This window comes from Trachurus japonicus, chromosome 8, assembly GCF_045865225.1.
Source record: "Trachurus japonicus isolate A0001 chromosome 8, Traja_1.0".
Taxonomy (NCBI): domain Eukaryota; kingdom Metazoa; phylum Chordata; class Actinopteri; order Carangiformes; family Carangidae; genus Trachurus; species Trachurus japonicus.
In genome coordinates, this window is record NC_140914.1 from 24,793,049 (window position 1) to 24,937,227 (window position 144,179).

Sequence of the window (144,179 nt, forward strand, 5' to 3'; positions counted from 1 at the left end):
AACATTTTTGTGACTTGCCGGATGCTTTAATTAACAATATTCTTTCATTATATTAAAATAAAAATCTAATCTGGTCCAGGCTGCACCTCTTTAAAATCATGTTTGCTGTTGCAAATGAATGTTATTCTAAGAGACCGGCTGACATTTGAGTGGAGTGAAGCAACAAAGGAATCACAAACAACCAAAATATATTCCTCAAAATCTCATTCAAAAAAACATGAATTCCTACAGTAAGTAATTAATATCACATAGAAACAATACATAGATAATTAGTCAAATGTGCTGAATTCTAAAAATTCTGAGAGATTTATAACTGATTAATCAATTATTCTTTTGATAACTGATTAACTGACAAGTCACTCTTTAAGCAAACATGCTGAAATGAGCTACTTCCAGCTTCGCAAATGAGGATATTTGCTCATTACGCACATTTGCTCTGATATAAAATCTGATATCTCTGCAAAACATTTGAAGACGTTGGGCTCTGGGAAAACACAACGGGCATTTGTTGCTATTTTCTGAAATTTTATGCTACGGAAGTAATAGACTGCTCAAAAAAAAATAGAGTGATGAATCGATAATGAAAATAATTATTTGTTGCAGACACTGCTTTTGACTGAGTGGAAATGACTTCCACAGCAAAGAAAATCACTAAAGACAATACAGTATATTATTGTTTAATTGTATAGATTCTGCATCTTAAACCATCGATCCACTTGTCCACTGTTTCAAAAGCCATTAGTGTGGATGCCTAGACGTAGAAACAGGACTGTACTACTGTACTACACTGAGTATGTCTCTTTCTCTGTCCACATGGAGAGTTGCCAGCACTGTACCTCCAGATCAGTGCAACATGCATCTCTCCCAAAGCACTCCACCACTGAAGAATCTCCACTCTAATTAACTGAGATTACAGCAATTAGCAGACCATTAATCACACCCTTATTAGTTTAGCCAGGCAGAGAGAGGGGAAGAGTGAAGCGAGGGATGGAAAGACGGAAAGTGCAATCGGATGGGAAATAGAGGAGGAGGAAAAGATAGAGAGAGAGTTCTCCTCATGGCTCTGGAGCTGGCACCGATTTCACACTGCCTTCTGTTTCGCATAGTACACTGTAGCTTCAGGAGCAAACAATGCCTCCCTGATTCATATGTGTCTCTACTGTACAGTGTGTAGGTTATATTTACACTTAATGGTGTTGAATTAGTGTCACAAAGCCAAGACACACACACACATACACACAGTCGCACGCAGACACACCTTTGTGCAAATTCAAACACACCCTGCGCAGATTTTTTACATGTGATAGGAGAAGTGTAGATATGGTGTGTAATGTGTTGGGTCTGGAAGACAACTCTGTGTCTGTGTGTGTACGTGCGCGTGCACTATGGTGGTGGGTGGCAGAGTGTGAGTTTGAAGCTGGCACGAGTACTGGTATGTTAAAGCACTGAAAGTGTGTGCGTGTGTGTGTGAGAGAGAGAGAGAGTGAGCCAGGGGAGAGGTTGTGTGTGTGTGTGTGTGTGTGTGTTAAGGAAGGAGTGAGAGTAAAGCGGCTTCGGAGGATGAATTTCTAAATACACTCATATCTGATACTATCTTCTATCTACTCGTCTCTCCGCTCCCCCCCGCCCCGCCTCACCTCACCCCACCCCAGCTCGCCTCCCCTCGTCAGCAAGCGGGGTCAAATGTTATTCCCTCCTCGTTGTCACGGTTGCCAATCACCTCACATTCTGTAGCAACTGTTTCCAAGGCAACGGAGAGATCCGGTTGCCAGGCACCGAGAGCAATGCATGTGATTGTTACTTATTTATTTAATTCTATCTTTATCTATTTGTTCATTCTAAAAGCGTACGCACTTGCATTCACGTGCGCCCCCTCCATGCACCAGGAATACAACACACATACACAAACACACACACGCACACATACATATTGTTATCACTGTTCCTCTCACACACGTTCTCTCTCTCTCTCTCACTCTCACATGCACGCATACATGAACTGCTATCTGTTCTTCCTCACATAGACACTCAGCGAATGATATGACCCTGGCGCTAACTAACTAACCCATCTGCATTTACCACAGGTGTGAAATGTGCACACTGGATGACAAACAGTGATTATCATAGCAATAAGGATCCTAATCTGAGCCCTGCTCTCCTCCTGGCCTTCTGTTCCCTCCTCTCATCTGCCACGTCTCATAGGAGCTGCACAGTGATAAAGACAGGCCCTAATGAGAGGGCTCTTATTGCACTGTGATTTCCTCCCTCCATCCCCTCCTCCTCCCCTCTCTCTCTATATATCCATCCCTCTATACCTGCAGCACCCTTTCTCTCGCAGTCCATCCATCCATCCATCCATCCATCCATCCATCCATCCATCCATCAGATCCCGCAGCCACTCCTGCATGCATCAGGCCTTTTGTTTGTCTGGATAAATATTACAGGGTAATTGTAATGGAGTGACTCATTGAGGGGGAAATTACCACTATCGCCGCGTGGCCAAATCCAAGGCGTACTTATTCATTCAGAGTCGACTGTCTCTGTTTGCTCTAGAGCTGTGGTTATTGCAGACAGAAGTATAGGGGTGGGGGGGGGGTGGGGGACAGCGGCTTGGGTGGAGGATGGTGGGTCAGAGGCTTCGGCTGATTCTGAATCGGGGGGTTGATGTCAGCTCACTCACACATGTAACGTGCTGGACATTCAGCTGTTGATGGGTGCGACTGTCGAGCAAACACAATAGATTAATCACCTTCGTCATCCTCAGTACTGTGGGATGTGAAGAATGAGGAAATATAGGTGTTTTCTTTGTTTGGTGTGTAGGCAGTGTTACTGAATATACACTTAGATGTAGTGTAGGCAGTTTAATTGTGCATTTGATCAACATAATATTCTCTGAAAACACGTTATAAATACTTCCCGCAGATCATTACATACAGTTTATGGTGGATATTGTTATATTTGTAGCTAAACTGGGTGAGCGACTTCACCACTTTGATCCAGATTAAAATATCATAACCTCTGGAGACAATCGACTCTTCTTCTCACACCTCCAGGAGCTTGACACTGTAGTGATTTTAATAAAATTCATGGTGCCCAGAGGATGAATCCACAAGACTTTGTTGATCCAACCTCCAACCTGACTTCTCCAGTTGTGTCTCACACAGGCCAAAGCTTTCACTTATCCTGTGAAATATTTCAGCATCTTCTTGGTGGGTTGGAACAACATTGTGTGGACATGCAGTGTTCCAACAGGATGAATCTTGCTTCCTAAACTTTTCATCTAGCGCCATCACCACGTCAAAGTTTTCATGTGTCTAATAGTTTGGTTTATGACCAACTGCCTGTGCAACTACTGTATAATGGTGTTCCCATCATCTTCAGTTGTAGTCTGAGTTTAGGGCCACTTATCTGGTGGAGATCCTAAACAATGGTGTGTCTGAGTGCAGGCTTACAGAGCCTCTGGCTGTATCATCTTCATACAAATCTTCAAGTGTTGTTACATTAATATATGTGAAGTAGAGGATGGTTAAGTGGCATCAACTCTATTAAGAAAATTATTATTTGATATGATCATGGACCCACATATTTATATCTATAAGAATAAGACATTCAACACAATGCTTTTGCAAAATATGATTTTTTTTGTTGCTGTTAAATGTCTGGAGTTGTAACTCATGATTATTCCTTTTCTTTATTCTTTTTACAGACTATTTGTTTCTTATTAATTTCAATAAAATTGATTACAATGTCTGACATAATTTGATTCCTTTAAAATGTTATGTCCCATGTGAACACCAGATATTCTGTTTAGTATCATCTTTGCATTTGAAAAACTAGAGCCAGAATGTTTTAGCTATCTCCATGAAAAACTCACTTTAATATGTAATTATTTGTTAAATTTAATTACTATTCTGCCCGTGGACAAATCAATTATCAATTACCAATAATCACTTCAGTTATATAAATGATCATTTTTGAGGCCGTTGTTACAACATAATATCAAGTTTTGATATGACTGTGTTTCCTCCCTGTGTATAGTCCCAGTATTAATCCAATATCATAGAAAAACCAAACTAGTGAAGCAGGTAATCAGTGTAGGCAGGGAAATCAATTGGATCTTTAATTGCTGTGTGGAAGAAGAGACAGAAAAATTGCACACACCCACATGCACACACACGCACAATGACAGAGAGACAGTGGCGCTGATGTGAGTGGAGTCTCTAGGGAGTGGCGTGGAGAATCCTCTTGGCTGGGAATTTCCAGGGTTTAGCACACAGACACAGTTTCTGTCAAAGGGCCCTTTTACATGGATGAGCCTCAGCATCACATTCGCCCACTGTGAAATAGAGGGATTTGAATAATCTTATTACACCCCATTACAATAACACTAATATGATCCAATTCCCTGAAAACTACAGAATACCACAGTGGAGAAATTGACCATTCTGACCACCCCACAGGGAACCACGGACGAGGCGAGTGATAACAAATAATATTAAGGGAACAATGTTTTTATGAGTGTAACATTTCAGCTCTAAAACATGCTTTGTGTGTGGTGAAACTGGTTATCACGTTCCTTTGTCGCCACATGACAGGGTGAAAATCCTCCAATACAAATAAAAGTCTTGTTTTCAGATTTTTACTTCAGTTTTATTTGCAAAGTCAAATGTTAAAGTCAAACTGATCCATTTTGTGGTGTGTGTGTTTTTTTTTAATTAGGTGTAAACAGCATTTTATTGTTACCTGGTTGAGGTGGAGTTTATTTAGCCCAATTTAACAGTTGGGTGATTTTATCATCAAACCTGTCGTTCTCATAGAGATGCTCCTTTCACTTCCTTTCTTGAATATGTGCGCCTGTCTGTCGGAGTAGTGCAGGAAAATTTCACCGTTTTTCATTTAAATCAACTTGAAAATCAGCTGCAACAGAATCAGGAAGCATGATTGAATTAAGATTGAAATTGATTTGTTCTATAATACAGACTGTGAACAACATATGCGTGCTGATCTGGTTGGACATGTTAACTCATTTATGGTCGTCAGAGTCCGCAGTAAATGTGATTTCAATAAGATGCAGAGCTGCATTGTGTCTTTTTAAAACACCTGACACGTCTTGCTCAAGGCGATCTGTGAGATCTGCTCCTGTTTAATGATGTTGCTTTCATGCAATGTGATGAAGGACAGTTTTTTTTATGTATTGTTCTTATTTCAATATGTAATTAGCAACATAATAAACAATTAATCTCTTTTACACATTTACATTGATATATTTTTTACTATTATGTGATTGAGATTTTATCCAGCAGTAACACTGTATCTTAACATTATTATAAGGGTTCTTATATTTCAGAACGTTAATATAAAAAGGGACAATTAGGTGTTTCATGGTTTAACAAAGGGAAGATTGTTATATGATTTCATGGTAAAATTGCTTCTGATTTAAAAAATACAGAGATAAAGACATCCAGATGAAACTAAAACTGAACGCTTGGATTACTGTCACTGTCACTGTTGTGTTTTTCTCTTCCTTGCGGAAAATAATGAATGCTGCGATGTTTTGCACTTCACCGTTGTATTTTAGAAGCTTTTGTTGTATAGAAAATGAATCTGTACCTGTCAGGTAACTGTAGTGGATTAACACACACTCGTAAATACAATATTTACCTCTGGAATAGTATAAGCGCAAGTAGCAGGAAATGGAATAACTCTGAAGTACAGTACTTGAGTGAATGTCCACCTCTTGATCCGACAGGCTTTTCCTCCTTGACATTGTTCTCGTCTGCTGCCTCCTGTTTGTCTCTCTCATTGTCCCTGTCTCTGTTTCTCTTCCCGCCCCTCCTCCAGGCAGCCTGGAGAACAGCTGAGAGTAGACTGAGATTTATCTCTTACTTTCTAAATGTGTTCCTGCCCGTGCCCCTACCTGCCCGCCAGCCTGTTTGCCCGCCCGTCTGCCCGCCAGCCTGTCTGGATATTGGATTTGCTCTTTGACTGTGACCTTATACACGGCGAGCCACAGGAGCTAGTGCGACTGCTGGACCTTCTGTCCTGTCGTGCAGAGTCGTGTCTTCCTGCCATTGGGGGCCCAGCCTCCCCCCCCCCCCCTCTCCACCCTCCACCCAACCAGCGAACCCTGAGCGCACAACCCCACCTCCCCATCCCTCCACCATGTGCACTTATTGGATTCCCCTCTTTACCAGGCTCTCTGATAAGGGCATCTGTCAAGCGGATGAACAATCAGAGCTAAAAAGGTGTGTGATGCACGCTTGGAAGGATCTTACTTCCTGCAGAGGCCGAGAGGATGGCGGGTGGAGGAACGGGGGGTTGAGTCTGAGGACCACAAGCAGGACTTAAGGAGAGGATTGCCATCGCCGCGGCCGCTCTTCACATCAGCAGGAGGAACGTTTGTTGTTATCGAAGATGATGGCTTCCGCTCAGCTACGCGTATTCTCAAGCAATAACATCGACATCTGTATTATCAACCCAAGAATACCCGTGGTCGAGACGGGAGCAAACGGTCACGCCACCTCACTCCCCTCCACCTTCTCTCTCTCTCTCTCTCTCTCTCCTCTCGTTCTCACTCCAGCCTTCCCTCCCTGCCGCCACCCCCCCCCCCCCCCCGGCAACCCCTCTTTCTTTCTGTGTTCGACGCCATACAGCAGGAGAGAGCTGGAGGGAAGGGTGGCGATTTCATAAGCTGCTGAAACTGTCCAGGTCCTGCAAGACAAGAGGAGAGAGAGGAGAGAGAGAGAGGAGAGAGAGGAGAGAGAGCGTAACTCTTCTGGGACTGATTCATCAAAAGATTAGGGCTGCAACTGGTGATTATTTATTATTATTGACCCCAAAATGATCTTTTCCATCAATCAATTAATTGTCTAAAATATTTTAAAAAATGTCTTAATGCCTGATGTCGCTAAGTGTCTTGTTGTGTTTGACTAATAGCCCAGAACACAGAGATAATCAGTTTACAGTGATGTATGACAAAGAAAAGCAGCAAATCCCATTTGAGGGGCCAGAACGAGAGAAGCTTTTTTATTTTTTTATTGTATGGAAAACGATAAATCGGTCACCGAAGTGGTCACCGATTATTTGCCCGTCAATCAACAACCACCAACACATCTTCACTGCTGAGCTTTGTCTGCAGATGGCACGTAGATATATATTATATCTTTATGAGAGTAAAATGAATATTGAAACATGAGCATTGAGCAATTAGTAAAAGACATGGGGAGTAAATCATTAGCGAGTTGGTTTTATCCGTCCAAATGGAGCAGCCAGTGCTTTGTTCGAGCTGCCCGCTCTCTATTGTGTAGAAATCCTCACTAATTGGAGTAAATATCTCTTTTAATGGCGTCAACTACAATGCGACAATGAAACCGCTGTTGTTTTCAGTGTCGTAAATATTCTCCACTCACTATTTCCTTTGCCACGCCAACTGTATCTGCAGTCAGCAGCAGGCAAAGCAAAGAGAGAAGGCAGAGAAAGACTGTGATGGACTGCCGTGCTTACACGAATAGTCATTTTGTCACCGCGCACTAGGGTGCAATAAAGTTTCTTTTTTTTTTTTGCTTTTTGTTTTCTTTTTCATTGCTCGGGACCCCTGACTGAGTGCGAGTAAGGAAGTGGGAGATGTGAGCTTTGCCATCCCTGTCCCTGTGTTTATCAGTGAGTGCCACAGTCACACGCATACATCTGAGGGAGTGAGGGCTGCCCCCGCAGTGCTGCGAGCTCGAGCCCCCATGCTGCACACATGAGAGAAATCAGGAGAAAGGGATGAAGAAAACAGAGAGAGAGAGAAAGAGAAAGAAAAAGACACAGAGGTGGAGGCTCTAAGGAGGGAGGAAATGAGAGGAAAAAAGGCAGACTCGGTGGTGGAGCGCACACATGTGTGTTTTTACGTGTGTGAGAGAGATGGGAAAAGGACAGAGGGAGGCGACATGATGAGCGAGAGAGAGAAAAAGAGAAAAGGCATCAGGGAGAGACAGAGAGAAAGAAAGAGAGAGAGAGAAATAAGGAAAATGTCAGGGAGGAGAAAAAAGAAGGAGAGCGTGTGTAATTTCAAGAGATGAGAGAGAAAGAAATGGATAGAAGCAGGAGGGAGTGTGTTTGTGTGCGAAAGAGAAAAAGAGAAGGGAGGGCGGGGAGGGGGGGTGTTGGGTGGTGGTGGTGGTGGTGGTGGGGGGGGGGGGCAGTATCAGCTGGGTTCGGACTGTCATTCTACGACATGATTGGCTGTGTCAGGAAGAGATAAGCAGTCTTCACATCCCTCTGCCCTCGCATCTTCAAGGCCCTGGAATCAAACGGTGGAGAACACCGCCGCGCGCTCCTCTGCACTGAAAAGAGACTACATGAAAGGAGTGATTCCTGCTATTATTCTAAACACCTCTGCATGTGAAATACCACACTTTTTCAAAGGGTGGAGGGGCTGGGTGGTGGTGGTGGTGGTGGTGGTGGTGGTTGGTGGTTGGTGGTGGGGGGGGGGGGGGGCAGAGAAAAGGATGAAAAGACTGAAAGACAGAAAAGGGCTGGTTTTGAAAATGTTAGGATTCTTCATAGGAGGTTGTAGCCTGATAGTACCCTTGTGGTTCCGAGGCCCTGAGATCTCAAATCCCTGTGTCTTTACAACTCTTTCTTCCTCTTCCGCTCACCATAAGCTCTCACATTAGACAGCATTAGGGAGGGAGATGGAGCGAGGAAGAGCAACTCCCCCACGTCTCGGCTCCTGCGAGACTTAACATCTTAGCTCTTAACTGTCCTGGTGGCCCGTCCGGCCGGTCTCCCCTGACTCAGTCAACCCCTTCCCATGTGTCATCTAAGAGAAATCCCCAAATTAATCCTTCAACCATTACTATAAGCTCTGACACTCTTGTATAGATCTGCGGGATTATAGAATAGGTAGGTATTATGAGGTATTACTAGGAATTAGTTTTTTTTTAAGTAGCGGCTTAAACCTTCACGTCTGATGACGGAGAGGTCCAGTGAAAGGAGTTTTTAAACATCCACCCTGTTGATCCAAGTGGTTTCTGGTAGAGGAGAGACTTAGAGGATGATGTAAAAATTCAGATCACAGACCCTTTTATAAACCCAAAAGCTTGGACCCACACATCGAGGATTGATTGTGCAGATCTGAGCGCACATCAGGATAAGAATGAGTCTTGTAATGTTTAGACCCAGTGAGGATAGAACACGCGCGCCAGGCTCGTCTAAAACAGACAGTCTGTCTGCAAGGCTACACAGGCATCACCGGCAATCTCTAGTGTGCTCCCAAACAGCTCCCCACTATGCGCCGCATCAATTATTCAACATATTTATCTATGCAATTTGACGGCCTCTCCCCTCTAAAGCTCTGAACAAATTGCGGAAGCAGCTAATATTGCTTCTGGGTCCGTGGCTCAAATCACCGTGCTTGCAAAACCCCAGAGGCTGAGCACAAGAGGCTATAAACAATCACTTGACACTTAGCACTTATATTTTTTGATCTGTCGGGCTAAATGCAGGATGTGAACTCGTGCACACCTCCGCTTTGGAGTCACGCACGCCGAAAGTCGAGCCTTTCTTTCATGAAAGAGACAATGGTGGTGAATGTGCACACGAGACCTGTGGAGCTCTTACAATACCAACAAATCTAAGCATCCCCCCCCTCCCTTTTATTGGTGTATAGATGCACACAAATGCACAAATGCATGTGCTCACTCACACTCCAGTCCCCCCACCCGTCCCCACCCCACCCCACCCCCCCTCATTTCTTTCTCTCTCTTCCTTTCCACCAAACCGGCATTTAGCATGACACACGCCGAGGAGCAAGGGTAGCCAATTATCAAACAGATGTCAATGTATGCGTTACAATACTAAGGGGAGCCCAATTACCACACAGATGTTTTGTTTTTCCTCCTCTCACTCGTTTTTTTTACCCAGCATCCTCTCTGCTCAAGGCCCTCTGAGGATGGCCCAGTCCCTCCCCCGCTCCACCCGAAAAAACACCCTCCACCAGTCACACTAAGTGAGGTGCACACATGAACACACACACACACACACACACACACACACACACACACACACACACACACACACATACATGCAGCCTTTAGCGAGCCAAATGGAGAGCATGTGGATGTCAATCAACAGGGTGGAGAGGAGGGGAGGGAGGAAGGGAATGATTGGGGAGGGAGTGGAGGGACGGGTGGGTGGGTGGGTGGTGGTGTGTACATGTGTGTGTACGTGTATGTGTGTGTGTGTGTCTGGGGGGTGGGTGTTGCGGAGCTGGAGGAGCATAGGGCCACGGATCAGAACCAAGGACAGCTCCCAGTGGAGAGATATGTGCCGCTTTGCTGCGTTACTAAATGGAGGTCTCCCCTGTACACACACACACACACACACAAAGTACATAGTCACACATGCATGTGCACTGCGCTAAAGCACAAACACACAAACAAATGGACAGAGAAAGCTAACGATCAAACACATCCGCGCGCGCACACACACACACTCACACAAAGGCTTCATGTCCAAGCACTAACTACAATTTAGTAATCAACTGTTAGCTCATTCCTATTTCCTCTCTTCATCCATCTCTCCTAATGGATTCCCAAGGCTTCAACCAGGCTTTTTCCCCTCTTTCCTTCCTCCTCCTCCCCCTCCTCCTCCTCCTCCTCCTTCTCCTCTTCCTCCCTTCTTCGCCTCTCTTTTTTCCTTCCCCTCTCTTCTTTATAGGGGGTAGAGAGCCTAAAAGACGGAGAGCCAGCTCCGAGCCGAGCCCACATGAAACCGAGGAGATGGAACTTTATGTCTCTCTCTGCTGCTTGATCAATAGGAATTTAATGGACAAGGATTGAGTTCAGGGAGTTCATGCTTGCCAACGTGCCTGAGGGGCTGAGCACATGCACACTGAGAGGCAGGCAGGGAGGCTCACGCACACACACACACACACTCATTCAAATTGATGTTCTTTCTCTATGACACACACATGCACATTGCGCTGCCACATGCTCTCTCAAACACACACACACACACACACACACACAGACACACACACACAAGCTGCCAAAAGCAACCAATTGAATTGCAAATGCGATAAATTCAATCGATTATAGGCTATAGGCAATATCTGCTTTGAAAAAGGTAGAAAATATTAATTCTCTGATTATTGAATTACACAACTCACAGGGTGGGTGTGGGGTGGTGTGTGTGTGTGGGGAGGGGGGGGGGGTGTCTATAGGAGAAAGCTTGAATATTTCATTGACGTGAAACTGAAGCCAATCAATTGAAGAGGACATCAGATTAGAGGAGCAGCATAAAATGTTGGAGTGAAGAGTGTTTAGGCCACAGAGATACTGACATGAAACTTACACTAGATTTACTGTGAGACATGAAAGAGAATTTCAAAGGAAGGCCTGAGAGCCTGGAGTAGATGATGTACATCCACAAACACACCAGCAACGTCTCATGTTAGTGTGGCAACGGAGAAAAAAAAAAAAAAATCAAGCCCCATTTCACTGACACACAACTCCGGTGGAAAAGATGTTGAAAACCAAACGGTGGAGGAAAAAAAACCCATCTTTTTTTACTTTTAGTAAGTATTTTTTGAATTTCTAAGGTTTATTTAAAAAAAAAAAGAGGAGCATAGTCAGACACATCTGCAGTAGAGAGCAGGCTGTGAACACGACGAGAAGTCACTGCAAATGTAAGCAACAAGCGAAGTCACGTCCAACTCTTTTATCCTAGTTCAGTCTTGCGGAGATGGATTTTTTTTTTTTTTTTAAGAAAAAGGGAAAGAGCTCCAGAACAAGTTGGAAATACAGCAGAATGAAGAGGAAGGGGGGATAAAGAGAGAGAATGAGGGGAATAAAGGAGGGAAGGTGTGATCTGACAAGGTTATGCCGTGACACCACTGTTGGCTTTGTGATGCGACTCCAGCACAGAGCGCCTTTCTCCCTCCGCCCCGAGCCCCTTCCTCACGGAGAGGCGATTTCTTTTTTACGGTGGTCAGAGACTTGAATGAGCCCACCTGACAGACCTGACAGCTCCTCTCACGGCTCTGTAGCCATATTGGCCACACATTTCTGCGTGACTTACGCTTGTGCATTAATTCTATTACACAGCATTTAAGTCAAACGGATTATGAAAAGAAAGGCGGCAGCGGCAGCAGCGGCAGAGGCAGAGGCAGAGGCAGAGGCAGCATCTCTGGAGGATTTATTCCATACTCACCCCATTGTTGGAAGTCTGTCAATTCCTCCTCATGCACTCAAGTCGACGACAGCGTATTGGCAATATCTGGAAATCACAGTGAAGGGGGGAAACGCCCCCTCTCTAACTCTCTCTTTTTCTTTTTCTCCCTCCATCCTCCAAAAAAAGCCTCTCCCTTGTAAAAGAGAAAAAAATGAAGGTAAAAGAGGAGGAAAAATCCGAGAGGCAGACACTCTGCACCCTTTATCCTCCCTTTAGATCCTGGAATCTCTGGCTCTGCTTCTGCCCTCATCTCTCTCTCTCTCTCTCTCTCTCTCTCTCTCTCTCTCTCTCTCTCTCTCTCTCTCTCTCTCTCTCTCTCTCTCCTGTCCTCCCATTGTTGCGAATCAAGCGTGGTCAAAGGGGCGCGGCGGAGGCGACTCAACGATTCAGGATTCACAGAGAAGCAGCAGCAGCAGCAGCAGATTGAGCCTCGCGCACCGCGCTGATGGTGATGCACACTGATTGGGATGTAGTGACACTTCCCGTACTGAGGGATTTATTAGGTGGAAGTCAAATAAATAAACAAATAACTAATAAACGCACGAATGAATAAGCGGATCAATAAAAAAACAGCAGAAAGGGTGGTAGAGTGAAATATGTTAACTTGGCTCCATTTTTTTTTCTTCTATTGGTCACTGGACTTTGCGTACCCTCAGTTTTCTCCTTTGTCTCAATGTCTTAATTCCATTAGGCTATAATAAGCACATTAAACAATAGTCTCTAACTAAGGCTTGGAAATTATTCAAATGTAACCTTCACCAAAGTGTTCAAATGATAAACCTGCACACCAGGAGACACTCATTAGGCCTTGGCAGGCTGCCTGGAGAGCTCTACTTTGGAGCCGTTTGCCCTGAACATGACCGCGTTGCACGTTAGGCTAATTAACTTTTCACAATTACAGATGGTCCTGCATTTAAATTCTGGGCGGAATGATCGACATTTTCTGTTATTAATTCTGGGCCCCGCCTGCCTCGCTACCAAATCATCATTGTGCATAAAATTGGACCCATCGAGCTTTTTTTCCCCCCTCCTCTTTTTTCCTTTAAAATTGTCTTTTTCATCAGCAGCACATAATAGGAGCTGATGGACAGACGGTAAGTGCATTACTGCCTGATGCACAAGTACAGGAAGTCTCGCCGCCTGCCTATTCAGGAGCACAATCTGTGTATGTGTGAGTACTGTGGCCCACTGTGAGCATTGCAGCTCCCTGACAGCAACTTCTCAGTGACTGGCTCTATATCCATCCTAATCCAATCCCATGGGATTTCTAGCCGTTGAATTTCCACAGCAAGAGGACTGGCAGATCTCTGCTTCCCAAATCTCTCCAAACCTCGCCTTATCCGCCGGGGGATTACACAGCTCAGCTCCCCGGGTAGCAGTGGAAGTAGAGGTAGTATACTCCAGTCGCTGTAGTGTGGTAGTCGTGGTAGTGGTGATGGTGGTAGTGGTGCTGATGTTGAAGTAGGTGTTGCTCCATCATTGCATAATAGCTGAGTATAGCTGACGAGGTGGGCATATTGTGGGACTGCACCACCATTCATCATGTTTTATTATTTGTCAAACGGTATCAGGATGCAGGGTTGGACCGGCCTGACACGACGGAGGGCAGATTTACTTTATATCTTGGAAACGCATACACGCCATATCTGACCATCTATCACTCTGCGGCTGATACAGCTGTAGTATTACATAATACTGCTGCATGCCGCCTGTCAATCACTCAATGGCTAGACTCTCCATCCCATGTATTGTGTGTGTAACGTACACACACAACCTGCAGGAAGAGGGTGCTTCACGCGGCTCCTTCGGGGTTGTGTTTAAATTACACACATTGTGTAGTTTTTGTCCCACGTTGACTTGGTGGCCCAACAATGCATCCCAACGTTGAGGTCATTTCTGACCCAAGATGGTCCCCCAGTGGAGAGCTGGGGGGGGGTTTTTCTGGGGAGGGGGGATCACTGGAGGACTCAGACAGGACGGCTGAGTTGTGAGTCCTGCTCCTGTCCTGTTTCCTGGCTGTTTTGTCTCTTTGGTTCTCTAATTTCTTCTCTCTGTCTTTCCTCTGTCTCTCGCCCTCTTTTGCAGTCTGCTCAGATCCCTGTGGCATGAGCACATTTCTCATTCCCTCTCCTTCTCTCCCTCACCCTCGCTCCCTCAAGATTGCTGCTTTATTAAACAGACTCTCCCTATCTTTCATTTGCCACTCTCCCCCCACCATGCTCCCCACTCCCAGACTCTCTGTTTTTTATTTATTCTCTCTTTTGCCCTCCTCCTCGACACACACATCACACGGGCTTTGCATACGTCAGTGCATTGCTCAGCAGTCATATCTCTATATACTTTTCCCTCTATATTCTTGATATGAGTCTTTTGGTAGAGAAAGGAAGAAAGGCTTCTCATTTCTCTCCCCTATATGTTCCGCTCTCACTTCTCTCCTCACCCTGCCTCATCTCTCTCTTTGTTCACTCTCTACATTGCTCTCGCCTTATGTGCTCCCTCCATCTCTCTCTCTCCCTCTCCCAGTGCTCCCTCCATCTCTTTCAGACCCAGGGCAGCTATATTTAGCGTCAGGTTAACTGCTCCTGTCAAAGGTCTGATTTGTATTCTCTGCATGCAAGTCTGACTCGGGCCTCGCAGCAACACAAACAAAAGGCCCTAGTTTGAATATGCACTGAGCCCACTGGCTTAGGAATCAAAGCCCTCTCTCTGCCCCGCTGCCAGTGGCGCCACCTGCTATGGAAGGGGAGGGCGGGTGGGCGAGGAGGAGGTGGTGCCGATGGTGGGGATGGATGGAGCGGCAGGGGGGGTGGAGGGGGGGAGCTGAGTGGGTCGTGGGGACTCAAAGTCAAGCTCAATTCACTCCAAACGCACACATTCATGCAGGGAGGAGCTCAATGGGCCCACTTCACTCTGTTGCACCACACACTCTGAATGTGCAATGTTTGAGCAAGAAAGGGGAATAAGGAAAGGGTCGCGCCCCCATACCTTCCTCTCTGGGCGACAAGAATACGGGATGGCAGGAGGGAGGGACAGGACAGGGAAATATAAAAGGAGCCCTGGTACAGGAGACGAATTGAGAATAGAAATCTCCCTTTCCTCAAAGTCGGCCCCAGGCTGAAGTGACAGGGCAGATTAAAGTGAAAGGCACATACATTACACGCTACTGTACATATAAGGACACATGGGGAGTCCGTGGAGTTGAGCTGGAGGAGAGGTGTGATACACCCCGCTGCTTTCTCCTCGCTTCCGCTGCCTGGTCTCATCTGGTCCGGCAGCAGGCTGTGGGTGACAGGCTGAAATGGCACCCTGCTACATCAAGAGATACAGTCACTGTGACCAGAGGCTGTGAGCTCCACATCTCCCACATACCAAAGCAAGCAAAGGCCGGCCTCGACGCACTGTGCAGCGTATTGTGTTAAGTTGCTGTTTCTACCCCTGTCGAGCTTTCTGTTTTCACAAAAGGCACTTTACACTGATGACGGTGTTAGATTTACTGCTCCGAATGATAAAAACAAATGTTGGACAGAGGGAGCTGTAGCTCACTGGCTAATTGAGCTAACACTTACTAGCCTGTTGAAGATTTAAGCCGTGTCCCATTTCTGAGGCCGAATCCTTCATAGGCTGCACTTGTGAACTGATTGCATCACAGTGGTGCAACTAGGATGTCCCAGTTCAAAGGCTCCTTCCAATGAGAAATGTGTCCTCCTTTTCCAGGCGATGAATGTCTGGATCCTATGTGGATCTTCCTCCGTTGGCCGGACTGTATCATTTTGTTGTCACCCCTAGTTTTCTAAAGAGTGGTTTTGGAGCTCAGAGTGGGCTGCTGCACAGTCACCACCTTGGCAGTGTCTCACCCCGCTAGCTAAGAGGTGGGTCGTCTGTGGAGCCAAGACTTTGGGACTGATTGTTCCAACAACAAAAAAACGCTCCCCCACCTGTCCGTCAAAGCAGCCACACCCTAAATTATTCAAAACTTTGAGCCTTAATAAAATGTTGACTTGTTTTTGGAGTTTTTGGAACTGAACTTCAGTGCTGGCTTCAGTTTTACAGCCCTGGAGGTTTCTGCTGGGTTGAAGACACTGGCTGTGTGTAAAATGATTCCCTATTCCCTATATATACAATGCACCAAATTCACCCTCTGCAAACCTGTAAATGTATATAGTCCTGCTATATAGTGCCATCAAAACCCCTCAGTGGCACTAAAGAAATAGTGCCCGTGGCATGTAACAATAAAAGGCTTTGGCTAAAGCTGCAGCCAAAGACAGATTCCCCAGCAGCTGATGATCCATGTAGAATCACTGCTCTTGAATTGCGGTGTGGGTCCTTTTATTATATTTGTTTTACTTGTGACTTGTTTGAGTGTTGAGCGATAAGGACACACCAGTGTGTTTAGTGAACGCAACGCTCTGCTCTATGATAAAGAGTCAGACTGAGGACGGAGAAATGCTCAACTTACTACTGTAGATAATAAGCTAGTTAGCCATGCTAATGATTGCAGCTTGTAATAGTGCAAACACACTGTTTAATTCATTCCTGACACCTTTTCATTAATTTTTGGTTTGGGGAAAAAAAAGAAAGAAGTAGGCCTATTGCACATTCTACAGCCCCCGGGGCTTTGGCACAAGGAGACCTGCTGCTGTTTGGAGGATTTTAGTGAACAGGCAGCTCCCTTTCATTACAGTGATATCACAAATTAAACTTGATTTAAGACTGTGCTGAATATTGGATCAAAAGTTATTAAGAGTGAAATGAATCCAGCCAGCTGTTATCCTTCTCAGGTGTCAGGGCTTCATGTTTAGAACGGGGCTTGCACAGATATAGACGGACCAACATTCACACTCAGCCACTGTTTCCAGCTCAACTCACCTGCATCACTCTGATCAACTGAAATTAATTGAATCAATTGGTCAATTGAGTCAATTTGGGCAATCACATGAGAAGTGAATTGACACCGCGCCTGTCACATCGCATCAACATGAAGAAAAACCATTGTTACAGTGGTGCTAAACAATAAGGGAGAAAAGTAAATAATGCAAAAACAAAATAATATTTCCCTGGAGGTATAGGGATGAAGAATAATTTGAGCTCGATTTTTGCCCAGCTGCATTACGATCAAAGTCTGAGTTTTATGACCATATGGTTTGTAAATATTTAGAATGCAAACAGAGACAGTTGGTGTCCAGTCTGCTCAGTCAGTTACTGACATAGCCAAACAATATCAACAAACATGACCAATGATTGCATGATTCAATGCAGGGACTTACCCAGTCCAAAACAAAACAAATGACAAAAAAAGAAAGGAAAAAAAAACAAAACAATTTTCACATAACTGTTTTTGAATTGGCCATTACGTCCGCGTGGCATCTCTGACTCAGACAAGCGAAAACATGGTTGGAAAAGCAGAAAGCAGGGTGAGCGCAGACATGTAATGAATACATTTCCTGGTTGGCAGAAACATATTTGAATATAATTTCAAATGAGCTGAGGCACACTTTGTACATTTTGTTCACTGAAATAGCTCTGAAAATGGATGAATTACCTGCTAAATAAATCAAGCTTCTTTTTATTTATTTTTTTTATCTCTCATCTAAAGTAGTTAAAGAGTTCCCACAGATACCGTATGACAGCACATCTGGCAATATATCAGTCCAATTAGACACTGAGTGCTTCCTCCTCAGGAGTCGCCTCACTCTGACTTTTCCTGGGACTGTTTCTGTTTCAGTGGGGAAATCAACCTTTTACACCAGTTAGAAAATACAGTCGTTTTTCTGTATTGATTTAGATGCAGTTGGTAAATTATAGTGGCATTATTCAGCACACATGAGGTATGAATAAAGTAATTCCTGGGTACCGAGATCACATGTCTAATTGTAGGGAAGTAACTCACGAAGTTTTGGAATTAGGATGTAAAAATGTTGCTAATAAAATTGTCACTTAATATATGTATTTTTAAATAGCTGGAAATATTTAATTGTGACATTTAAATTTGATTTTTCATATTTATTTTTGTTATTATTATGGTAATAGGGTGAACGGTGTCACTGCTGGGAAACAAACCATTAGGCTATGCAGTGTGAGAGACAGGTGTACACCTATAACTGTAGACATTCAATTGTTATATATTTAACACAAAAATATAAAAACTAGGGAAACTTTCTACAGCTGTGGTTCCAGCATGATGTAATACAGTCCATCAACAGGCTATTATATCAAACTCAACTGTTTTTAAAATGATGCTAAAATACTGGGCAATAATAATGCAGTTTGGGGTCCAGCTGTCAATCAAAATTGATGCAAGAGAAAAACCTTGTTGTAGTTTTATTAGAAAATGATTAAACTGATTATATGAGCTACACATTAACTGACACACTCAAACTTTATTATGGTATGTTGTTGTGTTATTATCACTATTATTATGATGATAATTATCATCAGTAGTAGTTGTAGTATAGCACAAGTGGGTTTTATTTCCAGGTGCCCAAACACAAACTTGTTACCTCATTATTCTCTGTGCTGGTACCTAGTAAATATTTTAGTATGTAGGTCCAAAATATTCAGACTGTAATATGCAGGGTTTCATTTAAAGCATTTCGATATTTCAGTTATTTTTATAGGAGTCTTGGACGTCAGACCAGATGAGTGTAAGACTGGAGTGTCACCCTTCAGACGGACTTATAGTGACAGAGAAATGAACTGATATTTACAACACGTCACAGATGTTTCTGTTCCAATGAAGAAATCACAAGTTATTTTTCTCCATCTCTGCTCCGCCCTCCCTCTTTCCTGTCTGTCCGCATCAGTCCGACTTAAGGCTGAAAAGTATTGCCGCGGCTGTGACCATAAATATTGAGTAATTTTGCTGTTTTTCAGCCGTCTTAAGCAGACTGGGAGGTGTTTGCAGCTTTATGGATATCGACTCCTCCTCTGCTCTTTGATCCCGGCTCTGCAGCTCCAGACAAGTAGCTCAGACATAAAAAGTGAATGTACGTCTACTGTCCAGTTAAAGTCGGACAATAATCTGCCGGTCAGTCAGTCAGTCAGTCAGTCAGTCAGTCAGTCAGTCAGGCTTGGGATAAAGATGTGTTGTTGTCAGATGTGCAGAGCGCTTGGGTGCTTGATCTCACACACACAGGATTAAGATCTCCTTGTTTTTCATTTATCCTGATGAGCAGGGTGAAACAGTGCAACTATGACAGCTGCAGTGTGCTTTAACAGTCTCAGAGTGTGGTGCTTTGTCTTGACTGTACTTACACCCATCCGCCTGGCCTCCTTTCAACAGCTCACTCAAGGGGAATGTCCTCATTGTCTATTAGCTCGGTGTGTGTCCATGTGTTTACGCGTGTGTGAAAGAGGTCCTGGGCCTGTCATCAGTCAGATTTACTACAGCAGCGGCAGCGTTGGCAGGGAGGCAGGGGTTAGACGAGCTGGGATGGGATGTGAGAGAAGCTCAGCTTGGCTCAGTCCCTTCGGTCCTAATGTATGTGTGTGGGTTTCTGCGTGTGAGTGCATTTGCTGCTTCCTGCTTGTGTGTGTGTGCGTGTATGTGTTGTTTTTTTGTTTTTTTTTTCAGGTCAGCACCTCGCCCACAGCCCACTGATGATGTCCACGCCTGATGATGTCATGGTATCGATCAGCAGGGCGTCTGTTGTGGCATTTGGTGTCAGTGTCTGGAGAGAGGAAGAGAGAGGAAGGGAGGGCCGGGCTGATGGGGTTAGGAGGAGAGGAGATAAGAGGAATAGATAGATAGATAGATAGATAGATAGATAGATAGATAGATAGATAGATAGATAGATAGATAGATAGATAGATAGATAGATAGATAGATAGATAGATAGATAGATAGATAGAGCGTGGGGAGGAGAGCGCCCTCAGCGACTCACTGTGAAGTGAATCAAGCCCTGTTACCATCTAGTAGACACAGGGGACTTGTATGGAGGAGGATTACAAACCTCACTGCCAGCTCGGCCATCATTTAAACCTACTTCAACATCTCATGCACTTTTGATCGATATGTTGCCGAGCATTAGGATCACATTAACGCCACGAATATATGGGCCTGCGAGATGTTCTTATAAACATTCACGGCAGTCACCTTGCAGCTCGGCCCTGCGCAGCGCCGCCATCCTGCCTGTAATTACTTTAATGAACATCCTCCCGTGTGATGGTGGGCTTTTTATGAAGTGGGCTCGAATCATAAAACATACACTGGGTTGTTTTTATGGATTCGTGTCCTCTGGGTTTCCCCTCCGATGCCTCGGTGTAGTGCAGCACCTCCATCACGTTGACAGTCAGTCAGTGGGCTGAGCCGCGTGTAGGCTTGTACAGTACAGTTTAGCCACAGCTGCTGCATTAGAGCCTGTAGACTCAGGAAGAAGGAGAAAAGGGAGGAGAAGAAGAAAGAGGAGGAGAAGAAAAGAGGGGAAAATGACTTTTTTTTTTCTCCACCTCCTCCTCCTCATGTATCTCTCACTATCCGCTTCCTGGAACCTGCCCATGCAATTGGATTTAGTGTCTGTCTGTGTGCCTGGCTTGTCTCAACCCTCTCTCTCTGCCTCTCTCCGTCTCTCCGCCGCTCCACTCCCCTCTTTACTGTCCTCCTTGGCTCATCTCTGCATTCTAATTGGACGATAATACAGCCAGTGTGGTCCACAACTACAACACTACATGACAGTGCAACAACAATAGTGCTCCTCCGACATAGGCTCACTACTGACTGTGTATCGAGTTGCTGCTCCCGCTGCTGCTGCTGCTGCTGCTGCTGCTGTGTAGTTTAAACTGTGTCTGTTTACATATTTGTACGTGCCGAGTGTGATACCCAGGTCCGGTGTTACAGTTGCTGTTTGTGTTTAGATAAGGGGGCCGAACGAGGGGAGCAGGGATGGGGGGATGGAGAGATAGACAGTCCATTGTTTACCTTTATCGATTGCACTCCCTTCTCCCCTCTCACTCACATTCCTATCTTTCCTTCCCGCATGCGTTCATCTTTATTCCTCTTCCCATCCGTCCATCCGTCCACCCGCTCCCTACAAACGCTCCTTTACACCTGACCCCCTGCATACTTATCGCTGCACCCATTGCACTGTGCTGCTCCCTCTGCATCTGCTCAGTGTTCAGGGAGGGGTGCAGGAGGAGGGGGGGGGGGGGGGGATTGTCCAAGTAATGGCTGTAGAAACGGCCTAATAACATTACAGCTGCCATAAGGGTAGGGAGGGGTCACGGAGGGTGAAGCAAGGGAGAAGAAGGGGTGGTGGTGGTGTTAGGGAGGTGAAGGGAGGGGGGGGGGGGGGGGGATCTATGTACGAAGGGTGAGGCTTGGTGGGGTACTAGAGTGGTGGGTGCTGTGAGGTGGGGGGGAGGGGCAGGTGCATCACTAATGGCTTTTTAAAAAGGTTACAGCATGTCGCTCCCTCTTCATAATGGGGCCCTGGCTGTGCTGGAAATGCAATTTCCGGGAAAGATAATGCAAGGAGTGAAGGGCTGTGTGGAGTGGGGGGTGGGGTGGGGAAGGGAAGGGAAGGGAGGATGGGCGGGCGTTGTGTACCTCGCGCTTATGTTCAAGTGAAAGAGAGAGAGAGAAGGGAGAGGGGTGGGGGGGGGAGAAAAGACAGAATGAAGACAGAGATGAGGGGAGAGAAAAGTGGAGAGGGAGAGGAGGAGAGAGCAGGCGTGAAAGAAAAAAAAAACGTATCAGGGGGGTGGCGTGTGTGTGCATGTGTGTGTGTGTGTGTGTGGATTTACAGACTTTCCGGGATGCTTGGATAAAGCAGAAGAGACAGAGTGAGAGCAAGAGAGAGGTGTAGAGGTGGAGGGATGCAGCATGAAAGCTGAGGGAGATATGGAGACTATATCCGCCTGCCTGTGTGTGTGTGTGTGAGTGTGTGCGAACGCATCAATAGTTAATGAAGACATTATCTGAGGACACTGCACCGATGTATCTAAACAAACATTATCCCTCAACACTTCAACATCCTGCATGGTTGGTTAAAGTCAAGTATACTAATTAACCCCGCTCCAGCGCTGGATATAAGTCTCAACTTTGCCTGATTGAATCTTCCTGCTTTTCAATGGGTATCTGTAATTGCTCGTCATGTTAGAGGGACGATTTAAGTGTATACATTATGTTCCTGTCGCCTCTGCGCACTTTGCTCGATGCCATAGTAATACTTTCAATTTATTTCACAGACTCTGCACATGACACAAAATCAATAGCTCACGCTTATGTGTAATTTCATTGTGTCAGCCTGTAGTTCTGCCTGAACAATTATAATTTAACTAAATTAATATTGAGCTGACATCTGGTATCTGTTCATGCATGTGCAATGTATGCATGTGTGAAAGGTGCAGAGAGAATACGAGGCCGAGCGGTGACGAGTGGAAACATAATAAGTTGCTCTACACCTGCTATGTAGCTTATATTCTATACTAATTCAATATCAGCCACACACACACACACACACACACACACACACACACTCTCCTCCCTCCTCTTCCACGTCTCTGTCTGTCCCATCATGACTCATCCAGCTTGTCTCTCCTCCTCTCCTCCACTTAACCATGATGATGACATGTACAACTTCCTGAATGGAGCACCTCAGCTGACGACGCCTCTCCTCCAAACTGTCAGATAAAACTGATGCCCCAAACTCACAGCGGCTGCTTTTAGAAACAAGTCCCGTATCCCAGCAGACACAAGACAACACAGAGCCGGGTGGAATTTGAGATTCGGGTGGGAATGCCCATCTGTCTGGTTGTTATAGATTTTTTTTTTTTTTTTCTGCCGTTGCCTTTCCCTCCCTGCTTTTCGTCCTCACCTGCCACCTGCTTGCTGGCTCTGCTGTTAAAAACTTATACTGTGTACAGGACTGAGAATATAAATCAGGGCCAACGATACGCTTCACATTAAAAATGAACTGAATTTAAACGAATGATGTGATCGCTTACTCATTGCGGGCTGGGTTTATTCCTCAGCCTTTCTTTTAAACAATGGTTCCCTGATTTCAGACATAAACAGACAAAAGCCGGCAGCTGAAATAAACAGACGTCATTGGCAGATCTTATCGGCAGCAGCTAGCTGACTAATTAAAGCTAACACATTAGCACGTGAGTTGACTGAAAATGCAGCGTGTGGCTGACATTGTACATTTTATGGCTAAACGGCTTTGAAAGAAGAAATCTTGAAATTCTTAAAGATGGATGACTCATGCCATAACACTGAAGTCAAAGTTAGATATGTGCTGTATGACTAACAGACTAACATCACCAGAGGATCAATAGGCCTAAACAGTGACCAGTGAAGATCTGGTTTGTCTTTGAATGATAAGATAAAGAAAAATCAAAGTAAAGTCAGACTTTTGTATTTTGTTTTAAGCTAACACTGTTTATCTGCTTGTACTTTCAAACTGTATTATCTGTATTATCTGTAATTGCTTTAAAATAGGAACTTGGCTTATGGCTCCAGTTGATGGTTTTGACAGTAACGGTACCTGGGCTGACGGTGGCAGTGACATGTCAAGTTGTCTAAGCCAGACAGCACCTGTCATCAGCTTATACTCACTGGGTGAATGCCAAACTGTGGATTTATTAGTTTCCTATTTGAAATATCATAAACATACTGTAACAATCATCAATTAATTATTTACTTGTTGGCCTTGGCAGTAATGTAAGTGAAGCGTTAGTTAGCTGGGCATGCTAATGACTGCAGCCTCTGCTGGTTAGAGCAGATAACTGTGCTGTTTAATTGATTCCTTACACTTTTGCGTCTGTTTTACGGAGACAGTAGGAAAAAAAGGCAGCCTCCCGCCACAGTCTTACATAGCCCAGAGAAAAACCATGCTGTAGTGTTTAGTTAATGTTGCTCAAGCTATGACTCGTTAAACATTGGTTCGCTGATTAACGGTCATCAGTCATCAATTATACATTTTTAAAAATTATAAAAAATTCAATAGGCTTGATTAGAAATACTTCTCTTCTTGCAGGGTTAAAGTGTTGAAATGCTGAAGTAACGATCCAAATTCCCTCAGTGCAGCTCCACCCAGAGAAAAACATTTTGACTCTCTCCACCCCAAAAGAAAAAAACCCAAACTTTTTTCTTTATTTCACAGTTGATATATTTAATTACTTTTACTACCTCTAAATCTATGGTTGGTTAATTTCCCCCATGAAAACAGCCCAATTTAAAGATACTGACTCTAGGTATCTACTTATCGTCTTCATTTAATGGTGTTTGGTCTTGGTTATTCTCCTCTAACATGCCTCATTCGCTACTTAGGGGGATTTTAAAAGAGGCAGCAATATTAGTCGTTTTGCTGTTGTTGTTTTTTTTTCACCAAGGGAATAAAAACACAGTTTCTCAGAAATATCACTTTCTCCATATTTTCTAGTCTTTTTTTTTAGCCTCTTCTTCTTTACCTCCACCTTCACACACAGTCTGTAAACCACTCAGCGGTGTGTTAAAGCATTTGGTCACACTGATCACGTTTACTTCAAAACCAAAAGAGCGAGCTGGTTGAAAGTAAAATTACCTAAAATTACCAGAAAACTCTTGTGATTGGAATGCAGAGAGGAACGCCGTGGAATTAAAATTCCCAGCAAACTAACAGAGGGAGTTGTGCTGCCCACACTAATGAGGCCTGTATGGGCAAAAAAAAAAAAGACAGAAAGACGCTGCAGGTGGGATTTCACCAAGGAAACAGCGTCATCCTTTGAACCTCTCTTACTGGGAGGTTTTGGTGGTTGTTTAAATTCAGTCAAGCAAAGGTTTTTTAGGAATTGCAGGTGCATCTCTCTAAAGTCTGTAAAACGGAGCAGGCTGCAATTAGTGTCATCTGTACTGTAAGCTGTCTTTGATCAGCATCTCACTGTAATTCATGGATAATGTTCGCTGTGTTTTATGGCTGCGAATTCCTAAAATGAGTCAAAAAGGCACTTGGTGCTTAAATCAAGCGTGCAGAGCGAAGGGTGTACAGAGACATCGACGTATAAGTAATTCTTTCCATTATCTGTGACATTAAGAAAATGGATCTCATTATGTCTCATTAGCATACACAGGTGCAGATCTTCTCGTTAGCTGCTGTTTAATTGTTCATTTCATTTTGTGGCACAGCTTGAGACATCTCTTTGTGTAAGATGTCTGAAAAGATGAGTGCTGTGGCTTTCACTAGCCCCTTCACAACATATATGTCTATGATGTACATTGCCATCTTGTGGATTTTACCTGCAAATGCAAACTCTCTAGAGATTTGAGGAGTGGAAATGAAATTCTATCTCCTGATATTGTGCGTACGACTAAACCAGACTGAAACTGAGCACGAATATGAGCTTTATCTTTAAATCAGAAGTGATTTAGACACACCTTGTTAATCCCAGCACAAATGACTTGTATTACCAACTTGGCTTTCTAATTATCTATCTTTTATGATCGATATGGGAGAGTTATGGAATCATAAAATAATACAGGATATGAATTTGCTGAAATATGAAAATTTCCCAATTTCATTTTGTTCATGATGCATCATTCTCCAGATTGTAGCAGATCCATCTGAAGCATGGGGTGGGTGAGAGCCCACTGAACCACTTGATGGCAGTGCTGAGCCTGTGACAGCACACAGGACGTCTCCTTCACAGTAATGCACCATGTCCCTCACCAGACCCCCTCCTGCCAGGATAAGCAGTATAACTAAAGGACCTGGTCAGACATGGTGGCACTGAATACTGTGAGTTTACCATTCATTATGAGAACTACTCAGCCGGAGAGAACAGCTGAGCCTGTGAGAACATAAGCCTGATGACTTGTTCTCCTCTGTTTTGATTGGTCAAAGAGACTGTAAGTAAAATTAATATATAAAATAATATAGCCTAATATAAAAGGTAAAAATACCTTGTCTCCATCTTAGCCAAATTACTGGAGTAGCTGTTAAAATGATGTAGCAGACAGTGCTTTTATTTGACTTAAGTACATTTATTTTATGTTTCAGACAGAAACCCTGCACCTTTTACTCCACCACTTCTAATTTGACAGATATACACTGGTCAAGCACTTCACTCGGTCTGTGCTCTGTGTTAGTTCTATTGTCCAATCGGCCAATCACGTGCCAGCATTGCAGTACAGGAGGTCATGAAGCTCCAGCTAATGTTCAAACCAAACATCAGAATGAAGAAGTTCAGGGACGGTGTCAAACTGTGGTGTGGTATTTGGTGGCAGCTGAGCTGGTCTGAGTACTGCTCAGTGCTGATCCTCTGAGAGGTTTCAGTGCAGAAACATAAAGTATCCACAGAGACAGAGACAGATCTAACACCTCAATGATGATGACAGAGGTCATCAACAATCAATCATGGCTTGACCAGCCTATAATGGTCTGTCTAATGGCCACTGTTACCATCTTGTAAAGGCTGCTAAACCTCCTATAATGCAACTGACAGCATCTTTTAATTGTATTGTCAAAGTACTATTAAAATACTACTACTACTACTACTATTAAAATGTCAATAAAGCTCAATAAAAGTGCTCAAATGCTCAGAGAGTCTGATGAAGCTGCGCTCTGATTGGACAAAACAAAACAAAAACAACCTCAGTGATCAGTGAGTGTAAAATCTCTGTGCCTCAGAAATGGAAAGACACAAACAGACCAAACATACACATTTTGCACCAGTGTGTACCTACACAAGATAAACACACAGACCCAGATACACCAGCACACACACACACACACACTGAATCCCTTTGTGAATACAGAAACAAAACAGACAGTGCACAGTGACAGATAGATTTTCTTATTGCAATATCCATTTATTGTTCTCATCACACTAATCTTTACAAAACAGAGGGTTTGCTGCAACAGGATCAAAGGAAACGTGTTTCTCTCTCAGAGTTGCAGATCTGAAGGAGATCGGTGCTTTTTATTGACATGTCAGTCAACGGCGGCGTGTTTGCTCTTTGATTTAAAACATGACTTAGACTTACAGGAAGGTAAAGCTGTGGTGCTGACAGTTGAACCAGAGGAGAGCAGCCTCTGATCTGAGGAGGATCTGCCTCTTTCTGGAGGATGCTTTGCTGTTGATGTTTATTTGTTTGTATCCCATTCATGAATTCCTCGTACTGCAGCAGCGCTCACACAGTGAACACTGGTTTAGATGCTGAGTGACGGTGTCGGTGAAGATTTACTGAGATTTTTGCACGAATAAGAAACTTGTACTTGCACTTAGGATTACAGGCTGTCACTGTGTTGAAGGTACTTTTGTTACATTTTATCATTTAGATTATTTTAAGGCATGTCTGCTTCACCGGGACATGAAAGACTACAAAGCAATGAGGGAACAAAGAGATGTCATGCAGCGAAGGTCATGAGTCAAACTCACCACTTTGTAGTGTGTGTGTGTGTGTGTAGTACAGTCTGCGGCTCTCTGGGCCAACAGATTATCTGTTTTATCTTTTTTTTCCTCAAACTGTGAAATCAAACTTCTCACAGGTACAAGATGCTCAGTAAATCTCTACTCCTCTCTAACATGAGATAACAGAGCTTTAGATCCACGGGATGATACATCAGGGTACTACAGCGCATACCGCTGACATACAAAATAACCATATGGTCGGGGCTAAGAAGAAGTTACATTAAAAAAAAGAACGTCAACAGCTTCCTGCTTCATTGATTCCTACAGAGCCTGCAAGATGATAGGCCTAGTTTTTATCATGTGTGCACATGTTTTTAAAGGAATAGTAGATGTGAATAAAATGTTCTCCCATTTTTTGTTGTCAAATCTCCAGACATACTTATGGTCTTCTGTTAGCTCACAGCTAATTGTAAAGGTCAGCAATGCTAACTTTGGACAAGCTAACAAAAACACAAACATGAATGTTGAAGGAGAACTATGCAAGTCGGCTCGTTTTTCGCTGTTTTGCTAACCCTCCTCCCTCTCCCCCCTGGCCATTTGTTTTTAACAAAAAGCCGACAAGGTGGCAATGGAGCGGTGGATAACATTATCTATGTTTTAAAATGTGTATATTTGTGTAGTCTTATCTGTCATGAACAAGAGATTGCGGATGGCAGGGCGTGTTTGTGGCTCGGTGCCGCCGAGATGAGCGCCGAGACACTGATGGTTTTTGGCCAAGAGACGCTAGGTGGAAGGCAGAGAGCCTCCATTCTCCCCATAACAAGTTACAAGTCATTTATTTAACCATCACAATTACTCTGCAGCTGTTTAATTAAGGTGAAAATCTTGCATAGTTCCTCTTTAAAGCAGCACAAAGTAATTTGTTGTGGTCACTTGGGTCAGCGGAACAAACAATAAACACGACAATGATATTTAATCACCTCGCTCCAACACAAATACAACAAAGAAATCTATTAGGCATATGTACAGTACGCAACAGTTAGCTAACATGTGGGTTGCGCATGCAGTAGGCCATCTTGAAAAAAAATTACCTTTCTAGATATTTAGAGCTCCATAAATGACTACTCTAACCACACAGGTGTTACAGGTGCAACGTAAGGACTTGGAAAACACTGGCTGTATAATCTGAATAATCTTCAGATCACAAAACGCAGCCACAACGTGTGAGGCATAGGTCTCACACAGCCAGTGTGTCCACTTTAATCTGCTAACAGAAATGCAAATCATCACTTCCTGCAGCCGTTACACTCACACCACACTAGCTTTACAATCCTCTGGATGATAAACACACTCTCTAATATTGCTCTGTATCTGCTGGGTGTCACAGCAGGCAGCGTTTAGCCACCACGAAAATTCAATACACTGATGATATATCAGTGTTGTTCGCTGACCTGTAGAGATAAATACAATTAGTTGATGCTGATTGTGATTTTGTTAGCTTGTGTCATGCTAGCTTTGTTGACTTTTTTATTCGACTGGGACCAGACATGAGGCCGCACATACACACATCTGTGGATCTGACAACACAAAAGAGGGAAATGTGTGTTCACCTCCACTATTTCTGCAAACATGGGAATTCAATAGAGATAACGCTTTTCAAGTTCATGAACTTTTGAACACACAGCATCTGAACTGGGAGTAAACGTCTCTCCCAGTTTAACCTTGGTCCAGTGAGCAACTACATTAGTTTGATACAAAGAGTGAGTCATGTGGATGTTTTCCAGGCGATCCAGTGTTGCTTCAGAGCGGCTCAGCACCTTCATATACACTGTTGACTTTCATCATGATAAATACTAGATTTTCTCCAGTCTGAGTGTTGGTGATGTTTGTGTAAAAATCACACTCTCGATACAAAAAAGATTTATGTACAATATCATACAAACAGGTTTCATTGTTAGAAAGTGGAGGGGGATGGGGGATGTACAGTAACAACGAGGTCAGGGGACAGAAGTGTGATTGTGCGTGTGTGTGCTTTTGAATGTGTGTGACTATATGTGTGCTCTTTAAAACAGGTCTTCGTGTGTGTGTGTGTGTGTGGTCCAGCAGAGGGAAACGTTTTACACCACAGTGATAGTCAAGATACAAACGCACACAGAGAAAAGAGTGAAAACAGAAACTATGGAGACAAAAAAGGAGAAAGGGAGAGTAAAAAATGGACATGGACTGGAGGGAGTGTGCAAATCAAAATCCGCAAAACTGTCACGCCACGTGTAGCGCTTATGGCAACCACATGTACAGTACATGTCAATAGATAAATCTATGAATAAAATCTCAGAAATTAATCACAATAATTACAGAACTATAATAAATATTTTCCATATTCGGTGAGTAAGAAATTCCAGTTCAGGGTGAGAGACGCCACCGTTCCAGAGTGAAATAAAACAGGCAGAAAAAAAAGAAGAAGAAAAAACCTCTGTTGACGTCACAGAGAGTGTTTTGTATGAAGGCTCCTTGTCTCAAAAGAATACAACAAATAATAAATATTTGCTCCTGAATGTGATGCACTTTATTTGGCTCACTGTTTGTGCCACCTGCAGTTTGGGACCTTGGCTTTGTCTTATCAAATGTGTTTTCACATCAGGTTTTGGCGAAGCTGCAACCATCTGAGAGAAAAAAACATGAGGACGATAGCCAAGTGAAGATGTCTGCACTTTCATCCTGTTTGCTTTTGTCTGGTGCTTCTGCTGAGAGATATGAAATGAATCCTTTGATCTGAGTAAACCTCATGTGGAGCCGACTGGGCCACTGCTACTCATACTACAGTCTGTCTCTGTGTGTGTGTGTGTGTGTGTGTGTGTGAATGGGATGAGATAAGGTGAGAGATGGAGACGTAGCAGAAGTACAGTGTGTGTGTGTGTGTGTGTGTGTGTGTGTGTGTGTATGGCTTTGCTAAAAGGATGTTTTTATGGATAAATCTCAGCAGCACACGTGTCCTTCAGCAGGTTTCTTTGGTCCAACATGGCGCCCTCCAGGCAGCACACATCAAAGCCGGTGTCCAGGGGGTCGGACAAAGGGTTCACCATCATTTTCAACTTTTAACAAGTGCCTCCTTCAAGTGGGTGAAAAAACTCATTCATAGAGTTGTGGGGGAAAAAAAAAAACTGGTGGACATTCTCAGTGGTCACAGTTTGATGTGTTTTTCCTCATAGAGCACACCACTGAAGATGAAAGTGAGCTTCACATGACAGTTTGTACAAAAAAAAGTCTTCAATTAAAATATTTAAAATGGAAAAAAAAAATGTACCTGACTCTAAACTGAGTGTTCAGCGTTTTACTTCACTGGAAGTCCAGCAAAGAGAAAGTCTTTGAAGAGTTTGCCTATCGGTTCCCCAGGGTTTGAGAGGGCAGCAGGGAGGTGTGTGTATGTGTATGTATATGTGTATGTGTGTGTGTATGTGTGTGTGTTGTAATTTGTGTGTTAAGAGAGGTCTAGACCTGCGTGGAATAGGAGCGGTGCAGCGTTGCGTACCGCCCACCTGGATGGGCGGCACAGTGCGGCGAGTGCTGCTCCGACTGGTCTAGACTTCGCTGGAAATGGAGCGAGACGGTATGAGGACATCGGGGGTGGCGGGGAACCGATAGGGCTGATGGTCATGTGATCTCGGTGAACGGAGATCCCCGCGGAGTCTGCAGGGGAAAGAGAGGAGTGAGAAAGAGAGAGGACGGGGCAAGAGAGAAGGCGAAGGAAAAGAGAAAAGTGAAGAAAAGAATAATCAAGAGCAATGCACAGGGATGAGGAGGAGGAGGAGGAGGAGGAAGAGGAGGAAGAAACAGATGTAACAGAGCAAAAACAGAAATAAGGCAACGGATGACGGAGGTAGTGAGGAAGAGACGATGGCGGGTCAGAGCGGGTCAGAGTTGTTCAGAATGGCTGGACGTAGGTGTTGTAAAGTGGGGAGGAGGAGGTGAGTGCAGGATGCTGGAGGAGAGTGAGGGACAAGGGAGCAGATTGAGAGGAGAGAGGTAAGGTGGGAGACAGAGGAAAAGAGGCAGTCAGGTGAGGGTTAGTGACAGTGACAGACCACAGAGGACGCAAGACATCTTCCTAAGTACCCTGATACTGTGAAGCTCGCACTACGCCGCAGCTCCACTCCTGAGAAACTCTCATCTACATGCTGCAGTGTTGAAGAGAGGACGACGTAACTTGAGGCGACTTCCGCGATCGCTGTGACTTTTTTTTTTTACTACTATTAATTCTCTTTGTTAAGCCGCAGCTGAAATCATAGTTTTCCTGCAGCCATCTGCTTCGCTTTATATCCAAATGGTAAATTACACCTCAAGTGTGTCAGCCAAACTGCTGACTCACCTCAAAGAGATTAAGTGACTCTCTAAATCCCCGATAACAAGGACGCGTGTAACGGCGTAGTGTGGAGGAGAAGGGGAGCGCCTCTTTCTAAAGCAAACACTCACTCTGGAGTTTGTTCAATCCTCTTGCTGGAATATCACCACGGCTCATTTCACAGCGCTACAGTGAGTCTGAGCTGTGTTATCAGCCTGTAACAAGGCCTGCGGCGCTCATATCTTAAGATCCACTCTGGGGGTTCTGTTGGGACTGGGGGGTGCGGGTGGGGGTTGGAGCATGCATGTTTGGGGATTTATTCTTTTTTTGAGGAGAAAAGGACGACAACGGACTCAGGTAAGAGACAAGGGGTGTGTATCTCTGCCCCTCTTTTGTGAGCGCAGCTGTGCCTCATACCCACCCCCGCCCCTTACCTGAGGACCACTTAACTTTTCGAGTGGACTCTCCACGCAGGGAAGCGTCACCATGGGCATGCCCAGCACGGACTCAGGGCGCTGGGATCGCGGTGGAGGAAGACTGGGCTGCAGCTGCTGGAAGTTGTTGATCACACAAGTCACCTGGAGGAACAGAGCAGGAGGAGGAGGAGTTGAAAGCGGCCGACCATGTTAAAGGGATAGTTCAACATTTTGGCAAATTGGCCTATTGTCATAATCCCTATTAGGAGTAGGTTCATTACCTTTAATTGTCGATGCAAGCTGCTTTTAGATCGGTGGGGTAGAGACGGGAACTACTCAGCTAACACAACAGAGATGCATTTCCCTCATCAAACTCATCAAATACACAATCCAACAACTCCAAATCGCTCTCGTGGACAAGTTGTGACCTGCACATTGACCACGCTATGAAATAATATATTTTATATATAATTATGTGATATTATGATACATGAAGCAAATACTTGGAACCACTTTTTTTTTTTTACTACATTTTTGAAGTCACTCCGCCCAGCAGCCGTGTCTGGAATGTAGTTCCGGCTACGCATTTGCCTCAAAAACAACTCCATTTCATATTGTTACATTATCATTTCATAGCGTGGTGAATGTGCAGGTCACGACTTCTCCACAAGTACATTTTGGAGTTGTTTGGTTTGTGTATTTGATGAGTTTGATGAGGGAAAGGAAAAAGTACCGTTCACCTCCGTTGCGTTAGCTGAGCAGCTCGCGTCTCTGCCATGCAGATCTCAAAACAACATGCACCGACAATTAAAGGTAATGAACCTACTGCTATGACTGGAGGGATTATAGCAATAGGTGAATTTGTTAATTTTATTGTCACAGACTTTAGGGAGCTTTAGCCTCCTTACCAAAAACACAGCGATGGCTCCCCCTGTGAAGAACCCCGCCAGGACGTCAGCCCAGTGGTTGCGGTACTCGGCCACCCTGACCACGCCCACCAGCATGGCCAGACAGAGCAGGGTGAGGCTGATGGTGGGCTTGGTCAGCCGCGTGCCTTTGGTCTTGAACACCAGCGTCACGTACATCTGCAGAGAGGCACAGAGGAGGCCACGCACAGTAGGGTACAACAAATACAGGACGCCACACAGGACACACAAACATCAGAACCACCTGAGCAGGTTTTTACAGAAAAACAGGTAACAAAGTGTAGAAAAGTGAATTTCTAACTCTTATTGGCTGGCTAGAGACTGGTGGGTTTACAGCTGCTCTGGATGAGTTTATTTAAAGCAGACGGAAGACAAACTTTAAAGAAGGTGAGACTGCTAATAAAAATAAGATGCAGGTGTCATAAACAACATGAAGGTGGTGGATTTTTTTTTTAGCTGCCACCTTCTTCCTCCTGTAGCATCATATTTACTCTATAGACAGAGAGAAGTCAATTTCTTATCTAACTTTTATAAACAAAGTAAATTAGCATATTTCTCAGAATGCTGCACTGCTTCTGTGTGTGGACTCCCAGGAAGAGAAAGCTCAATATTTCAGTCCCACAGAATTCAGTAGAAATGAAAATGAAACAAGTAATCATCAGAGGAGCGAGCAGGGTTTCAGTGGGTAACAAGCATTCACAGCAGCACAACATGTCTGGTCCAGTGTGCTCCAGCCTACCACTGTGTACACCGCAGAGAAGACGCTGAGCGCTGCGTCCTTAGATGGGAAGGATTTGCGTGCCGACATGACGATCAGCGGGTTGCCCGTGCAGGCGCGGCGCTCTGTGATGTACTGCATGGTGGACTGACAGCCCAGCGCCGTGTAGTTCGGTCGGCAGGCGGACAGGAAGTGAGGCGTCTGGTTTCCTGTCACTACCTGGCCGGCATTGGCGAAGATGGTGGTGGTGAACAGGCCGAAGGCGTAGACGCCTGGGTGGGTGGGATACAGGCATGGAGAGAAGTTAGGAAGTGGGTGGGGGTCATTGTGGGGAGGTGGTATGAAATAAATACATTTAAAAAAGTAGTTAGAGGGAAAAGAAAAGTTCAAACATGTTTCAGAAGATGAAGAAAGAAAAGCGGATTAGATGTTTGACAGCGGGTGATATCAAAACACGTAGCAGCACTGTGATATTAAACAGGTGATAATGAGTTTTCCCTCTTAAAATAGCCTCAAACACATTATTATCACCTGAGGTTTCACCTCAGCTGATTCAGCCTCAGATGCAAATGTGCAGGCTGCTTAATATTCATAAGTGTCTTCCTGCCATGATCCTGAATATCTCAGCTCAAGGATTATATCGCAGTTTATTATCCAATTAACAGCTACATGTGGAACATTTTTAGCAGTGTTTCAGGTCACGTTCTCACTAGTTAACCTATCCTTTTATGTTGTTTTGATCTTTTTCGTTTTCGTGTCTTTCACTCCTTCTCATCAGCAGACACACAAACCTCAAACCTGGCACTGACATGTAGACTCATTGAGGATGTTTTTGAGATCTGATTCTTTTACCAGTGTGAATGTGAGTGCCACATTGAAGGATCCTCTATTCTACCGGTGTCAGCGCCACAGTCTAATTAGTCCCAACACAATTTCATAATGAGCCAAAAATATTTTGCAATTTCAAAGGGATAAAACCTGATTTCACTGTGATGTAAAACTGAACACTTTAATTCACTCAACCCCTGTGTGCCCTGTTCGCTTGCTCTTTCTTCATCTTCTCTCTTCACACACATACAAGCACATTGACAACCGACCTCCCTTTTACTGGATCGATTGAAAACAATAACACGTTTGAAGCAGCTACTTGAGATAGATTTTTAAAGCCAGGTGTGACCGGACGCATTCAGAGCTGACCACTTGTGACCGGATCACTGAAGACACATGTTAATGTCAGGTCTGACCATGCCCACAGACACAACACTGCCCTTTCGCAGGCCTTAAAGAGCAGAGAGGCTGTGTGATATGAACCAGTGTGCTCACCTAGGAAGCGTATTATGCGTCTCAGCAGGGGGTTGAAGTAGCAGCAGTCTGCAGTGACTATAGTCTTCTCCTGGGTTCCCTCTGCCTTGGTGAAGAAGGCACACAGCTCTCCAACAAGGATCTGCACACACACAGGAAACACATTCATTACACACAACATCTGATAGACTGTACTGTATCATGTCAGACATCATGCAAGAACACTCGACCACACGGTAGCATACAGAGAGGTCAAAGGTCATGCTCAGCCTCAACAACCTTTTATTTAATACAGTTTATTAGATAATTAGATGAATTACAGCAATTAGATGGCAAACTAGCAGGGGTGGAAAGAGTACCAAAAAAATCTACTCAAGTAAAAGTACAGTTACCTTGATGAAATTTTACTCAAGTAAAAGTAAAAGTACTGGTGTAAAAATCTACTCAAGTAAAAGTAAAAAGTAGTTCATTTAAAATTTACTCAGAGTACAAGTTACTTAGTTACTTTTTTTTTTTTGGGGGGGGGGTATAGCCTAATGGCCAGAGATTGGCCTCACATTCTGCGTGCATGTCTCTGTGTTCCAAATGTGTCCCTTCTCCATCGATACACTGGTCTCCATCATCTTTTAGCTCCTGTGGCACCAACTTGATTCTGACCTTCTGACACTGCAGTTGTCCAGAGCCAATCAGATGGACAGTTACAGTTACTGACACTAAGGTTGTCACGATCATGATCATGATACTAACATTTTCAACTCAATATCGATATTAAGGAAAATATTCGATACTCAATACCATTTTCAATACGGATAAAAAAAGAAAAGAAAAATCTCTCTCTCCCTCTTTCACTCACACACACCTGTTTTTTCTGCTCTCAAGGAGGGGGAGGAGGAGGAGGAGGAGGAGGGGGGGGTTACTGTAGGTTCTCTCTCTCTTGCCTCTTTACTGTAACTGCTCTGAAGCAGTGGGCTGCTTGTCTGTTCCTCTGAGCATGGCCATGGATCTGACTGGGCTCCTACATTTAACTCAACGGACCGCCGGTCTGGCGATCAGCCCCGGTGTGTCTGGCACGGTCACCATAAACGTAGCCGAATAGATGGACATGCCTGATAACGTTGTCTTTAATCATTAAAGTCAGCTTTTAACCGCTAGCTGCGGCTAATGGCTAATATTAAGACGACAACATAGCGACGAGCCCTGTTATGCACAAACTCACGTAGCGGTGAGGGGGAGAGGTGTGTACCTGCTGAGTGAGTCTGTGAAGGGAGAGAGAGAGAGGGAGGCGGCAGCAGCGTAGCTACTTTTGACAACCCACACAGAGTTATATATTTTTTACTTTGTAACTTAAGCTATTTAAAATGTAACTAAGTAAATTTCTTCCAACAATATGTACTCAAGTAAAAGTAAAAGTACTGATTTTAAAAATTACTCAAAAAAGTACAAGTACACAAAAAAGCTACTTAATTACAGTAACTTGAGTAAATGTAACTCGTTACTTTCCACCCCTGCAAACTAGTAGGTCCGATTTTCGTAAAAGGTCTCAACAACTACTGAAAGAATTGCCGTTAACTTTTGTAGACACTCATGTTGCCCTGACGATGAACTGTAATAGCTTTTGTGATTCATAGACTGTAGACTACAAGGTTGAACAAAGCAAGGTACATGATTAATCAGGCAGGTCATGTCAGCAGTGGTTCTCCACAATGTTTTTCCAAGTAATTAGAGGCTGCATTAAAGGTGAAGAAGTCTAACTTGTTCATTATAATTAATCACTGCAGAGAAAAAAAAACTTTTGTACATGTACATAAATATAGTGTATAGTGTGTGTATAGTTAATATATAGTATAAGTTTCCAATGGACATTAATAATGCAAAAAAAAACAACCTTTTAAAAAACAATTCCAGATAAAAATGAGAGTTTGAAACATCATCTGATCGTTTTCCTTGCTCTATCATGCCTGAACACCAGTAAACAACCATGAAATCTGTTTGCAAATGTCATTAGACCCAATATAAATGTGCTGCCGCCTGGCTCATACTTTCTCAGGTCCTCAGTGGCCTTGACCAGCCACTGATCACTTTTGCACTGATCCGTCTTCACTGGCCTCCTACAAACACTATCGGGGAATGAACCTCTGCAGTAGATTTTTGTTTATTTTAATACTAATCATAAAATCCATTTCAAATACATCACAGATCGGGGCAAAAATGCCATATCATATAAAAATACATATTACAGATCTAAAATCGTTCACACATTCCTTCATTACAACTTGTAACAGTACACAGCAACTATGAAGGTGACCATGTCTGACCCCATCCTGAACATGACTAATTAGAGCTCACAGTGCAAACTAATCTAATTAGACACCTTGATCATGTGTTGCAGTGAGTGTGGTTGGATAGAGACGTCTACTGAGTGCAGTCTGCAGGTTTCTGTGATCAGAAATAGCAGCCATTGTTCCCGGGAGCTCACAGTTTTATTGTTTTCTTTGTGAGGATCATGGGGCTTGTGGCAGGGGTTTCAGTCAGGTGACTGTGTTCACTTCACTCCCTGTGAGTGTGAACAGCAGTGCCTCTCCACGCTGATGATCCCTTAATGGACTGCGACTGTGAGACTCATCTGTATGAGAGCCTACAGCACTCCAAGCTGGCACCGACTAAAACCTCACTCCCTCACTGAATAACAGCGTATGACAGAGATACGTTTAAACTTAACTCATCCTGACAATTTCCATGCTCTGCTGTGACAGAAGTGGAACCCACTTTAACACTGACCGTGTTCCACAAACCCATCAACCTCATTGTTCCACCTCCCATATTTAACATAATCTCCCCCATTTACCCCGCATGGCGACAGTGTGAATCGCTGCCGTCTGAGGAGGGAAAGCAAGAGGAAAAGGAAGAACTAGAGAGTGAATTACAGGGAGCGCAGGACTGAAACAAAGACAGATGAAAATGATCGTGATCATGTTTCAGTTACGTCTTGTGCTTCTAAGTACGTCCAAGTGGGTCCAGCCAAGTCAAATGAGTTAATAACATGCATGGGCCCAGTCAGAGCAGCAGTGCTGTGAAGTGCGTGCCCAGCCGTGTGCTTTCTTCCATTAGTGAAACAGGACCCTGGTGGGTGTTCCATGGCAACCCTCTAAACACTAATACGAGCGTGAAATCAAAGCCGAGGGGTTTTAATCAGCAGCTTCAAATCACAGACGTCGGGGGCACAGTCACACTGTGGACAGCCATTTATGGGGCAATTAAAAGACACACAGTGGCTGTTTCTATGGGGACCGCTGGTGTGTGGAGGGTCTGAGCATGTGTATACCACAAAATTTGAGATAATGGCTGCGTGCTGTCATTCATGGACAAGTGCTCTTCAACACTTTGCCTCAGGCAAAGCTGTGAAGCAGTGGGTGGTAGACCTTTTTGGATGCATACACTACTGCCCCACAAGTCCATTTTGTAGACTACTGCTATTCACAGTGAATGTTTCATTTATGTATCAGTCATAGGTCTCTTTAGAGAGTCAATAATAAACTCCCCCTAAACCTTTCAAATTCAACTGCCCCACCTCCGCTTTGATTCAGTCAAATATCTTTCAATACACCGTCCTTCTATCCCCCGACCATCACAGTCAACGCAGCAGAGAAGCTGCTTGTATCTGATGCGTTCAGTTGTTATCACTTTTAGATTTTGTTACCTCTGACTGTGTCTTCCTGTTAATAGCCTTTGTGCAAAGCTAAGCTAACCAACTACATGCTGCAGCTTTAAAATTCAATGTAAAGCACTGGTATAAAACCTCTCACCCAAGAAGAAAGCAAATATTCATAGCATAGGTTATTAGCTGTTATCTTGTTTAAAGGGACTTTAAGTCTTCTCTGCTACTGATGATTGTTTCTTGCCGGCAGCAAATGGTGGTAGCTACAGTAGCCTAACTGTTATTTGACAAGAGCTTTGTCCATTGTTCTATTTGTACAAGAGGTTAATACAATTCCCTACTGGCTGATTAGAAAGTGACCAGACAGGCCGATGCTAGCTGGTTAGCATGCTACCTCCAGCATAAGAAAAGATGTGACATGGACAAAAGCTGAACTATTCAACTAGTAAGTAAGCTGTTACTAACTCTGGTTATTGCAAGCAGCCAGCTGGCAAGACCAAAACCGACAAACAGCTTCTTTGAAGAGAAAACCACATTACTCATCAATGACACAAAAATATGAAACAGACAAAATCTGACTAAACTGGGGTTGCTTGGTGGTTAAGTGGTCAGAGAGCACGTCCCTTGTCGGCATGTGCCTAAAGCGCTGATCACAGACTGAGACGATCCTTTGTGCATGTCATTCCCCCAGTCTCTCGGCCTGTGCTTCTGTCTCTCTAGTCTCTCTACAGTCGTATCAAATGAAGGCAAAAAAAAAAAAAAAACGCCCCAAAAATATCTTGTCACACAAATGCTGTTAAGATAAGACTGTTAAGTTTAAACAACTTAACTGGATGATTAAATTTGATGATCAATTAGTCAACCTATCAGGTGAAATTACAGCTGTTGACTTTTATGAGGTTTGAAACTGAGAAAATCCCAGTTCATTTACCCTGATTTAATTTGACTGGTGATGAGGTTTAACAGTGTGAGGGATTCTGGTATTAAATAAACATGCATGAAGTTTGTTTCCCCACATCCCATAAGTAAACAGCTCTTTGTTCCTTTTGTATTAAATGGAAGCTGAACATTATAAATTATTACAGCTCGCTCACTTGAAGTGAAGCAAGAGACTAGTTTAAGTTTGTTGGCACAACCTTGGTCTCGTCTTTGTACGCTGATCATTTATTTAGTCAGAACCACTTGTAATCCTTTTGTCTGAGAAAAAAAAAACGAGGAGTTTCTATTTTAACAGTCTGCTCTTATCGTTGTAATTGTTGCTGGGACTAAATACCCTCAGACGCCACAAACTACACAAACTTGCAGCTCCATTGTCCTCTTACTTCTGCCCTTGGTGATAAGAGCAGGAGGGTTTATGAGGGATTAAATGAAGAGGTGTGAGCAGGTCTACACAGCAGGAAAAGTAAGGAACCAAGAGAGGAACAGTACAGTATGGGGAAGGCAGAAAGGTGATAGGGTTAGGGTAATACTGCAGGAATTAATTATTCATGCACGGATGGCGTGTGTGTGAATAATGTAGCGCATTATTTGAACCAGCATTTCTAAATGATCTCCCTCTACTGCAGTGGGATGTGCTCGGGCTCCATGCCTCTGCCCCGACTGCACCCTCAAGGATTCACGGTTAAATATGACGAGGTTGTCACTGCAGTTTAGGGACGAGCGGATTATAATTCCTCGAAATTAAACTGCTCATACTGTCCCCACACACGCACACACACACACACACACACACACACTGACAGCACAGATGCGTCCACAAACATTCCAGGACATACATGGTTTGTGCTGTAATGCTGTGTCACCGCAGGATGAGCTTCAAGATTGGGGACAAAAAAAAGTGTAGACAAGGACAAGGCAATACATGCATACGTACATGCCTGACTTCAGTGCAGAGCAAGGGACGAGTGAAGGAATGAAACATTAACACAGACATGAGATATGATGAACTTTTCCTCTTTTTGTCCGCCCAAGGATTTGGCTCTGTGTGTGTGTGTGTGTGAGTAATGAGATCTCGATTTGTGTCAGTGAGTATTAGTCAAATGTGAGTGTGCATTCAGACTGGCCCTTTTTATGAATACATGTCCATTAGAAGACAATAAGCTGGGATGGTTTACTCTGAGCACTGAGATGAATGAAGAGCATTGTGGAGATGACAGATGAGTGGTGGGAGAGGGGGAGTGAAGAGAGCAGGAACGATTAGAGGAGCACTGTTAAAGAGGAGGAAGAGCAGGAAATAAAAGATTTTTCATAAATAAATACATTCATTATTCATTAATATATTTAAATCTTATGAATAATTGAACACACAGTGTAATGTGCATATTCAGATGCTGGAGAAAAGAAAAATGAGTGTCTAAATGCAGCTTTATGTGTGTTTCCTATATTCAGAGGACATGTCTCCGGCAGGACTGGCGGGTTACTCAAAAGACAGGAGAGGATGCAGGAGACAAACAAGCTGTCGTGTGATCCTCATGTGGTAATGATGTCAATAGCGCTGTGAGGGACAAATCGAGCGTCTTGGAATGAGCCTGAGCGATGGCACTGCAGCAGAGCAGCGAGATGCAGATTGCCTCCATTAGTATTCCCTTCTGCAAATAGCAAGTGACACTGTTCAGTCCGTGTTAGTGATGGAAAAAAACAAAACAAACACAAGGCAACAGATGGAAACAGAGGGGAACACAATGTTTGCTCGACTCTGCGCCATTACATAAAATAGACTAATGCTGCAAGAAGCACTTAGGCCAGGTTCTTACATAAATCCTGATCCCAAAAGTTAACCCACATCTTTTGAAAGCCTGCGATGTCCTTCATTTCCCCTGGCCTCTGTATGTAAGGCAGCTCATGGTTTATTGGCAACTGTGGAGATGCAGAGGCCTTACAGCCCCTGAACACACCATTTAAAATATTAAGTATTTCTCTAAATCATTAAAAATGGATGACTAAATAAACACAAGTCAAGCTCAAAAATATATATATTTATTTAGAAAGAGTTTAATGCTCCAAAACTCAGCAAATCTCCTTCATCAAGCCTGGTAAATACCGAACAGCTCCACAGCTGTCATGAGGTGTCAACGTCAATTGAACTGAATTGTCCATTTAAGGCCTGCTGGAGGAAAGTGAGAAAGTCATATTCTGTTTGTTGATGGTCCAAAACCATAAAGGGGAACTATGTAAGTCTGGGTCGCCTGGAATTCAAATGGGATTGCCTTAAATGTCTAGTAAATTGATTTTAAAAAATCGGATACAACATTTTTCAACTAATTATTTTTCTTTTATGATTAAAAACACCACAGACAATCTTAAACAACTATATTCTTTATACTTTCACTTTCTCGAATATAAATCGAGATCAAATAAAATGCAGCATATACAAATATCTGAGCTTGCGCATCTTGATTGAGGGTCACCAGCAATTTGTGATGCCAAAATGGGGTCATGAGCCAAAAAAGGTTGGGAACCACTGCATTAATGCAAACAAACCCATTTTTCTTTTATTCCCTCACCCAATGAGAATCGATAAGGAATCGAATCGATAAACAATATCGATAATGGAATCGGAATCGCTAAATTCTTATCAATTCCCATCCCTACCGGTAACTTTTCTGCTGTTTTGCTAACCCTCCTCCTGGCCATGTGCATTCGTTTTTAACGAAGCTGGCTAGCAAGCAATATAGAGCACTGGATAAAGTTACAGTATTCATCGTATACGCATTACGATGTGTATATTTGTGCCGTCTTATCTGCCATAGACAGAAATTACGGGTTACGAAAGCGTTTGTGTTGTGTTGCCACCGAGACGAGAGCTGGTTGGTTGGTTTTCGGCCAAGAGACGCTAGGTGGAAGGCAGAGAGCCTCCATTCTCCCTTGTCACAAGTAACAAGTAATTTATTCAACCATCACAATTACTCCGAAGCTGTTTAATTATACAAATGTAGCATAGTCAAGGTAAAAATCCTGCGTAGTTCCTCTTAAAGCCTGTTACCTTTACCGTTGTTAGTGTGATCACGTTTTACAGAGTGGAGGACCAGACGGAGGTGAGGTGATTTTAATATCCCATTAAAGAAAAAAAGGCTGCTCTTAGTTTCTACCATCTGAACTACTGTGTGAAATTACTCCCGTGTCCCAGCAGTCTTATGTAATGACTGCTAAACTTAAAAAGGCAAGAAAGATGATCACTCATAAATTAATTATTTAGCAGAAACCTTTTGTGGTGAGATTCTCTCACATCCAGCGTAATGAAAGCATAGAAGCCAGAGCTCTTGTGCTGCACGGTCCAACTGCCGACTCACTCCTGTGAAACACGGCTCTGCAGCCATAAGACCTAATGTTTCTGACAAGACTGGGGAAGTTATTCATGTGTAAAGTACAAAGAGATGCCTGGCTGTCACTGGCATCCCATTATCTGTCATCATCGGCTGCAACCTCAATCTCTGCAATGCTGCGTATACGTGAGATTCGGGGCTAATGGATGATACGAAAGACACTGCACCTGTCCGGGAGCATCACCGTCACCGTCGCTGACGAGCAGTTCTCACCAGGATTCTGACTGTGTGGAGCGGGTGCGAACAGGAGACCGAGAGCACGGACAGAACGCGGGCAGCAGCGCGTACTTCAATCCACCGACATGATGAAGGATGTCGACTGAGAGAAGAACATGATCTCATTCATGGATGAGCGGGCACGCAGGACACTTAAATGCAAGCACAAAGGCGTTCACAAGGACACAAGGCACTTTACACAAACCTTACTCCGTGTACAAATACAGAGCAATGTGCAAAAGCACGCCCACTCATGCATACACATCTGCACACATGATGAAACACGCACAGTGATGCTCCTGTTCTGTTGAGCAAAGTGTGATTGGAAGCACTGTTAGCCTGCGACTTGTTTGTAGTCATATTGTTACTGTGTGTATAGATTTATTCCCTCTTACAGGAGAAAAACCTCTTCATCATTGTGTTACAGCACCACTAATCCCTCTCTTTCTTTCTTATCTCTATTTTTCTCTTTCACCTTTGATTGTGTTTTTTTTCCCACTGGAGGGAAAAGTAGGTTATACATTCTTTGTCTTTCCCCTTCCATTTTTATCCAGTTCAATTTCATGCCCCCGTTTTCCAAATCTGCTCTGTTAGATTCCTCAAAAACCAGCAGCAGTGGAAGTGCTGGCTGTTTTATGTCTGACTGTGTAGCTATCATTCTGGTTTTTACTTCTCCACCTCCCTCTTTTGTCCTGTTACATCATTTGCACGTCACTGTGGATTTTGCCCCAACTCAGGAACCACGGGGTCATCTGGAGGCTGGACCTGGGCGTGGCTCAGGACTATGATCCTGCCACAATCTCTTTTTCTTTTCCCAGGAAAAACAATTACATGATGTATCTGAGTGTTTGAGCATTACTCGGGTGCATCTGTGTCCAGTCCACCTGTTTGATGGTGAACTTGAAAAACCTGAAGATTATGTGTACGTACAAAGCACAGACACCCTCTCCAAAACATCATTATAGTTATTAGAAGTTATTATGATCCTGAAATGAAATGAAACCAGGTCTCTGATACTATTAATAATCAGGACTGTCTCTGCTACAGACGTTTCAGCACTGTACATCCTGTAATTACCTCTCTATAGTCGTTAGTGGCAGAGTCAGCCATTGCAGCATTTGCCCTCATATGCATGAGTAATTCACATGAAGCGGTGCGGCATGTAATCCACAGATTTTATCTTTATATCACACTGATATCAGCCTCACTGTTGCACATGGCCTAGAAATTATCTTGTGTTTCAACTCCTCCAGTTTTGTACAGATAAAACACACTAGACTGAAACTGTGACCCTGATTGATGTAGACACAGGCCAACAGTATACCTGTCTCCTGTTGCTACGCTAAGTAAAGCTCTCTGCTGGTGTTCGGCTACATACTGACTGTACAGACGTGACAGTGGCATCAATTGTCTCATGTGGCTCCCAGATAAAAGGGAAACAAATAAGAGTTTATCGCTGCTGTGATTAGGCATGAACGTCTCAATCAACAAATCAGAATGCAAAGCACCGTTTGAACCACAGACCACCGCAGCTCTGAGCACAGAGGTTTGGCCTCTTTATTAATTTCACATGCAGAAACAACAACTTCAGACTGAGGTGTTCATATGCAACAGATGTTGCTGCCACTTCTGTTCAGCAACCAGTAAACCCAGGTGACCACGTGTTGTAATAGACATTATAATTTATGAATCTGAGTGGATTGTTCATGTTCTCCCTGGGTCTGCACAACGACTTGCAGACCCTCTAGAAGTATCTCTAAATTCCCCATAGAAGTGAATATGAGTGTTAATGACCTGTCATTATGTGTCAGCTCTGTGATTGGCTGATTAAACGTGCTGTAGCTGGTGGAAGGATGGATGGATGCTTGATTACATTTGGCCAAACTGCCACTGCTATCACTGTATTATGTCAACACTAAGGAAAACAAAGCTGATATAATAGGGATGATAGTCAAGTATACGTATCACATCAGTGTGATTAGATTTGACTGAGTTATGAGAAGGAGAGTGGATTTCTATGCCAATTGTAGCTATTTGGTCATAAGGGCCTTAAAGTGCCTCTACTGCCTCAGTGTTCATCACTCGGCTCCAATAGAGCAGTTTTAAATTAGGCATGATTTTTAAGGAAAGTCCTGGTTTTCCCTAGCCTGGGTGTACCCATGCTGCCTTGCACGTGATTTTATTCGGAAACCATGGACCCAATTTTTCCCACAACGAGGGGGCCAATCACAGAACGGGGGAGGTTGTCGATCCAACATGGCGGCATACACTTTACCTTTTGATGCAGCATTAGAAAGTGTTTTAAGTAGTTTAGACCACAAGTTTATTTTGAAAAAACAGCAACGTTTAGCGTTTTTTTCCGCATCGGATTTCTGTCGCTCTACATACGTGATTGATCGGGTATGACTGATACGATTGGCTATAAGCTACGTACAGACGCATTTGATAGACATTCGTAGCGCCCAATAAACAGCTCTGGGCTTTCGTAAACCACGCCTCAAATAACGAAAAAATTAATGGGTGGTTCCCCGACCAAATCTCAATCTACATTGAGATGAGGTCTGGTGTTAGCCAGGCTAGGTTTTCTTGGTAAATTCATGGAATAATTGCTTTTAAAACCATGGGAAGTCCCTCCAGCTTGGACAAGAGACAACTGAACGCTACACTGCTTTAATACACATCTTCCACTTCTTCATTCATCTGTTTAATAGCTTTGGATTCATTTCAGGCCTCGTGTATCCTCTCACTTTGTTGCCTCTCATCCTTGCTTGATCATTTTCTGCGGAGGACTCGGGGGAACGATGTCCACAGTTACACACAGAGAGCGACAGATTTGGTCCGGCGGCCGCCTGCGAAGATGTAAGGACGGAGGGTGGGGGCGGCGGACACACCCCTGTTGTGAACGCAGATTGGGCGTTGGCATTCGTCTGAGATCTCCTGAGCGGAGCGGAGCATGGCAGTCCACCAGCTACGTAAGCAGGACCCCTCAGGTGTCACTACTCGGTGCCTGACTGAAAAACGGATCAAAGCTAAGAAGCAGAAATGACGACCGCTGTTCCGCCTAATCTCATTTCACAGGAATGGGTGACTCCTGCCAAAAACCACTAGGTAGGCAACAGGAGGGCATAAACACACGCTCTCTCTCTCTCTCTCTCTGTCTATTTCTATATCTCTCGCTCTGTTCAGTGCATAACCAATCAGGTTGATGCAACAACCGCCTCGGGCCTGCCAGGAAAACGGTTCATGGAGCAGGCGCTCAGCCGCGGAGCTCGCTACAGAGTGAAAGGGATGAACTGGTTAAGGTGACGGAGAGAAAGTAAAAAAGGTGACAAATAGAACAAGGAGAGCGTTTGATGATGCAAATATCAAAATGGTGTAGTGATGCAACCCTGCGCTGGCTTTGCTCGGATTATCATCACGAACAGTTAGATGAGAGCTGCGATTGTAGTCCCAGGCAGAATGGAAGCTGTGCAGACTGTGGTAAATTAGACTTTCATACGGATATCACCAGCACAGATAGGTAGAGCAGATACGGCCTCCCTAATGTGCGCTGAGGAAAACAACTCGGAGCTCTTCCTTCCATGAATAGAAGGTTGTTAGGCTTTTCTGTCTCTCAGCTCTGATTTCATCTCCGCTCTTGTGTTTATCAGATGTTTTCCTCATTTTCTCCGTGTCTCCGCCTTCGCCGTTGCAGACTGAGGAACAGAAGTCGAGGGGTCGTCACTCAGACACATATGCTCCCATGGCAGCCAGTGTCGCAGCAACCGATGCCCCCCTCCTCCACCGTGGCGCCCACCCCGCCATCTGTCTCATTAACCTGGGTTAGCAGCACTCTGGCCTAGATCAAGTGTGTAGGACTGTGGGGGGAAAACAAAGAGCAAATATGGATATACCAGAGATGTAAAGAGAATATGGAAGCTCAGAAGATCGCAAAGCACAAACTTCAGAGAGGAGAGACCAACTGGGAGAGAGAGAGTGAGAGAGAAAAGCATTGATCCATGTCTGTGCAACTAGGCGTGAATGTGAGAGTTTTCTTTTGGGGCTGGTGTGAGGTCAAGGTTCCTCTGAATGATGGAGACACAGTTCAGTTTAATGTCAGTCTGACATCACGGCTGAAGATGTGAGGACAGGTCAGCTGTGTGACTGTCGGTTGGACATGTGCAGGGCGGCCGAAGTATGCTGCAGCTCTGAGGATACAGTTGGGGCCTGTACAAAGTTTCCAGGTTGTGACCTTTCACTCAAGACCTATAGGTGCTATTCTCATACAGTGACATACAGCACAATTCAAGATGGTTTTAAAGGTCTCATATTGGTAGAGGTCAATGTCTTTGATTGGAAAGCAGGACTAGGTTCAATATTAATACTGCGAAAGTATCAGAGCGTCGGTCCACAGAGAAAGACAGAGCCAGAAACGTATTCAGAAGCTTTGTGATACAACAAATCTCTCAGCACCTCAAACCACACCCATCTTAGTCCACCATCAAGAGGATTGGGTTTAGTTGGATTTGAGTGTTTTACCTGAAAGCTGCTGAATATTTATTGGATCACTGAGAAAACAATCAGAAGGGTTAGGGTGATTGATTTGCTCGCTGACCTGTTGTTACTCCAGAAAGAAGCCTTAGAGGATATGTAAAACTACACTGAGATGTTTCTTTATTTCTTCGAACCACAAATATATAATATATCTCTTCTAATGGATCAATTTTCCAAATACAACACAGCAAAAATGTAAAATAGTTTGACCTGTGCTCGGTGACCGTAAGGAGAACTTGCAGCTTGGTAAACTAAGGCTAAATGTTGGTTGCTTATGAGTTCCTAAAATATGGATGTATTAATGATAGTAAATCATTTATTAATGGTTTAAAGATCAGTTATAAAGCACTGATAGGAATTGCACTGGGTTGCCAGGTTGTGGAAAAAGGAAATAAATCTCTCATTACAGTGATTGAGTAAATTAAAAGTTGTTCTTATGATTGACGGATCTGTATTGATAAAGCATGAGAAAATTATTTATTGACATTAGTCAGACATGGGTTACACCTGATGGGCAGTAGGAGTATAAATAAAACAAGTGTAGTCTTCTTCACAGTACTGTAGATGTGAAATGCCCTTGAATGTCGTACAGACTTCACCTGCAGTTCAACTTGATGAGTCAGAACAAAGCTGAAGGCTGACATTTTTTTTCCTATTTATTAAGCTAAGTATTCATCTCTCAGTGCGTGTGCCTTTTATCTCAGTATGAGTTCAGTCACATAAAAGACTTCTCCTCTTCATCTGTGGTAAAGAGCAGGAAGTGAGAATTTTCCCCCTGTGCACTTGAAGTCTGTTTGATTCTTAATCAAGCCACAGATTGTGCAGCAGGCAAGTGGAGAAGCCACAGTTCACAGATAACATGTTAACTAGGAGCTGAAACAAACACAGGCATGAAGAGAGGTCAGAGAGGGTAAGGCTTAAAAAAAAGTTGGAAAAGGTAGAGGAGGTGTCGATGAAAGTAAAGGCAGAGAGAGGAGCAGTGATGAATAGAACATGAAGGTAAAAAAAAAAGGTAAGTGTGGTTGAAATGCAGTGGTGCGAGGAGAGGGGGGAGGTTGTGGAGAAAGGACAAGCTGCAGAAGTTAAGAAGAGAGGGAGGAAGACAAAAAGCTAAACAGGATCAGAGGAAGGATTTACAGAGGAGCGTGAACACACACTTGCACACACACTGTCAGACTGAATCTGTGCTAGATAAGTTAATTCATCCCAGACTTAACTGGCTTACAGGCTCCATTAGGCAACCTTTCAAGATGTCCTCAAAATGAACCAAACTCCAGTGTGTTTTCTGGAAAACATTTAGCGTTGCTGCAGTCGCCTGGAGGTACAATCTGACGCTTTTACCAGCACTCATCTATTAATAACCAGGCCATGGATTTTCAATTGACTTCTTTTCTTCTGTAAACAACAATATGATTATGATGTGTGATCTTTTGAGACTGTCCTCCTGTAAACAATGAACCCACAGGTCGCCTGTACCGTAGGTTATTCTTTGCGTTTTGTTGCCAGGCGACATCTAGTGGTTGGAGTAATTATGACATGAGCTGTAGGAGCAGTCTGGTGATGTAATTAATATAAGACAAAGTTCACATTAGCAGGAGGTTGAGGTGGATGGATGAGTCAGGTCTTAGGGGAGTAGTGTTCGATTCCCATATGAAACTAGCAATCGAATGAATGAGCTATTTCATCAGATACCACTGTGGGTCGTGGCCAAGGGCTGAAATGTGGAACTTGCTGCCGACGCTTCGGAGAATTTGTGATGGAAAAATATTTTTTTTTGTTCAAGGTTTGTCCACTCGTTATGTTCCTGTGAGTGATACAATTCAAATAATAACTGCAATTTAAAACCCATTACACAAAATAATAAAAAGTGAATAGGCTAAATGAATGGATTCCTTTGTGCTTCTCAAACGCTCTAAGAGCCTTTTACAATTACAGTGAGTTTTTGGAGGTAAATCTGCCACAATTATTTCTGTAAATAGAAAGTTTGGCAGCCACAGTAAGAATAACTAAAGGGGCCAATAACTAGTGGTGTTCAATGGGTAGGTAGCCAGTGAGGGATCTACTCATAATTCAGTACTTTGAGTACTCAGAAGTCTGAAAATTGACTGGATTCATGAGAGTTTAAGGATTGTGTTGTAAAACTCTGTGAAGCCAATTAGTCATTTGGGGTTTTTGGGATATACGGCTGAAATAAGGCCTATAGACAATTTCACATCCTTTCAACTTTTACATCTCTTAAAGAGGCTGGTTGGTAACAAATGGCCAAACGACACTACAGATGTTGTCAGTGTGACGAAAACTAATTTACTCACCAGTATAGCCTGGTTGTGCTTATACTTACTATTAACTATCTTACCATCTATATCAACTATCAACTATAACTTTGTGAGAGGTAAAGCTTCAGTAGAAGAGGTCTGAGCTACACCAAACTCCATTACATTTAGAGGTTAAGAAGAGGTGATGTTCACATCATGCAATTGTCACACAGTTAGTTTATTAACTTCTTATGTCTGGTGATTGTATTCAAGCTTCAAAAATCCTGAAAATTTTGTTTAAATGTTTGTTTCTTATTTTCTGCTGTAACCCAAAGGTCCATGTAAAAATCTAATCGGCTTTATGTGGAGAGAACCAGGTTGACACTTGGCTGTCATCTCTGTGACAATGTACACAAAACTAGACATCAGCTGTTAAAAAAAAGCCTACCACTGATAGACATGGGATAGACAAAATATTATCAAAACTTTTATCTTTATTGCTAATATTTTCCCACTTCAACACTTTGCTCTACTGCACCCAGTACGATACAATACTGGGCAAGACTGGAGTGTCCACCAACTGTACCGACTGGGAGGATTCTATCCAGTAAAGCAGCTTTACAAAGACTCACATACACACATATTAGACCAAATGTTACTAACAGAGTGAGATGGGAGGATGTCAGGTCCCTCGTCTCTGTTTCAGTCTCCAAACAGGGACTTGGCTTCTTGCGCTGAGGCTTGTAAAAGTGATTGATGATTCTAATTAGATGTTCGGACCCCTACTGGGAGAGGGACGGAGAGCTAGAGTGCCCTCTGTTGGGCTTGGAGGACTCTGGCACTGACCCAAATATACTGGTGGCTGATTACCTCCAGTGCCTCAGCCAGACAGGGTCTCCTTATTTACACTGTTACTATATAATCAAGTCCCGGCTGTACAATAGCGATAATACAATGTCCATTTCCTGGATTCAGGGCTGTTAAATAGGTGTTAGAAATGAAAAGACAGTTAAATTGGTCAAAACCCGATGGCACAAAAATGGTTGCTTGGCAACAAAAATGCTACAACAGATCCAAAACGATGATGTAAAACCACATAAAAGGTCACAATTCTCACTGTATTAAAGGCGACCTGGCTCTTGTGCTGTGCAGCCGGTTCAATGTGGAGCACGAGGCTCTGATTTGCTACTCGCCGGACAGGAAGAGATAGAACTCCTCTGAAAACCAACGGCAAATGGCAAAGCACATTCGCACCAGACTGGTTCTGTCACAGGGAGTTACTGCTGTGATTTACCTTACTGCTTGTTACACACACCAAGGCCTCTGTCAGGACAGGTTAGAGCAGACTAGCTGGTGTAAGTAATGTGCTCTGACCCAGATCAAAGTATCCCAAAGTAATTTATCCTCAGCCAGAGCAGCTTTAAAGGTCTGCTCGCTTTGGTCTTGTGAGCAGAGCTGGGTGCTAAAGAGTGCAACTGCTGCATATATCAGCAATGTTATTAGCAACTGTAAAGTAATGGTGCAAACTATAAGAACCTACACATACAGCAAAAATATCATGGTGTAATGTGGAGAGAAGGTTATGTTATATATTTCATTTCATTAAAAGGCAAAATGTCAAGACAATATATTTACTGTATGGCAAGCCATCATTTTATATTCGAGAAAACAGCTGCAAAGTAAACCATCATATTTCTAAAAGTGCAGTGTTTGTTCATGTCCTCTGATCTGACAGGTGTTTTGCTAACGGGACATCACCTGTAAGTGACTTTCAAAACTGTTACATATCCCCGAAAAAACCTATTATTTGCTCTTTGTAAGTTGCCTCTGCTGCTGAATGCAGCGTCTTGCCCAGAGCAGGCGCTGGTGACTGTGGCTTGACGAGAGCTTCAGCCATCAGTGTGTTTACTAGACAGGAGGTTACAGTCCGTCTCGGGGGCAGACGGGAGGCTACAGTGAGTCGCTATTGGAGAGTGACAAAACGGATTTGAGAGTTAAGAGAAAAATAGCTGCGTCAGTGAAAGGTTAGGAGACCTTTGTTGTCATGGTTACCATAAATAAACACTCGGTTAAGGTTAGGGGATCATCAGGGTCATCCGTCCACCCGGCCTGTCATACTCGCTACGGCCACACGTCACTTTGGGGGCACTTACTGAGACAATTGATGCTGGCAGCTTTAACAACAAATTCAATTTCACAATAAAAGAAAAAATAGAAAAACTAAAGGTAAAATAAAAACACTCCTACAATATTAGAGTACCCTTTTTCAACTAAAAGAAAAAATATGAGCGCTCCCCCTTTCTTGACTCCCTTCCCCTCGCTAATAATTTTCCCACAGTCCCTAATTAACACACTTCAGACCCAAAAGGAGAAACTTTATAATAATAAGTGATTTTTCACCTCTTGAATCACTTGTCCTGCATGTTTCTGTCTATTTCAGGTGTAAGCATAACACTGTTCGCTGTGGATCCACATCACAACTTGCAACCTTCCTCCTCCATCACCGACTTGCATGCAAACCGGATTTGTGTGTGTTTGTGCTGCTGGAAGATAAGTCCCGTCTTTGCTGTGTTTTTATTTTCCTGTGCATGTAATCTGGTCCGGTTATTTGTCAGCTTTGCATTGTGGCTGTAGGCTGCTTCCGTCTGTGGTGCTCTCTCCGTTTGTGTGTTTTTGGTGGTCTGTTGGGGATGTGAGCTGTTCAGATTTTTTGTCTGTGCTCAGAGTCAGTGCCAGGTGTTATGCATTTCACGCTCACTGCCTTCCGTCTCACTTGGGGCTCAACAGCTACCCTCTCACACACACACACACACACACACACACACACATGAACACACACAAAAAACAATACATGCCCCCTTTCAAACCGCCTGCCTTTGTGCTCATTGTCTCTTTTTCTCACCTATCATCTCAAGTTTTTCTTTTCCGACAGCATCTGCTGCCTGCAATTATCGCTCCGGATCCTCTCAAACTCTTTCTTTCTTTTTCTTTTTCTTTCTTTTCTTTCTTTCTGTTGCTTTCTCTTCTGTTTGTCTCTTTGACTGTTCCCCTTTCTCTGGTTCTCTCTTTTTCTTTCTCTAATGACCTGTCTGTCCATTCCCATTTCATCTCTGTATGGTCCGGGTTCATTTTAGTCTGTTTCTTTTCTCCACAGTCTCCTACATACAGACCCACACACACACACACACACACACACACACACACACACACAAACACGCTAACACACACAGAGGCACCTGTCTGTCAAGGAAGGAGGGGGTAACCTCCATGCAGCTTGCCAGTCTGCTCACTATATCCGCGGTGCAGTCACACACAACAGAGATGATTCATAATAAGACAGCACAAACCAATAAAACCAAAAGAAGAGGGATCAACATCATCAGAAAAACACGTCACCTAAACTTTGACAACTTCTCATTAAAGCCATTTCATTTGTCTCTCTCTCTCCACATGCTTTTTCCTTGCCTCCTCCCTCCATCTCTTGACCTTTACTTCTGTACTTAGAAATACACACAACTCTTACCGTGAGCGTGGGGATGGCTGTGACAAGCGAGTAGATGAGCACCGGGGGGATCTTGCTGGTGTCGTCCGGACCGGGGTAGGGCTTAGAGAAGGTCTTGTCGTAGCAGAAGAAGCCCTGGATGTGCACGGGGAAGGTGTCCGTGTACTCGAAGTAGTAAGCCAGCAGCACCGTCCCAGCCATGATCACCAGCTGGAAATAAAACATTATCCCTCCGTTAGGAAGCCAGAGGATGAGAGGTGAAGCAGAGGAGGGAGAGGTGGAGGTGGCAGAGGAGGAGGAGGAGGAGGAGGAGAGGAAGAGGGGAGAATCAAGTCCCTATTCCCCTCAGTCACGGGGAGATACATAGGAAATACGAACTAAGAGAGAGACAGAGTGAGAGGTTCAGAGAGAGAGAGAGAGAGAGAGAGAGAGAGGGAGAGGGAGAGAGAGGGGGAGCGAACGAGAGATGACAAGACAAGAAAGAGAAAAGGTAATCTGCAAGAAGAGGATTTTCTCTTCAAGAGAAAAACAAAAAACAGAATAACAGAGGGCTCCGCAAGCAGCAAAAACAAAGAATTGCTCAGGGAGTGAGAGAGAATGAGAGAGCAATAGAGCGAGAGAGAGAGAGAGAGAGAGAGAGAGAGAGAGAGAGAGAGAGAGAGAGAGAGAGAGAGAGGGAGAGAGAGAGAGGAGGGAGGTGGGAGGGAGAGAAAGGGGGAGCAGCCTTTATGCTGTTGGCACTCATGAAATCTACTACACTTGAGCTGTGGGTGTATTTGTGGATACTGTGTGTGTGTGTGGTAAGAGCAGGTGCTCTGGAGAGTAGAAACGGTTTCTGCAGACACGTGGTGCTCGCCATCAGCTGACATCTCAGATAAAAAAGTAACATAACTAAAACATTTGTGCAAGTGGGTTTAAGTGGAGAGATTATCACTTTATAAAATGGTGGCGTCTGGAGCGTCCTTCTGGTAATTTAAGAATCCAATAAATGAATCAATTAAAACCAAGAAGAATAAGTATAGGGTATGTATTTAATTAAATGAAAACAAAACCAAACAACTGCAGATAATAAAAATGTTAATTACTTGATTATTTAAATAGTCCTTTAATCAATTAAAAATAATTTCAAACAGGCATTAATGGTTCACTCTTTGCTTCCTGCATTAAGTTTGAACTAAACTAACCCAATTTATGATCTGCATTTTTCCATTAATAGCCATTTTATGTTGTACTTTCTCTAATTACATCTTTATATACAGTAGTAGTTCATCTTTAGCAGCAGTGTCTTCCCTGAGCAGGACACACACAGGAGTTCATTTCAATCAATCATTGTCTAATCAGACAATTTTATTTTTTCTGCATTTTTGCCTTTGTTCAGACAGGACAGTGAGGAGAGATGGAGAAGCAGGGAGAAAGAATGAAGTACTGACATGCAGCAAAGATTGAGTCAGTGGGGACGCATCTTTCCATTGCCTGCATGTGAGGCATTCAGGGAACATAAGGAGGTCTGTAAAATAATATCTGACAACAGTCAATTTGATGGGTTTCTTTGCCTGCTGGTCCTCAGAGTCCTGGATTGCTACTGCTTACAAGAAGTTATAGTTATTACAAATCCAATATGTTTTACTTTTTTTTAACTGCTTCACACTGAACAATAGCAACAACAAAAACACACTGGCTATTGTTAGGTCAAGCTTAGGTCAGTCAGAAGTTCTCCTAACACTGTCTGGTCCACTGAATCTTTAGGTGGTAGACATGCTTTTCATAATGACAAACAGATAGATGTGACAAAAACACACAAACTAAAGAGCGAATACAGTGCTAGTTGAACCAAAACAATGAGCTAAAGGCCCCTAAACACTGAAGGTCAAAACCTAGAATATAGTATCAGATCATTCCACCTACAGTCAGACAGTTTCAGGTCTTTATTTTCAGCCCTACTTCAAACAAAACTGTCCTCATGTTAATGTTTTTTTCCCTGTTTCTGACAGTGGAAGTTTGGAACTGTGACTGAAATGCAGACCCATTAGGACTACAATTTTCAAGACATTTCCAAGCTGCTGCTAAAATCTTGATCTCACTAACACATGAAGACAGACTTTGCTGTGATTCCAGTGATTCCAGCTGTATTCACTTATAAAACCATCATTCAGTGAGAAAGTTAGAAGCAACAATATCTGTCTTATTTTGTCTTGCACAAAGCACAGTCTCAGTGATCCACAGTATTTAACTCCAGGGCCTTTTATTATAGACAGGCGTTCGCCTCTATCTATGTTTAAAGGAGACATATTATGCCCCTTTTTCACAAATTAAAATAATTTCCAGGTGTCTTGTCTGGGACATGCTGTGCCAAAAATACCCCAAGGATCAAACATCACAACTCTTTTCATCTGCTCAAAACAGCCCTGTTCAGAACGGCTGGTTTCAGTGCCTGTCCCTTTAAATGCAAATCAGCCACTGCTTGCCCCGCCCCACCCCTTCTACTGGTAGCAGGTCGGGGTGGGGTTATGCAAATTCGAAAGCTAGTTACATCACTGGAAGACAACTGAGGGAACAGCTCATAAAACTACATGGATTTCAACCTGGGAGCCTGCACATTACAGATCTTTTTGTCAATTCTCACATTTTGGGGGCTGGAAGGCAAGACAAACACCCCAATATATGTTAAAGCCTTCAAAAAGTGATCTTTCCATAGCATGTCCCCTTTAATTGGTTTGGTTTTTTTTGTTTTCGGTCGTTCATCTTTCATTCTAAAGTTACTGTATTTCATGGTAACAGTAACTCAAAAAGTTTAAAACAGCGGACAGGAAACCTTCCAGCCTTTTATTGCTGTGCTGCAGTAAACATACTGTACTCATTGCAGTTGTTGGCATTTCTGTCCGTTACCTGCTGACCATGGAGTGTAAAGGACAGAAACTAAAGGTTTAAACCCAGTCTTGTTTGAAAAAGAAAAAGTCTGAGACGAGGCTGCTAAATTGCAGAACAACACTGCAGGCTGCAGACGCCCTCCCTGAAAGAAACTATTTCTGACACATCATTTCAGAGAGCAACAACCAATGGGGAAACTGCTTCAGTGGGGAGTTTTTCATCAGGATATTCCCTCTCACATGCGCTGATTCTTTTGAATGGACGGTACACGATGAAACACAATTTACAACCTGCAGATAAATATTCTCCTGGACACATTATGAACTGAATGAGGCAGTATGAAATGGAGCTGAACTCTTCAGGACAGAGAGGAGAGGTCAGAGATAACTCCGCCCACATCTGTAGCACCAACACTAACATACTGTATGGCACGGATTGCAACATACAGTAAATACACTGTACAAACACCCAACAATATGTATATAAAGAAACATCCATAAATGTCACATGTGCATGCCCTTACACACACACACACAGACAGGCGTATACATAAACACTACCTTTGTTTTCTTATTGGTATGAAATCAGCCTTCATCTGTGCCTGCCCTGAGGGAGATGTGTTTTTACTCTCTGTGGTTGTCATGGTGAACAAATGGCCAAGGAATCAGGCTTTTAATATTTCTGTATCTTTAGCGCTTCCACATGGAAATGTCTTTATATCAGGTTAATATTACACATTCTGAGTGGAAATCATATTCACAATTACTGCTTGTAATTACTGTGTGTTTGTATATGGATCTGGATGTTGGATGTGGGGGGTGGGGGGTTTCACACATACACACACACACACACACACACACACCTGATGGGAGCTCTTTGGTGGGTTTGCTTGGGGCGAGAGGGGGTGTTTGATACGTGTGACTCATGAAGCCTTCCCTTGTTTTTCTGTTTGATAACGTGGCGCTCCTCCCCTGCATTTTCCCGCCGTATTGTGACCGTCTCTGACTCATGCCTGTGATTTGCTAAACTGAAGGAGCTCTGCTAATTCACAAGGCCGCCTTGGAAATGCGCAGCGTACTTATAGTTCAGCTGTTTACATGCCTCCTTAATTTGCACTGAGAGCCATGAAAAGGACAAGAAAAAATTCCAGCATGTGTTTGTGGAAGAGATTTTTTTTTTTTTGCCCGGAGCTTCTGCACAGTCGCAGGTCAGGAGTTCGTCTGGTTGAACTTTAACCAGCAAATGTCCAGCCGATAGACGCTTTACTTGTCTGGTGAGTCATCTTTTGTGATTTTGGTTCTTCCTCATCACCTTATTTTACATCAAACTAGGGGGAAAAACAACTACAAATGTCAAATCTTACTTTAACAGTAAGTCTGTGTGTATTCTAACACACACAACTCTGTACTTTCACAAACTAACAACTAAAACATAGTGATGTATTGCTACAGATGATCCAGCTGTTGGCATGTCGCTTTGCTGAACCTGTGATGTGGGTGACGGTAGCTTATTCACACCCTGACAACTTCCCTGCTCTCCCCTTTAGCGCTCCATCACACTCCTCTTCCCACTGCATATTCTTCTCCTTCCTTCCCTTTGTTCTTTCTTCATCTCTCATAAAAAAAAGAGTTGCCAATAATAGAAAAGTAGGAAGGGCATCCGAGTAAAGAACCCTCCTTGCTCTGACCTATTTTAGCGTGGAGATGGAAGGACAGATCAATAGCAGAAGAGGAAGTTGGGGGCTCATCAAGATGAAAGGTCACGTTAAGACAGGTCATGTTGGGAGCTGTCACAGAGAGGCGAGGCTGCTTGTTATGAGCGTGTGAAGAGTGAGGGGTGTCTTCCTCTATTCTCAACCTTCTGAGGATGTCATCATCTCCCTCAGAGTCTGCCTTCACATCAGCGCTTTGAAAATCTACTTTATTCCTGTCAGATTACCGAGCCATTACCACACCTCGCCTCATTATGGGCTGACATGAAAGTGCCTCAGTTATTCCAGGTATCAGGATATTTTGAACAAGCCCCGGCTCTTTCCACAGGCCGTGGATAAGTGGAACAAGTCAGACAGGAAATTAGCTTCTCATTGATTTCTGTGGGGCGGTATGAAAAGTGCTCATCAGAGATAAGAAGACAGCTTATCTGGTCTTCATGAGTGATCTATTATAAATGAAAAGACAATGGACATTAATTACATGCGTCTACTTCAAACTGAATTACCTTCCGTGGGGTAATTCAATTCAGGATACTTCACTGCGTTGCAGAGACAAACGTTTTATTCTACTACAGTTACACTTGTTTGACAAGTTACAATTACTTATTAAATATGGCTCTACATATTAATGCTTTGAATATATGATTTTCAAAGCGAGCACCACAAATGTCACTCTGTTCACTGCACTGTGGTAGGATAAAAAATGCATTTTTAGAGTTTTGAGGGTTTTGTCAGTGAGTCTAGATGTATAATACAGAGCCGCCAATTAATCTAACTTTATGTAGAGCAATAACAGTACACTTTCATCATGACAATGACTCAACCAACCTTAACTTGGGCGTTTCCAGACATTATCTCAGGGTAAGAACTGTGTTCATCACAATAAATTGGCCTCTGGAGAGATTGTGGAGAGTTACAATTTCAATTCAATTTCAGCAACAGAAAGTTGCACTTAAATGGAAGATCAAGTCATGATAGAAGTACAGACTGCGAGAAGTACATTATGGATCCACAGTATATTGTTCTGCACAAAGGACATTGTCTTATAGAATTGTTTTTTTTAATCAAAGCATTTATAGTTTTTGATTTGCATGAGTTATGTCACTTTCCAATGTTATTCTCACAACGATATACTAGTTATTGTTTTGCTCCTTTGTTGTTTTTTTCATGTCATTGTCATTGTTTCATTATGTACAGTTTCACTGTTTCACTGGTTCAGTTTCTGTGTTTTATGTCTACTCTATCTGACTTTGAAATTTCCCTTGGGGGCTAATAAAGTTTGTCAACTTAAGTGAATTGATCAAGTCAGTAGATTATCTAAATTTATCTTCTTGGGATGTTAATTGTCTCTTGAGATGAATGTGGACATTTAAGACTTAAGATCGGAGTGACATTGGATGAAACCAGAATAAGACTGCCTGCACCAAATGTCTTGGCAATTCATATCCATCCACTGGTTGTTGAGAGACAAATGCATAAACCAACCAAAAGACTGACAAACATTGCCATTCATAGAGGACATCAAAGAATAACAACATGTGCTTCATGTCAGGGAGTAACCTCACTGTGAGATAGGACAGTAACATTATCCAATCACTTCTCACAATACAAAGTCAGCATTGTCCACAGGGAACATGACATCATCAACATCAAACAACAACACACAGCCACCAGCACCTACAGTATTTCACTGATGTTTTCCTTCTTAATGGAAGAGGAACACTACAATTGTTGTGTGTTAAAGGGGAAATATCACTGAATATCACAATATCACTTTTTTTTTAAGGCTCTTTTTTAACATATATTTGGGTATTTGTCTTGCCTTCCGGCCCCCAAAATGCGAGAATTGACAAAAACAAATCTGTCATTTTCAGGCTCCCTATGTGGTTTTATGAGTTGTTCCCTCAGTTGTCTTCCAGTGATGTGAATAAAATTTGCATAACCCCACCCCTACCTGGTACCGGTAAAAGCAGCGGGGCGGGGCAAGCAGTGGTTCATTTGCATTTAAAGGGACAGGCTCTGAAACCAGCCGTTCTGAACAGGGCGGTTTTGAGTGGATGAAAAGAGCTGTGATGTTTGATCCTTGGGGTTTTTGACCACAGCATGTCACAGATATGTCTTTTTAAGACACCTGGAAACTATTTTAATTTGTGGAAAGGGGGCATAATATGTCTCCTTTAACTCTTTCGCGACCACACTAATTGCTCAGCACATCTGCTCCGGACCGGATGTTTTTGGCTATTTGTTTACCTTTTTTCTCACGTCGAAGCGAACTCTGTACATCACCTAGAAATAAACGGTTTTCACGTGGTTGAAGAAGAAGAGAGCTCGGTTTCTTCAAAAACGGAGCTCCCGCTCTAGTTTCAGAGAAAAATGCACTTTTGTGTAAAGTGGCAATCCGCTCATTTTACCGGTACTCTGCAGTGTGGCATGTCTCCCAAATCATTTCTACGGCTAAATAAGTATTTTTGTAGGCAAATCTGGGGGATGCGGCGGCGTGGAGTGCAGCGGTTCGGGTCTCTGGCCGCAGTGGAGACAGCTCAGTGACACTACTGTGTCACCGGCTCACAGCGCCCGCTCTGCTGCACGGTGAAAACAGCAGTGATAACGTACTTTCAGGTCCGAATCTCCAAACCAGAAACGTTTCTAACAGCACCGGAAAAAGTCGCTAGATTTGCCGCTATTCGCTTTTGACAAAAAAAGTCGCCAAGAGGGTTGGAAAGTCGCCAGATTCGCCAAGTTGGCAACACGGTGTAGCCGACAGCCGTACAGCACGCTGCACTTTGTCCCCAGAGCAGCATTCAAGGAGACCAATTACTCAAACAAAACCAAGATCACACAGTTTATAAAAACCATTATGTCATGATTGTAGTTTTACATATCAGAGGACTACCATATTCACACACAGGGTACCTGAGAGTGTCTATTATCATAATCTGTAAAAAAAAAAAAAAAAAACGGTTTTGACGAGTTAACTCGTCAATGGTCCTGAACGTTCGGCACGCTGTGACGAGTTAACTCGAGAGTTAACGTTTGTTTGTCCCATCATCACTGAGTCTCCAATGCCTCACGTAGTTCAGTGGGAACATGGAGGAGAGAGACATCAGCTTGTCTCACGTTAGGCCTTAACGCGAGAGACATCAGACAAACTAAGTCAAGAAACTTTCCTTCACGCTGTACCTGATGTTTCTCTGAAAGGGCACAGCATTCAGTAGGTACTCAGCCTCTGAGCACCATCACATCCCCAATGGCACTCGATGATGAGATTCTGCCCTTTTCTCAGATGGCTATCCTGTTTTACCTGATATCTGTATGTATGACAATAGAAATGTCAAAGTGTGTCTCTCTTAAAAGCCTGCTACCCTCGTTCCCTTCAAAGACCCAGCCTCTCCCCTTTTTCCTCTCTCTCCATTATAACTTAACCTCCCCAACATTTCAAAGGAGCTCCTGTCTTCTTTCATTTCCCACTCGTTCCTCTAACATTTCTTCCACTCCCCCCCCTTTTCCCTCCACCAAACACATATCATATCTTAAATAAATATAACTTTGCTGAATATTTCACATTTGTACCTCTGAATTTCAACATCATCTGCAGAGCTGACACTCTGGGCCCCGTCGTCGTAATGACTGTGACGCCAAAAGGCAGCGAGAGTTTACAGCTGCTGTGACATCAAGACGGCTGAAAACATGGTGCAGATAGATGGAAAGCATTCTGGGAACACTTTGGGACCAAGTCCAGGAACAGCAACAGCCAACGGCGTGTGAAGGACCCACCACAGTGAGCTCTGAGCCGCTCCTAAAAAATACGATCAGCCTCCCAGCCTCCCTCCCTCCCCTCCCTGGATAGAAAAACATGCTGTCCTTGCAAAAGTTCAGAACATAATCTTTTTCTTCAAAACAGGGACTGACAGCTTTACAGCGTTAGCCATACTTAATGAACTGTATGAATACTTTATTAATGTGAAGGTCAGCTTCTATAATGATGAACATGTGTCAAACATATAGAGCTGTTAATAGGGTTAAATGCACTTCTGCCTTTTCCCCCCTCAATTTGACTTGACTTAATTAAAATTAATGTCTTGATCATCCATGTGGAAATGTAGTTGAGTCGATTTTGACACCAAAACAATGTAAAAGAGTTGATAAACTGGCTGAGGGGGCTCTTATTGCTTTCAGACACGGTTCTGCTTCTGGCTCCAGAATGTAGCTTTCTGGTGAACCAGCCCACGTTCCCAAATCAGAACCACAGTGAGATGACGTTACTCTGTGCTACTCTGGCGGAAATAAACATAACAGTGGCAAAATGGCTTTTTTGTTGTCTCAGTAACCCTTCTTCAGTTTTTTAAGTTTATTAATTATTTGGTCTGGTGTTGAAGTGAACACAGCCATGGCCATTTCTTCCGCAAATTCGGCATACAACTTGCTCTTTCTTGTACTGATTACTAGCTTTTCTTGTTGCGTTGTCTAGCGTTTCATGTTGTCAGTCGCTGCCTTCTCCTCCTTCCTGCTCGTCTTCACAGCCTAGAAGACACAACCACTGATGATGATATCACGGTTCGCATAGAAAAACAAACTATTTTTGTTTCCCTTGCGAACCGACTTTTCAGGTTCCGAACCTATTATTTTTTCGGTCTGAATGCGCTGGCCAGTTCAAAATTGTGTTCGTGAACTGGAACCAGCATGGATCGCCGCTGGACTGAAACCCCTATCTGAGGTTTTTATGAAAGATATGTTTATTTCCTGTTTTATTCTGAAATAAATGTGTCCCCAGTCTATTTTGCCTCCTGTCTTCTATAGATTTCGCTGGTCTGTGATTGTTTCCCCCCCCACACTGATATATTTCACCTGGCTCAATCACCCTTTCTTATTTAAGCCTCTATCCACTTTCTGATTCCCTCAGCTGACCTGCAGCTACAGCCTAATGCAGTACTCTCTGTAGGTGTGGTTGTATGTAAGAATACGATAGCGATTCAAAAATGTGGTGCCACAGGAAAATGCTGTTGTCATGGTGAGATAAACCACTGAAAATACTTCACATGAACATTTAATGGATGTCTGATTGTATAGGTGGGTGTTTTTAAAAGTGTCTGAAACAGTATTTTTTTTCTTCTCTGTGCACAGCAACTCTCAGCTCTAACTGGGAGCACACAGATATGAATGTCCTGTAGGTAATGAACCATCTATGTCTACAGTATACTAATATACCACAATACAAATAGTAATCACACTGATTTTGGTGCATCAATATAAACATGGGAATTGCTGTTTTCTATTAAAGAGAAGAAACATTTTGCAAAGGGACTTTTACATCAGCCTCTCAAGGCCACTGCCATTGTCATTTAGAGGTATAGCTCAGTTTGTGCTGGAGGTACACTGCCCTCTTCCTGTGTGCTGCTATAATCAATCAAACAGATTTACCACAAAATGCGGCACTGTACTGCAGCTACAAGTTTTACCACCATGGGAAATTCCCCCTGATAATCATTTTGTAAAGTTAAAAAAGTAACTAATCGATAATAAGGAGTAGGTAGTGAATTGTTACATTTTGCACCTTTACGAGACAGTCCTCCACAAGATATGTAACAGCCACAGAAGCTCTAACAAGGGTCAAAATATTGGCCTTTCTGTGTTGTTGTCTTTCTCCCCGGCTTCCTCTGGAGGTTCCTCTCATATCCCTCGATGCTGTTAAAGCGCTGTTGCCTGAAAGAGCAGTTTTGTGTTTTACGGACGGAGGATTTAGAGCAGAAGGGCGATGAGGCACAGGGGTCCACCGTCAGACACATGCTGTCCATTAAGAGGACTGCCATCAACGCACGCTACACTGCACCTGGCCGGCATGACAGCGGTCCTGGAGGAGGGAGAGGGAGCCCAGAGGAGGGAGTGAAGCAGGAGGGGATTGAAAAAGAATGAAAGAAGGCAGAGAAGAGAGAAAAGGTGGAAGGAGTGAAGGCAATAAGGGATGGAAAAATAAAGCTGGAGAAGAAGAGGGAAAGAAAGGACAGAAGGGTGTGGAGGGCAACGGTGTCGTAGAGAGGGGTGCAGGGTAACAGGTGCAGAGCTTGGGGTGGTGGCCCAAAAACTTTACCACCTCCTCCTCTTGTTCCATTTTCTTCCTCATCATGTCCTCTTTTGTCTGCACAGGCTTCTGCTTATCTCCATCTCTCAGAGAGTCACAGTGTTGACAGCATCAAAGGTGATGGCTGTGATTCAGCTTGTTGAAATGTAAAACAAAATAAATACAATGTGTGTGTGATGGCCAAGGGCCTTTGTGTGCTATCAGACAGGCTGTAGGGTGGTTATGGAAAGTTGGAGAAATGTTGAACCACCTTATTGTCTGCTGTTCTGACCTGTGTGTATGTGCATTAGCATATTATTTTCTATGCATAGTATTTGTCAGGCTTTGACAACACTAGATATGTGTATTTTCACTGGTTTGTGCCAGTTTGGGAACTTTAAACAAATACTGAACACTAACCATGAGAATGTGCAAAGTGTTGCTCACCTCGTAGTAACAAAATTACAAAGAATTAAAACCGAAATCTTCGTCTTCCACTTGGCTTTTAAAAGCTTTAGAGTGAGTTTCAGCTCATTGTTGAGCTGTCTGGTTGTTTACTTGACTGCTCTGTTTCACTCTTACTGCTGTCACAGTGTTGGTTTCACTTTTAGCAGGCAACTACTGTATTTTCAGCAAAAATTCAACTGCTACAAACAGCAGCTAGAGACATATAAGTATAGTGAATCATTTAGCAGCTAATGGACCAGATACAGTATTTTCCTCAGGACCTGGAGGAGACCAAAAACAGTGCTGGTGTGGACTTATGTTCAGTAAAAACAATGGATGAAGAAATACTACTAATATCAGTATGTAACTACTCAATGTCTTACACGAGTTCGTCATTAGGTTCATGCTAACAAATGAAATGAATCATATCAACTTTATACTGCTTTCTGTGGCAGGTTCAACAGTTATTTATGTACTTCAATTAAATTAATTCTGGTTTGTTAAAATTTGAGTGTTGAACCCCCAAGCTACAGTGAAGGATAAAGTTCCAGTTACTGTGATGATAAGACTTAAGTTTTTATAGAGATGTTAATCTGGGAGCTTCAGATTTTGTTCTTTGTGTTTAGCTGAGCCAACCAACAAAATAAAACGTGACTCCCTACAGTTCAATAAAAAATACAGTTCTATACATATTTTTAATGGTTCATATACATGTACATGTGTATGACTATGTGTTTGTGGCAGACAAATACATTGTCCTAAACTGCAGTGAACTCTACTAAGCCTGTCAACAACCATCAGCAATAAAGTTCAGTGATAAGGTGGAGAGGTGCTACATAATATGACAAACGGGAAGTGCAAAAGCACTAAAAAAAATGTTTTAATGCATCTGGTTTCCTCTGCTACATATTCTGAAAAAAAAACATGTCTGATCATCTAAGACTGTGACCTCGTATTGTTTTTTTGTTTTTTTTTACTGAGTTGGAGTCTGTTTCCTCAGGTTTAAAGCCAAAAACCTCCTACCTACCAACACAGTGCTGGTGCAACCACCATCAACCACCCACAGATTGTACTCCTACTCACATATTCCACTTCCTTTGTCTCCTCCATATCCTTCATTAAAGGTCCCATGTTGTATAACAGTAGAGGTCCATGTATTGTTTGATTATAAAGCAGCTCAAGGTTCTGTAATAATACTGTGAAAGTATCAAAAGGCCCAGTTCACGGAGAAACACACAGCCTGTATTCAGACACTGAAACATGTAACCAGAGCCTCCATACCTTTATGATTTACAATAATTAATTAGCATTTTTAAATACGGTTGAGTATATACGTATTTTCATTTTACCAACAGAGATACACAAAACAACATGTCTAAAATGATCTGTTTTCAAACTTAACAGCTCATAGCTTTCCAAGTATAAATCTAGAAAATGTGAGATATCGGTTTTGATTTTATGGTATGGTTGTTTTATTTGTATCCTTTTATTATTATAGTTCATGCATTTTTTTCTCCAAACTTGTTGCAACAAATCCAATACCTGTGGTTGGCCATGTGTCACTCGGAAATCAGTCGCCTAGTTAGAGGAGAGACCGACACAAAACGTCCTTGCTGCATGACTAGTGCTACAGAGTGAAAAACGAGGGAGCTGTGAAACTATAATGAGATGGTTTTTCATCACAACAAACAAATCTTCTCATGGATATGAAAACTACAAATAAAACACAGAGAAGAGTTGAGTTACGGGACCCTTAAACAAACAAAAAAGTCTTGACAAAGCTCTACAAACAGGAAGATTTCTGTCATCCTAATGTGGGTTATTTTGTGTGAACTGGAAACTGACAGGCAGTCAGTGCTAATTACAGCTGCGCAGCAGGAGTTGGAATAGCTCACTGGTCTGCACTGATCTCTAATCTGTCATTCTAAATACAGCAGCAGCTCCCTGTTGAGCCTCCTGCTTCAGTTGGCAGCCTTCTTGCTGGGTCTGAGGCCACGTCCTGTGCTCTCCAACCTCTGGCCTCCTTTAGGCCCTGGTCTACAGAGAATTGGAAAGTTTGTCCTCACTTAAACTCTCACATTTAATTGAATGAGCCAATCAAACACCTGTATTCTGTGCTTTTAGAGGGCGATCTATATCTAGATCCAGACATGGATTAAAAATGTAAAACTCAAATATCTGTGCAGCCGTCTGCATTGAGACTCACTATTACATCAATGCTTAAAACCTATGTAATGACTTGACAATTGTGGAAGCAGAAAAGAACAAGTAATTGACTTCAAGCCCTTTCTGAGAGTTAATGATTGAGCTGCCTTCATTGATCTGTGCACACTAGCTTCCCATTGATTTAGGCTTAATGCATGTGATCTGCCCAGTGTGGCTCCTGGAAGGCCATCGGTTTATCAATATTTGATTCATGCTGACACAATTTAATGTTTTTGTTTTGTCCTAGATCACAGCACAGACTGTCTGATGTTAGACTCATTAACCTTTTTATATAACTGAAAAGAGTCATCCCATGTTGTTAATAATGGGATTTTTGCTTCACCATCTGTTCTCTTTTGATTTTTTGAACCATACAGCATAAATGCGTAAAATGACATTCGATTGCATTTGTACAGTGATTTGTATGGAAAACAAACATGTTGCCATTCTTTGAAAACTGCTGCTTCTCTCTACATTTCTTCTCTACAACTCTTTTAGCATGCACTGTCACTCTCTCTATTGATATCTTCTTCAAATGATGACAAACAACTGCATTAAAAACAATAATGTTTGGAGCTGGCTTGCACAGCCAATCTATACAGTACAAGTGCTCTGACAGAGCACAGCATGATAAATAGGCTTGGGAAACTGAATAAATGGTTTCCATATGAAAATGACCCTGAAAGGTTTGTCAGTTGTTAGCAAGAGAATGAAAATAAGAGGATGTTTAGAAGAGTAATTCATAGACTATAAAGTTCAGATGGGGTACTTAAGGGTAAAACAAATGTGAAGGAATGGTGGTGAGAAAGAGAAGTGGAGCCAGTGGTGCATTCACAGAGACGCCGAGCAAGTACCAGCAGCAGGAGAAAGAGAAGAAAGAAGATGGGGAAGAGGAGGTGTTCAGGGAGCAAGTGAGAGGGTGGGAGGATGATGGGAGCAGGATGAGATGGGGTGATTGAATAAAAGGAAAGAAAGAGGAGGAGGTCCGGCAGTGGAGAGGGCTGCTGCAAGAGTTTGGCCGCGTTGCATTTCTCCGAGTGAGCATGTGTTCGTGTGCAGGTGAGTTGAAAACAGACACACACAGAGCAGGGGAGAGAAGGAGAGTGGGAGCTTTTGTGCTGTATTTATTTGAAAAAGAGGCTGAAGGGAAAGGAGTGTCCGAAGGGAGCTGGAGAAAAGAGGAGGAGAGCAGCGCTGCTTTAATCATCCTCCAGTCCGGTCCTCGCTCCCCCCTCGTTCTAAAAACACCTCTCATGTTGCTCTCATTTCATTTCCTGCCAGCCGTCATCTGTTCTGCCGCACAATGGTCTTTCAACAGATGATACGGTATAATAATGAAACAAGCAGAGACGCTGCCGGGGAGCCACCTCTCTGCATGTCTTCAATGCGCTCAGATAGACACCCCTGCAGTGCACACAGCACCATGGGGAAACCCTGTGCATGCACATTACAGAGATTACACTGCAGCAAAACAGCTATTACTGGCCCGCTACCTGCCCCGAGCTCCAAACTCCTTTGTCTGCCAAGTCATACAGTGTGCAATCTGTGTATTACTCACTCCCCATGAATAAGTAATGTTGCAGAAGTAGCCAGAGTACAGAGCAGCGGTTAAAGAAGCAGGGTTTGGCTGAATGTTGTCGTTTTTTTGTTTTCAGCTAAGGATGGATGAAGCCGACATCTTAAAGCACAAATGTGTTGATGTTCCCAATTTTTTTTCCTTCCTTCCTACAGATTCCATGAACAACAAACCAAAAAAGACAACAACAGTGAATCAATCCTGCCAACAACTATTGTCTGTCTTTTTAAAGCCTGCTCTGATTCATGCAGCGGTGTTGTTGTCACCAAACTTTTAAAAACCACAGGAAATAACAGGAATAAGCCACACTTCTGCACCGGCAAACATGTTCCCAAAGTTTACTCTCCAAGCATGTATCACTCCACACTTTAATATATAGTCCCTTCCAAATGTTTAGTGTGATCTGGGACACCTTCACATCACACACTGTTTCAGTAATTGGCCCATTGTTAATATAGAAAATGTGGATCAGTGCAGCTTTAGAGATTCACAACAACTAATTGAGTTGGTGATGAGAGCCGCAGACAGAGTGGAGAGGTGCACACTAAAAAAAAAGATGGGTTATTTCACCTACCCAACCGCAGGGTTATGAAATGTTTTACCCATTGTGGGTTATTTATGAGAAAGTGAGAAAGAGAGACTTTAGTATTGTTGAGAAAAGTACAGAGTAGGAAGGTCTTAATTAATCAGTGAGCTTTCAGTGCTTCATTTAACTTTAGACCTAATTGTCTTCCACGAAAAAAACACACACAAAAAACAAGAAAGGCACAGTGGGGCCCTTCCAGGAGAGTCTGTGAGTTTGCTACTGGGAGGTGTGAAGGAAGAAACTCTTCAACACACAATACACAGTGTAATCATAATAGATAAATAGTCTAGTGACTTGTTTATTGTCACCTTCGTACAACTGCAAACAATTCATACTGGGAGAGAAAAGTGTTGTTTTTAGCAACATGTCATCACAATTTCACCACTGTTCAGTTCTCTCTCTGTTAAAAAAACATTTTGTCATTCATTTCTGGTAAAACCACCAAACTCTTGGATGAAGTTCTGTGTTTACTGGCCAGGGGTAGTTAAGTAGACGCTAAGTTGAGGGAAGAAAAGATATTTTCAGGTGACACTATAAAAAAGAGTGGGATGAAAACCCACGGTGTCTGTTGATAGAGGGTATTATACTGAGGAAGCCGAAGGACACGCTACTTGTTTCTCATCAGAGCGCAGGTCTGACAGTCTCAGACTTGTTATGCATCACAGCATCAATTTGAAGCTGCCACACAGCATCATACAGTTGGTCCTGGTTATGATGTTTACCAGCTGGAAACCAAAGAAAAATCTGCTCCTGTCACATCTAATATAAACTGCTTGATCACACCTCAGAGACACTGTAAAATGCATGTGCTGAGTTCCATGTTTGTCTTTTTTTTTCCAAGTGGATGCGCATTTACCCACCATATCCTTATGAGTATACGTTTGTGTATCTACCACCAACATCTGTATGCTCAGCCCACTGGATGTGTGACAGATTGTGCTGGGAGGGGGCTTTGTCAGACTGGGAAGACTTCCTGTGACAGGTGTGAAGCTACCAGAGTGTTACCAACCATTAAACACACCATGCCTATTTATAGAGACAGAGGAGGCACCGAAAGGAGCCGATGTGTTCGCCGTCTGATCTCTGCATGTTGCTCAGGTGTTAATGAGGCCTGTGAGCCTGTGTGTGTGCATCTATGATGGAAACACTTGTGAGACAGATTCTACTTTTTTCAAAGGGAGCTGAGTGAGAACATGAGCCATGATGCAGTGTCACATCTCCTATTGATAGATAAAGATCAGAAGTATATGAAATACTCAAAAGCTCCAAACAAGTCGACGGCAGTGGAACTGTTTCGACGGAGGGAGCTTCAGCTGTGTTACAACAGTGCCCTCTAGTGGACAAACTGCATAAACTCTGCTTTATTTCGTAAATCATATCAGAGCAACATCAAATTCAAGTCCATGTTGGCTTTGGTAAAAATGACACTGTGGACCACTAAAGAAAAGAAAACAGAAGTAGCAGAAGCCCACAGATTTTGTTTTTCCCCCCAACTAGAAATAAATGTTTTCATAATCCTGGGCTCCTATCAGTAAGATTAATGTAAGACATCAGTCCACAGCTTTCATGTCGGCAAGATATACCTCAGGGAGCAGCAGGATTAAGATGCTGGCAGCTCATATGTGGTTTCATTTAGATAATGACAATGGAACAGATCCCACCCACACTAAACCAATTAGAGAGCACTTGGAGCAATCTGCATCATGGGAGATTGAGTGTTTGAGACATCTTTAAGATCACTGCAACTCTGTGTTAAAAAACCAACTAGATTCTCAGAGTAAAGCTCCTCACCACTCAGACTGACACTGTAAATTGAAATTTAATGTGACTATGTCAGTCATTGGGGCGGAGAGAGGGTGAATCTTTTTTATTTCATAAAATTAGAGGGAGGCTGCCATTTGAGCCAAGATAAGCTGCCTCCCTCATTAGTCTGTTTACTTGCTTTTATTGTGCTGTTTTGTTCTTTTGATGTTTTGAGTCTTGATTGTACTTAATGTTGAACAGCACCATTTGATTTGATTTGACAAAAAAGATTATAACTCCTGCCTGTTTTCTTTTTGTTTACTGCTTGTTGAAGACGTAAGAGGTTTTATAGGCATGCACCTCAGAAATAAAAATCGAAAATGTCTTAAATTGTAAATGCCAAGACCTTAAGCTGCAGCCTGAATTTATGCCAAATTGTAATACAGGTCATAAGGTCACATTAAACAGCCCCCAGTGTGTGTCACATGACCACGGCAGCAGCCTGCCTGCAGAGCTGTGAGGAGCAGTAAAAAGTGTTTACAGTGGTGGAATGGGGCTTTATGTTCGCCCCTCCACTGGTCTGGATAAGTGTCTAATCAGAGACTCCTCACAACTGAAAGCTGCATTCTCCATTACAACTCTTCACTGAAGCACACTAAGATAAGCTTTAAACCGAAATTACTTTTAAACTGCAAATTTGCCAGCATGTCCCCAGATGGCAGAGAACAAACGCATAAGGGCGAAGGAGACAGCAGCAAACAGAAAATTATCAACAATATGTAAATAAAATGTGCCGGAGCGAGAATGACTCACTCGTTTTTGTTCCCCGGGTGAAAACGGTTAAAGAATTCATTTTATTGTATCATCAGTCGTGACACAATTGGATTAGACGCAGAGGGGAGATGATGACATAGATTTGTAGGCAATAAAACAGGATTAAAACAGAAATTAACGAGAGGTGGTGTCGATGCCTGTGCAGCAGTGAATGACTGGGAGAGGCCCCTCGCCGGAGTCAGAGACAAAAGACGAGCAGTGGCGGGGGGGAATCACACAGAGAAATGGGAAATGACGGAGCAAAATGGAAGGGACGGAGGAGACACGCAGGACAAGATGGCTGAGTGGGTAGCACTGATAGAAAAGGTTGTGACTTGTGATTAGGGCAGGGAGGATGAAAGGAGTCAGAAGAAAGAGAGCAGAGACGGAGAATGAGTCTGGCTGATTGGTTTCCATGGTAACTGCTGATGAGGTGTGGGGCTAAATAAAAGAGCAGGTCTTTCTGGCTTGGTATGGATCAGTGTCACGTCTCACAAACACACACACACACACACACACACAGCTGATGTTGTGCAGGGGGGGTGGCTGATAAGCAGTACCACACCTTTCCTCATCACAGGACAGGAATGAACCAGCTCTATGAGTTATTTAACTAAACATACAAGAACACTTTAACAGAGTGTTTTTAAATCTTGGGGGTCGGGACCCCATGTGGGGTCGTCTGGAATTAAAATAGGGTTGCCTGAAATGTCCAATAATTGATTTAAAAAATTGCTGATAAAAAATTTTTTTTAAACTAATTATTATTCTCTTTAAAATATGATTAAAAACACCACACACAATCCTCAACAACTGTATTCTATACTTTCACTTTCTCAAATTTAAATTGAGTTCAAATAAAATGCAGCATGGCGCATCTTGATTGATGGAGTCGCCAGAAATTTGTGATGTCAAAATGGGGTCACAAGCCAGAAAAGGTTGGGAACCACTGGTTTAACGTGTTGGAAAACGCACTAGCAACTAGCTGCCCCCCCGTATCCAGTTCTCATGCTGCTCTGTGCTCACCAGCTTTAGTGCCCAGACATAAAAGTGGTATCAATCTTCTTAACTCTGGGCAAGATCACAAAAGGAGCTTATTCCCCAAAATGTTTAACTATTCCTTTAATATATTCTCCATCACTCTTTCTTCTATTGCTGGCCAGTGAGCAGCTACTCACAGATTTCCCCGTTGCCATTTTTGCAGTCCGCTCCAGAACGCCTCGTGGCCCCGAGCCTGTCTCTCTAATATTAATTTAGTAATAGTTCAGTGACGTTGCTCTGTGCAGTTCACAGCACAAGGGCAGTGGTTACTCAGCATGATGCAGACGATTAATCATCATTATTCATCATCTTTAAATGAGTAGTTTATTTGTTTTAAATTTGCGTGTGTGTGTTTGCATGAAACAGACGCTGAGCCAACATAGACACAAATAAAGGATGTATTCATGTGTCCATCAGAGACAGACAGAGCCATCCTCATATTAATGGCCGTGGGCGGCTCGTATAGTGCCCAGACTGGGTAAGTGTATGAATTCCTGGCGATCACAGAATATGCAGAAATGTCCCAGAAATCACACCTGAATCCTTTCTGTTGTAGTGGTGACAGCACCAAACAAACACAAAGTGCCTAACAGTCAATATAATAACATCTGGTTTAAGGCAGTTGCGTGGCTCAGTGGTAAGCGCTGTTGATTGACAGGGAGAGGCTCCAGGGTATGTATCTTAGATACATGGGAGACACACAGGTAACACTGTGCATGTGATTTGGTTTCTCTGGATTGCCGCAGAAGGTGTGATTATGGATGCATGTGTGGGCAACAGACTGACAACCAATCCAGGGAGTCTCCATGTGGACAAATGGTTGGATGACTGGCTGACTGAAAAGTATGAAAGAGGGTGTTGATGTGAGATAGCATTCATGCTCAGCACCAAGCATCCAAAGGGACTAACTGTACAGCCTGGAACCATATTCTGACATTCACAACAATGGTACCTGAGTTAATATGAGGCGATTTCAAGTCACGTCTGTACAGAAGACAAGCTATATAAAACATCCAGCAGGAGGAGGCTGCAGATCAGAACCTGACCACCAATAGTGTGGAGAAGAGCCCACCACTCTGGGGATAAGGAAACCACAGAGGTGGAAGAAGACCAGGTAGCCTTCATACAGTATAAACATGTCATCTAAACTGACTTTTTATTGAGCAACATGACAGACTGATATCTGACACCACACCAATGAACTGTATGTCTTTACTGTATTTCTTTCATTATCTCTTGATATCTTCCTTTAATTCTTCATGAATCAATAATCAACATGAAAATGATTACAGTCTTGACAATGTATTTCCTGTATATCTTATCATACAGTCAGGTTAAGGTATGGAAACAGCTGTTTTTACTATATAAGATTTATCCTTCATTTTAGTTTGAGTGTGATTTCCTGTGACAAAAACACACATCTCTGAATTGAGTGCTAATTAAAAAAAGTAAAAGATTTTATGGAAGTAATTCTGAGCAATAGGGGCTCTGTATAATTCTTATACAAAGGCATCCTCTGTTATCATATTCCAGATTCGAGAGTTAGAAAACCATTGCTCTGCAAAAACTTTGAATGGAAGTTATGCTGTAACAAAGCAGCAAGAATGGGGGAGAGAGAGAGAGAGAGAGGAACAGCCTGTGATGTTGCTATCTGCTTAGCAACAGCATCAGTAATCAGATCGACTCCTCCAAACCCAGTTCAGACTGTGACTCAGTGCCCTGATTTTACAACTTGCATCAACAAGAGGCCTGTTGCTGGATTTTATCTAAATGGAGAATAATACATCAGTTCTCTGTATACCAGGGATTAAAACATGTTTTTCCAATCCTTAGCAAATTATGTTGTCCTCCCCGCTGAGCCCTTTTAATATTTTCACTCTACAGAAACATTACATATGGTAAATAACACTACAATATAATTATCTTCAGTGGCTGGCAGCAGACTTTTATGCTGTGGCATAATAAACAGTCTTAGTTCCCCTTTCCTGCATGTAGCCCGACTATTGAATTATTCACTAGAATGTACCATGTAACAAAATGTTAATACAGAAGAAAACTAAGGCTGCCTTCAGACAAATATAAAATTCAGCCTCTAAAGGCTGTTTTTGCTGCCACCAAACATTTCTTGTCACGAGTTATGAGTGGGGGCGTCTTCAGGACAGATGCCCAGCAGGTTAACATGCTAATATTTACTTTTTCAACTGGACCCACCTGTTGGTGAGTAAATGACTTATAGTAAGTTTGATGCTGAACTCAAAACATTTTCTTTGCTCTGGTGGGTAACAGCTATTGATGCTACTGTTAACTACTGTACTGTATGTAATGTATCAATAGCAGTACTGACATATGGCTCCTTTAGGTTAAATCAGTTGACTACTCACTAAGCCCCTCCCCCAGATAGTGACCATCGATACCTTGGCAACCGCAAAAGGCACAGCAAGTCTGTTGAACCTTGGTTTACACTGCAGCAGCTTAAGCCAACGTTAATCAACACTTATTAGATCTCATCCTAAAAATAAAAGCAAAACATACTGTGTATAAACAATGTAGTCAAAGAGTGTTTTGTTGGGGTGTTGTTTAGCTCAGTGGGGAGAGCAGGCGCCCCATAGGCAGAGGCTACAGTCCTCGCCACTGCAGCCCTGGTTTGATTCCAACAGTGGCCCTTTGCTGCATGTTATTCCCCTTCTCTCTGTCTCTCTACAACTGTCCTATCAACTAAAGGCATAAAAGTCCAAAAATATAGTTTAAAAAAGAGCGTTTTTGTTAGAACAGGATTACATAAAATAGTCCAAAAAATCCTCACATACTGTATGTGTTGTGTTGTATGGTGAAAGACAATGACAAATAAAAAGACATGTGAAAAGAACAATGGAAAAATGAAGCTAAAGTGCTCTGTGTGTGGACACACTGCAAAACTCATATTGCAATGAAGGATTGATCATTTTAAAATAGTTTTACTGTTGCTGATATACAGTGCGTGTGCATGGCTTAAGAAAAAGTTCTGTCCTGACTACTGTAGCTCCTCCAGTGTTGTTCTTTCTGTTCTATTTGCATATGATACACAGATAAATGCAGAATTTCTCCACAACATGGTATACAACTTAAATCACTTTGAATCAGTTATTTCAGTCAATACATATAAACTATTGTATATAACTTGTTAGCTTTAGCCTTTCTCTAGTTTCCATGCACACATTCATGCTGTAACTCTGCAAGCAGAAGGAGACCTCGTTCACTGCCTCCATTACAGGTAACAGCTGCTGGCCTCTTTTCTCCGGTCCTGTCTGCTTCTCCAGCCCAGTGCAAATGGACAGAAATATCCTCTCTCTCTATCACACACACACAGATGTAGGGCTAGGAAAGGGAATTGACTAAGACCTAAGGGATGAGAGCTGATGTGTGGGAGGCATATGGTGGAGTGGCCTAATGGAGAGCTTTTTACAGTATATTATAACCGAGGGGACCAGTGTTTCACAGACAGGTTCACGTGAGCTGGGCAGGTTCTAGTAACTATTGTTTGCTGGTCCCGTTTGGGGACCGCCAGGCACAGAGGTACAGTACAAGAGGTGGACAGGGAAGACTTGATGATGTGTTCAGGTACACTCTATACCTCTCCAGTTGTGATGCCAACTAGACTTTATGATAACATTTCAGAAATTTGGCTACTACTGGACAAATACAGTAAATACCTAAAACAGCAAATAACTCAGACATTATAATCCAACAAATTTACTTAATCAAAAGTAGTCAGCAGTAGACTGACCTCTTGCTGTACATCTTATATGATAAAGAAAGTGTAATCACTACCATGAGTGCTGTCGAGTCTCTCAGACAACACTTTGCAAGCCCATTCCCATCAACTAACGTGACATGATCAAACACTCAGTGAATGTCTCACTGCTACACAGTGGAGGCAAAAGCAAACCATTGCAAAATATAAATGGCTTTGTCATCATACAATACTGGACAATTAATATTGTGAAATTAATTTGTTTATCTATTGTTTGTCATATTTTCCACCAAACATTTTGGGGCATTGATATTTCATCTAATATGCATGAAACCAGCTAGATGCAAATCTTTAAAAAATCATATAGAGTGACATAAACTCTGCAGCCAACTACAAAACAGGGGTGCAGGACTCTCTGAATTTCAAGAAAAAGGCAGATCTCCTGATCATCAAAATGTGTTCTTCTAGGTTTTTCAGCATCTGACACTGTGCTGCTCCTGGTTTTGAGCACTAGTACTGGTAAATTGCCTCCCTGTTTGCTGCTGCAGTGTGCTACAGTATGTGCACACCAAAGTGAATCCAAACATGCAACATCTGTATAATATCATGATGCACCTATAATGCAGTGGTCCAACACAAACAGCTTTGCTTATCTAAATCTGTTACAGGACAGTGCTCTGAACGCGTGGGGTACTCCAGCTGAAAAGCTGATGGTTGGCTTACTCGAAGCCAATGAACTTCTGGACTGCTTGGTTTGTCTAATTAGATTACAGACAGTCTAATTACCTCACCAGTTCATGCTTTTCTCCACCTCAGTTACAATTTGGTGAAAGGCAGTGGGCCTTCCACTGCCCTCTGAGTCATCTGTCTGACTGCTCTCACAAACAACACAGCACACACTTTCCACAGGGGCTGTAGCTGTATGTTTATTTGTGCATGGTGTGTTTTCGGTCTGCCACAGACAATGACCTTTAGCATGATCTGCACAACACAGCTCCAAAGCCCACAGCACAACTGAAAAATCCACTCTGTCTGTGCTGTGACATCCACAACCACCTCGATGAATCATGCAGTTCAAAAAAATACGCTGGAAAACGTTCAACACACCACAGAACAACTGTAGACACTTAACAAAGCCTTGGCTGCCCCTGGTGCCGGGACAGGGCAGGATGTGTGACACCAAGTGGGAATGTCAGCGATGGAGAGCATGTTTGCTGAGCTGTCCCAAACTCCACTGTTCAGCCTGAAATATTTAGCAGTGAGGCTGAGATTGTAGTGATGCGAGGAGGGGAAAGTGCATCCAACGAGAGGGGTTCAGATAGAGTCAAATCTCTGAGCCACAAACATTGTTCTGTGCCGACAGCATCGGCGATTGCAGAGATAAATCATAAGTCAGTGTGAAAGCCCAAAGAAAGAGGAAGTAGCCAGCAGAGATATGAAAGAGATTTGTGTCCAAAAACTCAACTCCTCCTCAGCTACTATATATTTTTTTGCTTATCTGGTAAGGACAATTAGCTCAGATTTTGATAGTCAAGCTGAGATATTGAGGTTTGTCCACAGACGCAGTGTCAGAGGAAAATGTCAATGTGTTCCTTACCTCCACAAACAGGAAGCAGGGGACGATGGAGCTGCTGCTCTTCACGCCCGGCTTCTCCTCCATCGCCATCCTTCTGTCCGTTTCTCTGAACGTCCCTCTGTCCTGCTGTCTGTCTCCTTATTCTGAAAGAAAGAGGTGAGGTCAAGTCAAGTTAGTCCACCTGCCGACCTGAGGTCAATTAAAGTCCAGAGTGTGAGATTAAGTGGAATCCAATCAGGACAAATAAGCTTTGGATGGATCTGGGGGTTTCCTTGCCATCAAGGCATTTATGGCGCAGCTGAGTCCAAGACAAATTTACCCGAGCGGGACAATAAAGTTTATCGTATCGTATCCTTGATGTCTTGTCTTTCTGTCCGCACCATCACAGCGCTGCTTTTATTTTTGCACATTGTCTCTGTGATACCTTATTATTGTTTATTTATATACCATATCCATGAATATTTAACACATGCACGACAAGTGAACTCAGTTCTACCGTGGGCTATGTGCATTGTTCAGTTTACTGTTGAAACCAATGGGATACTTTTGTTGGATTTTCATGCATCATACCCCAACACCCTTAAGAGGAACAACAAAAACAAATACATAACTTCTGTGTCACACGCTACGTCTCTGGGCTGTGCTTTAATGAGAACTGTTGCGCTGTAGTCTCGACTCACTACCCAGGCTGATCATTGAACAACCTCATAATGAAACATGTTAATGTCTGGTGGAATTAAAACTTCTGAGTGAGTTACACAATTCAGTTACTTGTAATCAGTTGGTGCAGGAAGCTAAGTGCTGAACAATCAGCAAAACAGCTGGCAAACTAACAGACAGTGTGACAACACCTAATATGATAATGTGTTGACTAATGAGCTTTAGAAGCCTGTATGCAGATTCTGTTAGCTTTGTACAAAGCCTAGCTACTGTATATTTCCCTGTGTCCAGTCTGTGCTAAGATAAGCTCACTAGCTGCAGGCTGCAGGCTGTAGCCTCAACAGACTGAGGTGAGAGTCTCAGCTTTCCACCAAAAAGAAAACTAATGTGACAGTTGATGGTGCTGCCTCCAATTGATCATGCGCCCTGGCTACTTGTCCACAGGGATATCCCTTTGGTCGAATGGTCAGTGCGCAAGACTCTTACCCAGGAGACTGGGGTTCAAACCCTGTCCGGGCCCTCCTTCATCCTGCCACACTAACATTATGTATATTTTCTGATTGACAACCATGTCCCTAACACAATAACTCCTCCTTCCTTCACTTCATAGAGTGGCTGTGTGCAGGTGTGTTAGTGGTCACTGCTGAGAAAAACCCTGATTGACCAGTGGTGGTCGCAATGCGTTGGTTGTTTTTAAAATGACTGCCATGTAAAATAAAAGCTTTTTAAAAAATAAAAAACAAACAAACAGAGAGAACTTGTGCAAGTTGAGAACTTGCACTTTTGTGTCAAGATGTAAACTTTTGGGATCAAACCACACCTGAACTTTTCAAAGAGCACATGCAAATAATCACCAAGAAGACCCAGCAGCACTACCACTTCTTTGGTTTTAAGTTCAACAATAACTGTGTATTCAATCAAAATATATCAAACTAATATTGCCATTAAATGTCGCCACTTTGCAAGATTTACAAAGCATCTAAGAGGTAACTATAGCCTTGCTCAGCAGAGTCTCTCAGCCTGTGGCTCTACAGGGTGTGTCCCAGGAATTATTTGACATGGTTGTTAACTTAAATTAAATTAAAAATGAAAGATTAATTTATTAAACCAGCTCACTGGATCAGATAGACGAGAAAGTTGAAAAAGTAACACAATGCAGTATCTAAATGTTTTCTCCATAGTCTGTGACTTAATTAATTAATAATCTGTCTGCGGCATGAAATTAAGGTTTTATATGTAATCAGTTATGTAGAGCCTTCAAACTTCAGCTTTTCTGTTTCTTTAATCACTGCTTTCTGCCTTTGTAAGCAGTATGCCTCACTGTGCTTTCACCCAAACGCCAAGAAAAAAATAAGCAGAGAAAAGAAGATTAACATACGTAAAATCCACAAAGAAAGGACAAGGAACAGTACGTTTAGAGGACGAGAAGGAGGATTCTTCACGGTGAACTGCCTGCAGTACGAGCTGTGTGATCTCTGCTGCCACACTTTGCTAACAGTGTCAGAACTGAGTAGGAGTGTTCAGCTGGATCCAGTGATGTTTTCATCTCTGACATTCCTGAGCTCAGATCACAAACTTTCTTTAAGGTTGATTAATATGGATGCTCAATCACCCGGGAGAGGAGAGGAGAGGAGAGGAGAGGAGAGGAGAGGAGAGGAGAGGAGAGGAGGCTGAGGAAATGAGAGAAATAATTTTTTTGTTTCTCAGTAGTTCGGAGGTTGACCTCTATTCTGCTGGTGAGGGGTGTGATATGTGCTGGAGAGCTTTCTAGCTCCTAATTCTTTCTACGCTGGTGGAAAGAATAGGCCTGAGGGATGAATAAGGCATGAAGCCAAGCTCTTAGCAGCCCGCAGAACAACGCAATGTGCCAACCAAGACTTCTTTTAGAGAGGGTTGGTTGGACTGTGTGTGTGTGCATGTGTACAGCTGTGTAGCTATATGTGTGTGCGTGTGTGCGTGTAGCTGTCAGGGTGAACAAGCAGAGGCCCCAGGTAACAGAAACCAGCAGAGAGGGAAAGAGAGACGGAGACGGAGGGAGGAATCGTTCCTGTCTCTTTGCCTCTGGAGACTGAAGGGAAGTGTTACTTAGTCTTTCATTCCCTCAGCGGGAGGCAGCACAAAGAGGCTCTCTCCAACAGTTTGGGACACCAGCTGACAAAGTGCATATGAGCTGCGAGTTGGTGGTGATGAAAATGTGTTTGGGGAGAAACCACTCAGGTGGCCAGAGATGAGGCGGAGAGGCTTTTGATGATTAAAATCTGTTAAGTGGGACACCAAGCCAGGGATGAATTCACCGCAAGAACTGGGACTGCAAAAGCTTAGGTTACATTCCCCAGAGGTGTAGGCAGACTTCTGAGCTGTCCCACACACATTTTGTAGAAGTGAGGTTTCGTCAGAGGCGCTCGCTCTCTGAATGCTGATTTGGGTGACAAGTTTGCAGCTTAATTAGTGTGAGAAAATCTGTCCACTGCTCAGCATGCAGGGCTGAACTCAAGGCTAATTCAATTATTCTTCACGATGCCGTCCTTGTATCAGTTCACAAACGTTTATTGGACAAGTTAAAATAGATAATAAATGTTAGATTGTTTTACTAAAAACATCTCAACACAACAGCAAAAGCAACTAGTTACATTACACTATGGGTTAGCTGCTCAGCTCAGCTTGATCAAAGATGCCGTTCAGCACCAAAGACTCCACATCCAAAAGTATCAAAGTGACAGTGAGAGAGGGGTCACTCATATCTGCTGCTTCCCACAGCATCACAGAGACTTATGGTGAGTTTCAGTTCATTGTTGAGTTGTTTTGTTCTCCTCTCAACTCTCTTTTTTGTCATTTTCAACAGCTTGACCTTCTCATACACAGTTAGCAGCTAACTGGTGAATATAATGGAGCAGATCAGAGCCAGATTTTTTTTCCTCCAGGAGTTGGTAGAGACCAAAAACTGAGCCAAAAGAATACTGGCAGACACAAATTGGTGTTTGCTTGTATTTGGTAGACACAAACATGACTCTAAATGACCAATAGTGTAACACTTTAACCATATTGAAAGGCAATAATTTGCCAACTTGTTTTACTTAAAAGTGGTCAGTTATTATAAGTTAAATTGAGAAAGATAAGATATTGTCAGCTGTAACTGCTGTAGCATTGTAGCTGCTTTCAAAGCTAACATAACATTAGAAGAGGAGTCCAGGATTAAAGTGGTTCATGCTACTTTCACTTCTTAACAAGACTCAAGACACTCTTACAGTAGTTTGTATCCGAAATCACTCACTCACTAACTATTTCCTATTCACTAACCAGGGATTCAATGTAGAGGATTGTAAAGGGAACATATGGGTTAAAAACAAGAACAACAACAAGAACAACAAAAAACTCCCAGGCACTACAGGTAATTTTCTTTGCACCCATGTTCTGTTTCTCAGCAAAAACACAATGCATGATGGTACATGGTGCTTGGTTAGTGACCATCAGAAGTAGTGCATTGTGGGATACAATTATTCCGCTACATACAATGTAGTGATTTCTCACTTTACATTTAGACAGCACTACACAATGGCGATACAGTGGTGTATAGTTACTGTATTGATGTTTGACACCTTAGATTCAGTCTTACCAGTGGCCTCCCATTATCAAAACAGCTAATTAGTCACAAAACATCTAGTTAAGAAAATTCATCAATTTGTATTTCTTTTTTGTTTGTCAGAGACTAAATGCCTCACACCTAAAAGAATCTCAGTCCTGTCCGTCCACTGGACACAGAGACAATTTAATCATAATATAACTAAATTCCACATGTTAATCTCTTGCACTACTGGAAAACAACTGGTTAGCCAGCTTACTAACATTATTAAGCTTGAAAAACAAACACAAAACATCATGTAATGAAGACAATGTTTAGCTGTTACTGGAACTGACATGTCTCCACTTCAGGTGAAGAAACGCCTCCAAGTTGTTGAAGTAATGAAGCATCACTGGGATTCATTGTATAATAAATACTGAATTTCAGATTGTGATTCATGACACGACTTGATCACAGCACCACAATGTGTGACATCTGTTAGTGGTTAATTTCTGGTTAAACTGCACGGTTAGTGTGCATGTGAGTGAGTGTGTGTGAGTAACTGGGTGGAAGGAAGAGGCAACCAGATGGTTTTGATCTGATTAGAGGGGTCCAATTCAAAAGGGGCTTAATTTGATAGTTTGTCTATCAATCAGAGAAAATCAAGCTGACCTGTCAGCTGAGCCCGGACACACAGATGTGTGTTGTTTAGGAGAGAGAAACAAAGACCGACTTAAAGCCGAGGAGACACAACACACACACTCCCACAACACAACAATAGGAATAAAAACGTGAGAGAACTGAAATCAAAATGGTGGAGACGAGAAGCAAAGCGAGCTGCAGATGGGAAAGTTGAATTAACACCATAACACACTCACTCACACACACAAGATCCACTTACACATTGTGGAGAGCAGGACATTTGAATCCCCTGCTGCTCCAGTCAAAGGGTAGAGACCCAGGCAGCCATATGTCCTCTCTCCTGCCTCTGCAGTCCACCACCCTGCCCCAGGACATACAGTACACATGCCTGTGTATGTGAGTGCATCCTCACACACACACACACACACACATGCACACACACACACACACACTCACACAAGGCTAATTGGGCACAGCAATCTGGCTCATGCTTGACGTTACACTCATCTGTGCTTTACTAAATAATGCTCTTGCATATCACATATCATTTTGCATAAGCCCACATTGGTGCAGCAACTAACAGGGGAGAAGGTGCAGCAGTAATGCAGCGTTCAAATGCAAACTGTCAGTCAGTCATTCTCCTGTTTCTGTGAGCCACATCCAGAGAGCTGACTCTGCCCTCACCTGAATATTATTCATCTGACTGCAGATGATTTTTCACTGTGGAGAACTGATGGATTTTTTTGTTTTTTTCAGCATTTACCTGCAGCCCAGAGCTATCACTGTTGATCTGAGCAAATCCCTCAGTTCTCATTTGTGTAAGTGTATGTGTGTGTAGTGTGGCCATTTTTTTGTCCAGCCATTGTCACACCAATCTCTTCCAACTCCAACCCCATGCTTTACCACAAGTCACACTAGTCATGCCTCATGTGCTCACACACAAACACACACACACACACACACACACACACACACACACACACAAACACACACAAACACACAGGCTGCAAACATGAACAATACACTGGTCCTGACACCTGAGTTGACTCACAAACAAACAAAAAACACAGCACCCCACTCCTCCGACTATACGGCAATCCCTCCCTACTATTAATAGAACAAAGTGAAGGAGGAGAGTAAAGCCATAATAGGATTTACCCCGCGCTGGATAATTAGGGCTTCTGTTTGGGGAATACCACCGCAAAACACAGAATACCACAGAGAGACACTCCCCCCCACCACCACCACACCACAACATACACACCCACAGACCCACTACAAGACCTGGGGAAGAAGCACGTAACATGAGGCTAACAGTTACAGAGCAGAACGTGCAGCGCAGTGACCTCCACATCACGTCTGAAGTGTCCGTGCTGTTCGGAAACCTGCCATCTGTCCATCCATCCATTCATCCTTCCCTCCCTTCCTCCTCACCTCGTCGCCGAGCTGCCGGTTGCCGTGGCACCAGATTCCTATGCGGTGGCCATGTCAGATCAGATGATGGGAAAGTGGCGTGAAAATCTCCTCTCCACGTCTCCCCCTCTTCCTCCTCTTCTTCTCCTTCTTCTCCTTCTTCTTCTCCCTACTCTCCTCTCCCCTGCTGCCTCCTGGTCCACAGTGAAGCGTGAGAGAGTAGACGGAGAGATGGCAGCAGCAGCAGCAGCAGCAGCAGCAGCAGCAGCAGCAGCAGCAGTAGCGGTGTCTCTGTCTCCTAATCTTCCACACATACACACACGCACACACGCATACACACACACACTCACACACACATACACACACACACTCTCTCACCCTTCTTTTAATTAGCTTGTTCCAACAACCAGCGATGACTTTTAAATTAAGTGGCTGAAATTACCTCCTGTGCAGCTTTCAGTCCAATGAGGAGACACAGAGGAGAGGGAGAGCGCAAGAACATGTGTGTGAGGGAGTGAGAGTGTAGCCGCGCGTGTGTTAGAGACAGTGATCGAGAGAGCGAGAGAGAGAGAGGGGGGAGAGAGAGAGGAAGGGAGGGCATACATTATGTGTGTCAGCTCATTTGTATTCTAAGCTTGTTTTCCCTCTCCATCCCTCCCCTTCTCTCCCTCTGTCCATCTCTCCCCTTATCTCCCTCCATCCATCCCTCCCTCCCTCCTCCTCCTCTTATCCCCTTGCATCCCTCTCTCCTTCCCTCCTCTTCCTGATTGGGCATAGAGGACGTGAACCTGACCCAAACATTAAGAGGGAAGAGGGATGGAGGGATGCTGCAGACTAAGAAGATGGTGGGGAGGGAAGGAGGGCTGCACATGTGTACGGTTGCTCAGCTGCCTGCCTGCAGCTCAGCACACTCTGGGATGTAGGTTAATGATACGTGGCTATTGATCCGCCGTTCCTGGAGCAAATGGAACATCACAGGTCAGAGCTGGTAGCTGAGACAGGGAGAGAGAGAGAGAGAAAGAGAAGGAGGAAGAGGAGTAGAGCGGGTTGGACAGGAAGTGCATCTGTGTGCCTGCGTGTGCTCGACCTCACACATATGGCTGTGTCAGAGTGTGAGAGGTGAATGAAAGTTCGGAGTTACGCAGGGGGAAGATGTAGCTGAGAGCTGTAAAAACATTGTGACAGTCTGTCATAACATTTCCTGCAATCGGGTCATGACGAGATATAAAAGAGACAGAATTAGCTATTAAAATAATACTCGACTTTCACTGAGAAACTGCTGGGGGCACACCCTGCCATTAACAACAATACCAACTCTGACGCATTCCTTCTCTCTGCAGGGACGAGCCAGTGGATTTTTACTGGATAGAAGCTTTTTGAGATGAGGGTGATGTCAGTTGGTTGGTCTGTCCAAGTAAACGTCTTCAGGACAGATTGACAAAAGACTATAGAGACATTCGTGGTTCCCAGAGGATGAATCGTAATAACTTTCTCCTGAACTAGTCCTGAATTATCTCTCCACAGCTGCTAAAGTATGAGGATGACATTCTTGATTTTGAAGTCTCAACAAATTGGACTGCCATAAAATACATATCATTCATGTCCCCATGATCCCAACACTTTTCACTGTGCACTGTCATCAGGTCTAAATTCACATTTGTTTGCAAAAAAATACCTGCAAAATGAATGGCACTCACATCAGCCCCTGTATTCTCTTCATGTGCATGAAATTAGCATGCTAACAATCTAAACTAAGACGGGCCTGGTGAAAAACATCAATATATGCTAACATATTGATGTTTTGCACCAGGCCAGTCTTTGTTTAGATATTGCCATATCAGCATGAAAACATGTTGAAATTAGCATCAGCTCAGTGGTGCAATCTGTAGCAATACAGAGCCACTGGCACATGTTGTAGGCTACACCCTTGATCTTGTTTGTTTGTTTTTTTAATCAGATTATGTACATAACATTAGAAGAGTTCAATAATTGCAGATGTATACACATTAACTGGCTTGGTGGATAATAACCAATGAAATTAGAGCTTATTTCAAGATTTCAGTCGGTCAGAGAAACAAGATAAAACATGAATAATAAAGCTTGATAATTTGAAGCAAAATGAACCATATTTAGTCAGATCTGATCACTTTGGTAAAGAAAAAAGAAAGGACAAGGAATTTGAATTTGACCTGATCACCAGTAAATTGTGTTACCTTCTTTTATGATGTACCCATTAACAGGGGGGCGGGTGGAGTCCTGCAGCTCAGAGACGCCCACTGGTGCTAAATGAATCAAGAGGTTAACCTCAGGATTGTCTGTTAGCCAGGCTGCAGGTGGCTCCAGTCTTGCCCACTCTTCATTAATATAGCATAACCTCAGACACATTAACAGCCACTGGCCCTTTTATGTGCACAAAGCCACTGACCTATATTTTACGGATGATAATACATCAAGAATGAGGCAAAGAATAATAACTGCAGAAGTGATGAAATGGGTGACAAGGTCAGAAGTTTCAAGAAGTAATAAAAATACCAAAAACCCACATACAGTAGCTTTGATGTGAAGGTCACATTAACCGCCCTAATGAGGAATCACAGCCAGTGATTGAGGAGTTTTTTTTGGCTCTTCCTCTAAATAATCATCAACAAAACCCATCCCCATTCTCTGTAATTCCATCCAAATCAACATTTCTCCACCTCCCTTCTCCCCTCCTCCATTGCTGAGTGTGCTGTCCTGGCACGTATGGGTCTCAGTGGGATTGTCATCAAGGTAGATGAGAAATGGCCCGAGCATCGTGGAAATGAGAAATCTGACTGTTATGGGGCCGTTATGGTTTACAGCACAGTGGATGCCTGTCCCATGGGTCTACTCTCCTCCCGGCCATATAGCCTGCTCCGTCTCTTTGTCCATCCCCCCTCTCTGACTGCTCGCGCCACACTTGAGCCGACAATGGAAACCCTCCAAACTCTTGAGAAAACGGAGAGTGAAGGGTGGAAGGGAAGGAGACGGTGGGGCAAAGGAAGAGAGACAGAGGGCAAAAAGGAAGGAGGTTCAGATCTGGAGGAGATGTTGCTGAGCTGTGCTTGCTCTGTGACTTTGTTGTCGCCACAGAAACCTTGCATTTGCCCACACAAGCATGCACAGAAAATCACATTTAGCCAATGGGACGTAAGTTGTATGTATGCATTAACACATTTACTCAATCATGCACATTGCAGAACCATACTGTACAACCACTAATGCTTGTATACGGTATATGTGCGGCGCATCCATGCATGAACACAAGCATCCACAGGACCCTTGGTACAGCTGGATGCCTCCCTTTACCTTTACTGCATCCTGGTGCTCTACGTGCCACATTTAAATAATTCACACCATCAATTCAGTGTAAACATCTGATGGGCGGTCATGCAAGACGTTTGGTCCAATGTGATGACTCTGCAGTTGAGACAAGAGCCACAGGCATACAGTAAGTGTACTCAGGATAAAAAAAGCTCTGAAATGTGTTTATGAAAGTGCCCGATCAGCTGCAACCCTCATCAAATGTGTAATTTTAATATATATTTTAAACTGGATGTTGTTACTATGGCTAATTGTATAAACCTATAATGGTTTTACATAGTTGTTTCAACCATGCATTCAGTAAACATTGTATATCGAATACATACTGCAGGCTAACAAAGAGGGATGTATACATGACATCATGCCTGTTTGTAGCAATCATATGAATCCATCTGTCACTCAAAGTGGCCACACCCACAACCGATCAAATTTAAATGGGAAATCTAGGCTTCATCCCCAAACAATCTTCATCAAGGAGGAAATTAACTGTAGAGAACTGTTTTTGTACTGGTCTGTAAACGTGTTCATTTCATCTGTAAGATTGAACGTATTGAACACGACAGTCTATGAGGAATGACTCACTGTTGGAGCCGCACTCTAGAGGTCGTTTGATGAACTGCAGCTCTTTGTTACTTCTGTTTTGGCTTTAGCCTCAGAGATTGTGGCGTTAGCTTTGTTGTTTCCCAATTTGTTGAATCTGTACAAAAAACAATGTGTTAAATGACAGCTGCAGGTGTCATTTAACACATTGTTTTTTGACACTTACAGCTGTAGGTGGATATTTCTTTCTGTAATTTCCCAGTTTGGGATCAATAAAGTATATCTATTTTGTTCCCACAATCAGGCTGCCAGTTTCCTCTTGTTTCCACTCTTTGTGCTGGATTAACATTTTCCAGCTAGATTCTCTGACTGAATATCCATTGATCCTCTGATGAGATTAATGCTTCAAATAATAAAAAAGACCTTAGAAAAGCCTCCTCTAAAGTGGGCCCACCCAGTCACACCCACTTCATACATGACTGCTCCAGGCTGCATGAGCACACAGCCCTAATATCCAATTTCAAGCCCGTCATATAAACACATCTTCCAAAGATAGACAAATTAACCCCTTATTACCACCACACATTAATTCCTGCACAGCTCTCCAAATACCAACCCCCCAGCACACACACACACACACACACACACACACACACACACATATATGCCCTGTATCATTACACCAAAGGCTCCAGCTGTGGTCTACAGGGGCAGTTCATTAATCAGCTCGACAACAAAGGACCACATTCCTACACTTTCCTTTCTCCTTTGTCTGTACCTCTTACCAGATTCTGTGCTAATTCTGCCAGACAAAAACTCTTAGTTTGGCTATTTTTAAATCTCTAAAACATCACATCTATCTGTAAGATCATCTATTGTTGCGTAGCACTTTCACAATCCTGTAACCTTTTAAAATATTTGAATATGTAACCTAAAAAGCAGACAAAAAAACAACAAAGTGACAGATACTGAGCTCTAATGACAGCAGCAGCTGTTAGCTCATTCGTGAACGTATCTGCAGGCAATAAATGGACTGAGTCAGCATCACACATAAGATATCTGACTTTTCTCAGCAGCTCAAGGGTTGACAGAGAATATCTGTAGTGCCGCCTTCCTCCTCTATTTAATAGAAGAAACCAATCTCTCCTCAGGACTTTGCTTTGTCTCCTGCCTCTGCTCTGTATTCTACCGTGGAGCTGTGTCGCTTTGTGCGAGTCATAAGGAATTTACTCGCCGTCTGAAAAAAAAATACCATTACAGACAGACCATCAACATAACAGCATGCGGGCAAGGTTCTGCAAATATCAAGGGGGGCCTACAGCAGGTGTTCCCCTCTTTCATGGTGATTGGAAAATAAATTCCATCTCATGTGATTTGATTTCCTGAGCTGCAGTTGGCTATTATCACTCCCCCTCCCCTCCCAGCCCTTTACACGGGATCCAGAGGAGTGGTCCCTTGTTCATGTAGGCTTGCTATAAACCCCTCAGGCACAGAGGGAAATGATGCATGTTATTGTGAACACACCAGATGGGGTCCCGAAGCAGGGAACATGGAGGTAGAGCAGCAATCTTCCCGTAATGAGATGTAAATGGAGGCGACTCCAGGCTGAGGGGGGCGACAGGGGGGCTCATTTCCATGGATGACATTGCAAAGTAATGTTAGTGACAGGTAGTAAACCTGCATGAGAATAAATCAAATTTGTTACATGTTACATATTAGACTGAAGACGACATCGGCTTTCTTAGACTATTAGAAACTTTAAAGCAGCTGAAATAAATTGTTTTACAATAACAGATTTTTTTCTCATTCAGTCTCTCACAGGGTTGATTTTTGGTCACGGCAGCTAACTGTTTTCAATTTGGTAATCATAAACATAATATACTGTAAATATACCTGCCCAATAACACAGGAACTGAGCAGCTGGTGGTGAAAAAAAAAAAGTAAATTTACTTAAGTTGGCTTTTTTTTTTTTTCATGACGTTATTTTTCATGGGGAATGTTGCCATTTTAATTCTCCTGTGTTTACACATTTTTTCTGTTACAGTCAAGATTAAGACTTTTAAACACAGCCTATGAATTTTTCAAAAGTTTAGAATATAATACATCATAACAACCACAGTATACACAGAATTTAAAATGATCTAACAGCTCAACAAGCTACTACATAAAGACTTCAGGTTTTGAAACACTGAGTACATTTATATGATTATCATCAAAACAACAAGAGAGTAGTCATTCTTTAAATGATTGACAGGTATGGAGCAGAGAGCAGTCTTATCCTGCAGCCTTAAAAAAGAAGCTATGGGTTAGTGGGAAACCTTTAAGCCTGGTGTGTGGTGTGGTATTTATTGGCTGCCATCACTACCCCCCAAATAGTCGACCAGGTCTTATTTCAAGATGTTTTCAGTTCCTGGGCCAGAGTGTTTGAGGGGCAGTCAACTGGCTGAAGTGGGATGTAATATTCATAAACTATAAATTGTTTTTCCATTAGTTTAGAATGAGACTCTAATATAATATCTACAGAAGGCCATGGAGCCTGTAATGTTTCTGCAGTAGCCCGAAACAGACAAACCAAACACTGGCTCCAGAGACAGACTTTTTTATGCATCTCCTTCAAGATGCATAAAAAAAGGTTCTCCTATACGCTTGGAAAGGGAACAGTGAGGGGAGGGGTGCTCAGTTGGTTGCAATCTGTGACTTAACTGCTAGATGCCACTAAATCCTACACACTGGTCATTTAATTGCAGGAGTGTGCAGCACCACGCTCTGGTCTGCCCCATTTACACACACATGCACACGTGCACACACCATGGGTGAAGTCACTCCCACGGCTCCTCAAGACGTGATCTTGCTTACTTTGTTCTCCTAAAAGTCATTATGAAAGGCCTGGGAGCCACAAAGGGAAGAGCAACATCTGAGACCACAGCCTGAACTCACGCAGTCTGTTTGTAAGACGATTCATTTGCTAAAATAGAGTTTTTTATATTTAGCTGCTGTGAACTCTACCACACGCACAGTGAAAGGTAAGGCGATTTATTCATAGTTTTATTCATAGCTCATAGCTGCTGACTTATTTTGTAAACTTTCTGACTAAGATGTTACAAACTATCTCCTCTATTTCCACAAACACAAAAAAGCCAAGGCACAGAAAACTGCATGGCCTGTCAAACCTTTGGACATGTTAATTAATGAAAAAAGAAAAATGAAGCAGCAGAGTTAATAATGTGATATGTATGCAGACATACAAACTTAATTCATTGTATAAGGAGAGAAATCTTACCAAAGATAAAAAATATTACAAAAATGCCAAATGAGTAATTCAAGCCTGGTGGTGCAAATAAAACTACAGTCTGCATCCAGAGTAGCTGTTTTATATGCAGTCCAGACCACACAGAAAACAACAAGTCATTCACGGGCGACTTACAATGCAACCCCACCAGTGGACACTGAACTAACAACAAAGACCTCGGTCCATGGCAGCAGACATTGTTAATTTGACCCAACTGTTAAGGAGACAGATTGCTGTGGGACACAAAAGCCCATTTAGTCTGGTATCTTTTATTAAACGTGGTGGCTGCAGTCCAGACACACCACCACCACCACCACCCTAACCACCACCTATCAGCATCACTGTCATCATCCTCATCACTGCTGCCACCAGCTTGTCCCCGGCTCTCTCTCTCTCTCCAGCTCTGGGTTTGTGCTCTACCTGCTGCTGTCACTTGTTCGACTGCTTTCTCCTCAGATGTCTGAGCAATAATCCGTCTGTTGTGGCTGGGATTATTAGGAGCGGAGACGTTGAGATGCTCCACACAAAGGATCCCTTTCGAAATTTCAGTCAAAGTTTGGCAGCACACTGGGACAAAGACATATTAAACTAGAAAAAACATTTCCAAGAATGGAAATGGTGTGAATGCTTCCAGCAATGCTGAATGAGCTGAAGAAATTGTTGAAAGAAAGAAAGAAAGAAAGAAAGAAAGAAAGAAAGAAAGAAAGAAAGAAAGAAAGAAAGAAAGAAAGAAAGAAAGAAAGAAAGAAAGAAAGAAAGATTGAAACAAGAGAGAAAAAAGAAAAGGACAGAAAGAAAGAAAGAAAGAAAGAAAGAAAGAAAGAAAGAAAGAAAGAAAGAAAGAATCAAACAAACAAAGAAGTAAAAAGACAGAAATGGAGTGAAAACAAAGGAAGAGAAAAGGAGTAGAAAGAAAGAAAGAAACAATCAAACAAACAAAGAAGTAAAAAGACAGAAATGGAGTGAGTGAAGGAAAGAAAGAAAGAAAGAAAGAAAGAAAGAAAGAAAGAAAGAAAGAAAGAAAGAAAGAAAGAAAGAAAGAAAGAAAGAAAGAAAGAAAGGGGGATGATAGATAGAAAGAGGTAGATGGATAGATAGATAGATAGATAGGACACATGAAAAATTAATTGTTGGAGATGTTTACATCAAAAGTATAAAATAATTGAGAGCCTGATGAAGTTGAGCTGAAAACCTGTGTGTGTGTGTGTGTGTGTTTGTGCGTGGACATCCTCTGTCAGTATGTGTGTGGGGCTGTGTTTAAAAACATCTTAACGAGCAGCCAGGCTGCACCTGCACTGTTCTATTAATAGACTTTGATAACGAGCTGGCCGCTACAGCTGGACCAACTGCACACAGAGCAGAGCAGAGCAGAGAGATTTGTGCTCTGAGCAGCTTTCCAAAACAGCCCATAAAAAGAGAACCGTAACTCTTATCAGAATGTGGTCCTCCTGACCATCTGGGCAAGCAGACCTTCCTGAGCACATTGATGTGCATTAAATGTTTGTAGGGCAAAAACTTTTCTCAGGGTCGCAAGGTAGAAAAGGGGGCATTTCTGCTTTTCTAAAAAAATCAGCTCCTACTTTTCTATTGAAGTGGATAAGCCACTGGAGCGGGTCTAGCTGGACAATTAGGCTCATAGAGACAATTCTGTAAGTCTGTCTGCTGTTTTGAACACATTAAATGAGACACAACAAGTGTGGCTACAAACCGGTGAGGAAATCATGTGTCTAGAGTTTAATTTGTGGCCGTGCTGGCAATTTATCCAGAAAAAATCCTGAATGTTTTTTCGATCCCTCTCACTCTAACGATGATGTCACTCACTCTGACCCAACCCCATACACACTCATTGAAAAGTGTGAAATTTGTCAGAAATCCTCATGTGCTTTTAAAGGATTTATCTCAAAAACGGTACAAGCTATGAAAAAGTTGTAAATACAGGATGAATACATTAGAAGTTTGTCTACAGCTCAGAATTTGAATGAAGTCTCTAGCTGAAAGTATGTGGACGCTTTAAAGGCTGAAAGAAGTAAGAAGATTTGAAGAGTTTCAAGACTGTTCCAATGCATTCTCTATGGGGAAAAAAAAATCAGAAATAGTTGAATATTGCAAAAAGTATGAATAGTTGAAAAGAGAAAAGACATAGCACACCTGTCCCGAAAAGGCTGAACATTTTGATATTTGAATTGTTGAAATAGCACAAAGTATGAAGGACTAGTTACATGACGAAGAAAGGCAGAAAATGGCCGAACCAAATAACAATAGTGTGAATGCTTCCAGCATTCACACTAATTATGCACCGACAGCACTGGAAGGAGCTGACGGAAAAAGATGTGGCGCTACAAGACAGAAGTGTCTGCAGAGAGGATTTTTTTTTTCACAGTGTGACAATTTTCAGACAAAATGACCATGAAAATTCCCTGAAATCAGCAAAAAGTAAAAGCCAGTGTTTGGATTGTTTTAAATGCTCTTGCAAGGTAGAGACACAGGGCTGAAGGAGAGGGCGACGCTTGCAACTCTCTCAGAGACAGGCTTTGTTTTTCTGTCATAAACTCATAATTAGAGTTAATAATTCATTAAAAAAATGTTTAAATGCAATGAATAAGAAATTACAGTAAAAGTGTACAACAGACCAAATGGTTGTGCAAAATATTTAAAAACAAATATTAAAAGCCCTTCATGTAAGACTGTAAGACTGTATGACTGTATGACTGTATGACTATACTGTAGATGAGTCACATTCCCACATGACCAGTTAGATTACAGGGTTGTGACGGGGTCATCCCTATGTTCCCCGGTCCTATGTTCCCTGCTGTGTATGTGTCTATGTTCCTCACTTTTCCCCAAAAGGACCCGGAGAATATACAATTTTTGGTCCCATACCGAGAAGTGGAGTTGTGACTTTGCAGATTTTGCCTATTTTTGAGTGAGAAGTTGAGTTGTGACTTTGAGTGAGAAGTGGAATTTTGTCCCATTGGTTGGGTTTAAATGAAGAAAGGAGTTGGTTAAGTTTAGTAAAAAGACCAGGTAGATGCTAGACAGGGTTAGGGGTTAGGACTCTCAGATAGATAGAGAGTCCAGATAAGTAGAGAGAGTCCATCGACAGGCAACAGCGGGGAACATAGGACCCTTTTTGGGAAAAATGGGGAACATACTGTAGGACCCTTTTTTTTTTTTTTTTTTTTTAAAAAGGGGAACATAGGTACGCTCCCATTGTGACCGTGGCATTGTGGGTCAGTGCAGTGGAAAGACATATAGCTCCAACATGATGCTTTGTGTTTACAGTTCAATTGAAACACATGGTTATTATCTGATTTGTTTATATTCAGTTGAATGTTTGCTTGCTTAATATGGACAATGTGATGTGGGCACTCTGAATCTTTATGTTTTTATTTCATAGTAGTTTTCTCAGTGTCTTGTGATGTTACAATCTAACAGAGAGAGAGAAAATACTGTACATCTTCACTGTGGCTGTTATTTTATGCACCAGTGTAGCTATAATGTTACTTAATAATACCACCTGAAACACGATCGACACAAACTACTACAGCTTCAATAGTTGCTCCAGCAGAAACTCAACATCAGGATCCTCGTGGTTTCCTGCAGTGCTGTTATATTACATTAGATTAGCATTAGTTCTTGTAATAAACTCACAGCTGAATGGCGACAGACAGGCAGAAATTTGGACTTACAGAGGACAGAGAGAAGAGAACAAATGTGACTAATCACATTAAAGATGATGGGTCAATTCTATTTAGGAGCATGACAGTGTGGCAGTGAGTTCATTCATCATTCATTTTAGATTTCACACCTGTGGTCTCTGGCTCACAGGATCAGCCTTTCACTATTAGCAAAATCTTGCTAAATATATCATTTGTTGTCAGCTCAGACAGAAAGAGACATTGTTTAATCATGACATGTACAAAAAAAATGTGCATAAATGGGAATATAATGTGTGGAAATCAAGTTAATTTTCTACAGGAGCAGTAGTCTAGACAGTGGAGGTGTGTGCTGATGCATTCGGCTGTATTTGTTGTTGTATGTTCCTGCATGTTGAAGCTGTGTGCAGGCTTCAGAGCAGAGACACACAGAGGGAAATCTGCAGCACGCTGAGGGTCTGACAGTGATACAACCATCCAGATTGGCGCCCAAGGCTGCCGAGACTCGCTATAAGACACCCACATGCTGAAGTGGAGCGCCTCATTAGGTAGGACACGCAGCGGTGGGGGCGGAGGACGGTGAGAGGATGGGTGGGTAGAAGGAGTGAGATGAAGGGAATAGTTCTTCATGCTCCATCTGGACAGAATCTTTTTAAAAAACGCTCCTGCAGTGTCAGGGCTTTACATGCACGGTTCAAAGTGCTGGTGACGAGGAGGAGGAGGAGGAGGAGGAGGGGCGGAGGTATGCAGGTCGCCGTGAAATCCTCTGAGCGGGCAGCTTTACTGAAAATGACGCAAGATCGGAGCTATCAGACCTGAATTGCCCACAGCTCTTAAATGTGTAATGACGATTAGTTATAGCTGGCCAAGCACACTCAAGTGCATAATGCGGTTCTGAGGCTAAAATGTCAAGTACAGTGAGTAACAGGGTGGTAAGGAGGTGAGAGTGGACGCAGATTCAGTCAGGCTCTTATCAGTGTTTTATTCCCTGTGGATTTCTTTTTCACAGTCATTACAAGACTTCCACTTCCTTTTCTGTCCATAAATCTTACATTGCGCTTTCACAGCGCTCGTTAAGCGACTTACCAAGCTTCTTAATATATTTGCTATCCTGGTCATGTGCATGTAGACTAGCAGTTTGTTCCCATCGCCAGTAACACCATGTGTGTGCAGTAGGGGGCAGAACAGAGCAGACCTGTTCCTGCCCGCCTAGAGAACTTTGGATTGTGTTTACTACACATAACTAAGTATGATGAAAATGTAGAGGTCATGTACGGCGGCCCTGAGAGCTCATTATAATACATCTCTTCACACTCAGTGCTTTTACCTTCAAAAGGGACAAAGCATCGACCAACAAGAGTGTTACAGTCAAGTTCATTACTTTTTTGTGTCCCCTGGACTTGTCTTGTGCAGTAAAGGTGATGAAGATGTTTTGTTTTTTTACTTGTTTGTGTTTTGTTTATTTGCATGTGTTTAGCTGCAGTGCGTTGAGCCGTCATGGTTAACACGGGTTACTCTACAGGGGTTATACCCTGCCTATCCAAAACCCCGCCACTCCGAAAATAGACTTCCATTCTTTGGAATTCCGAAAAGGCTATAGACGGGCGCAATCAGAAAGGAAACAGAGGCTGCGCATTGATCCTTTTTTCCTTTTTCGGGTCAAACAGATCATGTGCATAATTAACCACAAAACAAGCAAATACTTCATATTAATGACATATAACGCTCATTATGCGTCTAGCCTGTCTAGCCTCTACCTGGTCTTTTTAATAAACTTAACCAACTCCTTTCTTCATTGCCTAAACCCAACCAAAGCATCAAGCAAAGAAATTTATTTTTTTTCTCCCCCGGTCTGCTGTCAGCAGGAGTGCCGGCTGCAGGAAGCACGCACCTGGGTGAAGTTTCGTAGTGGGGGGGTTCGCAACAGCGGTGTTTCGGAGTGGAAGGCTGTCCCCCTCTATATAAAAGGGTGTGCAGATACACAGGGTTGCTATTACACACACATACAGTAGCTATAGTAGGCCTACACACCTGGCTCGAATGTTATCGGCCCATTTAAATGAGCATTATCAGTTGTCATTGGGAGTATGGATGTGGATTTAGGGCTCTAGGCTGCCATCGGGTTGCAGACCAGCATCGTTGTTACAACGTTGAACATAGAGCACAGCAGGCATGAACCACTGAGCTGATACTGAATCACTGCTACATCCAACTGAATGTAGCTCTTAGCAGCTGCTGTGATTACTTGCCACAAAAGCTGCATAAACGACAATTATAAATTAATTATAATAATTGGATGATTATGAATAATAGGGCTCCGGGATATTGAATGTTTGTGCAGTGCTTGTGTTGGCTTTGTACTGAAAACAACATTAGATTTCTTTTTTTTTATAGTATATTTTTTGGCTTTTCATGCCTTTATCTGATAGTACAGTTGAGAGAGACAGGAAATGGGGAGGCAAAGAGAGGGGGAATGACATGTAGGAAAGGGATGCGGGATTCGAACCGGGATCTCCTGCGCAAGGACTTTAGCCTCAACACATGGGGTGCCTGCTTAACCTCCTGCGCCACTTGGCGCCCCACAACATTATATATTTGTGTTGTGTACCATCAAATTTTGTTTCATTCCATGTAATGCTGACATATTCAGTCAAGGCCAAAGTTATGGGCCGATATCAACTGAGCTTTGCTGCTAGCATGTTATCATGTGGGATGCATATTAAGGAAGTCTGAATGTTCATGTCAAACAGTAGCAATATCAAACTGGGTTTTATTCATCTGGGATATATGTGTTCTTGTTTAGTTTGTAGGGACAGTGTTCAGAGCTGTTCACTCTAACTTCGCTCAATAAGCCTTAGAAACAACTTCTAATTTAATTTGAACTTGTGGAAGTGAGGTTCTGCCCACGACGGTGCTACTCAGGCATCAGCTCAATTACCACCTCTCTCCTCCACCCTGCTTTGCTCTGATGTGGTCTTGTGAGGGTTGAGGGAGCTGACGGTTCCTCACACAATTACACTGACGGATCATCCTGTTTTGCATCAAGCGCTAACCTGAAACGCTCCCCAGCCCTGTTCCTGCTGTGTCCTGGCTTAAACTCCCAGGTTGCTGATGTCCATCATGCGGCTTAAAGCGGTTCAAGGAGGACGCAGACTGACAGGCTGGAAAAAAGAGCCAAGTATTGCAGGGGGCCTACAGCACACAATGAGCTGTCAGCTCGCGACGGTGAATCAGCTTTGCAACATGATGGATGGGCACCACTGGGACACAAAACCTCTGCCCTGATTTTGTTGTTTGGTTTATTTGCAGATAACAAAGCCGTCGTTTTTAGACTCGTTACAGACCAAGAACATGGTTCACTGATTCAGATACACTTCTCTCTCCCAACCGCTCATCACAGCCATACATCCACCTCTGTCTTTGTCTTTTTTGTCCCTTGCTTCCTCTGCATAATTTATGAGCCTGTCTGTCCCACAGTCCCATTACTCTGTCATCAAGTGACCCAGTTATGAGGGGGGGAAGCCGGCACCACAGATATGGTCAGCATGGGCCCCATAAATCAACATTTATGGAAACATTGCCCACTCCTTCAGATGCTGAATGTGCAATCAGAGCACACTCCAGCTGAGTGATAAAGCTTGTCTAGTGTGGCCATGCTGCCTGTGTTGTTGTACGACATATGGCAGAATGTTTATACCAGGATGCACTGTCTACAAATCAAGGTTAGGAGACAAGTAAAACAAACAGACAAATGATTTAAGTTTCTGCATCAGTGTGAGATAAGGAGCTTCTCACTCTGGGTATATTTTAACCATGAGAGGAAGCAAAATGGCAGAAGTTAAGGTCAGAATGAGTCTAGAAGAATCAATTTCCAGGGACCGACAGAGTTTAACATTAATGTTGAGCTGCAAAAAGTTGTAGGAGTAGGATTGGTATAGCAGTGTGTCATCTGCATAATTATGATAACATAAGTGCTGTTTCCATGTCATATGGTCTAGAATAAATACAGGAGAGCAGCACTACACCCTGGAGGGCTCGGATGTAAAATTCCCAGTGGACACAGGAAGTCATTGTCCTGATGTTGTGACCAGTCGTGTCAAAAGTCGATTATCTCGGCCATTACTGACAGTCGGAGCGGGCCAAGTGTTTTTGGAAAGTAATATAATGTCTGTAGAGGCGATTTGCATTTGTAAAGTGACTGGGTTAATATAGTTTTCACTTTCTTCCTACATTTAATTAACCTAATTCAACCTTTAGCTGCATAACTGCTCTGCAATGCCCTGTGTCTCTGTAGATCAGTGTTTAAACCAAGTCTGGATACAAAAAATGGGTCACAGGCCTGTTGCCATCTATTTGTATATTTTAATGAGCTCAGGGACAAAGAATGAAACGACTTTCTCAAATGAATCTCAGGTTTCTAGAGGTTAAGAGCATGCACGTCGGAGGGATGGTGTTAATGCTCTAATATCATGCTCGATATTCATTTGTTTTACATTTAAAACACACAGCAAAGCAGATTAAGTGAGGAGGAAGTCAGAGTGAAGTAAAAATATGAAGTGATCTGAGGAACACAGATGCAGACAGCTATTTAAAGAAAGTGCATCTGCAGAGGCCAGACATTCTTTGCTTTTGCCAAAAATAGTTTTCCCTCTTTCCCATAAAACTTTTCTCGCCAGCTGGTGCTTGATTGAATAAGGTAGCATTTACAACAATCCATAACGAAGAAAGAAAACATATTTTGAGCGATTATCACATTGAGAGAGTAAGAGAAACTGTGGTATGGGCAACAGAATTGCTACCGAGCCATTTAAAAGTATTTTACAAAGTAGTTTATCAGTCGATTCTCAGTAGAAGGATTTATTACATTATAATAAATACTGATCTTTTAAAAATAAAACCTCAGTTGGTTCATCATTGTAACCTGTTAAAAGTGATGGGTGGGAAAACCACATGATGTCCTGAGCACCATGCTAGAAGTGAACTATGTGCTTTTAGATTGATTTTCTACTTTGCAGTCTGCAATTAGATTCAGTTCACGTTGACTGAAAACTTACAGAGCCTTGAAACTTGATTGAGACAGGGAACAGTCAAGTTTTAATATTTTTATGATTTTCATTACACCAATTTACATCACAGTTGGTATCAGCAATATTTGTTTAATGTATCTGTAATTGCCTTTTTAATTGTAACAGGCATAATCCAACTTTTTTGACATACTGAGGAACACAAAAGTCAGAGCATGTGCACATTTGGCTCATTATGAAATTATGCAAAAGAGAAGCTGTATGTCTACTGCCCCTGAGTGGCTGAAACACATCATTTTTAAACTGGCTGACCTGAACCACCAGCCTTATTTTAAAAACCTGCAGCTAACTCCTCAATCTGAGAGCCCCCCCTGCAAGAATCATTGTAGGCGGATCTGACATTGTCCTTCATCACTGGCTGCATTTGTGACATCAGTGCTCGTTAGGCTGCTCTGTAATTGGGTCACATAGCATTAGCCTGTAAGCAAACGTGTTGTCCAGCAGGAGGTTTAATATTCAAAGACATTTTAGGGTGATCACACAGATGTCTACTTGGAACAATTACACTTTAGCTCGGGGCAAAACCAACATTAACATCCAGTATTTCCTCGTACGGCGCCAGTCTCTGACCCATCTCATCATAGCTCACACAGCAGAGAGGACGAGCAGAGCAATCCTGACTGTCTGAATGTTGGTTTCAAGCTGTGGCTATTTACATTTTATTATTACAGACAGCAGACACCTGCAGGATCTCAAACATACCTTTGAAGATGCAACCCACTGTTAAAGAAACATTTAAACTACACATTTTCATTACCACCTACAGTAAGATTTGGATAGGAAACAGTATTAGACACTGTAGTTGCAACCAGATAATGTATCTAAGATATAAGAAACCGGACATAAAGAAAGAGCTAAATATCTACTATAATTGATTTTCTATACAAAACAAGGTTTAAGCCTCTAACGTTAGAGTCTTGTATCACGGTGAAATAACTTGAAGGTGGGAGAGTGCATGAATGTGTGGAACGTGTGAGAAAATGGACATTGGTAATGTGTGACATATGCAATTTGATTTGCTAACATGCTTGTTCCTTTAAGCTTCTTTAAAGTGCAATTAGCACCATACATTGACCTTCAGTAAGGGTAATCCTTTTTCATGCAGCGTGAAGCCATTATATTCAACATCGCCGATCCCTGCCTCCGTTCTCACTCTGCTCCCAAGGGGGGGAGAGAGATACTGTATGAAGGGCAGAGGTAGAGGAGAAGGGCAGAATCGAACATGGCACAAAGAGAGTGTTAGACAGAGGAGTGCTGTTACTTAAGCAGAACCTCTTTGTCTTTTTTACCTGGAGCCATGCTGCTGTGTGTGGATTTAGCTCGCTGCCAGCAGCAATTGCTAGAAGACATGCAGGCATATTTCTACATAGATCAGATTTCTCTCTCTCTCTCTCTTTCTCTCTGTATGTGTGCATGTGTGTGTACCCATACCACACCATAACCCATGTTGAATAAATATGAATTGAGCAGTGCTGTCAGACAGAGTAAGACGTAGCTCAATCTGCAGCGAGAGTGGGAGGACAGAGAGACAATACTGCATAATTGCTCCTCATGTGTGTCTTCTCTATCAGCATCAGTGCATGCTGCATGTTCTTGCTCCAGGCTGCCAGCATGCCATGTCCTGCTGGCTACTTTGTGGGCGGATCAATGAATGCCCATTTGGTAAAATCATATGTTTCCTTTGGAGAATGTGGGTGACTCTGTGTGTGTGTTCATAATGTGTAGGCTGCAGCAGCTCTTTGATTTCCCTCAGCAGGAGGGAAGCATCCCACTGAGGGGTATGGTAAGCTTATAGCGTCTCAAAAATTAGCTTTATTCAGCCTCACGCAAACGCAACATTAAAGCTGTGATGACTTTGAAAGCTCCAGTTCTGTGCTATGAAAGACACCTTGACATGACAGCTCAGCCGTGGACCAAGTAAACAGAGGATTATGTTGCATACAGTCGACTCTTTCTACAGGCTTTATGCCCTTTTTGTTGAGGGAGTTTAAGTGACGTGGGGGGCCCTGGGCAAACCCTTCATATTCTAGTATCGAGGAGATTACAGTTTACTATGTAGTCAAGTATAATTTTGATATTAACTGATAAACCATATGACCAGTTCACATGGTGCAGTGTTCTTCAGTAATAGTCCAAATAAGCTCAGAAACAACATTAAAATGTCAGGCACGGGCGCGTTTTGAGCGGGTGGGGGTGATTGTGGACAATAAGTTTGTTGTCTTTATAAGACAGGAGGTTATAACAACACGTCCTCTCAGCAGCACTGTGTCTTCAGGGAAGACTGGAGGCTACAATGATTCCCTATCAGAAAGTGACGACATGGGCCATGGCTGGTTAGCATGCTAACGTCAGTAGAGGGATGAGATGTGATAGAGATGAAAGTGATAACTGTGATGTTTCTTTCCACCACTGCAGACAGGTGAGTAAAGAAATGAAGTTTGATGCTAAACTCTCAATGTTTCCTTTAAACTGATGAGTAAACAGCTGCTAACATTACAGTAGCTATGTAGCAATAGCAACATTTACAAATAGCTGATTTACATGAAAGTGCTCTGGTGGAACTTTAAACCAGGACATTTAGATGTTCTTATTTGAGTCTTTTTACATGATAACATATTGCTAGTCTACTTTTAATCAAGGGCCTGACTTTTTTCCATTGGTGTCATTGGCCAAGTAACCTAACAAATGAGTCAGTGTTCAATATATTATGCAGTTACCCTAATAAAAGAAACACTGACGCATTTTGTTTTGCCATTGAACATCATTTATTTGTTTCTGTGTGTGTTTCTCCTACTCTACCTTGTCTGTCCATGGCTCTGTGTGGACTAACGTGCAGCTCTAAAAAAGAGGGGTCAGAGTTCAGGACAGATGTCAGCTAAGTGCCAAAATAGCTTGACCAATGTCCTCACTGAGTGACAGCGTATTTCTCAATAGTTTGCTCAAACATGCAGCAGATGCCTGACTGGATTTGCGTTAGCTTCTGTCGCCTTTGTGCATTTCACACAAATTAACTCAACTGAGGAGACTGGGGCCTGTGTGAGGTAGGAAGACCTTTTTTCTCTGCTCTCTGACTCACTCTAGACATACAGCAGCTTTTTAATGTGCTCGTAAATTAATGTTCATTACCGTCACTGCTGTGTTGTTCGTACTTGAACAAATGGCGCAAGTTTTTATGTCACCATTTATAAGGGAATTACTTTGAACTTGTGACAGAATATATTGATTAAGCTTGTTATTTAGCTTGATTGGAAGGCAGTGTGTTTTTAATCTAGTTGGAAGGAATGCTTTATCACAGCTGCTATATAAATAATGAGCTCCATCAGCATTCATTTTCAGCAACGCTGTGTATTGATTGTCAATTTAGAGATCAACTGAAACAAAATTAGCAGGCTGTTGTGTGATTAATAATGCAAGAGCGAGGTCTGGAATGCCAAGTCCAACCAGCTGTAGTCGAGTGTTATGAGTTCAGCTGAATCTCAAACAAGGAGCGGTGGGAGCAGGAAGATTAGCAGGCTTCCAAGTCCTGAATCGACGAATGACATTGTCCAGTTCTGCCAAGGTCAGCTTCTTCTGATCAAAGGAGAACAACGTCTGTTTGTGGAGATTAACGCCATGATTCTCCATCAGCAGAGGCTGCATCATGCACTGGCTGCAACACGGCCACCACAGATAATCATGGTCACTTTAGAAGAGGCTTATGATTTCACCAGCTGCACCACAGAAGCTCTCCACTCAGTTTCACTACACAAATGTGTCAAGTCCAAGGGTTGTTTAACACAATCAAGTGGAGAATATGTTTATTCAAAACAAAGCCTGGCTAAAACATATTCTTTCTGCTGACCTGCTCCACTGCAGTACAGAGGTCAGCTTCTGTGTGGGCCTACTTCTTCAAACTGGAATCACAATGAGCTAGGTAAAAGCGCCTCATTTAAACCATGTCAAATTACCTAAATTGTATGTTTTTGTATATTGTACAGTTACGGTCACAAACTGTAAACTTTGACTCATTAGAGCCCAAAAAAGAGACAAAACACAAAAGTTGAAGATGAATTTGACTCACAGGATTATTTATTCATGTATTTTTCAATTTTTCTTCATCACAATATTATTAGAGCGAAATATTTCATCACTATTATGTATAGGACATGTCATGGTCTGTCCCATTTCCTGTTTTATTTTAAAGTTCAGTGTCCTGTCTTCCTCTGTGCTCCTTGCTCTAATTACCTCATGTGTGGCTTGATGTAGAGTAGAGTTCCTGTGTGTTCTTGTGTTCCTGCTTTTTGTTTTCCCCCCTAAGTAATGAATACTTTATTTCACCCCACCATCCCTGTCCCTGCCTGGTATGCATTTGGGTCCAGTTTCCTTCAAACCTGACAAGAGAGAGTCTACAGCAAGAGAGATTTGCCTGAAAACTCATTTAAACTTTTGAACCTACTTTGTTGGAAATATAGGGCATCGCTGCCTCCCACAGTGCAGTGCTGATTAATTCCTTCTCTTTAATACACTACTTCTTTGAGCATCGGTGAAGATTGGTTCACTTATGGGACCAAGAAGAAAACATATTTTTATACACCTCTTATTTTACCTGTCACAAATAAATAGTTAAATAAAACACGAGCAGAGGACTGCAACAATTAGCTTCGCTTTGTCATTAGAGGCACAAAGTGTTTCTCATCATGCTGCACTAAAGTACCTGTGCACCTTTGGATACCTAGATTAAATGCAAACCAACAGTAATAAACCACAGGCTAGTGTAGACACTGTCTAAACCAAAAAGGGGCACATACACACAAAGAAATAAGCATAGGCACAGTCTTTTTAAAAAATTTGTTTCAATAACACTCTGCATGTCCATAGCTTTGGAAATCTGAATCATTATGAAACCAGGTCATAAATGTAAGTTGACATGCAACTGCTCTTCAGACCTGTCAATGACTTGGCAAACGAGGAAGAAACAACTCAACCAGAATCACCATCTTTTCTTGCCAGGAATAAAATATAAGATTGACATGGCTCTCGCACTGTACCTGCCCAGCTGACCCCAGATGCCAGTTAGCTAAGCTTAGCATTGGACTGGAAACAGAGACTCGACTCTGTTTCTGTTCCAAGGAAACAAAATCCACCTACCAGCAGCTCCAAAGCTGAATGCTCTGCTACTACTGCTCTGTCACACTCATAGTTGCTGTAGACCATGGTCTGTCTCTATCTACAGTTCCTTACCCTCAAATCTGATAAACTAGCTGGTGAATGTAAAACACATTGCTATGGTAATGTCAGCACACACAAACACACCAGATAAAAGAAAGGCTGTATACTAAGAAATACAGAGCTTTACCAGGCACTGACAGGCTCAATCAACATTCAGTGAACTCATGGTTAATGGCTTGAATGTGGCGGATGTTCATTAACTGTATGAGTAGAAGTCCTGCACTCCAGCTTTGATAACTTGGTTTGTCTAGTTTTAAGTGGAAAACATGAACACAGACAAGAAAAGAAAGTATAGTGATCCAACCTGGATAGAAACATTATTATCAAGCTCACAAACATAGGAATCTTGTTTTTCTTTATGCTCATGCAATCAGCCGATCAACAACTAATACCGATAGTTTTTGCCATGAATTACAGATGGAGCAGGTGCAGTGAACACGGACAAAGAGAGAGAGCTGGGGCCGCATAAGACTCCTCTCGGCTGCAACACCAGAGTATCAACCTCAAGTCATCACTTAAGGTGAGTGGTAACTAGAGGCATTAATGCCAATCTACTGATCGTTTAGCTTTAATCAAAATCAGGTGACCATGTAATCTTTCAATCAACCAGGCCATTCTCACATAAAAGCAATTAATCATCATTATTACTGATTTTAAAAGAGCGACATATTATTTACCATGTTTACATCTGGTCCTCAGTATGCTTTCAGCACACATTCGTCTTTTATTCATTCCTGTCTTTGTGTGGGAAGTACATGCATATGCATGGTTTGTGTGCGCGTCAATCCTTTATAAATGTGGCTCTTAAAAAGACTGATCACTTCCCTGCACACCCCCACAGTTCAGTTCTGACTGTAATAGGATTTGAGACGCAGTCTACACAATACATCATTTTTCTCTCTAGGAAAACAGAGAGAGAACATCAGAGCATCAAAGCATGTACACCGAGGAGCGCTTTGAGAAAGTTTGAGTGTGCACGAGGGAGCGAGTGACAACAGAGAGCGAGAGATGTACTCAGCACAGTGTGCAACAGTGAGCAACATCATATTTCACTGATCTGTTGTTTGAGGAGAAGGGAGGGGTTAAATAGTGAAGGCTGCACGGGGCAGCGCTCACCCTGCTGGGAAATGCGGGCGTCCCCTCTCGCTAATTAACAAGTACTTGACAGAGCCGCTCAGACAAACAAGGCAGCGGAGCACACAGCAGCCATCTGCAGCAGCATCGTCTACCGGGGCTTTGATGCTGATTTGAGCCAATGATGAAGTAAGTCACACTGACATCAGGCTGCACGCAGGCCTTTGAAGGGAGCAGACACACACGATAGCTCACAATCTGTGCCTTGAGATGACAACTGCACAGAAATAAACCCATCTGACGCAGGAGGAGGACCTCGGAGGCACAAATAAACACTGAACATCCACATTAAACATGTCGGAAAGTGCTAATACCTGCATGAGAAGGTTGTGATCTACGGATCAATAAGTACACACACAGACTCACACCTGTACTGTAGGTACCATGTGGACATGCCTCATGTTGGCTCCCTGTATCTGCATGGGCAGATCGCGCCAAAAAAAAAAAAAAAAAAAAATCTAGCCAATATAACCCCATAAATAATCATATGATTGCAGTGAATAGAAATATCTACAAGCTGGTGTGAAGAAATTGTTGTTTCATTCACAAGCAACCAAAAGTAATATTTTTAATAACCTTACAATGTGTAACTGGTTGTTAGTTTGCTAGTGGCTTGAGGTAAAGCTAGAGGAGGACGCCACAGAATCAATGTGCTGGTAGGATTTAGTTGATCAGAAAACTCATTGGCTTTTCTCTCTCAGGCAAATTTGGTCTTTAGCTACATTGTATTAATGATAAGGTGTGGTGTGCTATGTTCATTTTGCCTCTGCAGGCAGGCTAACTGTTAGCCTTGTCATAGCCTGTAAATGTGGCACAATCTGATCTGAGAACAGCTTCAAGAGCTGGTTCTAGAGTCTGTGCATGTGCGTGTGACTGACTTGACACATGTTATGAGCTGCATCCTGTATCAGTCTGATTTAGCGTGTGTGTGTGTGTTTATAAATATTTTAACGACCGCCAGGTGGATTGTTTATAAACCTTACGAGCTCTGTCCTGAGGCTCAGAGGTTACCACAGCAACTTGAGGCGGTTGCCAATGACGATAGAGGCCCCCCAGGCTGAGGCAGACAGAAACGTCGAGAAAAAGAGCGATTTTCTACCTCTGCACTGGTCTCACATTTAGGCTTAGTGTGACAAAACAGTACAGTAGCTCCTATCAGAAAAAGCCAGACCATCAGCGCTGTTAAGGACTTCCTGAACAATTTTGTACGATTTGGTGTTTCTACAGTAAATATTTTGCTGAAACGTGCGATTTTAAAACAGTGGTCCATTCTGCTTCTCTCAGAAAATCTTTGTATTGGAGTCCATGAGGAGCAGAGACAGATATGGCCGCACTTAGAGGCTGACAATTCAAATTCTGTAAGTCTCTTTGATATTTTGAGCACATTGTGAGAGACAGAACAAATTTGTCTACAAATTTGGAAAAAATCATGTGCGTAGAGTGTAAATTGTGTCCAGGAGAAGTGTGGAAAGAGAAAAAATGTAGAATTGTTTTGGGCTCTCTCCCACTCTAACCGATGATTTCACGCACTCTGACACGAATATTCCGTGCAATACACAACCATTATAATCGCCCCAGGCACTGGTCCCTGCAGCAGTGCCCGGTGCGATTGCCCTGTGGCCCTAATTACTACTGTTACTAATATGGGGATGCCAAAATAAAGTGGTAAATTAGCCTTGACCTTTTATCAAAGTTAGTAATTTGGCACTCTTCACCCACACTGGGACACATGCTGACTTTTTTTGCTTTAAAAAATCCTTATATGGGCGGAGATTGTAACCGCCTCCAATGTTAAACCCAAAGGTACACCCTTGGATCTGCTACCTGTTCATATCTGTTTATCGTCAGGTGTGATGCTGCTCCATAGCTGCTGTTGTTGTCTTCTTTCAGATGTGAGAGTAACTGACAATACACGTACAACAACAGAGCTGGCAGCTCAAAGCCGTAGTTTATGTATGTAAACATATCCAGCATTTCTAAACCACAACAACAATCTTTGGGGTTTACATTCAAGTGTGTTTTAAATAGTTGCGAGGTCTGAACTCGCATCATTGTTGTTTTCACTGAGCTTTGCAGCAGCTGGCAGCTGTTCAGCTCTGATAAATCCACTGTACTCTGTAAATCCATTTTACACTACACCTGCCAAACACCAAGCAGTGAACACACTGTCTCGGCAACGCACGGAAATAGATCTGATAGTGCGGCTCAGCTCGCAGTTGAAAAGTAACACGAGTAGTTGTGTGAAGAGTGAGAAAAGGGAGAGAAATTGCGTTTTTTTTTCCCCCTCCCCTCCTAGAACCTGATGGAAGGCTGTGTGAAGTTGGTGTTAGTGTCACTTTCGGAAACGTGCAAAAACTAAAACCTACATGTAAATTCACTTAAATGTGGTTTCATGTGTGGGTGAAAGTGTCAGAACAACTGAACCTCCAGACAGACTAAACAGTCTGAGGGAGCAGATTATAAAACGTTTGACTTTATCCTGACAGGGTGATTTCTTCCCACTGTAGCTCTTCATTAGGTAGAAAAGCAAATAGCTTTCGGTCTGACTTGAGCTGCAGCTGTGTCTTCTCAATAAGTACTAATTCATAATCAATGGTAAATTTTTTTATTTACTTTAATACATGCAATAATGGTAAAAAGCTAAATGTGTCTCAATCTTTCACCAATGAAAGCACAGGATTATAGCTGCCGACACCACTGTGGTGCAGCAGCTAAAACTTGCATCTTATTAATTTGTTCAGAAACCAGGAATAAGCTCTGAAAACAAAATGAGTAGTTCACATGACAAGCTGATTAAAAATGTAACAACCTAAAAAATAACTTGGAAAAACACACTTTCAATATCAAATTAATACCAAAGTTTAGCTACAGATACAGTACCAAGAGAGAGCATGTGCAGCTGTCCAGCTAAACACCAACATCAGTAGACACTGACATGTGGTTGAATGTAGGTTGCGACTTGTGAGGTCACATGACCAACAGTCAATGTCAAGAGGACGTCTAAAAGTCAACGTTTGAGAATCCTGGCAACAGCTGACTGTGAGATTTTGTGTTGTGTCTGTTGTGTTGTTACATTACCAAAAACTTGACATACTCTAAATGCTGACAACTTCCTGCACTGTCCACTGCAGAGTATGCAGCAATTCACACTCTGCATTTAGAAAAAGCAGAAACCATATAATAATCGGACACCATACAGTAACACATCTTCAGTAAACACCTGGAGGAGGATCGAGATGGCAGAGTTGAAGTTCTTTTACTTGTGCTGCTCTGATGGTTAAAGGATGAGCACTTCGTTTTGTCCCCTCTTGAGAAGAAGAGTGGGTACTTCTGTTATAATAGCACGCTTTAAAACTAGAAGAATCCAGGACTTCTTCTTGAACTGTTCACACCCACTCTTTCCTAGCACTTACACCATCGTACTGTCACTTCACACCGGAGCTGGACAGTAAGTCCTGAGTTAAAAGGAAGTGACAGCGGCAAAAGGCCATTTTGAACCCCCCAGGAGAAAATACGGCAGGAGAGGATAAGATGAGGCCTCACCTGTTGGAAATACACTCTGAAATCCATGCACCTGCTCGTCCTCTCTCTCTCTCTCTTCCTGTAGAAAACACTTCTCCTGTGAGAAGATGGACCAGTATTACTGGACACTGTTAAGTTAAAGGGATAGTTCAACATTTTGGCAAATTGGCCCATTGCCATAATCCCTATAGTTTTAGGAGTAGGTTTGTTACCTTTATTTGTCGGTGCAAGCTATTTTTAGAATGGCGGAGCAGAGCCGCAAGCTGCTCAGAGCTATGCTACGGAGGCTAATGGGATTTCTTGGTTTCCCTCAAAACGCTCTGGTGGACAAGTTGTGACCTGCACATTCACCATGCTATAAGATAATAACAGAACATTACGAGACAGAGTTGTTTTCGAGGCAAATGCAGAGACTGCTTGCTGAAAAAACTGCCCCCAGCGGGAACACGCATCAGCAGTTTTGCATGCGACAATTAAAGGTAACAAACCTACTCCTAAAACTATAGGGATTATGGCAAAGTGTTGAACTATCCCTTTAAAACTACAAAATATCAAACCAGAGAGAACCCTACGTAAGTCAGTAATTGATTACAGTCGTTAGACAGCAAGTGCATTTCCTGCGCTTGCATATTAACAGATGTTCCTGTAAAGCACTAAAACCCAGCAACAGATACTGTAGACGAACATAAGCAGGAGGCAGGAAACAAATATAAATCTGTTAATTTTTGGAGACAGTCTGTTTTCTCCACTGTGTTATTACAGACCAAAAATAACTACAAATGACCAGAAATCTCACTTGTGCTAGCTGATTGCTCACACAGCTCCATCACTGTGAGGTTCAGGCTTTACCTACTTCTGATCATCAAACAATGAATCTACCAGTGGCCACGTATCATACACAGCTTCCATGTGTGACAGCCTGTCATAAAGCTTTAAACTGTACAGTCTAAAAATGTATAATGTAATGTGTAATTGAAAAATGTACACTTAATACCCCCCAGTAACCGTGCAGGTGCAGGAAAAAACCCTCTTTTAGCTTCATTATTATAAGAGCATGGTGCCTAAGTGATAGATATAACAATACAGCACAACAAACCTGCTTCGATAAACAAAGCAAAAAGCCACATGAGGCAATGAAATGAAATAGGATTTCTTCCTATTTGAAGTTGATTCTGCATCTGAATGTTACATCAAACTCATGCCCCCGCATCACTTCTTGTATGATGATGGTTGTTCATCAGTGCTCCACATCTGCAGTGTCAACACTGAGCATCAAAGTACCAAACTCCTTTATCTCCTGCTCCCCTCTTGAATCTAGACTCATAATGTTAGTGGAAAAAAGAAAAAAAGTACACAGGATTAGAGCTGCCGACACCACTGTGGTGCACCGCCGACTGCAGCGTGTCACAGACCTGTTTAGCCCATCAGGCGGTGACAGCTGAGTGGTTTTTCCTCATGTCAACAAATGTCTGGATAAGTAGCTCTACTGTCAGCAATCGGAGCCCTCTGGACTCTTCTAACATTCAGTATTTGGGAGGAAGCGTCAGGCTGTTCACTTTGTAATTCACTCCCTTGTCTAACTTGCTAACACTGGGACGGATTCCACAAATTCCAGTGGTGGTGATAACAAATTACCATACTGTGAAAATTCACAGCAACACACAGAGCTGTAACCACAACACTGTGTCAACTAGAAATGATTTCAGTCATGAAGAGACAACACTGAGCTGGTTAACTGGAGATGTTGTGATACTCACTATGTATTCAGTTGTAATGCCCATACAATATGTATATTCAGATTTATTACATCCTCCAAAGTGCACTTATGGTATCCCACAATGCAGTGTGAAAGGTAGTGGTCACTAATCAAATGATATATAGTGCAATTGTGCGTTTTCATTTGGCAGATAAGATCACACTATTCTTTACACAGAAGTCTTGATGGTGGGTGGGGAGTAGTGAATGAGTGGGTGATTTCAGACATAATCACAACTGATTGGATGATTATTTTTAGTGCTTACCCACATAGACATTGCACCAGTTAAATTACCAAAGCAGACATTGTCAGTCTGAACCAAACCCACACCCTGAGAGAGTAATAATGTTAATGGACAGAAGACGAAAGAAGAAAAATATGTCCTCTGGTACATGTAGGATATTATATATAGGATATTACTGATTAATGGCCAATATTCATGTTCATCCATTTACAAATTGAATCTTGCTTGGTTTAAAGGGACAACAAGGAGTTTGTATTTGGATATAAAAAAGTCTCACATTAATGTGGATGAATCTACGCTACCCACACTTGTTAATGGCCCCATTTTCGATAAATATATAATTTTGTCTCTATCGTTATTTTGTTATTTTAATTAATGGTGGAAATGCTGGGTGAGCTGACCAGCGTTTCCTACTTTCGGTTTTGCGAACGCTGCCCGACGGGTCATGGGAATAACGCCGCCGAATCGCCGTTTAAGGTCGGAACTATGGCGGTATCTGATCGTCTTCGAACCTCTGACTTTCATTCTTGATGAATGAAAACATTCTTGGCAAGAAGTCCGTCCAAGAATTTCACCGTGCGCGCGGAGGCTCATGGTAAATGTAGTATGAAAACACACTCCTCGTTGTCCCTTTAAACACAACAACTCCTCAGAAGATGTTGCTGCTGTGTAGCCCATCAGGTCATTTTACTGCTTAACGGCTATGAACAATGTGCATGATGCAAAGAGACTTTCTGTTCTGTTCCTCTGACCAAGGCGATCTCTCCTGGGTCTTAAACCTCCACGGAATTCAATCCACATCTGTTTGACTTTCTCACATGAAACTGGAAACCTCTTCCTCCTTATACAGACTTTATGTCATGGGGCTGTTTAGCTATCGGACCGTCTTGCTGTTGCTTGTGTGTGCCAGATGAAGTGATATGTATAATCCACAGTGATTAACATCCGTCATACAGTATAGGCCTGTTTCCACTGGGCTACCGTCAGAACAATGGTGTCTGTGAAACACACTGCCAATAAAATATCAACCACCCCTGTCAACCGTTTCTCATCACATTAACATCTAGACAACACACACATACATCCGCCATTAGTATCACATTCATATTCGCGCTCTCCGGGGCAGTGTGTTTTTGTGTTGTGTGCGTGCATGGTATTGTCTGAGGCTGCTGTCATGAGGAGATAGCGGTTCCCCTGGGGTTGTCAGTGACCTTGTGCTTCTCAATGAGCTTCTTTCACATCATTCACACGCTGCTAAAACTCTCGGCAGCGCTCCTCCTTGGTGAACAGGCTCAGCTCCTCATTATTCCTCCTCCATGTGTCACACAGATGTAGCACACTTCCCACCTGTGGCCCGTGCGGAGGTTGTTGTGTCACAGATCTAATTTGTCTTGATCTTTGCGTTTCCTGTGATCTCTGCCGTACTTTGTTCCTTTATCATATCACTTGGCTTTCGGTGACAAAGTTCTCTCAGCGTGGTGATAAAGTATCACAACAGTACGACTGTCACCACAACTCATTCTCCTACTGCAGCTCCTGCTGCGTTCATCTGCACTTTGACTTGCAGCATCTACTTGTTAGGTTGTCTCACGGTGGATCTTAACTTTCACGTAAACAGGAAGAGGTGAGGGAAGTCTGACCAAAACCTGAGTTAGCTAAACGTTATATTTGCCATCATACAATGCTACTTGACTGAGGAAGCTAAGTGTCCCACGCTAATAGCTGTGTCCAGTTCAGGCTGTATCCTTCATGGCCTATGAAGGTGTGGTCTTTGCTGTCATAGACCTGACTGATCCAGTCTCACACTGTGCCCTTACTGTTGCATCACAAAGCACAGCTCCTGATGCCTAAGAACTTTAACAATACTGAGTTTGGTTTTACTTACTTTTAATTACTGGCACAAAATGAAGCATTGGATAGATTGGGCAATAAAGGATCCATCATAAAGGGGCCTTCATTGCATTTCTGGGCCCATTTAAAGGAGCCCTTCAATTAAAGCCGGTATATAAGACCTCACCTGGAGGCAAAAGCAATTAAATGTTGCCAAGGTGCCCAGAGATGCAGCTACAATTATTTCAAAAAATGATGAATTGATAAATCATTAAATCAAGCCAAAAAATATCAGACTATCATTGAAAATGCCCAACGCAAGATTCAAAGTTGACTCCATTAGTGAAAAACAGTCCCAAACCAAAAGATGTTCATCTAATCAAAAAGCTGTCTAATTAACAGTTTCAGCTCTAACAGGGACAGACAATCTAAAGAGAGGCTGCTGTCAGTCAGTAGTTCATTTAGTAATGATGCTTAGATTATGCAGCCAGTGGCCACAAGTGTTTTTTGATGGGATACTGGTACATGTTAAACATACTAATTAGCGAATTAGTATTTATTTTTTTTTAATTATTTCTGAATTACTGATGAAATTGAAAGCAAGTTCTTTTGTCAGGATAATTACAATCACTTATTAGATTTTATTTGACAATTGTATGAGACCACAAAAAATAATTAAATAAAAGTGTGAGAGCTGAGATGATTAATTAATCAGCAGGGTTAAAAAATGTTTTCTGTTGCAGCAAATTATGTTTATTTTCCCGTGTTTCTATTATATTCTAAATAAAATATTAATTACATTTTGGACACAAGGAATTTAAAACCCTCACCACACACTGCGTTGTACTCTATTGCTGTTAGTGCACCCTTTGCATAATATTACTGATAGTTCCCAATAGGGATAAGCACTATAGTGCCTCAGCACAGGGGTCACAGTGATGTCCAGTATACGGTCCCTGAAGGCATCATGCAGAGTCAGACGAGCACAAGGGGAGTTTTACCAAACACTCCAGAGCTCCATCACCTCATTTTCACACATGAGGACATCTGAAGCCAACGCTCTGCAGCTGGGGCGGCGCACCGACTCATCAGGCGGCACTCTGGGGCCCGAAGCAGATATTCCCTTATCTATGTGAACTAACAAACAGTCATTAACGGTAAATTATTATACATCTCAAAGGGGTTTTAAGCTCACCGACTTCAAAGAGTCAGTCCTTTGCAGTGAGAGGCTTTGATGTAATGTGAGTGCAGGAAGTGTGAAGTCTGTCACAGGATTATGAAGCAAGGAGAGTCACTTTATTAAGCCTCTGTGCATATCTGCGCATCTAAGGAGAAAGTCAAATTGAATAGATTACATCAGGTTTGTTACTGTTTGCAGTGTAATATAATCATCTACTTTTAATTTATTTCCCTAGTTCCTCTTTATACTTCTCAGTGAGGACAGCAAATCCTACAGGTGTGTGTGGTTTCAACAGATGGAGCTGCAGTGTGTTACCGTCCAGGCTGTTAAGAAAGTTCAGAGTGCAAGTTAAATGTGTGAGGAATGTGGATCTGGAGCTATCTACAGCCTCACACTCCACAACGACTCCCTCCCACTCTGCCTGACTCAAGTGAGACTGTGCGAGACTGGTCTTGGCAGGAGCTTAAATGTTTGATCTGTGAGTCCAGGCGTGAGCTGATCGATATCTGTGTAGTACAGTATCAGTCTCTTTATCACTCCTCCTCCTCGCTCCATCACTGAGTGAGTCTGCTCTTCTATCAATCAATACCTCTTTAGATTTGCCTCCTCATTAACATTAACAAGGAGCTGAGACTCTGAACGCTGGCAAAGTTTGTGTCCCCTCGTCACCTCTTCCTCTCTGTCAACTCTGTCAGGACTCGTCTCATCTTGGTTTCTTTAGATATATAGATATATAGATATAAAGGTGCAAACCAGGAAGATGCTTGGGTTCTCAAAAGGAAAAGTGGCTCCTCATGGCCCCTCATATTGAAACATTTTGTACAGTAAAGACAGCTACAACCCCCTATACAGTGTTCTGCAATTGCACTAAACCCCTCTATTTAACCAGATCAACAACCGTCACTTTTCTGAAAATAAGACTATGAACAGTAAACATTTATTTTCTATGTTAAGATATAGAGGAGCCTTTGTGCTGCGAGCGGCGAACACTCGGTCACATGATGTCTTGTATACAATTCCTGTGCCTCTGTGGAGTACAGCGTTGCATTCAGGGAACATCTCTAATTTGTAGTGTCCACCTATCCTCATGTGAAGCCTTAAAGGAGACATATTATGCCCCTCTTCCACAAATTAAAATAGTTCCCAGGTGTCTTAAAGACATAGCTGTGACATGCTTTTATCAAAATACCCCAAGGATCAAACATCACAGCTCTTTTCATCCTCTCAAAACAGCCCTGTTCAGAACGGCTAGTTTCAGTGCCTGTCCCTTTAAATGCAAATGAACCACTGCTTGCCCCGCCCCGCCCCTTCTACTGGTACCAGGTAGGGGTGGGGTTATGCAAATTCGAAAACTAGTTACATCACTGGAAGACATCTGAGGTCGGCTCATAAAACCACATGGATTTCAACCTAGGGAGACTGCACATTACAGATTATTTTGTCAGTTCTCACATTTTGGGGGTCGGAAGGCAAGACAAACACCCACATAAAGAGCCTTCAAAAAGTGATATTTCCATAATATGTCCCCTTTAAGGCAGCATCTGTAGATTGTAGCATCTACCTGCATAGTATGCAGCTTTGAGGAAAATGTGTACATGCTCAGTCTTTGATGAGGTTCTTTGTCTGGGACATCCCAGACTATGATCTCTATTGAAGAGATAAAGTGGATGTTTCTCTCAAGTTCAGTACACAAAAAAAAAAACTATGGAAATAACCTGAGGAGGAGGAGGGGTGACACCATTGCACTTAGCATTGTGGTTTATCCAGCTGCTGTTGATACTCAGCCAGTTCACCACATGTATTTTAATCTGCAGCTGAAACAGTCTCTGACAACAAATTCAGTGTTGTTAGAAAATACAGCTCTCAGTTGTCCAAGGAAGTTACCTCAGCCTTTTGGAAAAGGGAAACTTTGCATCTGTGACCCAGTTTCTAGAGTTTATATTTTCAGTTGTAATGAGAGAAAAGTCTTTGACATCACTGTGACTGACTCAAACTACTATTTTGAGAGATTAACTAATGCGTGGCTTTTCATGGGATTCAGTGACGGGAACGAGACAAAGACTTGATTTCCTGTCATCGCGTCAACTTGAGATCATTACAGCTGAGATGGGTTGAGAAATAAAAGGGGAATCCACATATTTTAAACACTTCCTTTTGCCCTGGTTGCATCCCACACCAACAGCTCGTATTCAGCCTCTGCTTCACTGACAACCTTGATAACAGCAGCATTTTGAACAATTTCCATCTGGATTTCTTCAGGTAAACAGTACAATAGTAGCTCTAAGCTCAGTAAGTGTTAGAGATTTGGAGACTGGATTATTCTCTATCAATGTTCCCTGACCTTGGTGCATGCTCTTCCCTCTTTAGGTCTTTAGTTAGTATGAGACTCATAAGACTTACTGTCTAATAAAGGCCATAAAAACATAGTTTGCTGTTTGTCTCTCATTGATGTGAAAACACTGATAAAGTCAAACCATCCCAGTCCCCAGTGGCAGTTGCTGTAGCAATCAAGGTCATAATATCATGGACTGAGAATCCAGTCTAAGGGGGGTTGAGTCATACGGAGGAGCCCTTCAGCTCGGAGACAAACCCCCTCCCTTGAGAGTCCTTATACGATGTGACAATGTGACATAGTTCAATGTTTAGGTCTGATGTATACAACTGTGTGGGTTTACATCAAGCAGAAACCTCCAGCGTTGACATATTCATCTAACATTGAAACTAGAGCCTGGACTAACAGTGAGTCAGACCTAATAGACTCTCGTGTTAAAATGTCCAACTTTCTAAAGAAATAAACATGTTTACTGCCTGGTACCAAAAACAGTCTTGGTCTCTACAGCGAATACCCTCCTTCATGACAACTGCACAGTGACACATTTTTATACACATCACATATTTAGATGTTATGTTAGAGTTCTGTGCCAGAGTCTCAGCTACACATGTACACCATATCTTTGCACATTTTTGGATAATTACAGCTAGGTGGAGTCAAGATGACAAAAGCGGAGCAGCTCACTCTGAGTAGAAACCACTGTTCAGAAACCTATAGCTGACGTCACACATCTTTATTTGCAGTATATGGTTAATGTAAGACTTTTCATGGGATGTTTCCCTCCCAACCAGAAAATTTGTTATGTTTTCACCTACAGTATGTCTGTTTGTTGATTTTTTCAGCATGACTATGCAAAATTACTGAGGAATGAGGCACAGGCTGGGAAAACCCCAGTACATTTAGGTGAGAATCTGGATAAAAGAATCGATCCAGGATTTTTCTTTTAATAACACTGTCCTTGACTATGTGAGATAAGGGTTTTTTTTTCAGTTTTCTCAAGAAATAACGATTGGATCTTAACACACACATCAGATACACTTATGGTGTTGGCCTCTGTGACTGTTACATCCAGATCACAATCTGGATGTAACATTTTTGTTGAGCCTTCATGAAGGTATGTTCTCTGCTACTCTGGCGTTTCAATTGATTCATTAACCTCTCAAGCATCAAGTCCTAAACCAGCTCTGGTCTCACGGTACATGTGCTGCCATAAGGTCACATTATCCATCACCAGAACATCGGATTTCACTGTAATGCAGCTGATACAAAGTGGTTGAACTCAACAAGCGAACCGTGCTACAAAACTGCTTGGCTGATGTGAGAGATCAGTCACACCGAATATTTTAGATTCAACCTCTGACAAAACAGAGGTCCTTGTTGCTGCTCCTGAACACCTCTATTCAGGAGGCGTTCACACCCAGACATTTACTGGACGAAACAAAAAATACAAAAAAAAGACATCTTCACTCCTGGATTATTGTAAAACTTTGATGAACACTTTTGACTTTAATGCTAAAGCTTTTGATTGTGCAGAGCTCTGCAGTCAGTCCTAAACACACTTCTCACATCACCCCAGTTTAACCTCTGCAGAGCATCAGAGTACATCCACGAACCTTTAACCCTTTTTGTCCCAACAGCTTTTAAATCTGCTGGGTTGGGTGTTAGTTGTTCCTACAGAGTCAGTTAGGGTCACAGGGTGATCGGACTTCTGCTGTAATGATCCTCATCTTTGAAGTCCTTGTGTTGGTATTTGGTCTTAGCTTCTAAATCTCACCTTAAAACTATTTTTTACTGACTTGTCTTCTTGTCTGACAGCTAGACTAGACATAATACAGCTCTGGTGTTTTTTTTGTTTTTGTCGTCTATTTTTATGGTTTTATGTGTTTTATAAACATTTTTTTGTCTATCTCTGCTGATGTCTTTAGTCTTTTATGTCATATGTTAATTAGTCTTAGGGCAGTGTTTTTCAACCTTGGGGTTGAGACCCCACGTGGAGTTACCTGGAATTCAAATGGGGTCGCCTGAAAAGAAATTACTGATAAAGATAGATTTTTTAAACTAATAATTATTCTTTTTTTAAAAATTATGATTAAAAACACCACACACAATCTTAAACAACTGTATTATATACTTTCACTTTCTCAAATATAAATCGAGTTCAAATAAAATGCAGCATATAGAAATCTCTGAGCTGGCGCACCTTGATTGGCGGCCGCGATAACGTGACTGCACGTGAGCGCCGGGTCACCAGAAATTTGTGATGTCGAAATGAGGTCACGACTCACGAGCCAAAAAAGGTTGGAAACCACTGCCCTAGGGAATAGTGACAGTAGCAGTTTGTTAAAAAACAAACATTGTCCTACAGGTGTAATTTTTCTTATTAAATTAAATGTGCATCTATCATAGATGAAACACATTTTAATATTCTATATTTTTGCAGATCATATACACCTGTTTTTATCATTCTGATGGTTATCACTGTGCAGCTCTCTCATGGTTTCTTAAAAATCTCTACATAACTTTTCTGTTTTGTATGTTTCAGGCAAAGCATGGATGAGGTGCAGACGTACCAACAGAGGCTGCTAGCCATAGCGGTGAGAACGACCTCCCTCCGTTCTTTACTGTTGTCCTTTTTACACCACTTCAGTCTGCATTAAACAAAGTGGAACTTTCACCTCATGTCAAAATAATCTAACTGCACCAACAAGAAAAATGTCACTTCAGTGGAACGGTCTCACTTGATCTGCACGGCCTGAAGTGAGCATGCAAAGAACATTCCCCAGTTAGCTTTCTGGCCAATAATCACTGGTCTGTGAAATGTAAGGTCTGAGGGCCTGAGAGTAGCCTGCTTGACCTCTCTGCAATGTAAAATCAGTCCAAACACAAGTGACCCACTTCACTGTAGACAGTGAGGGCCTAGAGTGGACCTCAGCAGGTTTACAGCTTACATTAACAGTACAGATACAGCGTCAGCATGCATACAATGTGCTGTGTCACTGAACTATTTCTCTCGGCATCCGCGCTCCCTGCCAGCTGTATCACCCCGCTTTAATCTGACGGTCACGTCCCCTAAAAATACCCTCCCTCCCTCTCCCGCTGTCTGTCTCAGTTCTCTGCTTTCATACAGAAGAAGTCCTTGTCTTCAGGGACCATGACTGCAAAGGGGAGTTACCAGAGAATTATATTAAAAAGGCGGGTGTAACCCACCACTACGAGTACAGTGCTCTGGGATCAGGTTCTGTCTGTGTTAGTAAGTTAGTAGAGGAACATAGACCGGTTGTTTCACTTCACAACAACCTGCTTCTTTGGACTAACCCAAGTTTCATGACATTGTTGCTGTTGAGCGGTAACTTACAAGAAGACTCTTTACAGAATAAGTGAGGGGTAAGTCGGGATAATTAAATAAACGGTCTTTAATGTGTGCTTTAGAGAACAGTAATGACTTGCTGGCTGTGGATAAAATGTTTGTAGGCTGCACAGACAGTCTGTCACTTTCTGCAGCTTTAGCAGGAATGTGAGGAGAGCTGGGAGTGAGTGGAGCACAGACTGGAGTGAGTCATAAAGTAAACACTGAAAAATTGTGAATTTTACCTTCCTGCTGCATCTGCTATTGTATGAGAGACACAGTTTCACTTAACTCTTAAATTCCATTCATTATCATATCACAGGATTTGAGTGTTGTCCCTCTGTTAATTATTTAGTTGCCTGGTTATAACTCCCTATTTTTGGTGACATACCTCACAACTAATGATGATGATGATGATGACGACAGGGATGGTGCAGGAGTGGCTCCAACAGTCACATCTTCTTTCTTCCAAAGGCATCACTTTCTTTTCCCTCTTGTCACCAGGAGAGACGTCTAAAACAGGAAAAAGAGGAGAAGCTGAGGAGGGAGGCTGAGGAGCAGCGGTTGAAGACAGCCCAGAAAAAGGTCAGCATCTATCACAGCTGGTTCAAACAGGTTGTGATAACAGTGGCATGTCTTCATCTGCCCTGTGCCACATACAGTAGATACATCTTTGTTTGGTACAAAAGGCTGTTTGGTGGAGGAAGGGTTGCCAGATCTGAAATCATCTGCAATTCAACTAGCTGAATTTCAGGGAAGGACAGTGATGCCCCAGGCAGCGCTTTTTTGTTTGTTTGTTTGTTTGTTTGTTTTATTGCATGAAAATTACATTAATTAAAATAAAATCCATATTGTAAATAAATTAACTTTTCAAGGCGGTTCAAGAAAAAATTAGAATATTTCAATGTTACTGTAATTTAACTGAATAGAAAGAAACTCAATAAAAGAACATATGGGTATAACTGTTGTGTTCATAGAGCTCAACCTGTCAATCTATAGACAGTTAGTGAATAACTTAATATTATCAGACAGGATCCCTGAGACTACAATATCCATCTGACAACACATTTGACGCTAAAGCTAATTTACATGTTAAGTAAGGGCAGGTGGTTAGCTTAGATTCTTTTTAAGCTTACAAAGACACGACATGGCACAGTAAGCTTTCCTCGCTAACACAGCTTTGTATTTCAAGCTTAGCTTAGCTTTGACTTGGTAAAATAAACACATTTGCTTTCCTGCCACAAAATCCATACTGCCAACTTGCTATCTCTCTTTTTCATGTGGACAAAACCTAGATTTTAAAATGCCATGTGATTTTAATTGTAGGAAATCTGGTGACATTTCAGAAAGAGCACTTCTCAGCTGCTGGGCTGTATCTTACCGTGCAGACCTAAAAGAGGTATTAATGTCTTTTCTAATATGCTGCAAGACAGTGAATGTCCCAAATGTCAGATTTTAACACAGAGGGACTTTATTTTTAAAAATGCAGTCAAAACCTAAGGCGGGGATCCACCCTGATAGTTTCTATTGTTTACTTTCCTCTCCAGCTGCTTCATGTTAAAAATTGACCACTGCTGTGTCCCACCCTCATGTCATGTCTTATGACTGTTGCCAAGAGGAGCTGCTCTCTGGCTGACGTCTTAGCTCAAGTGTTCTGGGTGGGGTCACTTAGACTTTACTCCCTCTAACACATGATTTAAAGTCTCAGTTACATGTGCTCAGGGCTCCAGAAAAAAAAGGGATTCCTTATTACTAGGTCAAATCTAGACCTACAGCAGAAAATGCATTCAACTAGAGTGCTGTCTGTTCCTGTTCCTTTGTTGAAAATAATAAGGGATACACACTGCAAGAGGGCGAGTGCTGATGATGGAACGGGCACATTATTTTGAGGTCTGTTAGGGATTCCTTGCGCTGAGCTTTCATGCATCCCATTAACTACTACGCTGTTCCCCACAGGACGTCCTCTTTTTGAAAATAAACAACACACAACCTACATTATCTATGCTGCCAGTAGCCCGGCGCTGCACATCATGCACACTGCAACAGCCTCCCACACAAACAGTACGCAACACATTTCTGCTCTCTCCGACCACGCATCGCCTCGGGGCGTGTGCATCGCTAGCGGCAGGGACACACCAACCCTGCTGCAGTTAAATGAGTTTTGCCCCGAAGACACGGCAACGCCTCCTTCATCTTTGTGGCCTCGACTGCATGTGGAGCAGAATCTGTCTGTTTCTCCGAGAAAAACCCAAAGGACATAGATGGTGTTCTCGGCATCTCCACTCCAGCTACCGCCTACTGTTTTTACTGGCATGGCACCCATCTGTAGCTGCACATCTAACAGCTAAGATGAGTTGTGGTAGCTGCACAATTAGCATAAAGGCATTAGGGTGCAATCAGTCCCCTCAGTCGCCCCTCAGACTATTCCATAATAGTAACCCCTTACAGAGGAGCTACTCTGGCACTTCAGATAAAGTGTTTGAAAAAAGGCTTTGTCAGGTTTCAGGTTGTCACTTCTGCTAACGCCACAGCCAGGCGTGAATGACAGATTGCATCTTCACTCAAGGAGCAGGATGTCTGGGTCTCGGGGCAGTGGCACAGAGCTGTGAAACCTTTTCACTATCACTCTCAGACAACAGCAGTCTGCTGGCCTTACTCATCCTCAGCTACATCCCAAATGGCAGCACCACGGGGTTTTGCTCGGTCTGCAGAGGGCCCGACGTGGCGGGGGGCCACTGCCAGGTGGCTGGCTGTGTGTCTCCTGAATGACCACCTCTGTTTCCAGGCTCACAGAGGCAGAAGGAATTGTTGTGCGGTGTGTTCGTGTAGCAGACTGAGTTTAAACCAGCGACAGTCCAAGGCCCCAGCAGCTGCTCATCTCTTGTACGGTTAAAAATATACATTTCAAAATACAAACAAGTATGTGAGCTCGGCAGCCAAGCAGGATTCTGTTACAATGAAATAACAGTCTGATCATTTCTCCTCATCGTGCTCATACCAGCCCTAAGCAGCTTTACACACGAACAATACGGTGTCTTTATATCCACATTTTTCGGGTTGATCATCAGCCGATGAGGACGCTGACTTTTTTGGACATGTAGCTTTAGTCTCAGTTGTTTACTCAGCCATCAAATGTCTGATTAAGATTCATTTAAGGTTCTTATTTTAAAATGAGTCATCTGGAAAAAAAGTCAGCCACATGGCCAGCGGTGTTTTCAACTCAACACTGAAGTCATGCAGCTAATGTTTGCATAATTAGCAGAGGAGGAAATTCAACTGCCAACGACCGCAGCGGTGCCCAAATCAGCAAAATCGGTTTAAACGTTATTAGTGATGGATTATCACTGTGTGAAGACAGAAAGCTTTGACTTGCTGCCTCTCTGATGCCCATCATCTGCCCCCGTGTCTTTGTCTGGATCTTATGGTTAAACTTGTCTCAACTTTGTCTCTCGCATTCTTACACAGAGGAAGTACCTGAGGGACCAGTGGCTGAGCGAAACGACATCACCCCCTGTCCTCCTGACACCTGACAGCTTTAGGACCTGTCCTCAGCTACAGGACGAGGCGGACAACAAGACGTGAGACACATTTTACCACTATGACAAACTTTAGGGCTGACAGAAGGCATTCAGGCCATCATGTTGGCCAAATTTGCCCTGAGGTTTTCAGTGTCAAGTGTTCACTGACACAAAGTCCACAACTAAGGGATCCAAAGGTTTTTTTTTTATATAAATAAGTCATTTCTTTTTATTTAGCCGCAATTGTTTTATATAACAATAAAAAAGTCTCTATAAGGCATCAAATAATATTTAATATTTAGACATGGCTCCTACATGGTGGTGGTGGGGGGTTGTGAGGTTCAGACAGTCACGTCTAAATATGAAAACATTTGCTATGAAGCAGGGAATACAAACACACCACGCCATATCAGAGTTAAGTGACAGAGGACTAGACTAGGACACAGACACACACACACACGCTGCGTCTCTATTTTTCTTGGTCCACTGCTCTGCATCTTTTATGTTATGAGCTCTAATGTGCATCTTTTTGTGTTGACACATACTCATACACATACTGTGTGTGTGCGCGTGCCAGGGAACGAACCAAAAGTCAAAAGACGCCCGAGGACGAGGAGAAGGAGGCAGCTGATGCCAGAAAAGAAGAACAAGCTTCCCGAGAAGAAAACAAAGAGACTGTCAACTGTACAGCTGCAGCCAGAAAACACAGCTCCCATCAGGCGAGTACAGTACCAACAGAAATACACACAGAGATGTATGTCAGATGTATAGAAGATTCATCACATACAGCAGGAGAAGATCATTAAACAATACCCATGCTCTCCAGCAAAGTCAGCTTCGGGAATTTAGAGACACAAATAGCCCCAAAGCATTTTCTGATTCCAGACGCTGTGAAGGTTTAAGATGTGTCGTAAACACAACACCATGCCCCCCCCCCCCCCCTACCCAGATCCCCCTCCACACTGGCTAAATTCTCCTCCATGCCTGAACTTTTTTTTTTAAACCTGAACTAAACCATTAATGAATACGAAATAAGGGTCAGGGGAAGCGAACAGGGCTCGGTTTGGCCTCTTGCCACGCCTCAGTGCATTGGCAGTGGTAAAACAAATGTTGAATAAATAAACACTGCAACAAACAGGAAATATTTTTTTCCCAGCCCATACAACTGGGATGTAAGTACCTCCAATTACACATCATGAATAAAAGATACACAACTGTGCCACCACATAATTTCACTGCAGGAATAAAAGGAAACTTTTTCCTGACTTTGATGAATAATGAAACAAATGCCCTGGCTTGTTTTGGTGAAAATCATTTACAAAGAGACTCTGTACCCTGGATGTATCATTTAATACATCACTTAATGTGAATTTATCATTTACTGCAGACTGTGCTGTCTTCTGTCTGTCAGGCAAATGTACAACTTGTGCACTTTAACCTCCAGCCATTCCCCTTCAGTGTGAAACTCAAATATAGCTCAGTCTAACAAACAGGACTGAAATGGTTGTTGGGCAAAATAATCTCAGCTGCTCTTGACATGAGCTCAGTTCAACACTTCTCTGATGATGACTGTAAAATATTTATGGCAGGGCACAGTTGGGGGAGGGCTCCAGAAAGGGCGGGAGGAGGCATGTGTTGGAAGTTGCAGACTCAGTTGTGAAGCTGCGCTTTAAGTGTCCGACCATGGAAAGCACTTAAAATTGTCTCTTTTCTTTACCCACAGGCTGCTGCTGACAAGGACACACAAGGTAAGCCGTCCGTGTCGGCTGCGCTGCACTCGTCATTAGCCCACCATCAGCTCCTATCTCTTTGTCTCCGTCATGACTGCGCCTTCCTAGAATCTCTCTCTCCTGACAGATGATAATTAACCATATCTAAATCTTAGCATGAAGAATAGTCATTTTAATCAGGGTGACAGAATGGAGCCATGGCTGTGAAACAGCTCTGCTTTGACTGTAAGGAAATGACTTACGCTCTGCCTGCATCTGACACTGTCTGTTGTGCAAGAATGCCATTAGAGCAAAAGTTTATCAACCCCCTCTCTGTGCTATCTCTTTCTGCACTTGGTAGAGATAGGGCAGAAAACAGAGAAAAAAGGGCGTGAGAGTATAACAGAACAGGCAACCCCCACATGAGGCAGAAAACATCCGACTAACTTTGGCACAGACATTGCAGCAGAGAAGGAAACTTTAGTCAACAGAGAGAGGTGCTAATATTTATTTGTAATGTTTCAAAGCATGTTAAAGTTAAAATCTGGATTCATGATATGAATTTGTTTCACTGTTGACACTCAAACTGAAGAGTGAATTCACTCACATGACACGTTGTTTACTTTCACAGCTCTGTAAAGGCCACAAACGATGATGTGTTTCAAGTTATTGTTCCCCTAATGTGTAATAAGAGATGAAGGTGTCTGCCTCTGCATGAATGTATGTATTCATATGTACAATGTGTGTGTTCAGTTGATTAATGGCAATGTATGTTTTCTTTTTCAGTGAGTAAAGAGGCAGAGGATCACTTCTCCAAACAAATGGCACAGAGGATGTTTCATGAAAGTGGGCAAGATGGCCGATCAGGTGAAGCAAGAGAACAGTCTGTATTGTAATGCAACATTCATGTGTTTATGTCCATTATAAATTATGTGTGACTACAGGTTTGCAGCACTAAGGAAAACGAGGTAATGCATTCAGTGCAGTTTACTCTTCTCTCTGTCGGACTGCACTGAACTGACTTTATATTTATGCGACGTGGCAGTTCTGGAGTTCACCCAAAATATTCACCATTGAGAGGGATAAATATAAGACTTAATGAACGGGAATTTAGGCAAAAGAATATCTTCAGTTCTTTGCATTAGTCTCTCCATTTGTCTGTTGCAAATGATGACCCTTTTATATAATGTGGCTCTGTTCAACTTCATCCTTCAGGGTATGACTTAACAATGGGACTGAGGTGAACAGCCTGAGAACAACGTTATATTTAGCTCGCTTTGCGTTTTTTTCTTGTTCATTAATTTTTAATGCCTGCTGCATTTTGCTCATTGTGTCCCTGTATCGGCACACAAAGCTCTGTTCCTGACCTGCCACTGACCTTTGACCTTTTACATACACTCAGGCCTATGATAGATTTAAGGAGTTTGAAAAAAAAGGGGGATTTGTCCTAGACTGCAAGTGGCTTAAATTATTATTTGTAATTAGTGTGAATGCTGGAAGCATTCACACTATTGTTATTCGGTTCGGCCATTTTCTGCCTTTCTTCGTCATGTAACTAGTCCTTCATACTTTGTGCTATTTCAACAATTCAAATATCAAAATGTTCAGCCTTTTCGGGACAGGTGTGCTATGTCTTTTCTCTTTTCAACTATTCATACTTTTTGCAATATTCAACTATTTCTGATTTTTTTTTCCCCATAGAGAATGCATTGGAACAGTCTTGAAACTCTTCAAATCTTCTTACTCAGCCCATCAATGTGCTCAGGTTTTGTGTTGTCTTGCCTTTAACATTTTATTATAATTGAATTGTGCTCTGTCTTTTTCATATTAGTCCTGGGAATGGTGACCGTGCAGGTCGAGAAAGACCCCAAGACAGGCGCCACTGTCGTCAGGTCAGTGGCGCCCATGTCCGCACCGGCTGATGCTCCGAACATTACCACAGTCTTTGACGACGGCAGGAAGAGTATCCATGCTGTCGGTGCGACGGGATGTCAGCCTTCGAGTGAAGAGCTGGGCCAGATCTTGAGCGTCATTGATGGGGTTGGGATGACAGCGCTGCTGGATGAAGTCACAGTCGTACCGAATAGCGACGCAGAGATGAAGATTGAACACGTAGAAGGCAGCAGAACTCCAGAGGAAAAAGTTGTGTCTTTTCCTTCCCATCATGCCATGTCAAAAGAGGACGATATGCAGTTGGACAGCACCAGAAGCTACGACTTGGAGGCTGAGCTGAGCGCAGAGGACTGCGCTGTGAGTGTAGAAAACGAGGAGGATGAAGAGCAGAGCAGACGAATCACGGCGTTCAGAGACATAGAAGAAGTAGAGAACGTGGAGGATCAAAGGTTGGAAGATGGCCCAGTGACCCTCTTGTTCTTGGGATACGCTGATGCCACTACGTCCCAAGGCGACAGCCAAGAGGACGACGAAGGCATGCTCACAGTGGAGCGAGTGATTATCACTGAAGATGGAGAAGAACATGTCCTCGGACCTGAGACGCCCGACTCACCTCCTTCAACGGTAGACCAGGAAGCAGAGGAAGAGGCTGGGAAGGAGTCCATCGATGAGGTATTTCAGGACGTTCCCCTGGATGGAAATGGAACTGGAGTCAAAGTCCAGGACCCGGAAGCGGACAAGGAGCTGCATAAATCATCTCCACCCAGTACAGAAGTGGGAGAGGGCACTCCCAAGCGCAAGACCTGCCAGTGCTGCTCTGTCATGTAAGAAAATGACTGAAGACAGATACTTCCTAATTAGGTTTAATCAGGAGAATCCTTAACTTTTGATACCCTTGTGACTACGAGACACCTGCTGCACTGCGGCCTTAATGACTGTTAGAAGAGTGTATGCCAGTACCTGATAGGATCTTACAATGGTTTTGGCTCTGCGCACCCACCACTCTTTTACTTTGCCAAAGAGAAAGACATTTATCATGATGTGAGTCTTTGCAGCAGTGTTGACTGTCGGCTCTGAGGGACTATTAAAATCCTCTTCCTCCCCCTGGTGGACAAAGCTGAGAATGTCAACGTGTACTGATGCAGACTCACAGACAACTCTCATCTCAAAGGACTCTTCTTCTTCTCTGCCTTGGGACTTGTCCTATGCCTTATCAGCTATAAATATTCCTGATGTTTAGCTGTTCCCTCCAGGGGTGGAAAAAGCCAAAGAGTAGCAGCATAATGTTTGGTGTGTGGCACTAATGTTTTAAAAGACTAATCATGGTCTGTTTGTATCACACTTTCAGAAATAGTTTCTATCCATGACTGCTCAGGACTGTTGTCACCAATTTGAACCAAATTGAGAATATGGGTGTTTTAATGTCCTGGGGAGGAGTTTGTATTCTACATTTTAATATGTATTTTGCATGTTAACCTTCTTATTCATCTTGCTTATGTGTACTTTATTGTGAAAAAGTCCCATCCCTACACTAATAGTTTAACATTTTGGAAAATAGCTTAAAGGACATATTTGTAAGTTTTCTCTGCTGTTGAATGTGGTTTCTTGTCAGGAACAGATGGTGGTGATCCAACAGGGTTATAATAGACCATATGAACAAGAATTCATCTTCAGGGCAAATTGTAGGCGACAGTGGGTCACTATTGAACAATGGTATAGCATAATGGGCTGGGGATAGCTAGTTAGCATGCTACAGTAGAGGAAAAGAGCTAACATTTGTGCTGCTTTACACCTCTGCAGACAGCAGTTGGCGAGTAAAGGAACAAATTTGATGCTGAACTCACATAAGTTCACATAATAATAATTGTCTAGACTGGTAAGTAAACAGATGTGTTGTCCTCTTGGCAGGAAGAGGGAATGCATGATAATACTCGGTCACAACCACAACAAGAGTCACTTGATCTCTCAAGGAACATTTCTTTAGATTTTTACTAATGAGGCATTTTATATCTTTCCAGGTCATAAAATCCTTTCATACATTTATCATGATGTGAAAAATGTATTTCATCATTTTATTCACTTTTCAGTCACTGAACACAAGTTACAAAAGATTTCTCAAAACTGTGTAAGAGATTAAGGTATGGAGAAGAGTGCAGAGTGACGGCCCTACAATATCAAGAAACCAGGGAATTGTTCCTCCAGCAGCTTTGACCAACAATTAAAACATAAGCACTGCTGTCAATCAGTGTCTAGTCAATCTCTTGGTATACAAATGGTTAACAGATTTTGTTCTATACAATGAGTCCAGCCTCTCTAAACCAATATCATTAATAGGATTGGCTTTGTTGTTTTTTTGCTCACGTGTGCAAAGCTGTAGCTACATCTGGTTAAGAGAAGAGTCGAAGCTCCATCAACAAGAAGCCAATTAAAGAAAAATAAACCCCTCAGCCAACATGTCCACCTGCAGTCCACCACCAAGTTTGAGAACCACTGATGTAGGTGAAGTGACACCAGCCTTTATCACTAGTTCTGTGCACAAAAGTGCAGATCGAATCGTAGTGAAGGTAGGATCACAGGCCTAGGCAACGTGACATAACAACGTGATTACAAGATAATTATAGATAATTGTTACACTAAGGTTGCTCTGCCATAGAAGGTGCTCTAACAGACACTCAACGTACGATTTTCATTCATTCAGTGCTCTTCCATATGTTATGTCTACCATAAAAGTAAAAAAGATTTCAGAAGGGTTCCTGTGGACCATTTTTGTGTCCCACCAATGTCAAAAATAAAGCACATCGATTTCCAGGATAATTAGTAGAATATTTAAAATGATTAACCCCCTCCACCATGTAAGACTGGAGGCCATCTTAAAAGGAAGGATGAGATGTCTCTGAAGACAGCTTTTTGGTAGAACACTCATTACAACAATTATTACTACATTCAGACTGTGGCTACAGATCTATAAGGAATACTTTAAAATGTCAATCCTTATTGATAGTCATGAGTGGCCTATGAATAAAAAGCATTGAGCACAAACTCCATGTCTCCATGTCACTACACTTGCTGTGGGTCATTTGGACTGTACACTGCCTTCCACACAAGAGGATTTTGTTTGTTCACATGACACAGAGGACAGGAAGGTGTGCAGGTGCTAAGCAGATCAGCTGGATCATTCATATTTCCATTGAGGTTAGTACTGTACTATCATGCACAGAGGATGACAGAAGCGCTACGATCAGGTGGGTCTCTTCCTTCAAAATGTCTACGTTATGGCTCTGCCTGTTTGTTTTTGTCACACAGCTCTCTGAAGACCGAATGGCAGGTTTTAAAAGCCTGGTGATAACAAGAGAAAAGCAGCAGCACAGTTAAAGATCACATTTTCTCCATATTTGCAAAACCAATAATATAATATTACTAGCGCAACAGCCTAGTTTCTGCACATATGGCAGAATAATGAAACTGCGTGGATAATGCCACTTAAGTAAAGTGTTTGAATATTTGTGAATAGCATTTAAAATAATTATTTATGATAAGACATTCCTTGAAAGGAAGTTGGAATAAACAGGTTAAGCTCATTAAGCTTGAGCTTTACATTGAATGTGGTGCTGTTCTTGTTAATCCTGAATTGCTGTGTGTGGCTGGCAGTAAGCCCCTGAATGCAGGTGTAAGTATAGACTTGTACATTCAAACCTGCTGCTCCAAGGAATCAGATTATACAGGGACAATATTTTATATTTGCACGCTCTGACATTGTATCATCATAATGTCTCCATGCTTTCTATGATTCATCAGTGAAAACACACAATACATGTCCACTAGGAAGCTTGGTGAAGACAAAATGTTACAAGGCTGATCACTGACCTCATGGATAACTGGCATCAACCAGATAAATAAAGGCTGTTATACCAGACAGAAACATAATTGTTGACAGGAACACACCAGTGATGATGAGAGCATCTGGGTCCGGCCAGACAGGCAGATACTGTACACAGTGTGCGTGCCAAAACAGACAGGAAAGCCGATTACTCTTTTCCTTTGTCAGCAGAAATGGCAGCGCTATAGTAACAGTGGGGGAGAAAAGTCACCAAAACAACACAGCGGCTGTATGCACTGCTGAAAAGAAAAATAAAAGACAACTAGTGGCTCTCCCAGTGCTTGTAGCAAGGCTGGATAACCAGCCAAGCAGAGCAGAATTCCAGGTGTATGGAAACTAGTTTGTACCAATTTAAATGACAATCTTGATTTTGGAACAATTCAGGTCTGTTAGTTGTATGTTGCATATTATCAGATTGGCTCCAGCTCCCAACAACCCTAAATGTCTGAACATTGTATATTTGCTAATGAATTTCCATTTAAACATTAAACACCTGCACACTTTGCTTGCATTGAGATCAGCAGTGGGTTCAATAGGGCTCATCAGATCATTTTTACTTGTGTGGTTCCATATGAATCTGACAGTACAAGTCCCAGCACAAAAAGATATGGTGACATAAGATCTATCTCACCAAGGGCTTTCTTTTAAATGTGTTTTAAAGAAAAAACAGTTTGCGGCTCCTCCATGAAAAAGATCAATGAACTCAAAAATGTGTTGAAAATTGCTACCCCCTAAAGATGCCAAATGTTGTGAATAACATATTTTTATTCTAAAAGTCTGACCCTTGCCAGAGGAAGTCTCATATTTCAGTGTGCAAGTTGCAAATTGGACCTTGATGTCACAAATCCTGCTAGTAAGAATATACAGATTTTTAAAGAGAGAACATAGGAGCTTTCTTTCTACAGATGTTGTGTCAAAACAATCAATAGGCAAGACACACTTGAGGCAACAGATAAGATAAGATGTGCACATTTCCCTGTGTATTCATCACCTAACAGTGTTCAATTTATCATTACAGGATATATTACACGGGATTTTATCATTTACCTCAGTAACACTCTCTTATGTGACTCATATTTAATCGCAAGCAAAGAAGAATTAACGGGGAACACAGATTTAACATCTTTAAGTGATTCATGTCACCATGGAAACAAGACATCCCAGACTTCAAGGTCAGGTTTCCCAAGACGATGGTGGTTTGTGGATGAAGGTGGACTCCACCCCTGAGGTCCGATCAATAAACCCTGGTGAGATGCCCCAAGATAAAAGCAGAGTCATTCGTCCTGGCCGTTCAGTGATCACGAGGTGCTACAGCATGATGGATGATGAGGGTGTAGATGATGGCCTCATCCCACCACCTCCTTCCACCACTGCTCCTGTGCTTCCAGCAGAGGGCAGCACAGGTGCAGTGGTCAATAAATCCAGTGTGACCCTTTCAAATGGGGCAGCTGACGCCACAGAGACTAAAGCTAATCTCAGCGGCTTAGACTGGCACCATGGTGAGAACCAGTTAATGGCAGCACACAACAAGGTGGATGAAGTAATAGCAGGTACAACGCAGACTCCTAAGGAGTTTACGAACATATCTCTGTCCATCGGCAAGGACACCATCTCTCCAACAGATCAAGACCAAATACCTATGGAGGACACGGGTTGTTTGATGGAAACATGCCATGATTCACCAGGAAGGCACCATCAGGATAACACAACAAGAGATGGAGAATCAAATGAGCAACAAGAGGATATTTGGAGGGAAACTGATGCAGAGGAAGACAAATACCCAAAAGAAAATCCGTCAAACATCGATGAAAACTCTGACAATGAAACAAACTCAAAATTAGTAACAGAAAATGACGACTGCAGTGGTGCAAATGATTTAGAAACCCCCCAAGGGTCACCAAAGCTTGTCAAATGCAACCAAAACAAGATGGACTCAACAAGCACAGAGATACCTGTAGAGGAGAGCAAGGATGATCAAGAACATGTTGACACCAGGTCTTTGGACTATAACCGAACAAAGAATGACTGGGTGAGGAGAGACAGCAGCTCAAGCGAAACCCCTCGACTCTCTGTTTCCGATGGCTCTGACGAGATGACAAAGGGAGAACAGGGAGATGGAAACAAGAGGTTATCTATAGATATCCAACAGGGAGAGGAACTACTTCAACGTCTGCAACTGGTGCACCAACGGCATGAGGTCGACCAAGAAACAAGAGGTGAGGAGAAGGATGAGTTTGAGGAAGATTTAGACGACGATTTGACACCAAGACAAGCGACGCCAACAGGTGAAGAAGAAAGGACGTCTTTGTCTACAATGCCTGTACAGAGGACTGATAGCCCTGATGACGATCAATGTGACAAGCAAAACCTGCAGAGAGCTGGGGGTATCCTCAACCTTGCAGATAATCCAGATGTACTGGAGATTCCCTTTAAGACCAATATCTCGCTCGAACCAATCCCACCCCAGGCTGGCCAACGCGACGACTGGCAGTTCTCAGAGAAGAAGATGCAGAAGGAGATAAGTAAAGAGTTTCAGAGAGAACTGGTGCTGGTCAACCAGGGGAAGATCCCGGGTGGCTACAGCAAAGGAGAGGTCCGCCAGTTAAAAGAGACAAAACTTATGTTTGAGGCTTTCCAGCAGGATAACACAGAGGGTCCAACAAGGCACAAGAAAATCCCTACCACGCAGATAAGAGGTCCTGTTTATCCTTCTGTGCTGGAGCGCACACGTAGCCTGGAGATATTTTCCCTCAAAAGTTGCCCTGTTTCCAGAACAAATTCCCTCAGACTGCATGAATCTACAACCTCTGAAAGGGACCAAAGCTCTGAAACGCTAAGGTCAAGGAGCCCAACTGGGGGTTCACGAGACAAAATGCGCCTATCCCCTTACCCAAAACAAGACAAACAGCCACGTCTGTGCAGAAGCATGGATTCCATAGGCACTGATGTCGCCATATCAGCTGTAGATATGAGACGCAAAATAAGGGAGGGAGACATGAGGCAAGGATCGCCCATCCTCAAACACAACCCCTTCTTCAAGCTGCGTCCAGCCCTGGCTCTGCAGCCAGAGGTAGAAAAGGACATCCGGGAGGCCAGAGAAAGAGAGGAGGAGCTGCGCAGACAGAGATGCACTCTGTATGGAGAGAATAGGCAAAATGCTCAAGAGGAAGACGAGAAGCAATCAGCACAGACCCTCGTACCAGGTCAGTCCGCATGGTCTCTGTGATTCGTTTGACACGAGTATCAGTGGTGGGACTTAACTGAATACAGTAGTGTACAGCTCTGAGGCACATTGTAGAGTACTTCCAGTATTTTACATTTATCTCAAAGGTAAATGCTATACTGTTTACTCCTATGGTAAACTACCAGTGAGTTGGTATAATTTCACTTTACTGATGAATTCTCCGTGTGACTGCACGGTGTTATAAGGGTATAATGTCGAAACATTTCCATCATGGTGCAAAGATGCATCACGCTAATACTTCTATGTCTGATAGGAGTCACTTAGATCTTTATTCTTTGCACATCCCAGCCTTCTGACACTCAGTCTGAACACTTTAATGAATGCCTCTCTACATTAGCATCACATAGTGTTATCCAAGGAGTCTTATCGACAACTTAATGTCAACCCTGTCACCGGCGGTTAAGGGCACATCACTCTAGCTGTGGCCTGATCTGAGTCAGCAGATGCCAGCGGGCTAAGTGACAACATGAAGGCTGCTATCTGGGCTCCAGCTTGAGCCACGGGCAGTTCTGGTTCGATTATAGTGTTGTGTAAATAGGAATGACTTAAGACGGCTGATACGTCTTGTTGGAAGGAATCTGTATGCCCAGTTTGTCTGCGTTTCTTCCTGTCTGCTGTTGTTGCCTATACACCCAGCAGGAGAGCTTCAAGCCCTGAGTAAACACACAGCAGCACCCAGTCAGGGAGTGTGCCATTATGTAGCACCGTGTTAGTATTTTCAGCGGCGGGATAATGATGCGTGGGTTGTCTCAAGGTGAAGACGACGGAGCCACATGTGACAGCTATATAATGTGTGTGGGCTGGGCTAAACTAAGGGAAATGACTCATTGTTAAGGTCAGATAAGCTCTACTGTGTTATCCTAATCATGCTTGACACGACACTTTGTTTTTGTGTAACCCAGACACACAGTTCAGGACTGTGATATGAGCTTCTTGCTGCTCAGAGCTACTTAATCTACATGAACTGTACACAGTGGATGAAGAGATTGTGGATTATGTTTTTGTTTTTTTTAAACATAGCCCAAAACCCTACAAAATAATTCTGTATGAAATGCAGCTAGCCTGGGAAATAATGTTCAGGTTTCTGCTGTGGGTAGTAAACTAGTCTGATTCCCCCCTCTTCATATTATCTCACTTGTTTCTTCTTCTTGCTCTTCAGATGTCAGACACAGGGGGAAACTGGAATGCGTCTGGCCACCGCCGGCCAAGAAAGATCAGAAGAAACCTGATCAGAAAAAGGTGATGAATCAGGTCCATTAACTGGAAACAGCTCATTTTTGTTTTCATCTTCTTTCTGTAAGATATGCATTTGATATATGCAACGCACTGGCAGGAACACAGTACGCTGTCATGTTTTACTGTCACCAGTTCAGGAAAAGGATAGAGCATCATCAAAGGGTTTCTGTTGTTCACATCTCAGAGAGCACGGAGGGGGTGGCCTACTAATGGTGACGTTCACGGCATGAAAAATAAAGATTCAGTTCAAATTGAACTCTAAATATGTGGCTGTATTTGCACATTTCTGAATCCTATCTGGTCGGCACATAAAATGGGTAAACAAAAACATTAGATTTGAAGTGTTCTGAAATGCAGATGGATTTTATAAATTCTTGTTCTGTATTTGATTTGTGACAACATCTTGCGTAAGACCGTGAAATCATCCTTACATAACATTTACATAATGTCTTGTTTTTTGGGGTTTTTTTTTTTTACATATGATATCTGAAAGAGATATATCAGTAATACTATATCATGTAATTATAAGTCATTATGTTTTTGTTTATTTTCATCCGGAATGAGTTCTACATGAGATTTCCATGCCTCCAATGGCCATTAAGTTTCTGGGTTGGCCATCAGACCTTGTGTACATACAGTACATCCATCTTATTCTTATCAGTGCGATATCTCAGGAGAGAATGTCGTCAAATTTGGTACCAATGGTCACATGGAGTCATGATTAGAATTTGAAAATCTTTGTAACTTCACAAAACACATTTTAGGCCATGACTTGAGACTTCATACAGTAACTATGACAGTGGTGAGGACGTGTTAGACCCAAAAGATCAAGGGTCAACTTCATTGTGACCTCACTTTTTTGTATTGGATTCATATTACATATGAAAGACTGGCTGCTACAGTACCAGATAATGGTTATATCTGTCAGGAGTTGCTATCAACTACACATGGGTTTCTTTGATGGTGTTTTGAATGGTAATCTCAACTGCAGTGTTTTCTTCTCTACTTCCACAACAATTTGAAATTCAGAGCTCATCTCCCTCTCTAAATCTTGCTCTTCTCTCCATCTTATCCCACAACAGGAGCCAAAAGTTCACAGAGCAGGCGGTCAGAAGGCTCCTCTGTGGCAGCGTTGGGAGTCTGGTCTGATCAATGGGCAGCCATCACAAGAAAAGAACTGATATTGACCATCCTGGCAACACTACACATAAAATATTTATGATCTGCAATGCTAGACTGCTGCACAAATCTAGGCAGAGATAAATTACTATAGTTCACTGAAGTTCATTACAGTATGTCTTCATCTGATGATCACTATAGTATGTTCTTCTAGTCAGACCAATAGAAAAGTGTGCTTTACCTTGGTATGTTTCAACCATCATCTGCAGTCTTCCTCAGAAGGGTCAGCTGATGTTGCTGTGACGTGTCTTATCAGCTGTTGTTTTGCTCGGTGTGACCATAACTCCGTCATAATAGACCACTGCAAAAGAAACAATCACATCATGGACTTGAACAACGCAAAAATCATTGAAATTTAAAATCATCAAATACAAATGTTGGATTAAGGAGGCCGTTGAGATCAGTAAGCAGGCCGAGGGGACAATTAACAGGGACAAGGGGGATTTCATGCTCTCACACACCTGGGGCTAAGCTGACAGCAGTTTGCCTGACCAACCCGGCAAATTCAACAAGACTGTCGCGTTGGTCACACCTACGCCGAACAACAGCTGATGAGAAACATCACAGCAACATCAGGTGACCTGACCTCAGATGACAGTCAGAAGCATATCAAGGTAAAGCACACTTTCTATATGACTGACTTGAAGAACATACTACAGTGATAAATCAATATGACCTAAATCCTTATGATAGTTTCAGCCGAAGCTCTCTGGCTCCTCTAACTCTGCTTTGTATCTGTGTCAAATATGCTTTTATTTTGATATGTCATAGTAATAATTTTATTCAGCACATAAATGAAGCTGACACATCTATTCAATTGTTCTCTTTATTTCTGTTAACTGAATTTGATGAACAAAATACAGTTCAACCAAATGGCCTACAACGTTGCAATGATCACCTTTTTCCTCTTCCATGAGTTCCTACTGCAGAATTCCAATGGAGTTTCTGCTTTGGGTTTTGGATTTGAGCAAAAGGAGTTGTCAGCTTTTGCACATTTTTGCTCAACAACCCTTATTTCCATGAATACATATTTTTGTTTGTTTGTTTGTTTGTTTTACATAAACAAATTCCTTAGACATTCGCTGTCTAAGGTCACATCCAAATGTATGGGAGGACACGATCCTCTTACATTGTGAGAAATGTAGGGTCCAGTGTGATGGGCCGTAGTAGGAAATAAAAATTGAGTTAATATCTCTGGCTGCTTTTCTGTCTCTCAAGTTAGTTTCCCAACTTTCAGTCAGTGTAGTATTAAACCAACAAGTATCATTTATGTAGTTGCTATAGCAGCGTGCCCCTGTGGTTAAGACGGTCATTACAAAACAGTTTATTTCACGTATATCATGAAAATAAGAACTGAGGCTGGTTGGAGGTAGTTAGATACTAATAGATGGCTTTAATAATGCCATTTTAAAAGCTGCATCACCTGATTGTAACAACAGTTGTTTTTATATAACTGTGCTGAGTTCTTGTGGGCGTTCTGCACATACTTTTGTCAACCTCAAAGTGTTCCAGGACACAAAGATGGATTCTTACAACACTAGACAACTTTTTCTCATTGAATTAAATATCAAGTGCCACTGAGTCACAGAGTTCATCCTAAATTCAAGTGGAGGCCGAAGAGTCCGTTTGATTACTCAAGACCAGATTGTGTAAATCTTTCTTCTAAATGTAGGAGGAAGTCCAGGGTAAATGAAGCCGTCAGACACCCTTCAGGAAAACGTTCCCCTGCAGCTGACCTGTGATCACATCCACTAGAGAGAGTTTGGGTTCTAATCTCTGGTCGGAGGCACACAGCTTAGCCTGTCTAAGTACCATCTGTCAGACACAGTGGCTCTGCCAAGGGAGCAAGGACTTTTGTACTCTGCCCTTCCCGGATCAGAAACCCTTGTGTGAACTGGCTGCAGTTCACACCAGCTCACAAACCGCACCGAGGGCAAAGACCTAAGTTTCAATTCTGACATTTTAAGACGGCTCCCCCAAACATCCTGATGTTAGTGTATGCCTTTACTGCCCTGATGGGAATTCTTACAAAGTAACATACTGTACATGAAGCACATATGCATGTTTTAATGACCACAAAACAAACAGATGGAACAGACGACTGACACGCACGGTGTCAAGGGGGCCCGAGCAATCACAGCCATACCGCTCTTCTTGTCCGTGCTGTGGATCAGCTCTTACAACTGATGCCACCTCCCAGTCTGCGCATTTGTACATCATGCATCTTAATCATCGGGGCCTCCAAGTCTATCCTGTTGGAAGACAACGGCATCATCTGTCTTGATGTCAATGCATTGGAAGGTGAGCAGCACAATCAGGCTTTGTATAACCATCAGACATCTGCAGATGATGGCACAGATGGCGAGGCAGAGTAAAGTTACAAATGATGAAGCGGGGAACCGGAGAAGACATCTGAGGGCAAATGCCAACAACACTTTATATTTATATACAAGCCTGAGAGTGTGGTTAGATGGCAACACAGCAATTAAAGTATCTCTCAAAACGTTGAAGCCTTGCCCTGGAAAGAATCTGATATGCTTCAGGACAGATTGGAGGACTTTGAACAGACATGGACAAAATAAAACTGATCTCCGAAAGGGCACTAGGTATGTGTGTGTGTGTGTGTGTGTGTGTGTGTGTGTGTGTGTGTGTGTGTGTGTGTGTGTGTGTGAGTGTGAGTGTGAGAGAGAGAGAGAGAGAGAGAGAGAGAGAGAGAGAGAGAGAGAGAGAGAGAGAGAGAGAGAGAGAGAGAGAGTGTGGTTATCTGTGACAAAAAGTACCAGAACACCACTAGAGGTCAGTATAACCTCAACAACCAAGAGGAGGTATTCCAGGACAACACTAAGTAACTGAGTTCTTCTAAAAATGGCATTACTTTGGTTTCTGACTACTGGTATGCATTGCAAGCATTAAAGAAAAAAAAATATGACTACAGGTATTTTCAAGTAGTCTTCAAGACGTAAAAACAAAACATACGCACATACACGACTGAAACACTTGTTACGCCAGCCCCTTTGACCTAAACCTACAACATCATGAGTTGTTTTTTTTCAAATAGCTATATATATATTATATATCTTTAGGTTACAGATGCATGTTAAGAATACCAAGAAGTCGTTTTATTCGAAGGGTAGACATATCCTGAGAAAGTACAGTAGTTATGTAACCTCTGTAATTTATCCAGTGATGAGTCACTTATTTCACAGAACTGAAGCTGCCGACTCCATGCATTATCAATTCCATGTACACTAAGAAAAAAAAGTTGCTCAAGAGCACGTCTGCGTCATTTTCTGCAGAAGCATGGGGGTGGTGATTTCTTCAGATCCTTCGCTAACACTGAGTCATTCATGAGTGTTTTCATGGACAGACCGCATTAAGACATGTATCTAAACGACAAACAACAACACATCAATTAGATTAACGTCACGGTAATGTTATCTCTTTCCAAACACACTTGAATCACCGGGATAAGAATTCTTCCTGAGGGGTAAAAGGAGTGGAATAACATTTCTCTGAGCATTAGAGAAAATATTTGAGGAGGAAACTGTTTTTGCAGAGGATGACTAGCCAAGTAATGTTTCCTGATTTAATGGAAGCCCCCCTTTTAAATTTCATTTAGTTCCACTTCTAGAAATAATAATATGCAAGTTTCCAGGCAGAGAACAGCCGTAAAAATTGAGGAAGAAATGATAAGAAGTGAGTAACGCAGGGTTCCCAACACAGGGACAAAGGGTTAACTGAAGACAATATACTCCACTCAGTGCTATTATTGTATCCCACCCTGCCCTGAGTGCACAATTACAAGAGCTTTGTGAGTGGGTGCTCGGAGAGGGTAGAGCAGTGACAGCTCTGACATCATCACTCCTTAAGCACTGTGAGATGGGGCTTGACTCGGTTCTGCACCAGCAGCAGCAACATAACACTATGGGCCGATGATGGGTGAGTCATTCTTTCCACCCACACGACTTCCCATCGTCAGGATTCATCAAGGAACTCTCACTTGGCTCGAATCAGACCCTTTTGTATAATCCATGCAGTGCTGAAGTCACACTCAGACAAAGACTTTGATATCACAGGAAAGAAATAAAGTTACAGTGGTGATTCCCAACCAGGAGAGAGATGGGGGTTTTTTTGTTTTTTTTCGCAAATTCACATATTGAGTCAGCTGTTCACACACCAGGTGCTGCATTTGTGCATGCACCAGATATTAGTCCTATGGCTTCAATGTTAAAACAATAATCAGCTTAAGTTGAAATACTTAGCTTGACATAATGGATAAATGGATGGAATAGTTTGATATTATCATATACAATGGTGGCTTGGCTGTGATCCTACTCGTCACGGCATAGCCTTGAGCGTCACGGCATAGCCTTGAGGCTCCCGTTGCCGGTGTGGGCCGGGTATGGGCCTGATGCCCTAGCACGGCATTCGGACTATGTTTCCTTTTCTTTGATGCTAAATGTGTAGCCGCCATTTCTCCTGGCTCGACCGTATCCAGAGTTGTCCTCATAGTTGTTTTTATACAAGCCCACGCCGCACGCCCAAGTTCACCTACGCTCTGCCATTGGCTGGGGAAAACACACCGACTTCCCGCCCAGAAACGTCCCAACTACACCAAAACATCAAAATACAGCCAGAGGGAGTTCTCTGCAGACACAGTCACCACCACATATGAGTAGAAGCCCATTAAGCAGGATTTATTTTGTACAAGTCTCTATTTTATTTTCTAGGAAAGACTCTACCTACGGTGGCCTGGAGGTGCAAATCAACATTACAAAACATAAAACACTTTTACAAATTCTGAAACAAATTTACATTTCAGAAAACAAAACTACAAGTCTTAAAACAAAGTTACATTTCAGAAAACAAATTTACATTTCAGAAAACAAAATTACATTTTAGAAAACAAAATTACATTTCAGAAAACACATTTACAAGTTGTAAAAAAAAAATACAAGTTGTAAAACAAAATTACATTTCAGAAAAAAAAATTACAAGTTGTAAAACAAAATTACATTTCAGAAAACAAATTTACAAATTGCAAAACAAATTTACATTTCAGAAAACAAAATGACAAATAACATAACACTTTTACAAAGACCAAAACACTTTTACAATATCTGAAACAAATTTACATTTCAGAAAACAAATTTACAAGACACCAAACACTTTTACAAACACCAAGACACATTTACAAGTGGCAAAACACTTTGACAAACTGCAGAAACAAATTTACAAAAAGGCCAACATCAACCGGAAAGGGAATGTACCAACCCCGGGGTTGACCCGGAAGTGAACGAGGAGCGGTCATGACGAGTTCTAGTCGTCAATGGAGAAGCTAACGGAGACCTGAGATGAGCGAAAGGCAAGCACATGAGCCGACTATCTAGTTTTTGACCAAGATGGAGTGCGAGCGAGCCGTGTTTTGCCCTTTTTGCGGACGATATATGCGACGGTTAACACAGTTTTGTTTTTCGTGTGGTCTGTGTTTAGATGTTTTAAATGGCATGGACCAGATCGACGGAGAGGATATGCTGCAGCACTGCAGAAGATATTTTAATGAGGGACACGCATATACTGTCATTGTTGACATGATGTCATGTTTGCATGGGGTTCAAATCAGCTTGAGGTCTCTCAAGAGTAAACTGAATGCAGCCGGCTTGTATCGCCGTAAACATTACTCCTCCACAAACGCCGTAACAAGGGCCATCCGACTGGAGCTTCGCGGACCGGGACAGCTGTTCGGCTACCGCACCATGTGGCAGGTACTTAAACAAAAATACGATCTGCGATTGAGGAGAGATCAAGTGATGCGTTTACTGCGGGTGCTCAATCCCCGTGGTTGTGAGAGGAGAGCACACAGACGGTTCATCAGAAGAACGTACCACTCGATGGGACCAAACTACGTGTGGCACGCCGATGGCTATGATAAATTGAAGCCATTCGGTTTGGCTCTTTCAGGGTGTATAGATGGCTTTTCACGGAAAGTGCTGTGGCTAGAGTGTGGGCCGACAAACAACGACCCAAGTGTGATCGCTCACTATTTTTTGTCATGTGTGCGTAACCTTGGTGTCACTCCCATGAGACTGAGGACCGATTGCGGCACGGAGAACGGGACCATGGCCGCAATTCAGTGCACCTTACGCCACGACCACAACGACTACTTCTCCGGAGCATCCAGCCACATGTATGGCTCATCCACAAACAACCAAAGGATTGAGTCTTGGTGGTCCATCTTCAGGAAGGGGAGGTAAGTGGTCTCATTAAGCCATTTACATGTAAAATTTAATTTCATCCATTCATTCAAACATATAAACCATGACTTATTATATTTTTCAAATCAATTTCTATAGGTCTCAGTTCTGGATGGAGCTATTTGCAGACCTGAGGGATGCCGGATACTTCAATGGTAGTCATGAGCATCAGTGTCTACTGAGATACTCCTTTGGCGATGTTCTCCAGAAAGACTTGGATGAGTGTGTCAGATTGTGGAACAGTCACAGGATTCGCCCCTCGAGAACAGCGTCATGCCCAGGAGGAGTGCCCAATGAGCTCTACTACTTACCACACAGGTAATACTATGGTGATAGATTTGATGTTTGTATTTGTTTTCTTTTATCTTAAATATTAAATGTAATTATGTCCTTCTGTTTGATACAGGTTTGGCTCCAGAGACTGTGGTTTTAAAGTTGAAGAGGCAGAACT

General features: G+C 42.7%; 4 protein-coding genes across 11 annotated transcripts in view; 3 read left to right on the forward strand and 1 right to left on the reverse strand.

Annotated features, from left to right (window-relative positions):
• Positions 1 to 28,987: 28,987 nt before the first annotated feature.
• Positions 28,988 to 84,624, reverse strand: plppr2a (phospholipid phosphatase related 2a). Of its 7 annotated transcripts, none has more exons than XR_015036315.1 (9): positions 84,377 to 84,622; positions 78,103 to 78,224; positions 53,752 to 53,940; positions 35,269 to 35,389; positions 33,967 to 34,217; positions 33,210 to 33,386; positions 32,336 to 32,463; positions 31,042 to 31,233; positions 30,090 to 30,209 (listed from the first exon to the last, which is right to left on the reverse strand). XR_015036315.1 is itself a non-coding variant. In XM_085784904.1 (8 exons), exons 2-8 carry the CDS (start codon positions 78,169 to 78,171, stop codon positions 30,063 to 30,065), a joined length of 1,098 nt encoding a protein of 365 aa, XP_085641030.1. In that variant the 5' UTR covers positions 78,172 to 78,224; positions 84,377 to 84,624; the 3' UTR covers positions 28,988 to 30,062. The 7 variants fall into 7 exon arrangements, 5 of the variants coding, with proteins under 5 accessions (XP_085641030.1, XP_085641034.1, XP_085641031.1 ...); XR_015036316.1 differs by having other exon boundaries at positions 32,320 to 32,463; positions 84,377 to 84,621; XM_085784904.1 differs by lacking the exon at positions 31,042 to 31,233 and having other exon boundaries at positions 28,988 to 30,209; positions 32,320 to 32,463; positions 84,377 to 84,624.
• A 21,267-nt stretch (positions 84,625 to 105,891) lies between these two features.
• On the forward strand, positions 105,892 to 129,520 carry LOC146983374 (uncharacterized). Of its 2 annotated transcripts, XM_085784896.1 has the most exons (8): positions 105,892 to 105,994; positions 120,015 to 120,066; positions 121,323 to 121,403; positions 124,284 to 124,396; positions 124,914 to 125,055; positions 126,060 to 126,084; positions 126,832 to 126,912; positions 127,877 to 129,520. In XM_085784896.1, the coding sequence occupies exons 2-8, from the start codon at positions 120,022 to 120,024 to the stop codon at positions 128,764 to 128,766; spliced, it is 1,377 nt and encodes a 458-aa protein (XP_085641022.1). In that variant the 5' UTR covers positions 105,892 to 105,994; positions 120,015 to 120,021; the 3' UTR covers positions 128,767 to 129,520. The 2 variants fall into 2 exon arrangements, with proteins under 2 accessions (XP_085641022.1, XP_085641023.1); XM_085784897.1 differs by lacking the exons at positions 105,892 to 105,994; positions 120,015 to 120,066 and adding an exon at positions 120,572 to 120,856.
• A 3,336-nt stretch (positions 129,521 to 132,856) lies between these two features.
• On the forward strand, positions 132,857 to 138,647 carry LOC146983375 (uncharacterized). Its single transcript, XM_085784898.1, has 3 exons — positions 132,857 to 135,018; positions 136,219 to 136,298; positions 137,378 to 138,647. Exons 1-3 carry the CDS (start codon positions 132,960 to 132,962, stop codon positions 137,474 to 137,476), a joined length of 2,238 nt encoding a protein of 745 aa, XP_085641024.1. The 5' UTR covers positions 132,857 to 132,959; the 3' UTR covers positions 137,477 to 138,647.
• A 3,799-nt stretch (positions 138,648 to 142,446) lies between these two features.
• LOC146983376 (uncharacterized) overlaps positions 142,447 to 144,179 on the forward strand; it is a 2,052-nt gene continuing 319 nt past the window's right edge. The window contains exons 1-3 of the mRNA XM_085785443.1: positions 142,447 to 143,724; positions 143,828 to 144,046; positions 144,135 to 144,179. The exon at positions 144,135 to 144,179 is cut by the window's right edge and continues 319 nt beyond it. Of these exons, the coding sequence (XP_085641569.1) occupies positions 142,877 to 143,724; positions 143,828 to 144,046; positions 144,135 to 144,179 (1,112 nt within the window). The 5' untranslated portion in view covers positions 142,447 to 142,876. The remainder of the gene's footprint in view (positions 143,725 to 143,827; positions 144,047 to 144,134) is intronic.

Excerpts from the sequence above, each read along its gene's own strand:
- LOC146983375 (XM_085784898.1), top strand. The coding sequence starts at position 132,960 with ATGGAAACAAGACATCCCAGACTTCAAGGTCAGGTTTCCCAAGACGAT. Across the intron at positions 135,019-136,218 it reads AGCACAGACCCTCGTACCAG|ATGTCAGACACAGGGGGAAA; the intron begins GTCAGTCCGCAT and ends CTTGCTCTTCAG. Across the intron at positions 136,299-137,377 it reads AGAAACCTGATCAGAAAAAG|GAGCCAAAAGTTCACAGAGC; the intron begins GTGATGAATCAG and ends ATCCCACAACAG.
- LOC146983374 (XM_085784896.1), top strand. The coding sequence starts at position 120,022 with ATGGATGAGGTGCAGACGTACCAACAGAGGCTGCTAGCCATAGCG. Across the intron at positions 125,056-126,059 it reads GAAAACACAGCTCCCATCAG|GCTGCTGCTGACAAGGACAC; the intron begins GCGAGTACAGTA and ends CTTTACCCACAG. Across the intron at positions 126,085-126,831 it reads TGCTGACAAGGACACACAAG|TGAGTAAAGAGGCAGAGGAT; the intron begins GTAAGCCGTCCG and ends TTTCTTTTTCAG.
- plppr2a (XM_085784904.1), bottom strand. The coding sequence starts at position 78,171 with ATGGCGATGGAGGAGAAGCCGGGCGTGAAGAGCAGCAGCTCCATCGTC. Across the intron at positions 35,390-53,751 it reads CAGCCATCCCCACGCTCACG|ATCCTTGTTGGAGAGCTGTG; the intron begins GTAAGAGTTGTG and ends GTGTGTGTGCAG. Across the intron at positions 34,218-35,268 it reads ACGCATAATACGCTTCCTAG|GCGTCTACGCCTTCGGCCTG; the intron begins GTGAGCACACTG and ends CCACCCACCCAG.